Source organism: Aptenodytes patagonicus, chromosome 3 (assembly GCF_965638725.1).
Source record: "Aptenodytes patagonicus chromosome 3, bAptPat1.pri.cur, whole genome shotgun sequence".
Lineage (NCBI taxonomy): Eukaryota > Metazoa > Chordata > Aves > Sphenisciformes > Spheniscidae > Aptenodytes > Aptenodytes patagonicus.
In genome coordinates this window covers 113777630-113921808 of record NC_134951.1, presented here as the reverse complement: position 1 = coordinate 113921808, position 144179 = coordinate 113777630, and the positions used below count along the sequence as shown (strand labels likewise).

The 144179-nt window shown below is 40.8% G+C and overlaps 2 protein-coding genes and 1 long non-coding RNA gene across 7 annotated transcripts; 1 reads left to right on the top strand and 2 right to left on the bottom strand.

Moving 5' to 3' along the window:
- Nucleotides 1-39397: 39397 nt before the first annotated feature.
- LOC143158609 (uncharacterized) lies at nt 39398-43581 on the bottom strand. The gene is made up of 3 exons (XR_012995036.1): nt 43427-43581; nt 42773-42894; nt 39398-42267 (listed from the first exon to the last, which is right to left on the bottom strand). It is a non-coding gene; the product is annotated as an uncharacterized LOC143158609 (long non-coding RNA).
- Nucleotides 43582-43988: 407 nt separating this feature from the next.
- Nucleotides 43989-121901, top strand: FBXO11 (F-box protein 11). Of its 2 annotated transcripts, none has more exons than XM_076334739.1 (23): nt 43989-44401; nt 82790-82917; nt 83041-83122; nt 89814-89955; nt 91229-91358; nt 92438-92521; nt 92604-92736; nt 97890-97996; nt 98091-98202; nt 103294-103400; nt 103488-103625; nt 113421-113638; nt 113955-114040; nt 114136-114230; nt 115308-115430; nt 115536-115621; nt 115956-116032; nt 116147-116290; nt 117232-117342; nt 118508-118615; nt 119866-119974; nt 120392-120490; nt 120569-121901. In XM_076334739.1, exons 1-23 carry the CDS (start codon nt 44293-44295, stop codon nt 120696-120698), a joined length of 2658 nt encoding a protein of 885 aa, XP_076190854.1. In that variant the 5' UTR covers nt 43989-44292; the 3' UTR covers nt 120699-121901. The 2 variants fall into 2 exon arrangements, with proteins under 2 accessions (XP_076190854.1, XP_076190855.1); XM_076334740.1 differs by having other exon boundaries at nt 44038-44401; nt 89811-89955.
- MSH6 (mutS homolog 6) lies at nt 121868-137262 on the bottom strand. 4 transcript variants are annotated; one of them, XM_076334735.1, is made up of 10 exons: nt 136981-137262; nt 135429-135631; nt 132477-132664; nt 128415-130959; nt 126746-127011; nt 126001-126118; nt 123644-123733; nt 122980-123134; nt 122580-122779; nt 121868-122022 (listed from the first exon to the last, which is right to left on the bottom strand). In XM_076334735.1, the coding sequence occupies exons 1-10, from the start codon at nt 137235-137237 to the stop codon at nt 121941-121943; spliced, it is 4104 nt and encodes a 1367-aa protein (XP_076190850.1). In that variant the 5' UTR covers nt 137238-137262; the 3' UTR covers nt 121868-121940. The 4 variants fall into 4 exon arrangements, with proteins under 4 accessions (XP_076190850.1, XP_076190852.1, XP_076190851.1 ...); XM_076334737.1 differs by having other exon boundaries at nt 128415-130956; nt 136981-137041; XM_076334736.1 differs by lacking the exon at nt 136981-137262 and adding an exon at nt 136345-136360.
- Between the last annotated feature and the right edge of the window lie 6917 nt (nt 137263-144179).

The following is a 144179-nucleotide window of genomic DNA, read 5'->3' as shown; positions in this document are numbered from 1 at the left end:
TCGAGTGGAGGAGCCAATGCAACACTCGTCCACCACCAACTGAAGTCAGTGCTGCTGCCTACAGCAGGAGCAGGGCTGCGCCAGCTCTTGCTGGTGCAGCAATAAGCTGTGGTACTACATCAGTATTACAAAGAAAACAGAGATCAGCTATTTCAACCTATTCCTACTGTTTTACATATAGTAAGATATTATTTGCTATGTAGAGGGTAATTCCCCTAAAGGACACCACGATTAAGTGGCAAATTAATTTGCTGCTTACATTCACTAGCTCTTCCAGCTGGCTTAATTCTCATCAGCCACCATAATTTATTAACAGTGAGGTGAGAAAAGACATGAATCAGCTTAATGTGCTATAAGTAGGGCATTGTCATGGCAACAAGATGCGGACTGTTTTCTATTTATGTATGGTTTGTTTTGTACTCAACCTTAAGATACCGATTGAAACAACTAGAATTAGAAACATCTTTTTTTTCAACTTTTTTTTTCACTTCAGTGTATTTTTAAAAAATGATCAAAATAAGCATGTGAAAGGCTCTGAAGCATCTCTCCAGGAAAATAGCTAGCTATATGCTCTTCAACGAGTCTTCCTGGAAACAGAAGCCTTAACTCTCATCTCCCAACCATTTTCTCACATTGTCACACAACTGATTCCATCGATTAACTCCCAGTTTATACCAGTCTGAGATCAAAACCAGACCTTCCCTGTTCCGTGCTCTACATAGGACTATTAACTGGGGGGGGGGGGGGAATTAAACAGTATTATTGAAAAAAGAAAAAGATTTTTTTTTTTTAAATGCAATACATTGTGCTTAACACAGGACATGGAAAAACAATTAAGGATGTTGCATTTTTACAGACTCATGATGGGGAGGTATAAAGTTAAAAATTAAAAATTAATTGTAAAGGATTTTTATTGCCTTCTCGGCTAAGCCTGAATCCCCTGCACCTTTTGCATCAGCATTTAATGGTTTTCATAAAACCAGTTCTTCATTCAAAGTTCATTTTATTTACTACCCTGCTGCATAAAGGGAATGGTTGGAATGCTAACACAGCTCTTTGAAAAACAATTACCAATATTACTGGTTTGATTTCTTTTTTTTTCCCACCACCTCAGGAATCTGATATTAAATAGTTAATGAAAATCAAAACATTGCTAAGATGTGTCAGGAAGAACACATGGAAAAATGAAATCCTTTTCATGAAAAATTTTGCAAGCTTAAAACATTGCTTTGTTCTGAGTAAGGACAAAAAAAAAAAAATTGAAAAATTCAAAGAATTATTCTCCTTTTCTCCATCCAGTACTCATTAATTTTTTTTTAATATGTCTGGGTTTATATTACCCTAGGTATTTGTTTGCATAATATGTAGGGCAACAGGCAACTGGGCTGTACCATAAGATAAAATAAAATTGTTCTTATTTAGCAACCTGAGAAAAAATAAGCAATATAATTTTGGGCTCAAAACTTCTGTCAAGCTACAGTTGCAAATGTTCGATTGAGCACTACTTGATACCTGCTGAGGTCAACCGTAGAAGTTAATTAAGAAATGAAAGATCTGGACAGCCTTACCTAAAGGTTCAATGGATTCGTTCAGTCAATGTTGTTAATGGCCCCAAATACACAAGAGTTGATAGCTGTTAATTAAAAATGCTTACGGAGGCCAAGTCGGGGGAATGCCAGTCTTGTTTTCAACAATTCTTTACCCCATGTCAAGTTCAGCGAGAAGTGGGTCTGAGCTGCAAAGTTTGGCTGGGGGCCTGCATCTAATATGACACATAACAAGCAGGTATGCCAAAACATTTGGTGGGCAGCATGAACAGAGGCGTGTGCCGTGTACAGCAAGCTGGCAGCGTGCTTTAACTGGAGGTGCCGTATGACTGATTATATTGCTCTAGCACTCAGGGGCCTCACTAAATACCAGCTCCCCGGTGCAAGCGGTATTGGTTAGAAATACAAGACGAAAGACAAAGTCATCCCCCAAACCCTACGGTTAAACAGGGGAAAGCGTACTGGATTGTCACTGCACTCGCACGTCCAGTGGCACTCTGCTTGGTGCAACATGTACCTCCAGGGATCGTCACATGACGCAACCTGGGTGCTCCCTCCACAGGCTGAATGCGTTTTTCAGCGAGCCTCAGCCGTAAGATGGTGGAACAAGCATTACTGGGGAAAAACAGAATAACCATCAGGCCATGCCTGCCCTTGGCTGATACATCACTTGGTGTCATTGGTGGTAGATTTTGCCTCCCAGACATCTATCCAGTGGGAAGTAGTTTGTGACTGGTACACTTCACAAAAGCTATGAAATCACTGAGAAACAACGGTGACTTTCCCCAACCGTGGTCCAGGCAGCACGGCCAGCCCCGTGAGTCGCTCTGTCCCTCACAACTAGCACCTTTCACCAATAATGAATGAGCTGTCAGATATCCAGCTGCTTACAGGACATGGTCCAGTCCTTCCCTGGATACTTTTTCATTGCTCAGGCTACACTCTTTAAGGTTGCAGTTTCTAATGGACAGATTACATTTCAGCTGTCTTCTTGCACAGAAGGTGATTATAGTTAACTTGGAAAGGAAAGGATATTTTCAAAACTGGCTTGTGATCTTTTTTCCCTTCCTTATATGTAAGAAGACAGTCTGAAATGTTTCTTCCTCCCTGATATTTTTGACCTCTCAGAGCCACAGGGCACGTCCATCGTGTTGGCGAGATCTTGACTGAGTGGGTGGGAATGCTCACCCCTTACATGAGACTTCCCTCACTCACACAGTGAATACTTTTTTTATGTTAGAGAAGTGTTAACAACACCCCAAAAGATTTTCTTTCTCCAGTGTTAAAGTGGATGGGCACTGTGTCCCAGGTTGCTACAGGTCCTGGGCTACTGCAGGTAGCTGGTGTGACTCCTTCGTGCTCATCCTGACTACAGGTAAGTGCATCGAATGAGACTATTAAAATGAAACAAACCAAATCCCTGCACTTGTGCAATTACCTGATGCTTTCCTCACACTGAAAACAAAGGATATACAGCCTCACCCTTCCCAATGGTAGCCCTCCTCTGTTACAAATGAATATACATTTTGATACCAAATCTTTCTTTGCAGTTTTCAGCTTATGCCTGTAGGAAATAATAAGTAATAATGTATCACTTATTTGTTGTTTGACCCTAAATTGATCTTTTCACCTCCCTGTGACTCTTGTTACTGAAAGGTACTGATGCAAGAGTCCACCAGGGAAACAAGACTTTGGAAAATGCTTCACTATTTGCCTTAGCTTTGTGTTATTTAAACCTGAATTTCCACCTTAATGAGAAGTATCACTGGTATCACACATCTCTGCCCAGTCCTGACAAAATGGCAGAAGAAGAGAGAAAAAACCAGGATGAAGCTTATAGTTCCCAACACGAGGGGAGGGAGAAGGAGGTATCTGGGCTTGTTTGTCTAGTTTGTCTAGTTTGTCTCTGTTATCAGTGACTTGACATTTCAATCAAACTCTGGGAAACATGAGTCTGGGCAGCCTTTTGCAGAAACGGCTAGAGGAACTGCATATCCCAATCCCATAGAAAGCAAATAGGAGGCAGGGGCCTTCTTCTCAATGTGCTGTACCAGCCCATGCCTCAGGGGAAGGGCTTCACCAAGAGGTCTGGAGGTAGAAGTCCTTTATTCAGCCCAAGAGTATTTTGAACTCCTCACCTTCCTGCAACACCTAAATTCTAGTCAGGAAATATTGCTTTTGTTGGTAAAGAACCTGTTGGTTGTTTCAGGAGATTACTTTGAAATGAGGTGATTATCCCTGCTGTGTGGAGCCAGGGGAGATCCTTGCCAACTCTGGGAAGTTTGGGCTTCAAAATGGAGACTCTGAAGACCATGGTGAGGAGCCAGTTCTTCGTCAGCTGGAAGGAATGTCTCTGATTTTTCTTTCAGCTAATGACACTGGATGTAGGACCAGACAACTGAAAAAGAATTAAAATATAGAAAATGAAGAATACATGTCGCATGGCATTCATGCCATGTAATTTAAAAGACAACAAATCAGTAAAAGCAGGCGCTATTTTGCATAACACATTGCAAAATTCTGCAAGAGGTTTAGTGTGTAGAGGACAACTGCTAGGTATTGAATGACTTAGTAAGTAAGACTTTTAAAAGATCTAAAAGGACTGCCACGACTGGCAGATGCAAAGAAAACCCTATGAGGGTTTGCAGAAGTTGCTGTGTTAACCACTATGTTTTGCCACAAAAACATTATCTGCTGTGGTGAAGAAACGTTCTTCCTGGTAGTGCTACACAGAACAGTTAACTATATTTGTGGAGGAAATGCGATTTATGCCATTGAAGCATCTTGCAGTCGCCATGTTGGAAGCAGTGCTGCTCATAAGGTCAGCTCTTGGTCTAAGACCTGTGGTATGAGAAACATGACCTAATGGTTTATTTCTATACAGGGGATCATATATCTCAGACTTGGGGTTGAGTTTTCCAGTATCCACTGAGATATCTCTTCACACTGAGATAAATTAACTGATTAAAATGAGGCAACATGCATGGCTGACAGGGAAGATGAATAATTTCATTAAGTTCATAAGAAAATGAAGATTGATTTGGGCAATATTATTAGAGTTTCCTAAAATATATGTAAAACTTTATGTGCTTTATGTTCTTCTCACAATATGGCAAGGACCAGCAAGACCTGAGGTTGTTTGGATGCTGGCACCACTCTGATTTGCAGCTTGTGCCCATTTCCTCACGGATCGATAAAGATCTGGAGAAGACCACATTCAGTAGAGTCGCTTTCTTAGCTTACCTCTTAATGCTTTCCGAGATAACCATCAGGGAGAGAAGAGCAGACAAGACTGTTTCCCACCCTATACAATGTCCTGAGCCTTGAAAAGCGCCTCTGTTCTCCAGCGCACCCAACCCCGGCCCCTGGCCAAGAGAGGGAGAAAAAACAGGGCTGGAGGAGAAAGGGCAGTGGTTCTTCGGAGGGTGTCCAGCCGCAGGTGAGCCCTACCTGGCAGAGCCCCGTCCCCATCCCTTCCTCACCCGAGCCTGACTGAACAACCGCCTGGGTCTCCATCCCCCATGTCCTTGCTCAGGGCATCACCGGGAGCCTCCATACAGAGAAAAGCCGCAGGAGAGCTACTGGTTCCCTGCTTTGGGGAAAGTGGCACCTGGGGAAGCATCTCGTGGCAATTTTGTGTGCGTGAGCAGCATGCTCACACGGAAATATTTGGCCAGTCGGTGTCCAAGAAGAAGTGGGACAGCGGGAGCGGGAGCGGCGGCCCGCGCGGCCTGTGGCAGGGCCTTGGCCCTGGGCCTGAGCCCCCGGCCCTGGCAGGACACCGCTCCGGGCGGGCAGCTCCAGAATTTAAAAATTAAAGTTTGCCATCTAGTGGTAGGCCTCGGGCTTTTGGGCACAACCACCCAAATCCCCACAGTCTTCAGGTGATCCAGTTATGATTTCTGAAACATATATTCGGTTTTTTGTTAGCGCTGGCTGACCCAGACTGCCATTACGTCTGTAAAAGTGACAAAAGGAGGACTTTTAATCTTGGTATGTTGCCTGCCACGGCCGGGTCAGTGGTTACAGCTCCGGGGCCTGGTCAGCGGCACAGCTACCTTGGTTGTCACACGGTGCAATAGAGATGGTTCTGTGTAGTATTAAACCCTGGATGATTTAAAAAGAAAAAAAAAACCACAAGAAAAACCTTCAAAAACTTCACTGTGATAAAAAAATGAGGCAATGAAATGCAATCATTTCCCTCCACTTTCTTCTCTTGCCTGGGACAGTGGTAATTCTCAGGGGATTGTCTCCTTCTTTCTTTCCTTCTTTTAAGTATTTATTTCCCCTTTGAACTGAGCTGTGCCTGCAAGTGACACGCTTGCACTGAGTTTGTGCAGTACTCCCTTGGTTCAGACCAAAGCTGCCAGGAGCCAGCGCATCTGCAGAAGCATGTCCTTGACAGAGTCCCTGTGAGCTTCCTCTGAGCAGTGCCTGCTGCCTATATGGAATCATATGTGCCTATAGGATCCGCGTGGAGACCTCCCCTGGCGTCACCAGTCATTTATTTCCATGAGAAGGAATGATGTGAAGAAGCAGGAGTATAGGCAATGTTTTCCAAAGGGAAGAAGAGGTCAAGGATCCTTTGTGGAGAAAGCCAGCAGAGAATGGCTGTGGCTGGGGAAAGGGCCTGGAGAGGGGGGAAAGGGAAGGTCTGGAAGGTGATGGGCAGCGTGATCTATGTGGGTGCCCAGGTTGTAATTAAGGAGCTGCAGGCATCCAGCCTGATGCCTGCACAATCTCTCCTCTTCCACACACAACACTTCTACTAAGAGAACTCCAGGTGGGATTAGCAATTTTTGCAGCATAATCACATTGTTGAGTCATATTTAATTTATGAACCACTATACACACAAGATCATCTTCCCATATCGACACTGAGCTGATTATTTCCCATTTCGTATTTATGCATTTGATATCTCCCTCTGCAGTGTAGCGCTTCATACTTGTCATTAGTGAACTTCATCTTGTTGATCTGAGACCATCTCTTCAACTTATCATTTTGCATTCTGATCCTGCCTGCCAGACTGAGCGAATTTTGTAAGTGTACTCTGTATTTATCCTCCAAATCACTAATAAAAATATTGACTAAAATCAGTCCTGAAGATCTCTGCACATCTGCTTGGAATACTCTCTTGAAATTTACTTCCAGTTTGACATTGAGTCATTGGCAATAATTCTTTGAGAGTTTTTTCATCTATTTGTATACACACTGATAATCATAATTTTGCATAAACTGGATTTTGCTAGCTTATATATAAGAACTCAGGTTACTAGTGCCAAAAGTCTTCTTAAATACATTGTTTACTGTTTCTTCTCATCATCAGTGTTTAGAATACAGAGATTTATGTCCTGCTACAAAACTGTGTCAATGCAGCTATGTCAGAAAGGAGCCATTTTTACCCCCTCCTTCAAATGTATTAATTCCATTAAATGAGAATTAAGTCTCCTCCTTTAATGAAGGAACTGATGAGGAATAAGCCACTCAATTTATGTTGAGAGTCCAGGGGGAAAAAAAAGCTCTGTACCTTTGCGTTTGACTTTTTGTGCGCAGTATCAGCACAACAAAAATATTTGCTGATGATGTAGATGCTCCTTAATATAGCACATAGGACAAAAATGATGCAAGCGCCTATTAATCCTAGGATAGAATTCCTGGTAAAACATGAAAAAAAGAGAAGGACTTAATAACCATAACTGTGTCAGTTTTACTGCTAGCACGTAATTAGATCAGAAGACGACGATTTCAAAATGTCCAGAGCGTAACTGCTTCCTGCTATTTAGGTGATATATTTGATTCAGAAGCTGCAGTTCATCTTAAATTTTTAAGTGTAAGAACCTCTTCAGGGCCTACATCCGCAGAATGGGAGCAGGAGGATGCTCCTTCCCACCCTCCAGACTTTGTAGTTTGCAGAGAAAAAGTATTTATCCTAAACAAAAAAAAAATTCACATGCTTATAAAAGGGTTTGGGTTTTCCCTGCATGAGACCTCTCACATGTAACATCTCTGTTTCTGGCACGGGTTGGAGGATTTTAGGGACGCCATCGATCTGGAACGTAGCATCCGCATGCCAGCCCTCTCAGACAGGTGCTTGGGAAGAGGCCAGGAAAAAAGTTGTCCATAGCCCCACGATGTAAACAAAGAAGTTAGTCAACAACCTCTTCCCATAAAAACCTGCATTAAGGGAAGGCAATCAAGGAGCCAATCTGGGAAACAGCTTGAGGGACAGGGCCGGCCAAGCCCAAGCTCGTGCCACAAACAATGAGGAGGCAGGACAGATATGGGTCCGGCCCTGACATCGAACAGCCCTGCTGGTTTTGGGGGGGGTGGATGGTCACACTGCCTTCCTCTTCCTTTTAAGCTTCCTGCTGCTTTTTCTGCCGAAGCCATCCCACTAAGAGCAGGAGTGAACGTCATTTTGTAGGTGTCTGCAATACAATAGAAGTGGCCCCAATGCAATACCCCAGGAAATGCGTAACTGCAGACAGAGATGAATCATGCCACCACCGACTCAGCTCTCACATATAGCCAGTGTAGGTGTTATTATGACTGTAACAGGCTTCAAAAGAATAAAGCGCACAAAAGCTAGGCTGGCAGCGTTTCCCGTTAGCAGTAGTTTAGGCAATGCTGTTCAGATCACCTTCTCACGTTACAATCACCATTCCTTGAAGGAGGTTTGGCTGTAAATTCCTCCCAACTCCGTGTTAATTCCTAAGGATAACATGAGCGTCAATTAGGCACAAGCATGACTCAGAAGATGAAATATTGTCCTTGGTGGGAAGTCAAAAGAGCGTTTTTCCCTGCCTTCACCGGCACACATTGCCCTACCCACTAGGTGTCCCTGCCAGCCAGGGAAACAGCACGCCGCAGCCGGGGCTGCATTTGCTTCGTGCCATTTGGCTTCGGCTGAAAACATCAAAAACAAACAACAACCCAGGAAACATGTCTGAAATAACTTCTTTTTTTTTTTTCTTTTTTTTTTTAAACTTCCTTTTTGAAGCAGCTCCAAATTCATGCACAATGTGCAAAATGGAAAAGGCAGCTCTCCGTTTCGCCGGGGTAATGGGAAGGTTTTGGCCCGAAGGAGAATGGTTTCACCTCCCAGGTAGCGCTCAGGTGATGGGCTGCTCTGGCCCAAGTATCACCAGCTCCATCCTTCCAACCTCCCCTCTGAACTCTGTAGGAGCCAGACAAATTGTACCGTAATCTCTTACCTCAGTTTGGTCATCTTTAAAATAGATGCTATTCTAATTTGTCTCCTGCACCACGGAGCTGTGAGGTTAAATGAAGGGTGACGATGTTCCTTTTGCTTTCCAGTTAAAAACATGCAAAATTAAAAAAAAAAAAATCAGATTACTATCAGTGTGTGGATGTTCAAGTCTCACCAAAAAATGGCTAATTTGTGGGTAAATAGGCTAGGTGGATGTAGGTGTCTATAACCTCAGGATGGATTAGGCATAACACACATGTTCAGTGGCTGCCTCTGTAAAGAAGAGACCTTTTTGCCTGGCTAAGATTTGCTCCAGTAATCCCTGGAGAGTTTCCAGAGGTCAGCAGAGAAGCAGGGAGGAAAGTGAAGACATTAAAGGAAGCACATACTGGCAGATGTGGTGGCTTCTGCCAGCCCGGGAAGAGGGAGAGGAAGCAGGAGGTAAAAACTTGAAGATATGCTGGGAATTTTTTGTTTTTAAAAATGTTTTGTCTCTTTGTATTACTGAATTGGGGGAGAGAGAAAAACAAAAAAAGCCTGTTTGCTCTATAAGCTGGAGAAACCCATTCCGCACTTCTGTACTTCTCTTTCCTGATCTGTCGAACGAGGGCAACAGCATTTCCCTGCCTCATGTTAATGCTCGCTTATGAATAGCCCGAGATCCTCAGAAAGGGGAAGGGAAAACACGCAGCAGAACTGGGTTTTCTGAAGCCATCACACGTGACGATCTCTGTATCAGAAGTCTCGTCTGAAGGCTCTGCATTTTTGAGCCACCAACGGAGATTGCGGCCTATTGTGTCATGCTCTGTACAAACACACAGCGAGAGACGATCCCTGTCACAAAGGACTTACTCTCTAAATAGAGACGATGGCAGAAAAATAAGGGGGGGATTAGAAATGAGTTGACTAGCTCAGGGTTGCACAGTTCGGTGAGGACGCCAGAGGCAGAAGGCTGGTATTCGGATTTCCAGCCCAGCAATCTGCTCTTTCTCACAGGCAACCACCTTTTGCTGTTCTAATGCTTACGGGTTGTTAACGGCACTAAAGATCATTATATATGACGTGGTATTTTTAACTAGTGGGAGCTTTACATATCGGCACACACCCCGCTGAACTCGGTCGCCCCCAGGGACAGTTCCCCCCCTCCCGGCCCTAACGCAGGTTGGAGGGTGCTCAGCCAGTGACTATAAGGTGACCTTCACAGCAGAAATGCAACACAAGCAAAGGGAAAGGAGGGACCAGCTCTTGTGAAATCTGGCTGTTGAAACACCTTCACGTCTTGCAACACAGTCAAAAAACTCTTTGTCTTAAAGATTTAAGAATAGACATAGGAAGAACTGTATTTATCTCATGTGAATCACCTAGGCAACTGGGAAAGCAGAAGTGAGCTTCACTTTCTAGTGGATTTTATAATCTGCCAGTTCATTCAAATGCCTTTTTCCGGCACATCAGAAGTATGTGTGGTCCTGCTACAAATTTGCATTTTTAAGAAGAAAAATTGTATCAATAAACAATCAGTTTGGGCTTGTAGCTTTTCCTTTAACCCAGACATTGTGTGCCTGTATACCCAAGTACTGGTGGGTAGTGGTGGCCCAGGATCTGTATTAAAAGTAGAGCCTCTGTCCTCATTTTAATTTCTCCTCTCGGGGATTCCACACTTGCGGCAGCAAGGATTTGATAGAAAACATAGCCAAGGAACGCGCTGGGAACTGCCCTTTCCTTTCCCAGTTGGTAGGCAACAGCTAAAAGCCTCTCGCTCAAGACTGAAAGGTATATATCCTGAAAATGAAATGACACTGTGCATACGCAGACCTGAAGCTTGTGTTACAACCCTGCAGCACAGCTTTCAGTAAGCAAAAAACAATCCAGCCTGCCATAGGGTCTTGCAGGATTCAAGTCTCAACTCGTACCTTTATCATGGGCTCGGTGAGGAAGAAGGCAGGAAGGCTGTGTCTCTTAGCAAGGGAGAAGAGCAAGGCTGTATTTTTCCAAGCAGTTCATTCGAATCTAGGGTTATTTTTGTAAATACAGGTTAGCATTAGCATCCGCTATTTTGCAGAAGCATGTAAAAAAGCATAGGTTGAAAATTCTCTGTTGAAACTGATCTTTTGTCAGAAAAGGAGACCTTTAAAACACAAAATATTTCACAGACAGCTCCTACAGTCCTAAAAAAAAAGATTAATCTTCATTTGATTGTTCCTATTCTTGTCCAGATTGCTCTGCTTCTGATAGATTTTGATAGCTTTTTCACAGGCTTCTTTATTTCCTAAATGGAAAAACCCCCTCCATCCTGGATGGTCCTTTCCTAGAAGAAAAACATGTTTTTGGTAATGTCTTTATTTACATTGTTTCAAAACCTATTTTCCTTGAAAGGAAATGTTTATGAGGTTTGGCTTTTCTCCCTACATTTCCTAGGCTGAGTTGCTGGTGCTTTGCTCTGCCTGCCTAAGCCCAACATGAACTCCAAATCATTAGTATTATTTTATTCAGCGCAACAGATTTTCTGGGTTTTCTAGCTCATTTACAGCTATGCAGAGGGGGTGTGAAACCCTGATATTCCATTTGGGCAACATTTATAAAAACTTCCCCCTCTGACTTTGCAAAGTTATAAATGATTATACAAAAGGCACAAAGCTTTGGAGAAACAAGCCAAGTTTATGAGGCCCAGAAACTGAGGGAATTAGGAATTTTTCCATTCACTTGCATGAGTTTTGGTTTAAACACTAGAAAGTCAGATTCATCTGAACATGCTGAACGAATGGAAAAGTTATGAAGCTATGGACAACATGATACGCTTCACTCGACGGAGGCTACTGAAGAAGGCAGAGAGAAGAAAAAGCGCGTGATCAGATTCGCTACCAATCTCTCTTGCAAAAGAACACAAACCAAGCAAGAACAAGAAGCAACAGAGCAAGCTTGTAAACCCTTTTAAATGGGGTAACTTCATGGTGAGGGTGAAGGGGAAGCGGTGTCTGTGGCCACAGCTCCCAAGGCAGAAGGGAGCAGCAAGCACAACCTGAAGAGCGCAGTGCTGTGGGGTGTGCAGGGTGTCAGAACCTGCCACAGTGTACACGGACAGAAAGGAAACCCTTGTAGAAGATCCAATACGCAGGCTGCAAGGGTTTTTTTTTTTCCAAAGTCATGCAATGGTCAAGGGGAAAGAACTGAAGGCCTGGAAAATTCAGAAAGTGAAAGGAAGCAGTTTTGATGTTTCTTAAATTTACAATTAATAGAAGGTAGAGATATACTGCTTATACACTAAGATGGAATTAAAAATGAAACATTAAAGGCTCAGTCTCAGAATTGAAAATTAGAATTGAAAATTCTAATTTTCAATAATTAGAATTAATGAATAAAATTCCTAATCATGCTGCATCTGCTTTTAAATTATAACAAGGATCATGACACTTGCACGATAAAGCCATGTGATTGTCAGCACGTGACGGCTCTAAGAAGTATTGGAATCCAATTATTTGCCTGTGGAACCATTTGTCAACATTGTAAAACAGGTAAATAAGAATGCCATTTATTCATTAAAAAGGATAAGCGCTCAGGAGCCTGATATAAGCCTCAGGAGCACCGGTATGAAAGGAAGTTGTGTGTGCAGAGCAACTATCGTCTCCAAACAGACTTGTTGAACCTGGGCCCAGAAATTATGAATAATTGGGCAGTCTTATGTGCAAAGAAAGACTGTGACATTAGCAGACAGAAAGTATTAAGGTGGTAGAATAAAGGAAAGGGACGCTGGAATAAAAGAGGGGAATTTGGCAAGGAGAAAGGTTCTGTGGCATTTGGGAGCTAGCTGCACCGCGGGGTCTCTCGGGCTTTGTAGGGAAAAAAGAAGCTAAATCTGCAGGTTACAAATGGATGTAATTTGAGACAGAAGCCATATGTTGTCGTTTCCACTCCCCCTGCGAAAGACATCCTCCCTAAAGTCTTGATCAAGGAATGGGCTGTAAATCACAGAAGAGGCAGGATGCGAAATTCAGTAATTTCCATTAACTGACACTAGGCTAAAACCATAATTGGTAAAAAAGTGGTTTGGGGCAGTCTGTTAGCTTCTGCTTTGCTCTTCATCATTCTCACAAGTTCATAACAGAGTACAAGGCAGTAAGATGCCCAGCTGTCTATTAATAATTGATTTAATGTAACACATGAAGTGTGTGTAATCTGTTTCCTTGTTCCTCTGTTTAATATAATCCATGAATCACTGGTGACCAGTAAAGTGGTTGATTGACCACATGACGCTAACTCTCTTCCTAACTCCAGCTGCTGACTTGCATTTAAGAAAGCTAAATGTCTACTAAATACTTTGTGGTTATAACAGGGATGCTGTGGAAAAGGGAGACAATTAGTCAGTGGAGTAAGATAATGTTCGCTTTTGGATAAGAGCTTATAATTCTGCCTTCTGCTATTTCCAGTAGTTCCAAGTCTGCCCAACATTAGATACTAAAATAATTGTTGTCAACCATAGAACTCTCTCTTTTTGGCCCCGAGTCTTGTCTCTCCCAGACCTAAGGAAAGGTTTAGCTTGCAAGCAGAAGCTGCTTTTATTCGCAACATATTGCTATAGGTATCAGTACCGTGGTATCTACCTACCCCACAATCACAAAAGATTTCCTATTTTTAGTACCTTTTCAAGGTGAGGAACCGCTACTCTTCCTCTTTTACTAATAGGGAAATAAGGCACAGAGATTGTGTTGAGAACCTGGCTTTGCTAGGGCTTTTAATTATACTGTTTCAGGCACTTCTGCTCGTGAACATATGTGTGTTTTTCACCAATGCCAAGATTTTCACTCAGTGAGTGTCACTTCCTTTGTTAGCTCAAATGTGCAGAGGTTGAAAGGGCATCTTTACTAGTGAAAAATCTCTCAAGGACTTTTATAAATCATTCAAACTTCTAGTTGAAAATGTTTCCTTTCACACACTTCTTAGTGCCAAATACAGGCCCATCTGGAATCATTATTAATTCTGTTGAACTGTTTAATTCCAAGTGGGTTTTTTTTTAAAGAAAGACTTGATTCAGTATTTTATAACCATAATTGGAATAGCACATTAAGACTCAACAGCTCATTTTTTTATTCCGGGAAATGGCAAGCAACACATCTTCTACTCCATCGGTTACATTAGTAGAGCAATGCTGAAAAATCTTGTACCATGTAGCTACCCCCAAGTTTAATTCTTCTTATACATTTATTTTCCATACACGCAGAAATTAAAACACTCTTTGGGGCTTAAGAAAGCTTCTTAAACAGTTTGGAGGACTTTTCTATGCATGCTTCACTGAGCACATCAGTCAGAAAATTAGAATAATAGATGCCCTGCCACTGAAAAGCCCAAGCAAAGTGCAAAGCATACTCCTCCATATACAAACTCACATCAAAATGGTTGTTTCTGGTTCATCATCAGGAACGAACTGTTAAATTCAGTTTGCAAGCGATGTCCCATTCACATTTCAAAAAAGAAAAAGAAAACCACAAAAAACAATTAGTGTTTTTGTGTAAACCTGCTTACCTAGCTTATTTTTGCATTAAACATTGCCTCTAGGGTTTGTATGCACATGTTTAAGGGAGAACTGTGAAATCTTGCTGCAACTGATATCAATGGCACAATTCCCATTGACTCAAACGCAGGTCAGCTTGGAACTTCTCTGCATAATTCTCCACATTCAAGTGATGTGGGAGACACTTAGGTTGTACTTTTGGCTCTTTGACAGTTGCATTGAGGAGCAGCCACATCTCTTCATACATACGCGGGGTTGCATAGCCTGCTCAGTGCAGTCAGACAGGCTGGAAACAAAGAGCCAGCGTGTGTGGCTGGCCAGTGAAGGGCAGAGGTTGTATCCACTGCAACTTGGAGATTAAAGCACCAGAAGGTTTTCATCCCTAGGAGCAGGTGATTAATGTTCAGCTACAGAGATCTGTAGGTATGGAACCAGTCGGCTTCTAGAGTGAAACAATTATGAATTCATAGCCAGACTGTCATGATACAAATTAGTCTCGGCACTCATTTCTTTGGCAAAACTCCCATACTTTCTGGTGGAATTTACTGTGACATGAAAGATATCCAAAATACAGATAAAAGGAGTACTTTTCCAAGTGCAAAACTCACTACAAGTGTTTGCCATAAACTCACCATAAAATAAGCTGGAAGGGAGCTTTCGTGTCTCTGGTCCATACCCCTGCTCAAAATACGGTCGGCTTTGAAGTGAGATGAGGTTACTCAGGGCCTTATCCAGGCAGGTTTTGAATATATTCAAGCATGGAGAGTCTACAGCCTCTCTGAGAACCTGTTCTAGTGCTTGATCATCTTCACTGTAAAGCTCTTCTCCTTATATCTAATTGGGATTTATCTTGCTGCAGCTGGTATTCACTACCCCTCGCCCTTTTGCTGTGCACCCCCAAGAAGAGTCTGGCTCCATCTTCTCTATAACTACTTATTAGGTAGTTACAAAGAGCAGTAAGACACCCCCTTAGCCCTTTCTTTTCCAGGAAGAACAACCAGCTTTTTCAACCTGTCCTTGTACACCATATGCTCCAGCTCCCTGAGCATCCTGGCGGCTGTTGCTGAACTTGCTCCAGTATAGAATCATAGAATCATAGAATCACAGAATGGTTTGGGTTGGAAGGGACCTTAAAGATCGTCTAGTTCCAACCCCCCTGCCATGGGCAGGGACACCTTCCAATAAATCAGGTAGCTCAAAGCCTCACCCAACCTGTCCTTGAACACTTCCAGGGAGGGGGCATCCACAACTTCTCTGGGCAATCTGTTCCACTGTGTCACCACCCTCACAGTAAAAATGTCTTCCTTTTAGTGGGAGCCCAAAACTGGCCACAGCCCTGCACACATGGTCTTACCATGTCTGGGCTGAGTAGAGGGAAGTAATCACTTCCCTTACACTGCTGGCTGCACTCTTGCTAATAAAGCCAGTATGCTGACGGCCTTCTTGGCCACGAGGCCACACTGCGGACTCCTGTTCAACTTGTCTACCAGGACCCCCGGGCCTTCCCTTCAAAGCTGCTTCCTAGTCAGCTGGACCCCAGCCTGTGCTGTTGCAGGGCATTATTCCTTGGTAGGTGCAGGACTTTGCATTTGCCTTTGTTGAACCTCATGAAGTTTCTGTCAACCCATTTCTCCAGCCTGTTGAGATCCCTCTTCAATGCCCTGCCCTTCAGTGTATTGACTGTTCCCCCAATTTTGGGTCATCAGTGAACTTGGTGGAGGTCCATCCTATTCCATTGTCCAGGTTTAATGAAGACATTAAATAGTATCAGACCCAGTAGTGACCCCTGAGGAACACCACTAGTAATGACTCACTAGTTCAACTTGGACCTGCTGCACGCCATTCCTTGAGCCCTGTGGTCCAGCCAATTTTCCATTCATCTTGTCATTCTCCCGATCAGTCCTCATGTATCCAGCTCAGCACCCAGGATACTACTGGAGACTGTCAAAAGCCTTGTTAAAGTTCAGGTAAACAACATCCACTGCTCCCCACGGCCTGCTGAGATAGCCATTGCCCACTGGCACCGCCCATTTCACTGCCCAGTGCCCAGTGTCACTGCCCATTGGCATCATTGCCCATGGTGTTGTCCACAGCGTTTGTCACAGCGACCATGTGAAAGGATGCTAATTAAATTTGTTTCCTGGTACAGCTAATATAGTTATGAGGACTTGATTGAATACCAATGCCAAAAGACAACTGCAAAACAAATTTTGTTTGAAAATATTGCTGCAAAGTCATCATATCCATAGAGAAGGGTTTGATGTATTAGTAATCAACTTCCCTGGAATATTCCTATAATTGTTATGGTTCTTTAGGCATAAGGAAATAATTTTCTGGATTTGGATCACTGTGTTAGTTAGTCTGACAAGCCCAAAATAAAGTAAATTTTCACACATCAATCATTAGCATATTTGCCTAAGAAACAGTGTGCAGAATTCATGCAAAATCAACAGCTTATTCAAGTAAATACATATTCATAATTATTCTATGTGAAATACTGCTTTCTGAGTTTATTCAGTGAATACTAACTACATTCCTAACAAATATACCAAAATAACAGTTCCCCTGTTACTATGGAGAGGGAGAGGAGAAAGTACTGTGCTCGAGGACTAATTGTAAAATCTTTGGAGTAAGAACAAGATAGTGTGATTCCCTCACATACAGTAATAATAATTTAGCAGCCTGAGGTTTTACGTTCGACGTTTTACGTTCAAGGCTTTGGAGAGAGAAATGGAAAGTTGCTGATGAGTGGGTCTAGAGACATACCGAAGGGTTGTTTTATGGGAGGGACATTTTCCATCGTTCAGAGATACAAGAAGGGAAAGTGTAATTCTCAGCTGAAGTGAAACAAACACGAGAACAGATTTGGCATTAGCAAATATGCTACATCTTAAATTGATTCTAGCTTGCTGGACACAACCATCGCTATCATAGCCAGTCCCTTCCACATCTCCCCTAGTCCAGCTAACAAAACCAAGCGAGGATACATATCCTTGAAGGAATCCGTATGCACATGTGTGCACATGCACACCTGCAAACACACGGCCATTTGATTCCTCATCTCCATAATATGATTTGCTTGTAGCAAGCAGAATGCAATCGCTCCACTTCACTCCTCTGACGCATTGCAAGGAACTAGCATTACATGTTTTATTACCGTGGGTATAGAAAAACTAGACTCCAAGTCACATTGATCAGAGAGCCAGTAAGGTGAAGAGCGCTCCCTGCAATATGGAGCCTGCAGAAGCATTGCCAAGTAGCGATCGCGGCACTGCCAAGCGTCACTGCAGCAAGGCACAGAGAGACTCAATACTGCGTTAAATAAGGGATGGGGCATGCTGCATTTCATAATGCAGCTAAAAATAATATTTTACACTTTATCACCTTTTTGCCAAGGATTGCTAAGCACTTTGCACAAATTAATGACGTTCAGGTTCCAAGCACCCGTATGTGGTAGTTTTCCATATGGCAGAGGGGCTTTTTCGTCCCTAATAGCACGTTGCTCTCATTATTATGCACTAGATTTTTTTCTTTCTGTACACCAGGCCTGGGTTCTTACAAGGAAGTGATTATACTTTCCTAAATGGAGATTCTGGTGACAAGGTAATTTACAACGCTCTGTTGCATAATCATTGAGCCAAGGTCAGGGAAACCATTGATGTAGCATAGTCAGGGCAGTTGTAAATAAAACACACATCACGAAAGGTTTCATTCTCAGTGAGAACAGACGGACAAGCAAGAACAGACAAGAAAGAACCTCCAGCGCTCTCGTCATGGTAAAATCTTATTCCCCTCCCTTGTCTCCACAGATCTTGTGGTTGGCTAATTAAAGGAGGAGGTGTAACTATTAATCTAATCTCACTTGTTCTCAAATTTACCATAATTTCTACACTTGAGAGGCTGGTGAAATGAAACAGCACGACTTCAGTTTTCCATTCATCAGCAGGAAGCAGAACAACTCAGGGAATTGGGCTAAAAATAATTAGGAAGCAGGATCAGGTGCTGCGCGCATGCATCTGTGTCTGCACGCGGGCACACAGGCACACGATCATTTACTGGAGGTAGCAGCAGTAGCACAGGGGGAGATGAGCACCACCAGTAATTTTATCTCAACATACGAATGCTTGCAGATGTACTCACAGCATACTTATTAGCGAGGCAAAAACGCCCAAGAAAACTGCGATCAAATTATGCTATAAACAAAATCAGCTTTTTAAACAAATACAGCCACCAGAATGATACCATCAGCAGTGCTGCAGGAGCCACTCAGGAGCTGCTGGGGCAACCACAGCACACAGGGTGCTCAGCACGTGGCCCTTACCCCAGCACACTGCAGGTGCAGAGGAGGTACGTCACTCTTGAGCAGGACGCTCGACGTTTTCTGGAAGCATTGGCGTTATTTCACATGCATTGCCATTGCTTTGCATTTGTGCAGTAACACTAGAGTTTTTCAGAAAGTATTGGAGTGACTTTTGTACCTTTTCCATACAGGCACGCTGGGAGTGAGGTGCAGGGCTGCTGCCGGGGGCTCTGCTTGGCACAGCATGGATGCAGCTGGTCCAGGACCTCCTTCGAAAGACAGACTGGCCAGACACACAGATATCTTGGATCATCAGAGCTGTTCTTCAAAATCTGTTCAGATGAGATTGCTGAGAGAAGGAGGACGTACCTGAGGGGCAGGCCTAGGATGGAGGATTGAACTAAATAAGTAACTCTTACCTGAGGAATCGGCTATCCAGCAGAACAATTTCTGAGAAAGATTCCCCGACATTACTACTAGTCAGCCTAAACATATAATTACTTGCCGTGTTCCAGGAAAAGCCTTAACCACGTAGCTTGCAGCTCCTCTAAAAAGTGTATAAAGAAGCGATAACAGGCCAAATCCTCAAGCCAGTGTAAATCAACACTATTTGCTTGCCTCCGCTGGAACACCCACTCTTTATTTCAGTTAAGGAGCTAACACACAGTATCTTAATATGCATTTATGTTAATATTTGCACTTTGCAGGGCTAGGTAGATTGCGCGGCTGGCACATGTGAGACTAAATGTCACTTCCAAAAGCTAAGGGACCTAACTGGAAACTGCCATTCAGAGTGACTAGCTGACAGCATGTGGAACCTCTCCGGAAAAGCCTGCCCACCTCAAGCACCTCCTTGTGATTAATCTTTCACATAGACAATACACATTACTATTTTTAAAAGCTGAATTTTTAAGGACAGAATACATTACTGAACAGAGGAAAATGTGAACAAATTAGCATCTTCAAGCACTGCGAGACACAGGGAAAGAATGCATAGATAGGGTTGCCAGGTCCCTTCAGAGACCACAGCTGTAGCCCCTCTCTGCAACCTTGCCTCCTGGCAGCGAGACTGGATCCAACCCCAGAATCCAGACTCCATGCCAATCACTCCAGAGTGTTATTAAGATGCACGGCACCATGGCAGAATTCAAATCAACGTTTCTTTCCCACACATTGGAGTGGGCTAGGTAGCAAAGGTTGACGTGAAAAGTGAGCGAGCTGCCCAGTAATGACGAGGTTTTGTATCATGCAAGCTTAGAAAATAGTCTGGAATAAAGAATGTGTGCATTATTGCCTTTCATACTGTGTCTGATCTTGCACTGCTATACAACTTAAACTACAAATATCTGGCAGAATTCGAGATCATTTCGCAAAGACTTGTCATCCTCCTTCACCAGATCGCTCTCTGTAAGACATGATGGAGGGGGAGTTGAAATACATCATATTAGAATGAATATAAATGGTAATGATCATGCTCTTCCACAACACGTCCACTCTAAGGAATCAGTTAATTAACCCTGAATCGAGCAGGCTTGCCGGTCAGGAATACAGCAGTTGAATTGATAACAGCTTCCTGACCCCTACTTCTCAAGGACAAGATTCGGTAACACTTATTTACGTTAAACATTAGCTTACCCTGTGAGGAATCTCCAGAAATCAATAGGGATTGCGCTACATGAGTAAGACTGGCAGAATCTGATACCAATAATAAACTCAGATTGGCCCTCAGCTGGGTATTTCTGTCTGCTTTTTTCTTTTTTATTCTGTCTTTCCATATTCCTCCTCCCCCATGTCTGCACCCAAGAAAATACAGAACCTCTTTTATAGAAGGCGTTTGAATGGTTGTTTTTCCTCTTTCTCTTTAATCCAAAAAGTATGAATATTTCTTGTTACAGGAAGGTAATGTTTGACAAAACTTGGCAGATTTGAGTGTATTTCTAAACCTGGAAGGAGCCCAGCCTTTTTGACAAAATGGAAGCAACAATTTGTGGCTTTTAAATGTGAAGTGGTTTATTTCTTCTTGAACAAAAAAGTGTAGCTGAAATCACTAGAGAAAGCATTAAGGGAGGCAATCTGGGCTTAAAGAAAAGGAGATATAAGATCCGCACGTTTGGTTTTTTTTACCAAAGTGCGTGGGGGAAGAGGTGGCTAGAAACAAGGGGACGTATTTTCCATTTGCAGTTCCTTTCCCAAAATTTTCCCAGAAGCAGAACAGACTGCAGTTGGGTAGAGGAACTGAAAGCCTAAAGATGCTGGTAAAGAGAAGAATACCTATGTGATGTAAAAGGGAGGTGGGAAAGAAAAATCCTTCAGCCTTTTACCTTGAGACAGCTCAAAGTTAAATTTCATCTCTCTGCGCAGGGAAACTGTGTCCCCTGAGAGCTGCAGCTTGGGTTTCTGTGTCTCCTCTCTGGTCTGGCCTCCCACGTTGGACTCCTCCTAAAACGTCACTGCCATGTGCCGCGTACCGCAGGCTCCACGCCCCAGCCCAGCCAGAAAAGTACATTTTGCTACTGGAGCAGTAGCTGGGAACAGGGAAGCTGGAGGGCGGTGGGAGCAGCTCCCCGCTGGCCTTGCAGGGAAGCAACTCAGCCTTCAACCTTTTGGGTTAGCTCAACGCACTGAAGGACAGTAAACTTAGGTTAGGCAACTCTAAAAGCAAGCCATTTTTTTACGTCTCCCGATGAAAGAGTTGTTAGTATGTTAGAGTTGTTCATGTGGCAGAAACTGCATTTTTGATCAAAAACATTGTTTTAATGGGAAGTTTAGAAGCAGGCCTATTCTAACTGAAAAGGAATAGTCCAAAAACACCTCACTGGGATCTCAGGAATGAAATCACACAGAAATCATCCTTCCAATGTGCCAGCACAATAGATACCAATATTTTCTGCTACTGAATGACTATTGTTCACTCTGCCTTTTTCAAAGCCGAGTGACAGATTGTGCTGGAATTAGATGGGAGGCATTGCTACCTTGAAGCTATGTAGCTGTCTGTGACTTTGCAACAGCGACTAGTTTTAAGTCTCTATTTCCCCCCAGTTTAGTAGGTACTTTTCTGTATGAATTAGATGCTTCTAGATTTTTCGAGCTTGTTTTTCACATGAGACACTGTCTGACTGCCTGAAACTATTGGATACCTAGCAAGCTAAAAAAAAAAAAGAGCCATGTCTGGCTCTGGTGTTGTTTTCTGCTCATGTCCTAAAGCCATGTCAGGTACACAGCATCTCTCCCATCCTCCTTCTTCGACAGTGTCCTGGTTTCCATGGAAAAGAAAACCTGGAGCATACACTGAAAGGGAATTGCAGCATGGTCAAATAGGTCCCTGATATAGATGAGGGGGGCAGCAGGTCTGCAGGCACCTGCCCGGCTGTAAAGACCGAGCTAGGAAGTCAGGAGTGTCTTATTCTTTCTGTAGATACAGACAAGAAGATTTCTTGCTTAGTGTAGTATTGCCTCTGGGGTTGGAATTGGATTTCTCCCCAAACTGTTACTTCATTTCATGTTCCTTTCAAGCTCCTCTTTTGTGCAGAAAATTTTAGAAGGAAATGCCACTGGATTACACAGCTGCTGTCTGCCTGGGCTTTAAATGTGCCAGTTTGCATCAGTCTGTAGGCAGTGCTGAGAACAGGCTAGAAGTGACTGCAGCCTTCCTATGTTACTAGTGGCATCTCACTTGCAAATCTGAAACAATTGAAGGGAAAAGCTGCAGAGAACTGGAGACAGCCAGCTCTGAGCCACTAAAAAAAAAAAATCCTTCTTTTCTTCTGAGAAAAGCATGTGTGAAACACAGTACTCTTGAGGGACGCCCTACAAGACGTCAGCATGAAGCTACAGTAATTGATGGAAGAAAAATGAGGTTTGCGAAGTAAAAATGTCCCCGTTTGTGTAACCGATCAGGCTGGGAATGAAAATTGTTGAGAACAAGCCTGTCACTAAACACACTGAAAACTTTTTAAAGGTAAATGGAAACAGTATCAGTGTACTATGAGAAAGCTGAATCCTATCCTTGTTTTGCAGACACAAATAATTTGAGTAAGAACCCAACTGCAGAAATGCTGGCCAAAAGTGAAGCTCTGAAGCTTTGCAGTTACCTTTTCTGTTAACAGTTAAGCAGGCATATCGTTATGGGAAGCATCACCACGTGGCATCCCTACAAAACCTTCTAATATTACCTTTACAGCGTGCAAGCAGGTTTTCATCTCTTAGAGAGACCTCTTGCTGTTCAGTCTTTGGGTTATGCAAGGACTTTGTACCTTGGCAGACTCAGAAGAAGAGGAGGCAATGTGAACAGCCTGAAAATTGGCTGTCTGCCTTGACTCTTGTTAAATCAGTTCTGGTGTTAAGAGTTGTCTCTTGGGAACCAGACAGAGATGTTGGGCTAGGATTCCTACATGAAGGAACTGCCTTGCATGTTGGCTGCACATCCTCATTTTGGGACTGGTATATATGTGCGAATAAAGCGATTCAAATTTAGAATACCCTCAGACTTCTTTTATGCCCAAAAGGAAGGCATAAGCATCTGCTAGTGATGGATACAGCACACAGATGTTAGAAGTCAAGGCAACAAAACCTCAATTTACTGTCATTTGCCCTTCTTTATATGAGAGACTTTTAAAGGGTAGAGTACAGGAAAAACACTGTATGTACTCAGTGCTTCCTTAGAGGACGGTAATAAACCCTTAAGACACATACTCTGTTGAACCAAGTTAGTAAACCATAAGAAATTTAGTTACCACCATTCTAGAGGTGCCAACCTTTCCTGAATGGTAATTAACGTTATTTCAAAACATTTCTAAATATTTGTGTCAACAATTTCATGATTGCAATATTGGCTACTCAGGAGTTCCTCACTCCTCAAAATTACATGCTTCATTTTAGTTGGCACATTTGAGGAGCTCAGCGTTCAGTATCACAATCTGAGCCTAAGGTGAAGCACTTAAAAGGCCTTAACTAGTAAATTAACATCCCTGTTTTCAAATGGGTGTGTGAGAGGAAGAAAAAGGCAGGCTCTCGAGTTAGCACTTAAAAACTTAAGTAAAGATCATATGGAATTATTTATAGAAACTAACTTGGACAGCTGCTGCTATGATTATCTTGTGGGATTCATCAAGGCCCTGTTTGACATTCAAATAAGTTCTTGTTTCTGGTAGCAAGAACGAGAGCGTGTACTTTAAAGAAATTACAGGATTTAGAAATGAAGACGAAAGATTCAGAACTATCCTGTAGTTACTTTCTGCTCCCTCTGCCCTCTTATAAATTGGAAATATTATGCAAAGAGGTACGGTGGCTTCTGATGTACTGCACAGAAAGAAATGAGAAAGTTAAGAGGGGAAGCACCAAATTAGACACCTGAAAGAAGAGGATTAAAAGACGACTAAGAATATTATATTGCTTGTCAGCATAGCATTATAGAGCCCAGCCTCATCTTTTTTCAGGTTTTGTTAAGCAAATGACTGGATAGGGCTGCTTCTTTCACAGACCCGTGCAGCCTATTAAAAAGGCAGGATATATTCACTCCAGTATTTGCATGCCAATAACATGCAAGGCCTAAAAACTATTCCATGAACAACGCAAGTTCCTATGGATTTGTATTTTGCATCTCTCTCCCTCGTCTTAACTGGACACAACTTTTCCATGTAGCCCATTCTGTGAGTGGGACTGAGCAGAGTCCCACCCCTGCTGCTGAACATCCTCATAGCTGCTTCACAGGCATTTCTGCAGCCAAGGCACAGATGCTCCTTGTGTTTACTTTATTAAACACCTAAGTGAATGGGGTTTGTATCACACAATCTGACCTTCTTCCTCCCTGACTCTCCCCCTAGTCATCCCACGATACCATGTAAGATCAGCTAAAAGTTTCCACTATAGCTTTAGGGGAACTGAAAACGTGTGTGCATTTTGCTCCTCATTTATCATTCAGCAGCACTCAAACTTAAGGTGTGGACCTTACTGATGCAAGATCAGAACTTGATGCATCTTGAGCAAATGCTTGCAAGTGTTAAAGATGTCATTAGTCATTCAGGCTCTTCCTCTTGGACTCCCATTTGTTCCTGAATATCTACCAGCCATATACAAGAGTATTTCTTTCCATATGTGGGCTGTAGGAGGTAATGCTTAAATACTATGATGATGAAGATAATCTAAAAATATATAAAATCTGAGTAGATTAGATTAAAATAAACATGGATGAGGATGTGTTGGGAGATGATCCTTTTACTTGAAACTTTCACCTTAGTGTGGCAAGGATTGAGATTTTTTGCTCACTTGGTACACTATAAATCCTGCGTTTTTCCCTAGGCAAAATGATGTATTGAGAACAGTATAAGTAGGTGAAAAATATAAGAATTGGCAGATTGAAGGGTCATGGAAAATGTGCTGCCTTTTATCAGCTTATTATGTGAATTTTATATTTGGTTTTGTGCTGGTTGTATGCCTGGGAAAGATATATTTCATTAAAAAAAATCAGAAAAAACCAGCATATTGCAATATATCTTCACCTGTTATATGTAGGCAAACTCTTCTTAGGAATGGGCTCTCACATTCTGAGTGGTTTTTAAGAAGTTGATTTTGACCTTTAAAACCAATTTTAGTTGTATAGAAGTTTTGAAGCTACACACATGAAGGACTGAGATGCTCAGATACTGTAGTAACCGGACTGACTGGTACAATATATAGCTATCAGAAACCAGTAGAATTTTCCTCTTTATTTTCAGTGCATACAGGTTTGTATTGCCTGGCATCTCGCTTTAAAACTTAGCTGCAAATAAAGCTCAGTCAAAAATCACTGTTATCAGAGTGAATTCCAAATGGTTTGGAAGGTGGTTTTGTATCCAAGTGCCTCCATTCCCTCAAGCACTCCTTTCTAGAAATAAGAGATTGAGTTTTAAAGTAATTAAAAACACTAGACAAGATTCTAATTGGTTTGAATTTCTTTCACAAGACTTGATCTGCACTCACAATTTCTGGCACATCCCCCTAAATAAGCAGTATGTCATATCCCTGTTGCCATGCTGCATCTGTGGAACTGAATAAGTAAAACCTTTCAGTTATACAGGCATGTTCAGCCTGTGCCACTCTTTTCTAGTTCTACCTATACGTTCCTACTTGATTTACCAAAGGCTGTTGCCTTAGATAGCTGCTCAACCTCTCTCTGAATTGGTTGAACACTGGAAACAGAGTTCTTGGCATACATATTAGAAAAAAGTGAAAGGAAGAGGCAGGAGAGTGGAAGGAAAATGATCAGAGAAAAGGCAAAGTAACTGTTCTGTACTAGTTAATCTCTGAGAGCTTGCTCTTATCTTGCATTTTGCCACTGAATACCTCTCAAATGCTTAACTACTCCAAAATTATTTTTTCCTTGGTTATTTTTACAGGGGCTGTGCAGATTGATCTGGAGGATCTCTATTTTGGATGCCATTAAGTAAGTATTATCTGCTCATTCTGACAGCTGATCCATGACAAGAAATCAGCTGGTATCATTCCTCTGTCTTTCTCTCGGGTTCAGAAGGAACCATTTCACCTGAAATATTCTCATTGCAAATTTCAGAATTTTTCTATACATCTGACATTATCTCACAAATTCTGGCCCTCTGAAAAAAATCCCAGGGCTGTTTTGAACGTCTTTCATTCAGCCTACTCTTCAATAAAGATGAAATGTTTATGTCTTCAACTTTTATGCCTGGAACACATCTATACGACAGGAGAGTGCAGTTACAGAGGTGCTACAGCAAAGAGGTTAAAGGCCCACGGATGTGTCACGTCATGAAGATTGATTTAGTTTAGTTAGGGCATCTGACACTTCCTTTTTATGTGGGGATGTTCCTAAAGGACTATCTTGTACTTTGGGAGCACCCTTATCTGCTATGTGATCTGAATTAATCCTCTCTTATACCACATCCTCTAACTTGCCTTTCCATACTTTCTATTTCTTCTGCTGAAAGAGTTTCCTTGAGAACCACAGTAAGTCTTGTTTCTTTACTGCTTATCAGGGCCACTGTCTCTCTCGGAATCAAAATACCATAGTGAAAATCTCAACTCATTCTCTTTTAGATCCACGTGGGCATCAATTTCCAAAGGCAAAAACCCCTTTCCCCGTTAAAGCATGTTTCCTAATCCCCTGCAATGACACCGGGAAATCGTACGCTGCCCAGCACAGCCTCCTGGCTTCTCTCCAGCTTTCAGCTACATTTTGCAATTATAGGGGCCCAGAGCAGCCACACTTCCATGCAGAGCCACACTCTTTCCCATCTCTAGCCCTCTGCAACAAAAGCCCACCCCATCGGGTCCTCGTTCACTTCAGGGTCACATCCCTCCCAAGACATTTTGATACCTCAAACTTCATCTTTGTCTATCAGGGAAGACTTCAAAGCAGTGGTGGGGTCAGGGTTCAGATCCTTCTCTGGAAAAACAAAAGAAGATTCTAACTGTAGCTTATGAGGATTGATGCAAAGCAACCGACTGCGTTTTGTAAAGGAGAATGAACTATGCACGGGCTATCCGATAAACAAATCATTTAAAACAATTTGTAAGCCATATTGAGTCCACGTTCCTTTAGGAGGTACCCTGAAGGATTTTAGAGAGACATTTATAGAGGAGTTGTACCTACCAGGAAACAAAGCACTGACTGATACACGATAAAACTACCAAAGAAATCTAAGCAGTTCCATATTGGAGGGAATTTTCTTCCTTTTCTTGATATGCAGAAATTTCAAAGTGCAAAGTGGTTTCTAAAGCGCAAGCAAAGACAACAATAGCAGGTTAGCCTAAATCACTAATTCTGGATTTCCAGATGCAATCTATCATGGAAGTAGGTGCTCTCATACAAAACAGCAGGAAAGAAAAATGTTGCAGAAAAGGAAGAGGAATGCGTAAAACTAAATGCTAGTCATATACATTAGTCCATTGATGAGTTACGATAATCAACCCACAGCAACACCAGAGAGGATTATTAATCTATAACCAATCTTGAGAATATGAGGAGGGCTGACCGAGTTCCTATATAACAACAAGACCACACAATTATCCCTTGTGCCTGGATGAGCTAGAGCAAGAGGAGTATAAAATACCCTGAAGGATGCTAAGATGTTCGTAAGATGTTCACCACTTAGTGGAATGGAAAGCAGCATAAGCGAAAGGGCTGGTGATACAGGCTGGACCTGAGATAGCTGGGAAGAAAGGCTGGTAGGGGTAGGTTTCTCAATGATCCTTCTGACACCATGTGTTTACAAAAATAAGTAAAGACAACCTGAATTCCTTGGACAAAATCCCCTGATTTCAAGCCAATTTGCTCTAATGACATTAAAACTTGTTTTGAAACCGATGAGGTTATATAGGGTAAGGGCAGAAACTGGATCTCTATTCAGGGAGACGCTTATAGTTCTCCAGAGGATGACAGGTAATAACACAAATGGAGCTTTTGCTCTTTAAACTTGACATTAATAAAGCCAAGCTGTTCCCCTTTCCACACTCTACTACGACTAGTTGGTTTTGTTATTAATAGTAACAATTACTGCTAGTGCAGTAGTGCCTAGAGATCTTAACTGAGATCAGTCCTATTGTGCTATGTACTTTGCAAACACCTAATAAGATGGAGCTCGCAGCCTCACCCTGCCCGGGAGCTCAACTCTAAAAAGACAAAGCAATCAAAAGATAGGAGGAGACCAGAGCGCGGAGAGACGGGAAGGGAATCAGCCAAAGGTCACATCTCAATGTCAGAAGGAAAAGCAAAATGAGGCGCTGGGCTGGATGCCTGCCAGCGCCAGCCTCTGCTAGCAGCAGCCTCTTGAACCCTGGTTGATTTGCACTGGTACCTTGGTGATACTTTTCCAGAGACCCGACTCTGCTGAGGCTGGCTCTTTCAAAACAAAACTTGCACAAAATCCCCAGATTTCTTGCCCATGCTTTCCTTTTGTGTTGCGGATGTTTATTGGCCTCTAATAGGTAGCACAGGTTAGCTAAACAACCTGATCGATTAAATTTTTACGCTGATACCTGGTAAAACATTACTGAGCAATTTGAGCCCATGGTACCGTTAACCAGAATAGCTTTGCCTCTTTTTGACCCATGCATCCTTGCTTCTCTCTTGTTATAGCTAGGTATTTGACACAGGCAAACAACTGTTGGTCTCCTCAGCTCCAGCTGAAGGCAACGAATGTCCAGTGAGAAATACAAAAGCATGTTTGATAAGAGGAACTACAGTCTGAACATCAGCCTTTCATCGGAAGGGATCGCAAAGCACTTCCCAAGACCAATTAAAAGCTCCACTCAGCTGCAGGAGGCCGGGAGATGGCAGCCAGGCTGACAACTGGCACATCCTCGCTGCAGAAGGATGGGGAGGTGGGAATTTCGATCAAGGATATGAACGCAAATCCTTGTTGCTACCAAGGGTCATAAAATACGTCAAAGAGAATCAGGGGAGGACAAACAGGTTTTGTGCTTTTTCTAATGCCTTGAGAGAATTTCAGCTGTTTCTTGCCTACAAAATACGTGGAAATAAACTTGAACACCCTGGAACAAGTTAAAATAGATATATTTCAGAGAACCTAAACGCTACAGTATTGTTAACCCCAAAAAATGGAAAAATCGTGAAATTTTAAGATGAGTCAATTATTTTTCTTTGGGGGTTTTTTTGGCATGCTGCACTCATGTTTTCCAACTTCTCAACTGCAGATACCAGAACTTACTTTCTAGAAACCGGTATTTTAACATTATTGAATTATTGTTGAAGTGGGAAGCTTAGTAAAAGCACCAACACAACGTTTAATAAAAACACCAACACTGAGACAAATGCCAATGCTGGTGATGCAAAAAAATACTAAGCCATTTCATCTGACTAAACAGCCTAAGAAACAAAGGCCTTTGAATTGCTAACAAGTTAAATCGCAAATTGTAGGTTTCGCTATTAAATATAATATACCACAAGAAACTTCATCAGAAACGATTAGAGCTGGCATTAACTTGGGCTTGGCTTCCACTGCATAAAGCCCAAGTGCACCCCTGAGAGGGGAAATCCTTGTGCCTGTGGAAAATAACTGCGAACTTTGCCCTATGGTGAGTTTGCAAGAGGCTGACACAGGAAAAAAGAATTGAGTGGAAGGGATCTGACTGGAAACACAATAGCAAACTTAAAAGGCTCTGATAAATGAAAAGTCATTCCAAGATTAGGGTCTCATTCAAAAAAATAACAAAGACATTTTCTGGTATGTGGCTGAAAATAGATTCCATATGAAAACGCTTAGTAGAGCTTATCAATATTTTTCATTCTCAGCCCTCTTTGAATAAATGCAGCATTTTTAAAAACTAAGATGGCATTTTTAAAACTTCCCGAAATTTAGATGCAGAAGCTACACAATTAATGTTTTCATTTTTCAAACCAATAATGCAGTTTTAAAGGTTTTGATGTTGCAATTCCTTCACACGTTTTTTTTCCTTCCATCTGCCTGATCTCGTCCTCACTTCTCGTAAAAATACTACAAGTGAGGAAAAAGAAAACAACTTTCCCTGCCTGAAAACTGAACTGACTTAGAGTCAGTTAATTCAAATATTCCAGAAGGTTTGTGGAAAATTTAGAGAAAGCACTGAGAAATGTTTACCATTTTCAGACCATCTCTAGTATTCAATGAATCTTTAACGCTCTCTTATCAGGACGTATCTGAGATTTTGAACTCTGTAAAGGACTGTCGCAGACAGAATTTGTTTTCCTTTTCTATAAAAAAGCCCTGATGGAGTGAATCTGAAATGCAATTTTAAAAAGACAAAGCAAATGAAAGAACACTCTGTAAGTTTTCTCAGGTTGCCTAACATCTGTACATGGTACAGCATATACAAATAAATATAATAAATTCAGCTGTTTAACAGTAAAAGCACACCTGGGGAAAAAAAGCTATTATTGTGTTGATACATTAGATATTAAAGCCTTGCAGCACAGAGTTAAACTGCTTGTAAATACAGGCTTAGTGCTACCACGGTTCTTACGGAGTACATTAACCTGGGAGCAGAGATGGTCATAAATGGCACACAGGCAATCTCTCATTTCAGGAATCTCAGCCAAAAAAATAATACCCAGGCTCCCTAGAGCAATTTTACTCTAAAAATTCACTCCAGTCCAAACGGGCCAGCGATGTTGCTGTCTAGCTTTATAACTCCCATACTTTCCTCCCAAAATAAACTCCGGCTGAAAACTTACAGCCTAGGCCACTCACACCCTGGGAACAGGAATGCAGAAGACCATGTAGGAGAGCACCACCTAGTGACTAATACCACAATAATATCACTGGTGGAAACCACAGGAGGAAGAAAAACAAACACAAAACTTTTAATAGCAGTGTGTCATGTCCAGTTTATTTTTATATTTTTTGCCTCTTTGTCCTTGGAGATGTCTCTTTTTGACCAAATATTGTTGTAAGTCAAGCGGCAATTTAGTTCAAAACATTGGGTTTTGGTAAAACATATCCTCTATGTTTTAAAACAGGCAGGTCTTCTATTAGAATTTGCACTTTAAACACCGTAAATATGCAGTGTAGCAATCTGGGAATCCAAAACACCAAAAATTCAATGAGACATCTGTGGGACTACTTCCAGGAGTAGAAAAAGCAGCATATGTCTCCGAAAGTGCTTAGAGCACTACAATTCTGCCAATTTTATCATGAATCTCCTATCTGCTGGTTGAAGCCGCAGCTTCTGGAATCAAGTGCTTCCACGTGAATCTGAATTTTAACCTAAAAAGAAAAACGAATTTCTAACTCTGAAGTTCAGAGAAAAAGCTTGGGGAAGTGCGAGACACATGAACCCCCAAAACTAGAAATCACCATGAGTAATAAAGTAGCATATTTTAAAATCTGTTTGAATGCCACTGAGAGAGTGTGGGCAGGGGTGTCTGGAGATGACAATACTGAGCAAACTCTCTGAACCTCGCTCTTGGGTGCGGCAGCTCAGGAAATCAGCCTTTCAGGAGAGACCACCGCACCCAAGCTCTACAGGCTTGCTCTTCTGCTGCTGCCTTCTGCTATTTCTGAACAACCCTGTGCAAGAGGCTGGAAAACAGTTCTGCATTGCTTTGGGGAGGAAGGAGGAGGAGAGGGGATACTGACAAATCCTATTTGTTTTCACAGATCAAATGTGGCAACTGCAAGTAATTACAATTGTATTAATTCGTACAACTTGTAACTACAATGCATCTTCTTCAGCAGAGAAGTAGCCTAAATCCATATACAGCCGCAAGATCACCATGTACTGTACTGCTCCTCTTTGTGCTTCTATTAAAAACATAAACTAACAAACAAATCTAATTATATGGCTTGTTTCTTCCCATTTCCACAATGATCCCAGGTTTTCTGGGATAGTAGAATGAAGCAACCTGGAGTAGCAAACGTTTCCTCTTCATTGTCTGAAGTCCGGCAGGTCATATGGTTGTAATATTCTACAGGAAACTTATTTTACTGTGTTTCTGTTGGTGTTTTCACCATTATGTGAATTTTTTGTTGCTGTTCACGCCAGTTTGTATCCTTCAGCTGGAAGTCAGCGTAGCATCTAGACTACATCTTCAACCAAAGGACTTTTGCAAGCTGAAGCCCACGGTAGCTCTGTTTAGAGGTTTGCTCTCGTGGGAGAGCAGGCAGGTCTTCCTCCTGGTTGCTTTTGAAAGCATCTTTCTTCGCTGCACTTTCCATCTGCACTCTCTTTTGTTCACCATTAAGGTCAAGTCTGTGTGTTTTTTCCACTCTGCCTGTTGCATTAGTGGCACTCTGAAAGTGAGACTTTCTCTGGATGGGAAATGTTTGGTGAATTTTTAAATACCATTATTGATTTCACATTAATTTTATTTATGAACCAGGAAAAGCTCTTATGTGAGGCTGTAACAGCCAAGAAATATTTGACAAGTTGTTTAAAACTTACTGCCTGGAAGCAGTCTGATAGATCAACTAATGTATTTTCCTTATTTTTAGGTATATTCTTTAAACATACCTTATCTTCACTGATTAGTATTATCCATCCTGAAGTATATAGCACAAAAGTGATCACATATTACTGGCAGCAGAGGCAACTACCTCTTGGACTTCTGCTACAAGAGGTATGGATATTTTGCCCAAAGCTGTTTTTTTCCTTTCCTTCAATGGCACATGATTAGAACATAATGGTTTTGCCTCTGCACCAGCCAACACCGCTTCTGTGGCTCCTGTTTTAGGACATCGAACCTGTAAAAGGGCAGATTCTTTCATATAAGCAAACTTCTTGCCCGTTATATCAGTTTATTTCACATCCCACAAGTCTCCTTTTGGATACAGATAATTGACTGCTCTTCAGTGAATAATTTTTTAGTCATTCTTTGGCCTCAGAAAAATACCTTTGAAATGTTTTATGCAAGAGTATTCATTACAAACAACTAATGTACTGAAAACATCAGCACCTCAAGTAGGCATTATATAAAAGATGAGTATATTTACGTTCACGCATCATTCAAACTTCCTGCACTTTCCATTCTTCTAAAATGTATGTCTTACACTGTCGTACAATAGCTTATAGGAATTTGATGACCAGAATGGAATAATGTCAAAACTGCCTTACTGTGTATTTTAGAAAAGGAAAGCAATCAATTAAAAGTTTTCTTTCCTCTACCACTATTTTTAGGTAAGACATCTGGCAGCTTGATAGTAATTCAAAGTACTTACCCTGCAACATCTCTTTGCATGTTTTTGAGTCAGAAGCAAAAAAAAATTGGTTCAGAGGAAGCTACAGTCTACATAGAGACATTCATGCAAAGTGAGAAAAGTCTTTTGTACCCATTGGGGAGTGAAAGGGTTACTTGTACCCACTTATCCTGATATTTATGAAGTTTTAAAATGTAGAACGATCTGAATTTAAACCTCTTAAACTTTTCCCCTTGACATGTGGAAGGATCTCAGATTGTTTCACTTCATGTAGTAAGGTTTAAACCTTAAAAATGATGCATGTTTCATCACAGTTCAAACGCTCTAGAAAGCATTTTAAAGATACTGCCAGCTAATTAAACAAATCCAAGAGCCACAGATTCTAATCTAAGTTAGAGTAACGTGTGAAGTAACAGCATCGGTCACTTCAGTTGGTTTGCACTGCTGGAAGGGAGATGAGAGCATAGGTCACTCTACATGACTAGCTGCAGTCACGGGTAGCACATACCTCTCTCGTCGTGTCACAGCACCACACCTAGGAGAAGACGAGCAGAGAAGTTCAATGGCTGGTTCCTCCTTGGCAAGAACAAAGTCCCCCAAAACCCAGAACCTTCAGCTCTGAGCTCTCAAAGTCATCGATCCTTCTCTGGTTTACAACAGTCGCTCTTCCAGGCCACAACACGAGTGCCGTCTTTTACCTTTTTAAGGGGAGAGGCACAAGAAGGCTTGTGTTCATGAGAGAAAGGTTTATTGATTGGGCTTTATTAATTTTTTTGGCCGACAGAGATAATTGCTAAGTTTAATACTGAATTAATAGTAGTATGAATTTTAGACAAAAGTCATTAGATTGCAAACAGATTAGGGATAAATATAAAGCCAGTTGTATATCTCTCATAACACTACAATAAGGGAAATATTGTTGGAATAATAATTGGTCTGTAATTCAATTAAATTATATTTGGCAGGTCAATTAGAATTGCTCACTAACTATAATACAAATATTTCCTTTTTGAGTGTGCTGCAGTAATGGAAATTTTTCCCCTTTTATCTCACGATATGAGCGATGAACAGGATGATCCCAATTAAAACCAACGCCAAACATTCCATTCCCCAGTCTTCATCTTCTTATGTTCCTTCACTGACTACTCTTCCGCACTTCCAAAAAATTTGACTGATAAATCAGAATGCTACCTTCTTTCTCCCACACCTCACAGGCTGAGTATGGAAATATTACGTTTACCTAGTCCAACACAGTGTCCTGCAACAGAATGTAGCTAGCTGTCAAGACGCTCATGCAGGCTGTGGAAACTATGATTGCGATAGCTGGACCTCCCCTATCCACCCAAACACGTTCAGAGCTATGCAAAATCCCAGCACTGGGTTGCCACAGCCCAGCACTGCCCAATGTTGCCTACTGCAACTAATGTCATGTTGGAACATAGTTTATATAAAGAAAATTTGATTTGACATTTTTCCTCCTCCTCAGTTGTTTTCCACATCACGTATCACTGAAAAAAATGAAGTAAAATGGCCGACTCCATTTTTTGTTGTGAACAAATATTATACTAGTCCATACTGAAAGTGGTTCACAGAAGTAATGCTATCTACACAGATGTAAATCTAAAAAAAACCAACTTGCATCAAAATGTGCCTGGTTTTGCCAAGCAACGTTACAAGACAAAGTCATCCATTTAATCACACACCGTAATAAGATCACCAGTTCGAGAAAAAAGGAAGACAAAGATCAGCTGTTAAGAAATGAATATTACAAAACAAACAATAAAGGTTGAACATTTATAAACTTCTGGAGCGACAGCTAGTCTACCTATCTCGAGCGTGCACTTGCAGTGACTGTCAATGACCTGTATACACAAAACAACGTAGACACATCACTTCCCTTTATCCCATTCCTAATAGGAAAATTCTCTAAAATATTAGACTACTCTTGTCTTACTCAAGTTTTCCTTCTCATCTTAGCTAACTGAGACGTGAAAATACACGATAATCTTGATTTTCCGTTTTCCTCTTCTGCTTTGCTGTGAAGAAAACGATAAAATCTTAAGCTGAGGAACGAGAAGATGTAAGACTTTCAGTGACTCGGTAAATCTGAGTTTGCAGTACTGGACACAGACAAGGGGAGGAAAAAAAGACTTTATTTAACATATTTAAACCAGTTGTTTTGTAAGCTGTCCTTACAGTGAATATGCATTTAACTATACTATATAAATTTCTTCAAGTCCTGGATCACACTGATGCTCATCACCAACAGTCAGTGGAGAGGATTTTACAGTGCTATTGATCTCACTTCCACACACGTTCTTCTGAATGGATGGGCTCTTCTCCATCTCTGCTTGTCAGCATAAAACTGATGAGATCCCGAGACATTAGTTATAGGCAGCTGAGAGAGAGATCATTTTCCATATACAGCACAGTTATTCTTTATCAGTTAATTTGGGTGAATTCCTGTTTTTATGTCCTTTGCATAATGAAAAGGTCACATATCTTTTGGTATTTATGTTCACATGCTGGGTGACATAAAGTCAAGACTAGAGAATACACACCTATAGGGCATACATCACACACTCTGCTAAGGAAGCAATGCAAGCACTCAGTTCCCTTCAACTGCCAAATCCTTGAGTCTTCCAGAGATGCAACCTACCGCTCCACCACTCACCCTGGCAAGCATAAACACCCATCATCTCCAGATTAGCTAGTCAGTGGCAAATAAACATTCAAGAGTCATTACAAAGATTGTCACCCTGAAAGTGAAACAAATCAGTATTCCACACAAAACAGCCTTTACTCGAAGTCCCGGAGTCTCAAGATGGACAGAGATTAAAGGACTATGCTTCAACCAGCAACACCATAGTGAAAGGCATCAAGTGTTTGGAGAAGGTGAGAGCTGACCCACTGAGGACAAGAGGACAGAGTTCAGATCTCACCAGAGAAACAGGATCATTGGGAAGACAAAAAGATCACAACCAAGCCTTTGACTGATGTGGTAAAAATGGGATAGGAAAACCTTCCAGATCTAGAATAACTTAGCATGACAGCTGAACAAGGATTCAAACGGAGATACCTGCAGCATGCTATCCTGAAAATCTAGTGTATTTTGTCAAAGTTATCCTTAGCAAAATACTTTCTGCTGTTGATTAGCTGACTCTGCTGAGGTATAGAACTGTTTACATGTTAAATGGAATGGGAGCACGTGTCCCCACCATGGGGATAACTGGAAAAACCATGCAACGCTGGAAAAAGTCATCGCAGGTATTGACCTGTAAGACATTCCTTGTCAACTTATCTGCCACTTACCCTCAGCAGTGGAAGTCCAAAGCTCTTTGAAGGCAACAACCAACATCACCACCACGTGGCAATGAAGAGAAATGAACTGCTTAAAATCATTACATAACTTAACGTCTATACTCACTGTGTGATCCCGAGTTGGTCATCTTTTAAGTACATGCTACCACCTGCTTAAACGGATAGGTCAATCAAGAAACATGATGTGATGCTTCATCAGCAGCCCAAACAGATCCTACAGCAGAGCAGCTATGTCTGAGAGCATTCCAGCAACACATATCTAATTAAAGGTGACTTTTACCCGAGGGCCAAGGGAAGTGCTAAAGGCACGCTTCCAGGATCACAGTAAGCCAATCTGTACGCAAGCTTCCTTCACCACTCAGGGGCCATCCTTTCCCAGTGCTCCTCTGCGCTAACACTTGCACATGTGCCTGAAAAATAGCTGCGCTTTCAGCTGGATTAGTTTTCAGTCGGATTACCTCCTTGATCTGCCTAACTGTGCTGCTGCATAAATGCTAGTTGACAGAACAGGTGACAGGGTAGGGGCAGCAAAAAGATGCCTGTGAAGAGCGGTATTGCTTCTTAATGACAATGACAGTTTAGACCCTAACTGCAAAACGCTCTTCAGGACATTCAAAAACCCTTTCTGGGGAAACATCTTTCAGTCACAAGGATAACTAGACCTTTTCCCCCCACTCATCAGATAAGCCATAACTGAGAGATCCAACTGAGACTGAGAGATGGAGAAAAAGGACGTGGATTCCTCTCTTCTAGCTGCCCAACCTAGAGAAGGAGCAAACTGGCAAGACATAACATGTATGACGTGCTACACTTTTTTTTTTTCTGGGTGTGTTCACGGGAATTAATTTCACAACCTTTCTATATTTAAAGAACTCCTCTGTAGAAAAGGATACCGTTTTGGAGCGGGACGTTTAAAATGACATTGGTCTACCAGGCAGCAAAGTGAAAAACTGTAATATTCCTCATATTCTCCCTTTTTAGCATGAATAACTTGTTCCCACCAGTAAATAAAACCAGTTGTTGGCAAGGTCAAATTGTCAGATAATACCAATAGCACCCACACCCACCTGCTCTCAGGATTTGAAGTGAAGGCAACTGTACCACATGTATTCACGTGCTGATGGCGAGACTACAGACACTTTCAGCTTCTTGTCTCCAGGACTGAAAGAAGTATCACTTCTCACTGCTGACCCTCCTCTGTATGGCAATACCGAATCCCACGTAAGAAGCACCCTTTGGATGCTCTACAATGCCGCCAACAGTTCAACACATTGAAAATGAAGACTGGGATTTCTGATGCTCGTTTCGGATTCAGCTGCTCATAATGAAGATGAAGTGGAGTCCTTAACTGCTCCTGCCACTCTAGGCCTGTCTTGGATGAGCATCAGGGAGCATGAGTGCTTTGTAAAAATAGGGAGCTCACAATCCCACCGAGAGATTTTTGGGGGAGAACTATCCCCCACACCAGCAAAAACTTTCCTAAAGAAGCTTTTTTTTTTTTTTGGTAGGTCTAAATCTGGAGGCAGGCTCTCGTACAACTCTAGCCTCTTGGTATTAAATGATTGATTTTTCCAGTTGGTGGTATTGAAGGTACTTCTTGTAAACCTTTCTCATTTGGGGCCTGACTCAACTCATTATGTTGAAAGATTTGTTCAGGCTGTATCTTCTCCAATGCAATATAAACAACAGACATACTGGCCATATTTTGGGGCGGGAAACCCCAGCTCTAAAGACAGAAGTTGTCATATGGACGCGTTGCTGATGCAACGAGCAAAACGAAAGAGACTCCAAGGAATAAAAATTGAGCCCAAGACAAATCTGAAACCAGAAACTAACAGCAAGATCTAGGGAAATATCTTAAATCTGAGCCACAGACTTGAGAGGAACTACAAGTATAAGGTGTAGCCTATGCTTTTTTTATCTCTGTACAGGTATGTTTGAAAAGGAATAGTGAGAAGCAAACCTTGAATGAATGACAACCACAGAGTCAAAATATTATCTATCTCAGTATTATATTAAGTGTCTAGACAGATCATTTGGGAGAATCGTGCTATTTTGACAGGCCACCCATACAATTACCCAATGTATTTTAATTAATTTCAGCAATGAAGCTTTGTATCAGTTCAGATTTTCTGAAACATCTAAATTCAGTACAATCCAGAAGACCAAGCTTGGGGACTTCAGTGGAGGGCAGTGGGCGTCACTGGGAAAACGAGGCTGAAAATGTAGATTGGATGCTTGAGACAGTCCCACCTTCACATGCAACGGATGTCACCCACTCTACCTCCTCAACATAAATTCCTGTCATTGACTGTAGGCTGGTCCGCACAGTGACATCTCTGCCCCAATACTACCTTAAAATTGTCATTCAGGCTTCATCTCTAGTATAAGCCGTCGCTCCCTTCACTCTGAGCTCCAGACCTCTTACACTCCTGATTTATAGTTGGGATTGAACATGTTATTTTCTCAAAATTTCATTGACATGAAGGTAGTTACTGAGCCCATTTCCCACACACTCCCATATACAGCGCATCAAGCTGCACAAGCAAGCATGGTGCCCAGCCCCGCTGCAAGCCTGCTTCTGACTCTCAAGGGCCAACGGGTTCATCCCTGTGCGACAGCCCTGCCAGAGGCCAGCACCCAGAGCTCTGTGGTAGCAGCCCTCCTTGCTAGTGACCCAACAATATAAAACGGGGTGCTTTTCCCCTCAGCTGACATCCCTCAGATGGAGAGAGCTCCATACCCCCTCCCCCAAAATTACTCCCAAAAAATCCAGAAGACGGGTGATTTGTATACATCCATCTGGTTATGAAATTTCTACCAGGACAGCCGATAATGCTTTAAAACTCAGACACCATCCCTCCGGGACTTTTTTCAGCAGTTATTTTTATTAAAAAAAATTAATGAGAACTGAAGTACCATTCAGGCTTCCAGAGAGCTTTCGTTAGGGCAGAATCAAAATTAACATGTTAGATGAACATGTTGCAACAGTTATGTGAGCTTACAGGAAACAATACACACTTCCCCACCCCAAGGTCTTTATTCTTCCTGCAGAAACCAGGCTGGTACAGCAACAGAAAACATCCAAGCCACAGACATTCATCCAGAAGGCAACCCACCAAGGTCAGCTAACATCAAGTTACATTTCAGGAGACGTGGATTCCAGGAAAATGGAGGATAGATTTGAGTCTTTTTCTGAAGAGCGGGAAGATTTAGCTGCATTAGATGGGATGTAAGACACAACTAAGAGGAACTGAGGGTCAAAGAAATCACAACAAAATGGCATTAATATTTCTGAGCTGCAGAGCAAGCAGGTTCAACCAGTTCTAGGTACCACTATTTCTGAAAGGCTCACTTCTTCCAAGCTTATAAGAAACAACCCTCTAGGTTTAAAGAATTTAAAATCAGTAGTCCATACTGGGTCAGTCCCAAATCTTCAATACAGTATTTTTAGTCCAGAGATATATTAACAGCTTATGAGATGGTTAGAAATAATAGGCAAGTCTTATGCTTCCGAAAGCAGTAATGTGACACCGTGGAGAAAGCCTTCGATAAGGACTCCTGTTCCCTGAGTTCTATTACTGGCCCTGTTAATAGCCTGTGAATGCTCCTGGGCAAGCCATTTCAGCCCTTTTTGCTTCACTTTCATCTGTAAGGACAGGGATAGGCATGTGGGTCCTTTGCCAAACCATTTGAACCGATTAAAAAGCAGGATAAAAACTGACTTCTTGTATTTCTTGTTCAAATCCACAAGCTGTAGCTAAAGGCTCTGCAGTAGGCTTTGTGTAACTAACTGCAACAGTGCTCTCAAAATATTTCTTGTTCTCTCACATATATTAGGAAGCAAAAACTAGTGAGAATACTGTGCGCTTTCCACTTAATTGCAAGCCAGCAATTCAGTGTTGTGTTTTTTCTTCCAATTTGCAGTTTCTGAACAATTTTTAAATAGAACTTTAGGCAGCCATATACAAGTTTAAGTCTGTTCTTACTTATCTTTTGTGAACCCCTTAGAAGTAATCCACAGATCGCCATTCATTGAAATCTATTATCCTAGACTTATTTGATCAACTGTTAAAGCAATACTCACATCCTCAGGGCAAGTAAGGACCATAACAACATACATGAATCTGTCCCACATTCAAAGCATTTCTAACCGTCTCTGAAGCAAGGCTTTTCAGGTTGCTAGTAGATGTGTATGTTTAAATACATATACATTTGAAATTCAGTGCAGCTTAGAAGACAGTCTCACATGATGAGCTAGCACTTGACAACTCTGCCCAATTTGTTTATGCTGTAAATGGTCCAAGTAAACTCTTCACCCAGGTCTTACGCCTTTCTGTTCATAATGTGAAGTTGTTCGTGGGTCAACGTAACCAGTCTAGCAAGCATTCATATTGTAGACAATTATGCAAAAAAAATAATCACGGTATAGTTTAGTTCCACTTTCCATCCCCTCTCTTCCCAATTTAAATAAAGAAAAAGCTGTCTTGACAAAGGCAAAATTATCTTGCCAGTAAAAAAAAAAAAAAAAAAAAAAAATCGCACCCACATTCAGGAATGGTTTATTAGCGCATCATACAGGATGGCTTAAAGCATCTCCACAGTGGTCAATACAATGAAGCCTTAATATTACTTTGGACTTTCAGTGTCATTTTCATCACAGAACAGTGTTTTTCCTCTCAGAGGCTATACAGCAGCAATGGAGGCACAGGATGGCTAAATATAACACTTTAAAGATTGACCTACAAAACTGAAATTATGATGATCAAGTCCCAGTTGTCACAAATCAGATAGGATAGATTTAATTTTGTTATGAGAAGAAATACAGAGTTCTAGTCAAAACTGTTTTGACGAGTTTTCAGGCTTTCTAATGTCTGGCCTTCTAAAACGCAGCCAAGAATATTAGATGAGAGCACTGTAACTATTTCTCTACTCCATGCCTTGCAAGCTACCAATGAATGCTTACAGGTATCGCTTCTTGAACCAGTAATTTATTTAGTAACTTCATCAAGTTTGTCTTACTCAGCAGATGAGGTTCTCGTATCAACTCAGAGCATTTTTCACAAACTTCTGCATAACCTTCTATAAATAGCAAGAATGCATTGAGGGCAAAGTCAGTGAGACTACACATCAGAACTGCTTATACATAGACTCACATTCTTCCCATTTCCAGTAGGTTTTGCCAGACTCCCACCATCATGTCCCTAACACGAGTTACCACCTTAAGAAGCCAATTACAAAGTTTTTTAGGCCAAGAGATCATCAGGTTTTAAACTAGTTCAAGTTCAAGACTTTTTAAGAAAGCCTAAAGCCTGCTCTGATTCAAATTTTCAATAAAGTTTTATTCTGTTATCAGAAGCTTTAGATTCTTATATGCTTTAGGTGAAAACTAGTTTGTCATCCGTCTTGACCCTTGAACAGGTTTTCAAACATTTAGAGTACTAAAAGTTTGGAGTACACCAATACTGAGCCTTGTACCTGTACACTGATACAGGTAACCTCGTGACACTAAGAATTCATTCGCTAGATCTTGGTGAAAAGAGTACAACTACAACTAGTGCACTAGTCTGTGCAGTAGAACAGTTGAACAGAAATGCAGTTAAGCTATTAGAATACTCTATGTTAAAGATTATAGGTTTTTAATGATGTGAAAATCCTTAACCATGTCACAGTAATTTCGGCACAGTTCTTGGGTATGGTCATTCTTCCCATTCAAGAGTTAAAGCACAGTTTCACAATGCTGCTATCAGAAGAAAAAACATTTTTATGATATGTACATGTAATTGTGTAGCTCTACTGAATGTTTAGTAGACTAGCCTGGTAATTGTTATGACAGAAACTGGTCCCAAACAGAGCGACATTTATTCTCTTTCCCTATGAAGTTCTTTTCACAAAAGCTTAACTTTATTATTTCTTCCCCTACTATTAGAGAAGGTAGCAAGAATTACTTTTCTCAGGCATGGAAAACAATCCTCCACTGTTTCTCCAGTCATTCCTCAAGGCGACAAAATACTAAGTCTAAGAAATGCTCCTTAACAGCTACTGTAAGATTTCTGGTCTGATACGAACTTGAAAGTACAATTTCACTGTTACTTACTTTAGAAGCACAAGTATAAACGTTTTTAAAGCTTATTTTTTTTTAAAGCTGTCATTTCCTGAAGTTATATTATACCTTCATTTGTGAGCTTTGAACAAGCTCCTGCCTAATGTGTTTTTAATTACAACTATTTATTTACATTTCATACCAGATAACACACTTCTGCTTTTCAGGCACAGGCCCTGGTTCCGCAGACTCCAAGTGCTGAGTTTAAGTAGGACTACACGCAAGTCCACCTTTGCGGCACTAGAAGCAGACTCCAGAGCAACCCTGCAAAGAGAAGATATCTTCCTTACTGCTTGTATTTTGCCATCCATTTTATTAAGTGACTTCTGAAAAGGAAAAAAAGCACAACTAACTTCAACCATTTTTTTTTTCTGCTCTCAGGCCACCGGCTGAGCACCAACATGGCAAATATAATAAAGCAAGAGAAGCCTCATACACTGTCTAAACCGCCAGCCCAAGATAAATAGCGTATTGTTGTATCAGCAAAAGGTAATGCAAACGCGAGTGTGCACACTGACCAAGGAATATATACGTTCCCGGAGTGAAAGAGTTGTTAACAACCAGTCAAGAAATAAGCAGCCAGTACATGGAAACCATAGTAAGACGGCACCCCCAGCCCAAGCCGCACCACGGCTAAGCCCATACCCAAGGCAGGGTTACCAAGGCACACAGTACACACAACAAGGCATTTCGGCAGCCGCCGCCAGCCTCCCTCGCTCCCGTGTCACACACGGCCTCGGCGGCGGGCTGCGGGCACTTGGGCCCCTCCAAACTCCCTCTCTTGCTGCGCTCCCACCTGGCTGCCCGCGGGCAGGCTCCGCGGAGGTCCCGGCGGCAGCCGTGGTGCGGGCCGGCCGGTGACAGGCACCCGGGCTGCCCTCACAGAGCCCGCTCCTGCCGCCGGCCGGCCCACCCCCTCCCTGGCCCACCGGCCTCAGGCGGATGCGGTGGGACGGGACAGGGCGGCGCGGCCCTATCAGGCCCGGGCCCCGCGCCTGCGGCCGGCTCCCTCTCCTCACGCCGCCCGTCATTGCTGGGCCGGGGCCCCGCCATTGGGGCCCCGCACGTCGCACGCCGGCCCCCGCGCGGCCGCCACCCCCCTGCTCCCGCCGCCCCGACCCTTATATCCTGCTCCGCCACCCCACCCCGCGCCGCGCCGCTCGCCCGCCCGCCCCTCCCCACCCCGCGCCCCATAGAAGCGGCGCGAGGATTGGTCGCGCCGCCAACGGCCGGCTGTGTGGGAGGCGGCGATTGGCGGAGCGCGGCCGCCAACGGCTGCCTCCTCGCGAGTGTGTGTCTCTGGCAGTGTCAATGGCTCCTCCTGCCACGGAGCAGCGACGGGCTTGAGACGGGCAGGACCGCGGGGCTCCTTTAAGAGAGGGATTTTCGGGGGGGCCGGGGAGGGGGGCCGCGGCGCGAACGTCCCCCACAGCCAGCGCTCGGGAGAGCCAGCGGCCGGCGGCTCCTCTGCCTCTCGAGCGAGCCGGCGAGGAGGCGGCAGCGGCGGCGGGACCCGCGCCTGGAGACCCCCCTTCCTTCCCTGCTGCCCGCTGCTGCGAGGCGGCCGCCCCGGGGCTCCCTCCTTCCTCCCCCCTCCCCGACGAGGCACCGGTTGCCGGAGGATTCCCCCCCTCCCCTCCCGCCACCCACACGAGTCGGCAAATGAACTCGGTCCGAGCCGCCAACAGGAGACCCAGGCGAGTGTCCAGGCCGCGCCCGGTGCAGCAGCAGCAGGAGAGGAACAACGCCGCCGCCGCCGCCGGGGATCGGGGTAAGCCAGGCGCCGCCGCGCCGAGCGGGGGCCTGCGCGGGGTTCGCCGGCGGCGCTGGGCCCCGCCGCGCCCGGCCGGGCACCGGCAGGAAAAGCCCAGGCTGCTTCACCCTTGGCTCCCGCTCAGGCCGCGCTTTGTTTGGCTTGGGCTCTGCCCCGACTCGGGGCCGCTGGGCCCTGCCGCCGAGCGGGAGGGAGGCGGGGGCTCGGCCCCTTCCCCGGCCGCGCTCCCACGCCCGCCGGGGAGGGGGGAGCCGATCGCCGCCGGCCCCTGGGGACGGAACGGGGCGAACGCCCCCCCGAGCCCCCCGCCCCGTCCCCGGGGGCTGCGGGGAGGCGAGCCGCCTTCGCCTGGGAGAGCCGGTGCCTCCCCGCGGGGAGCGGCGGGCTGGGCCCCCGGGCCGGCGGAGGGGAGAGGTGACGCGGGAAGCCGCGGGGCGCGGGGGGACCGGCGCCCGGGGGGCTGCGGGGCGGGGGGGCGCTGGTGCCGGGCAACTTGCGCCGACACCTTCCCCGCCGCCGTCGGCGAAATGGTGTCCGGGGGCGGCGGCCCGGGTCTCGCCGAACCTCCGCGGCCCGCCGCGCCGCGCAATGTTTGCTGCGCAGTTCGGCGCCCGGGCTTCGGTTACAGCGCCCGGCGGGGGGGCGCGGGCCGCGGCCCATCGGCCATTTATTTACCTCAGCCACACCGCCCCCCTCTCCCCCCCGCCCCCGCCCGCCCCCGCCGCGGCACCCGGCGGCCCCGAGCCGGCCGGAACGGAACGGGGGCTCCGGCCCCCCGCGCCTCAGCCCTGGCCGGCGGGTCCGCCCGCGCCGGTGGGGGCCGGGGCCTAGCGTAAAAATGTTGACAATTTGGAGCTAATGGGGGAAAGCACCATTGTCTGAGGGGATGGGGAAGCGGCGAGGTGGGATTCCTCCCCTAATGGAGCCCGGAGCGGGGTCGCTAGTGCTGGAGTACGGGGGTGGGGGCGAGGGGGTGGCGGTCCCTCGGCCCTGGCACTGCCGCCCCGACGATGGCTCTTGGGGGTGCGAGTGTGCGTGTGCTCCGTATGTGCAGGGTTGGGTTTTTTTTTTTTTTTTTTTTTTGTGAAGGCGAGATGGGGGTGGGATTGGAGGAGACATTTTGCATGTCTTATCTGGTGGATTGGATTTTAATTTTTTATGCATTGGCTGTCACAACTCTGGCATGATAAAGGAGGCTGATCCGTGGTGCAGTTTTAGATGTACAAATGTCTTTTTAAAATAAAAAAAAAAGCCTTCATTGTCATCTGAATGTCTTTTGTTTGAGTATCTAGGATATCACATCGAGAACAAGGTATTTTAACTACGGAGATGCATCGTGATAAATATTTTAGTGCGTTTTATGCAATCAAAACATTTTAAGCAAATGAAGTAAAGAAAATTTAATCTGAGGAAGTATTTTTAATTCTCCATTCCTCCCCCCTCCCCTCCCTCCCCTTCCTTCCCCCGCCCCCCCTCGCACACATTGGTCAGAGCAAAGAATGTTACCCAGACCAGATTGCTGTGTATATAACCAGAGGATGTGATGTCTTATGCCCAATTATGGGTCTTGTGTAAACCTTCCAAAATCTTCAGTAATTATATAATTAAAATGACTTCTTTGGTATACTGACATTAAAAAAAAAAAACCACCAAAAAACCCAACAAAAAGAACTTCCTCCTCTCAATGACATGCACTGAGGATTTTCATTGTCGATGTTCCATATGCAGAACATAGAATTTTTTCAACCTCACAGTTTACTTTTTCTTTTAAACAGATGAAAATATAACTTCTAAAAGGCATCCGGAAAGGTGTGCTTATGGATTAAATGCTGTGATTATTCAGTTTTACGTTGGACTACCTGTCTCAAACTGTTCATATATTATTAATTTGCTAAAGATACAGGCAGAAACTTTTTCTGTTAAAATATGAGGCTGCAATTTATTTGTATTACCCTGACTTTTTGTGGAACTCTATGTTCACCTAATTCTTTTTTTTTTACATCGTTCATTGCTGTTTACCACTCTGCGGTGATAAAATTGTAACAAAATCAAGTTCCACAGTTTGCTGAAATTACTGTTCCATATGGATCACTGCTAGCTTTTTCCTTCCATTTTTGAAGGTCAGTTGCACTAGGTCTGACTTGCCCAAAAATGTATGAACAACATTAGGGTCTTTTGTTACTAGTTTTATATCTACATTTGGGGTGTCTCTAGTGCAGTTCCTATTCCTATCTCAGAACTTGCAAGGTCTGATCCACTATCTCTGGAAGCTAATGCCAGTTTTACCTGTGACTTTGGTCGCTTTGTGCAGGACTGTTACTGTAAAGGATGATGAATAATGCTACTAAATTATAAGCCAATATACTAGGGTTAGACTATACCATTTAAGCCAGTGGTGACTTTTTTCACCTTTATTCCCAAGCAATGTAGGTCATCTTAAAAAAGGCTGTACAAAAGAAGCAGTGTAAGTTATTAGGAAAGGGTTTCCATTAAACTCAGATTTGAATTTGTTTTAAAAAAATGTTATTAGATAATGTGAGTGCAGCTGTGATTAAATGAAAATTATTCTTTGTTATTATTAATTTCTTTCCTCCTTCATATTGCAGCACAGTACTTATAAGTACAAATATCATGGAACAGAGTTGATAATGTAGCACATAGTTAATCTTTGGAACTTCTTGTTGTTTCATATCATTAAAGTAGATTGCTTAGTAAAACGTGTACGAGGTCTTGAGCTGTATTTATTATTTAATGCTGCGTAAGTAGACAGTGTTTTGCAACTGTGTAACAGCTGTTACATTTTCACCACTGGGTAAAAATCAAGTTGTGACTCCTGTTATTAATAAATAGATCACTAGGAAAAAATGGTTTTATAAAAATCCTCCATCAAGGGTTCCTTGTAAGGGTGTAAAAATCATACAAAGCTGTGTTTTACACTGTGAAGTGGTTTTTATTTTATATATGTAGTATGAATAGACCTAATGAATGCATAATCATGCTGTCTATATTGTACATTGATAAACAATGATTGTGTACCTGTATCCTGATTAGTGGGGAAGGGTGATCATAAATGATTGCAGATAAAAAAATTTTTCTCCCCCAAACTCACTGTGTTGTACAGCCAAGATAAGATGTCATCAGGATATACTTCCCAAGATGTTTTGCCTTATGTTCTGCTGTTCACACCTCCCTCCATCTAAATTAGCCACTCTGGGTACCCTGTGCTACTTGTGTTTTACCTTCTCCCTCCTGATCTCTCCCCAGTCACCAGTGGGGTTGCCAGTGGTTTATTCTGTGGTTTTGGAATTCTGCATGAAGGATACAGAATAGATGGGTCCTTTCATTTTCTTTAGGACAATGGTCTACCCAAAAGGAAATCTGGACTGTGCGATGTCTGTGTTTAAATATTCCTGTGTTTGCTTGTAGTGCTATTTTTTTTTCCTTGAGGGTATAGGTTTGGCTACAGTTTTAGGAGGAAGACAAGGTTAGACACTTATTTAAAAAAAAAAAAAAATCTTGTCCAGAATGCAGCTAAAACTGTCAACCTCAGAGCTATTGCATATGAATTTTTTTTTCTTGTTTCTGCTCTCGAAATAATAACTACATTAGTGCATACGTGCTTCTTTATAACATCAGCACATTACTGGATATGGTACTAATGAGGTTCTGAGCTTTATGTCCAGTATTAAGTGCTTTTAGGATTGGATCCTATATACTGTTAAGTGCCAAATGTGTAGCACCATGGCAGCTGCGTCTGCCACAATCCTGCGCGTTCCTTTTACGTGGTAGCGGTGTCCATGTGACAAGGCAGTGAGCTGGCTCCGGAGCTGCCTGCGCCAAATACTAACTGCTCCCCCCCCCCCCCCCCGGTTGATTTTTGGCACAAGTGCCGGTACAAGGGAAGGGATAACACTGAATGCCTGTGGGTGTGGTGGGAGTTGTGGCAGCTCCGATTTAGATTGGGTTAAGCTGGGTCGATACTTTTGGAGTTGGGGCATATTTAATACACGCAGCCTGTAAACCTACCTTGCAAGTTTGCTACCCCCCCTCCCCCCAATCTATTTTCCAAAGAAAACAAGACTTATACACCCATACAGTCTGTCTGTCTGTCACTCTGCAACTTCTGAACTTGTTAGCTCATTTCAACCAGATTTGACAAAGGGGTGTGAAGTTCTTAAGTTTTGTGGAAATTATTGACTGGGCAGAGGAAGAGACAATGAAGGAAAGACATTTATAACTTACCCTTTCTACCCATACCGAGAAGCAGCAACCAGCTGGCCTGTCAGCACCCAAGGTAATCAAATTAGTCATTTGTCTGTATAGGGGACATGAGAGTTTGAAGTACTGGGAGAAAGAATAGATTAGGCTGTGTAAGACACAAACATGTAGAAACTAAGCTCCAGTAGATTTCTTGCTCACAAAGCTTGAATTTTGTAATGCTGAGATAAATATCTCGGGAAAGTTAAGGAGTCTTTATTTGGCCCTATTTCAAGTGCATGTGTGTAAGCATGTGCGTAAATTTTTTTTTTTTTTAAATATGCATCAAAAGGCTTATATTGGTGTGTGCTGGGCTGTAACAGTAACTGAATTAAATGACTCTTATTCTGAAGTAAATGCCCAGACTTGCATCAAAATAACTAAATTGGTTTCAGTTTTTGTAGGATCATCCCTTATGGCAAGGAGTCAAGAAGTCGGGCATCAGTTGCTCCAGGTGGAAAGAAATCTAATACAGGATTTTCCATATTCCTTAATAGAGAGTCCTAGGCTGTGAAAAGATATATTTACATATGGATGTGTAATCCTTGTTTCTGCAGTGAAGTTTCCAAAGTCTACCTTACAGATAAAAGGTTAGAATCTATAAACTTGGTACTTCAAATACAACTTCTGTTTCCCAAAGCCTGATTCTGCATCATGAGTACAAAGGAGTATCTGGGTACCTCTGTTGACCTTCATGTAGGACAAGTGCCTAAATTTATGCTAAAGCTTTCTATCTGTTTTGGAGAGATCAAAATCAAGTGTATTTGTTCTTGGTATACACAGTAATGTTCATTGCCCATAGTTTTGGTATATTTTGGTCATTCGTAAGACCATTAACATCTGTTATACTTTCCCAGAAATACCAAATCTCTTTTTATTTCGTTTCTGTGTTACAAAAACTTTGAGCCCAATGGTTTAAGTAAAGAAGTAATGAAGTCTCCTACATCGATCTATTTGATATCTTTCTGCTTTGGGGAAGGTTATGCTCTGTGCCCCAATCCTGCTCTGGTGCTTCCTGGGAGAATCACAGTTACGGAGTAGACCAAAGGTGTCCAACATGTGTCAGGCTTTTACTGCAGGTGTGCAGGGCATTAAGCATAATAAACATGTGCACTGGATATGGAGGATTTAATGTATATGCATAGAATTGGAGCACTGTGAGCGCTTTGTCAGCCCAGCAGCTGGCTGGGAACGTCAGGCTTGCAGCTTGCTTTACATCGGCAGTTTCCTCACCAGCATGGTAAATCTGGTGTGCCCAGCAAGTGCTGAATTTGCAGTGCCTGTGCAGAGGGACTGCTGTGCGCCTGTGTTTATTCGGCACATTAAGCACACTTACTCTGCACATGCACAGTGGTACCATCGGGGAGGCCAGGTGGCAGCCAGAGGGGGCTTCCACTGCAGGGAGGACAACTCGTTTGGCTCACCCTCCAGTGTAGGTCACTTCTGTAAAGGGAGTGAGGATGCACCAGGTGTATAGTAACATGGGTCACCTGTGGCAGAGCTTAAACTTCCTCTTACAGCTTGTAGCTGTGAACAATTTGGTCTGCTTGGGAGAGGAGGTAGCGTGCTTCTCTAAGATTTCTAAATTGTGATGATTAAATATATTTAGCCTTATATATTATAACAGATGGTGTAGAAAAAGTAAATCAGAACTGTTCAATGTGTGGACAATAAAAGTAAAGAAGCAGAGAAAACATGACTGAACTAACAGGAATTGAGAAAATAAAAGGTTTGTTCAGTTGACTTTGTCGTTACCTAATCCTCTCATGTTTTCTGGTTGTTAAGTGCTTCTGTTTGTTTCTTGCTTATGTGGTGTTTCTCCATTCAGCACTTGAATAGGAGGGGAAGCATACTTGGTGATTTTTATTATTGTTCATGGTACTAAACTGTAGTATCTGAATATAGCCTAGGATTTTAGTCTGAGTTCTTCAGTTCTTGATGAAATGAGTGGGGAGAGGGGGGGGGAGAAAGCAAACTGAAATGTACAGTGAAATTACAGAACATCTATCAAAATTCTGCTTTTATAATACATCGCTACTTTTTAAAAAGACTTTTAAATTCTTGTAAAAGAGGAGAGTAAGATCTAGATGTAGATTCTGAAGTAAAGAAGATGCTCTGGAAGAATCTCCTATCGTTTAAATTGTACTTCCTATTAGAAAGTTTAGTGAACTTTTTTTGACGTGATTAAAATCTCTGAATCTGGAATACTTCTTAAAAGGTAACTTGCATAGCGGTTATTGTGGTTCTTCTCAACAACTAAGTTTTGCTGGTTATACTGCTGCCTGTTCTTAAAATGTTGCTGTTCATCCATACATAGAAGCTGGGAGGACATAGACAAGCAACAAATGAACACTTGTAAAACATACAGTTCTTTCAACGGGCTTTTAGGGACTATTTTTTTATGCTCTCTTCTGAGATACTTCCTTTAGTTGCATTTTGACAAGATAACTAAGTAATTTTAGAGCCTGGTTGCTAGAGGAAGGGGTCATCCCATTATTCCTGTTTCTAGGCCCATGTTCTTATCCCCTGCTTTGCGTAGGCACTTGTAGCTCCTTGAACCAGATCACCACGGAAACTAAGCCTCCAAAACACCCTGAATAGTTATCTGCTGGTTTAGCTCTTTGAACTAACTAACTGCAGAGTTTGGTGAGTGTTTAAGAGAAGTGGTCATCAGGTACGCAGCTGGGAGTGGGAGGAAGGAAGTGGGACTGCCCCTCATCCTCACAGCTAACCCTTAGATCAGTTTAGCTGTCATGAGAGACTGGAGCCTTGCACAGTGACTGGCGATGGTCCTGGCCATTTGAGAGGAGCTGTCGAAATGCTGCTGTGACTGTTCTACAATGTGTGCTATGATACATACAATGAAACCTACTATTCGTTGTAACAGAAACCTGCAGTTTCCACTCCATTGCCAGGTTTGTCAGGTCCCTCCTGATGTCTTAAATGAGAGTTCAGGCACTGCTTTGTTCTAGGAGCTCGAACTGCTGCATAGTTGTTTTCTGCCTAGAAACGTTGCTGAGGCTCCTAGGTTTGTTTCTGGTAAGTGGCTGTATTTTCTTGATTCTACTTAGTTTATTCAGCAAAAATAGATAGAAATATCATTCCAATACATACCAGATATTACCAGTATTCGAGTATTGAAATAATAGTAGTGTTTATTTCCTTGCACAACTGGTTCTGTGTTCCAAAAAACTGATTCAGCTGTATAGCTCTACCATGTGAGTGCCAGTCTAGGGTTGATAGAGCATATAAAGTTTTTCCTCAGTTTTTCTGTCCTACTTGACTTCATTGAGCTTGGTAGGTGTTTTGATTAGGGTTTGTTGTTTGGTGATGGTTTTTACAATTATTAGTGAAAGCTGGTTTTAAAACTGAATAAAACTTCTTATCAGTCGTTGCTCTTGGGCTGGGAAAATACTGGGGGTGAACAGTAAGAGTAGATGTAGGTTATTCTAGCTGTAGGCCACTGGAAGGATAGTCCTCCTTATGTTTCAGAGAACTCTTTAGTTCCTAGCTCCCAAACACAGCGTAGTGAAACACACACTCCTGGGAATGAGGCTGGGAAGCAAAAGCTTGGTTTTTGTCCTACTGTGAATTGCCATTACAAGACAAAATTAACAACTGTACTTCGAATTATTACACTTCTTTTAAATAACCACTGTCCAGACCAGCCGAAGAACTGAATTTGTAGTCTCATGGTCATCATGCTGTGTGTATGCTTTTATACCAAAGGACTGGTTAGCATGAATAGGTCATGTTACAGTAACTATTTCCTTTTGGTAATCCCAGTTTGCAGTGTTTGGAAACAGCCTGTTTGCCTTAAGAGCTCTGATTTGTGGGTTCTCTTCTGTTGCTTGTTTTCAGCTTATACATCTAGAAGCAAAGGTTCGAGGGTTTAGCCTCTTGCTTTCTGAATAGGGGTGAGTTGTAGCTCTACAGCCAGTCTAAATTTCAAGCTGTCTTTGTATTTGGACAGGTTATTGTAGGATGACAGGTTACCATATGCCAGCTGATCTGTGGTATCTGATTCACAGTAATTGTTCATGTGTATGCTCTTAGCCTGTGGCAAATGAAAGGTAATTTGAGTTAGCTTGACCCTCTTTCATTACACTCTTTGAAGGCACTCCCTTCTCCACGTGGATTGTTAGACCTGCTGGAGTGTCTTAGCTAAAACAATAATGCAGTTTCTGTCCCCAAGCTAGTTTGGGTGTATATACGGCAGTAAGATGAGGACTTCGCCACAGTTTCCTGTATTGTTGCTGTTTTAAGACCATACCTTGCTGAAGGAGTGAATACTACAAAGATGCTACCCTGAAAATCAGTCAGATGTTATAATTACCAGGTGCGTTTTTCATTAGCAAAACTTACGAAAGCTTTATTAGTGCATTTTAAAACACCACAAATAAGTTGCTTATTTCACAGTATCTTGGTATACTTCTTCTTTGTTTTTAAAGAAGTAGGTTTTACTTTAAGTTCTTTCAGAAGATGCTTGGTAATTGAAATCATTCTAACGCTGTCATAATGCTTTTGGATGTTCTGATTCCAAGTCCACTGGAATCCTGGCTAGCTGAAAGATTCCCATTGACCACAAATGGCACTTGAATTTGATCTAAAATGACATGAAAGGTAAAACAATTTACTTTTTAGTGCTTAGTTCTTATTTGAAATTTGATTTTGCAACAGTAAATACATAACTATCTAGACTGGTTCATCAATAATTATTAAAAATCTAAAAAACTACTTAAATGGAAGAATACTTTTCAGTAGTCAGATATTGCCACCCTGTCTTGCTGCCTTACTGAATTTCTAAGGCTCCCAAGGAGAAACTCAGAACTGCCTCTTGAATCTACCTCATTTCCCCTTCTCCCACAGATGAATCTGGTTAGTTAATTACTGCACTACTGATCCTGTCTGTGTATGACAAATAAATAAAGCTTCCTCCCCATTTTTTTACTCTTATTTGGCCAATGAGAGTTTTTTAGGAGGTATTGGGTAAAATTTACAGTTCCCAAGCTCTTCTGTTTTGGAAAGTGAGTGGAAAAGTGACTTTTTTTCTTTACTTGGAATTCAGTCTTCTTAAGACATAAGCCTTGATGCAGACTGGCTGTAGTCCTCTGAGAAATAGTTGTGACAATTTGTCAACATACCTTTAGAGAAAACTTTATGTTGCAGAAGCATAGAAAAGCTTCCAATTTTAATCATTTTTCTAAGAGCTGAGGACAAAATGGATGCTTTCTGGCTAAATAAGCCTTTCCTGACTATTGGGAAAGCAAGAGACCAGAAAGATGACCCAAATGCTGTTGGGTCATCAGTTTAAATTGTGTGTAGTAGCTGCTCAAATTAATGTTTGCTATTTCCTTAAGTTGTTGCTGTCTTTAAGGAGGAAGGACAGCAACTTTGTGTAGGTGGTTGTTATATTAGTCTTTGGCAAGATGTGACACTTCACCTTTCTCTGAAGATGGTAAGATCTGTGACTGTATCTTTTTTTTTCTTTTTTCTTTTTTTTTTTTTTTTGGCAGAAAGGTTCTGCCCCTTCACCTTCTTCAACAGTCATGGAAGATCAGTTATTCAAAATAAACCAGAGCTTACTCTGGAATTTCACTTGCTCTGTTTTGACCTGTATTGACTGCAGCTGCCCAAGTCGAGATCATGGATAGGGACAGGAGATAGCTAAGCTCCATTCTTTATGACCTTGGAAGTTGCAAGACTGAAGATCTAGGGTGATTGTAGTATATGAAAGTGAGTAGCGGGTTTTCCATCACAGAAGAACCATTTTATTCAGATCCATTTGGAGCTTCCTCTCTGGCTCCACTTTTACCTCTGCAAAGCTATGTAGTAATTGAGCCTCTAAGGCATATGCTTCAGATGCGTTGAAGGAGGTTCTCTCAACAACAAAGTTGTGCAGTCGTTTGGCTAGCTAAGCATCACTGGGAAGGCAGGAGATAAATGCTTTGGGCTACTGTTGCTGTCTGGATGATTAGGAGAAGAATGGGTGTGATTGTGGTAATGGGTAATATCTGAATAACTTCAGGTGGCCTTTGATAATGAGTTTAGGCCCTTTCACATCTTGCCAAATTTCTTAGCAGCAGCTGCTCATTGATCAGCATCTTGTGATCAATAATCTGCTGATACACTTGACAGTATCAGTATGAATACTTGCCATTGTCAGATTTTACCTTAATTTAAAAGGTTTAAGTAACTGAAAAAGGCATACCTGAGTAGGTTCAGTGGGTGCCTAATGAAGCACTGTTCTGAAGATAAAGTCATCATATTACATGTCGATGTGATGCTGGATTTCCCATTTTATTTAAGTAAAGTTTGAACATCTGAGCTTGTTAATGTTAGAAGTGTTAACAGGAAATGTTTTCTGACAGCTCCGTCTCATCTAAACCTATTTCTTAAATGCCAGAGAAGAAGAGGTGAAATTATTCTGATTTTCAGTAATAGACAAAATAACCTTAATATGTAATTTTAAAGGAAAATATATTGGTCATGCTAATGTTGAAATAAGCACTTCATCTTTTACGGGCTTCTTGCTTTAATATAGCTATTAGCTATAGTTTCCATAATTGGGCTGAAAATAAAAAGTGAGTATAAGAGAAGTGTTAACTTGTTTGTAAAAATGTGGATAATGTGGGGGAAAGAAAAATGGAAAATTAATTTTAAACAAAATTTTAATTGAAATTTTCAATATTGATATTATGTGGTAGTCCAGTTTAAGATCAGTTTCACATTCACTTCATGAATTTTTCAGCCTGTGTTTTTCTGGATAACTTTTTCAAGAAACTGAAGATTTGAGCATGCACTCTGCTGTGGGTTGCTCTTATGCTGATTAATACAGTGGAAGTTAAAAATAGGTAGTGTATGGAAAAATCATGATTTTTTCCAACTTCTCTATTTGAAAGGCCTACCAAGCAATACCTGCCATCCACTGATGCTGTGAGAGTGGATTCATTACCATGTTCTTGGGTAAATCCCAACAGACTGGGAAACTGCATAGTTTGTTTCATTTACTTCAGTTGTCTTAATGACCAAGATCACAAAGAGCGCAATGAGCTGCCAATGTATTTTTTTTGTGTGAGATTTAGAAATGTTGTACAATCGTGTGAAATCAAGAACAGTAGCTGAAATACTGAGCATGCTGAAATCCCACTGAGTTGGGCACAATGATTTTCAGACTAAATATACTTTGGGTGCCACCCCAATGTTTTTCCCTTAGCAGCGAGGTTGGACCTCCAGCATTCCTCTGGACTACCACTATTTGCAAACAGATAGAGTCTATTGAAGTAGTACTGTAATGGCCGGGGAAGGCAGAAATTTTCAACTGTTTCTGTCACTTGAGTGGTGGAAATAATTACCACTTTCATACTGAGCAAGTTTAATGAGCAAGTTTTAAATAGTAAGAAAAACTGAAGAAGTGGTCTGTTTTAGTATCTTTATGATGTTTTGATGCAGATGTAGTCACTAAAATTATGTGTATATACTGTGTGTTAAACATTGCCTATGATTTTTCTTAATATTTGTGTGTAGGGTCCTGTTGGCAGAAAGGTTATATTTTTCAGTAATATAAATGCTGCGTGTGCAGTGGTGGCTGGGGGAACTGCTTGAGCCTGGTTAAGTTTTCTTTTGTAAGATTTCCAGGATGTATATTTTTGTCTTTCCCCCAAATTCTTAGTACTGCAGAAGTGGCTGAATATATTACAGAAAATGAATTTTAATTCCTCTAGTTTGTGAAATCAAAATATAATTTGAGAAAGGGGCAAAGAGGGATAGATCAGAATAGCAAGATTTGAGAACTTGGTATCCACAAATCCTGCTTGTGTTGGTATTGTAGATCAGTTAAAAAAAAAAAAATCAACCTGCTCCTTTTTAATTAATACAGATAAGTGATATATTTCCTCCCAAGGCATGCCTCTTCCTTCCCCCCATCAGATATTTTTTCATGTATGTGGAGACAACATTCTTAAGTATCCCTTCTCCAAACCCAGCTGGCGAAGTCTCCCCACCTAGATAAAATTTCTGTTAGTGATAGCCTCTGTAGAAGACTTAATGATCTTAGGGGTTTAAATTAAATAAGAAATTACTTTTTTAGTGACTTTTTTCTTTTAAGAATAGACTCGTATGTATGAGTGCATATTTAACTTTTTTTCTTTAAAGTGAGAGGAGTAATTCAGTGGTTCTTTGTTTCTTCTTTCAGTATTTCTAGTAACAGTAATGCAGCGGGTGGAGTGAGGCTTAGGAGTGGTTTCTAGTCCAAAAGGTTCCTGACTTTACTGATCTCTTCACAGAAATCCTTATTTTTGTATATGCTAAGAGTTTACTTGGGAAAAAGCTGTTCAAACATTCAAACATATCAACTAATTTGATACATTAGTATCAAAAAAGATACTAATAAGTGCACCGAACTTTAATGCTTCCCTTCTGCCTGAAGGTCTTGCGTTGGGGTTGCAGTAAATGTAGGGAAATGTCTCCTATCCCACCATTTCTTCTTACGGTGATTCTAGTGATGGCCTAGAGTAATTTCAGCTACTGGTAAAGCATCCCCTTTGTTTTACTAATTTGCATATGTCATGCAGTACTCTTGTGTCTTGTAGGCTTTCAGTCGTGTCTGTAGCTGTCCTCATTGCACACCTGGAATGTAGTGAAGTACCACTGTTCTGACTTCAGCAGTGGGAAATGAAAGCGTAAAGAAATGATACAACTTGCCCAACATCAGCAGGGACATCTGTAGGCATGGTTTCACTGTTGGTTTAAGCGGTGTAACTGAAGATGGCCACCAAAAGGGATTTTCTCAGTGGTGCTGTGCTTCTTCCTTCCTTTGTTGGTTTTAGTGACAGTGCACCTGTACAATGACTGGCCATTGTGTGAGCGAGCTGGTGGAAAAAGGTCTGTACTCTCCTTTCTGACAGTATTATACTCTTAAATTGGTTTAACTTTATCATGGAACCACATCTGTGACAAAGCACAGAACTGAACATGATGCTCTTGGGTTCCTGTGGTTGGTAGCCTACTTTTGAACTATACAGTCTCTCTTGGTACAATACCTGTCTTCTTTCTGGACTTATTTTAGTGCTCAGCTTGTCCCAGGATAAAAACTGGATGGTTGAACTGGGAGTTGTTGCTCTCAGTTGTCTTTTGTCCTGCGCTCCCAGCTGATCCCTGTTCAAGGCAAGGATCACTGAACGGCTCAAAGTATGGTTGAGGTGGTGCTTTAATCTTTCAGGGCAGCATATTAAGGTAAACGGGAATTGTAGTTGGCCAGCTTTATTATTCAAGGCTGAAAACTGGAGCCGCTCTTGAATCGCCACGTGAGCTGTACGGCCATCTGTCATTGGGGCAACAACTTGTATTCTAAGGGGCAGCTGGCAGTGTTGAGGCTTGCTTCAGCTGGCAGACTTTTTTTTTTAATTCGCCACCGCGTGTCAGTCAGAGCCCTTATTTGTGGGTAAGGAAGAGAGTAGGGGTTGCTTTAATTGTTTGTGCAATTAACTTAAAAAAAAAAAAAAATCCCAAGAGGAACAGTGGGCATTTCTGTGAGAATAAATTATGTTCATATAACTTGCATTCTGTGTCCTTATAGGCTATTTCTTGGGGTTTTGAGATATAACAATAATATGACAGTTGTGAAGCCATAGGTGTGCCTGTGGGTGCACTGAGCCATACATATGGCACAAGAAAATTACACATTCTTACTAAAATGCAGTGTTATATTGTGAAGGCACAAATACTGAAGGAAATATGTTGAGACACAACCTACAGGAAGGATCATGTGGAAGATTCAAACATTTAGATTTTGCGCTAGTTCTTTAGAAACTTTATCTTACAGGCTCCTGAGTAAGGACATGGGAACTCTTAATGGTATCGATCATATGGACACATTGCTGTGATCAGAGAGAGAAAAAAACCACTAATAACATCATTTTCTCTGAGGAAGCCTATGTGGGTTTATGAAAGGTAATTGTTGGGAAAATAAGTAGTTGGAGAAAACACTGCAGTTGGCGGACAGTATATGGCTTTTAATTTGAAATGCTTTGAATATTTTTATCGGAAGAGGGGGTACTGTACCCTCTCTTTTTGTTTGGTTGGTTGTTTTCGAGACCAGGAATGAGTTGATAGACTTCCTGAAACCGGTAAACTCAGGGACCCCAGCACAGCATTTTACATTGGCTCTTGCATAAGTCTAACTGCTATTACTTGTTCATCCCATACAGCCATCTGATATGCTGGGGGTAGAGGTTAGGAAGCAGCATAACTTTAATAATGGATTCTTAGTCCTCAGTCATAATCTGGACTGGTACAGATGATATTCTGCTCTAATTTAAACCAGCTGCTGGCTGGTTTAAAAGGACCTTTATAAAGATAATGATAGCTGGCATGCTCTGTCCACTTCTCCCCACCTTTGTCACATCCAGTAGGCCAGAGACCATTAAAAGGGAATATGTGCAACATGAATCTATTGACTTTGTGCTGGTAAGAGACACTGGTTTGGTCTCAGAATCTGTCTCAGTGTTGATTGTGCCTTTCCAATGTTTAGAAATAATTGGTAGGCCCCCCAGGCTGTTAAGGTTGGAGTCTTATGAACGTGCAGTAGGACATGTCTGAAGCATCTCCTTATTGCTACATGTAGCTCAGAGAACAGTCTGGAATTAAAATTTTCTACAGAGCCGTCCTACTAAATTATGTCACTTTCTAGGTGAAAGGAGATTTTTGATGGGAAACTCCTTTTTTTGCTTTCAGATGTGGTGGAAGCATTTGTTTTTAATTTCTTCAAATTTCCAGGAAATTACATTTAGTTCTCTGTACTTTTCAATCTGAAAAATATAGTTGATTTAAAAAAAAAAAAAGACTTGGAATAAGAAGTTACAATTGTAAGTACCAGAAAGCACACTAACAAACTATTGTACTCATTTATACTGGCAAAACGAAGTTCAGTGGCACTTTCAAAATTACTTCCAGTGTAGTTATTTCTGATAAAGGATTTGCCTGATATTGTCTGTATTTTGAGATGTTCAAGTCCATGACTTAGTTGCCTTGATTTTGATCTTTACTCTGGCATCGTGCTTCCTAGTAGATACATTAGAGACAGCTTTGTGTTGGCAACCATGCTGTCTTTTCTGAGGCTGTCCCATTGCCGGGGGGAGAGGCTGTGGAGTCCTGGTATTATTATTATTATTATTATTATTTTTAATGGTTTTTAACTTGTGTTTTAATACACACTGGTCTTCTGTCTCCAATGTCATTTGTGGTGATGAGTGGGGAGAACGTGGTGGTGGTACGACTTTTTCCTCCCCTTCTTTTTATCTCAAGTCTCCTCTTTGTTGAGAATCCAGAAGTCTTCTGTATTTACAGTGAGCAACTAGTTCACAGTAAGGTTTGGCTTTATAGAAGATGAAAATTCATTTTGACCTGCTCTTTACTCAAGATGTCTGCAGCTCTGTATTTGTCCACTAAGGGCACCAAACCAGATCTTTTTTGGCACTTGTGTCATTGGCAATTTTGTTGTGTTGGTTCTAGAACTTTTACCTCTGTATGATTTTCTTCCATTCCCAACGCTGCCATAGCTGAAGGTCTGCAGATCTCCAGCCACAATCCGTTACCTTTCACTAAAGGACAGCTTCTCTGCTTTCCCACTTGTTTTCTAAAGAACACAAAAGATACTTTAAAAAGGCCTTTTTCTTTTGCCTAAAAATCTAAGCTGAAGTAGCCAAACTAGATTTTGTTTTTGAAATGCATGTGACTTCTTTTATTTTACTTTTGAAGTTTGAGGGCACTAGCTCTCAAGTGTGAAACGTGATTAACAGATTTTTGAAAACCTGTTACGTTATCTCACAGCTCTTCACTTTGTTTGCAGGAATGCTGACATTTTCTGACTAATAGATGGCACCACGTATAGCGTAAATGGTTCTCACCCTTGGAATATAGAAGAGTTTGCTGCAATGAAAGATGGTTTTAGTCTTTTACCTAACTGCTGCTCTTAAAGTCTTGTTGGCATAATACTGTTTTGTGTATGCTTAATTATATGTATTCAACAGTTTACTGCCTGGCAGTAAATCTAGTCTGAGCTCCAAATATGACTTTTACTCTCCCAGTCTAGGTTGTTATAAATGTTTAATGTTGATAATTTTTTTCATTCTGCATTTGACTAGTGCACTTGATCCAGAAAGTAATATTTTATTGCTGTACACTTTACTTATATCGGGGCTCCCATCTGGTACTATGTGAATTGCTTCTCTGTATGTTTAATTAAAAGTAATAGGGGTATATTGCTTAGAGGAGCTATCAGCCTCTTGCCTCTATGCAAGGCCTAGAGTTGCTTGTGGACTGTTTCTCATATATGGTGCCTATATATGTACTTTTTTTTTTTGTTGAGTAATATGGACTGCTATATTGCCCACATCTCAATTAAGATATTAGTATGACATATAGCTGTTGCCTAGCACCAGCAGAGCTCTTTTTTGGGGGGTGAGAGGGTTGGTGTTGGGAAGAAGGTATGAATAGCAGTTTCTTCAGCTGAAACTACAGGAGAAGTTACTAGAAATAGGAATTTATATGTTTGTATTGAGTAATTCCTCTCCTTCCATCACCCATTCAGGAGAAATGGGGGGGGGTACTAAACAAAGAAAAGGGATTTATCTATTTATTTTTCTTTACAGAGCTTTGTTTTTAATGCAATAGGTGTAGAGGTCCAATGTAATTATTTTTTTATTATAACCTAAACTCTGAATGGTTACTGTTTGGTTGTGGGTTTTTTCTTTTCCATTTCCAACTTACTATGTCTGGTATTAGTCTTGCACAAGAATTTAGGTCTTACTTGCTCCTCAGTAGGAGAGGAAATGTCACAGCACTCGTATTGATGATGGATTCCCTTGGCTGTTGGGTTGCTTACTTGGTTGGTGTGCCTCCTGTTTCATATTCCCCCCCCATGCTATTGTATTTGGTTTTGTTGTCTTTATTGTTATAGCTGTCTTATTTTTCATGTACCATATGTGCACACTTGGATAATAAAAAGTAGGTGGATGCGGATATTTGGAAACTCAAAACTTTGAATACTCCATGCAAGTGAGGCAGATGATTTTTCTGCTGAAAAAAGACTTATGGTATCTATTCCCACCTGTGTCTACAGAGACTAGTTGGTGACTGTGAGGAGGGAGAGGTTTATAATTTTGCAATTACGGATGGTAGGAGTAGAGGAGAATCAAGTGCAGGTGAGTGTCCTGACTCAGGGCAGGTGTCTTGTCCTGCAGCCTCTTTTCATCCTTAAAACTGAATGACCAAATATAGGAATGCCAACCTCACTTGGAGAAGTCTGCTTTGTGGTCAAAAAGTGGAGGTAACTCAGTGGTTGGGTGCATCCTAGTGGGGGACAGAGATGCAAATGCAATCTTATGAAAAGCAAAGGGCAGAGAAGATCTTAGCAGTGTTTTATATTGTTGTTACTGATGGGTGGGTGAAGGCTAAATGTATCAAGCTTCCATGAGAAGGAATTGAAGGGAGAGAATCTTAGAAATGGGTGGATGTATCCTGGAGTGTGTTTATTTCTTTGCCTAAATGATTATAAAAGCAAGTCATGTTTAAGGAGGTAGCGTATGCTGGAGAATTGTGCTGTGAAGTCTTCGTCCTCTTATTCGTGCTTTATGCCTTAAACTTTTTGAAATATTTGGGAACCAGCCACTGCTGCTGTGGCTGGTCACTTTGTGTACAGATCTGTTGGTTTGGAATCCTCCTTTGCTGCCTTGCGTGGCTTTTTCTGCAAGTGAAATTTGTAGTCAAAAACACTGAAAGCTCAAATTTTACAGAAGCTTTGCATTATCTAATCTTATCTGTATTAATAAATTTGTACTGGTACATTATTTAAAGATCAGATGGAAAAAATATTTTAGATTTCTAAAACAAAGGACAGGTTGCCTCTCACAGCTTTCTGTTGGGGTATGTGAGGAGAAAGTAAGCAAAAAATGAAAATGTGGAAGAGGCGAGATGGTGGTGGAATTCTTTGGTTTTAATGTTGCAAAAAAATGAAGAGCCTTCTGGAAGGGGATTTATGGTTCTTGGTAACTACTTTCTACCTCTGTTAAGGAGGGATGGCTAGTATTAAAGAGGAAGGAAATACTTGTTCCTACCAATATACTAGTTTTTGAAGTTGGGAACAAAAAATCCAGTAATCAGCTAAACCCCAGAAGCTAACCCAAATGGCATATTTATAGCATCTGGATATAGGATGGATATTGATATATGTGGAGGAAAAAGAGTAAAGATTGCTGTAGAAAACTTCTGGTTTAACTTCAGAATGGTGAGACATGGTGCATGCTGAAAGTTAATATTTTAAAGAATTATTCTTAAAATCTGTATTCTGTGTAAAATAATTATAAAAGTTATGTATGAACAAATTATTTCAATAATTATAGTGGCATTTTTAATATAAAATGTTTATTTGTTCAGTCTATAGAATATAAACAGTTTTGTTTTTAAATTAGCCATAGTTTGAGAATAAAAACTTAAAGAATTCAATCGGACAGTTGTTTAGAATACATCTTAAGACAATTTTTGTGGCTATGTTGAGCATGAATATAACAAAGATGGCTAATATTCCTTTTGCTCAACCAAAGTACAGGGGGAAATACTGCAAAGCTCAATGCACTTGTAAAATACCCTTGATACATATTAGAACACTTAGAATATCCCAGTTTTGCTAGTGGAAAAACAAACAATGAACAGAGATCTAAGGATGCTGTTCTGGATGGAGTATAATTAATAGTTGACAAGTATTTATTTTAGTTCAGTGGGGAAAAACATCCACTTATTTAGTAGGCTGGATTTAACTGTGTTTGTGACCCATGTGGCGTACTTTACGTTGAGTGCACAAAATATATGTTACTTGCTAAAAATGTTTTGAATGCTTGTGACTAAGAACAACTTATGAAGGATTCTTTTCTTTTTAGTATTTAGCAATACTGGATCTGCTTGTGGCTATGCTTTTGCACTTCAAATATGACATAACAGACTGGATGAATGTAGTTGTGTAATGGGGGCTTTTTATGCTTCCAAATGGACAGTGTCCTATATGTTCACCATGCCTAGGATTTGAAACTTACTGTGATCCGATGTGCTGAGGTTGCACTCTATATTCTCACTATCTTATGATAGGCATCGGTCTGCGGAGAAGGTGGATGTGGCATATAGAGTGACTGTGTAAAAGATAGTATCATCAGTCTGTAGATGCTTTGCATGCAAGGTTTTCCTCTAGGAAGACTTAGACGCTCTAGAGAAGCTCTCTTCGAGGTAAAGATGCTAGATGGTCAATGAAAACCTCTTACCTCTAGAAGTGATGGTTAGTACTGGATTGGGGCTGAATTGTTGGCATTGACCAGTGTTCCCTTAAGCATTGCAATTCTCCAAGATCAAATTATGCAGGAGAGGTGAAAGGACAGGAGCAGAATGAAGCAGGCTCTGACTCTTCTCAGTATTTAAGATTCTTTTTTATTATCTAGTATCTGTATGCACACATGCATAGCTCTTATTTTGTGACAGAGGTCTTCAACTTTCCTCCACCAAAGACAGAACCTCCTGTAAGTCCTTTGAGAGTCTGAGATACAAAATGGAATGGGTTTTTTTTCTGGAAATGTTTCTGGAAATATTTTTTTAGACTTTGAAAACATATCTGAGAGGTGTCTGTTAATGGAAATAAATCTCTATGGTGATGTCTCAGTTTTGTTTACTTGTTCATTTCTGGTTATAACTGGACACTTCCAATTACCATAATATTTTCCCAGAATATCCCTATAGATAGTGCAGTGCATCTGTCTGCTACTAGTGTCCATTGTGCCTATCAACTGAAAATAAAGATTCATTCCGCCATAGTTCAGGCTCTGGCCTGTTTCTCATCTTGTGCCAGTATCAGAAATCCCCACAGTGCTGACATGAAATAATTCACTGACTGTTAAGTATTACACTTCAAAGATAGCAGCCTGATTTTGATGTCAGGCTTCATAGTTTTTTCAATCATGGTTTGACTGATGCACCAAAATTTCTTTGTGCTCCTTACTTGTTAGTCATCAATGGTGGCATATGCTCTGACATATAGGGGAAAAAAAAATATTGTCAGCCAGCTACTGTACGATGACAGGGTTCTTCAAGGTGTGATCTGTATTTCAAAGTAGCCTTGCTGGCTGGAAACCTTAGGTTTCACAGGGTTTGAATAATGCCCACTTGCCCAGCCCTTACTTGAGAGCATAGAGAAGCCATGGGCTGTGTATTTTCTTCACAAGTTTTAACGGCTGCCCAAAGACCTTTTTGGGGTGGTATGTTTCTGAAGCATATGCATGCTTGTATGGCATCAAGATGCTTTTGTTATCTTTGGGGTGGAGGGAGAAGGCGGCCATTCTATCAAAATTTCAATTGCACAGTAATGAGCGTGACTGTATAGTTTGCAAGTTCGGTAAAGAAAAACATGGGATAAATGTGGTTAATGAAATTAAGGACTTTTGGTACTGAATTGATCTCCTAAGCGTTAGCACAAGGTAAAGTAATTCAGATCAAACATTGGAAACTGTAGTTCACTAGATACTCCTTTATTGTCACCAGCAGTTTTCAGTGGTATTTAAATTCAAAGGAGCTCATAGAAAATACTTACTCTACCCCTGCTGTATAGCAGTGATGTCTAAAGGAAGCAGCCGTTGAAAGAATATAAGCAGCAATGTCTTTTAAACCCTCCCCACCTACTTTTGGAAGACATTAATCATTTACGTACTCATGAATCGTGTAGAGTATGTCGAGATGGCAGCAGCCAGTCCTGGATTGGCTCCATCAGTTTGAAGCAAGTCTTTGAGGGCAGAGTTCTTAAACTATGGCCATCATCCCAGATGATTAAATTAGGAGAAGAGATGGCTGTAAGCAAGCCAGCAGGGACAGAGATGTGTGAACGTTGTTCACATAACCCCAAAAATACCTGCACAGTCAATATGCAGGTATAAGCCTGTGTGAAAACAAACTCAACATGATTACTTTTTGTGTCTGTCTGTCTCCTGTTCTAGTCTTGCTTGCAACCATGTCCGTGAGCTCTTCAGGGTAAGTTTGGGTTTTTCCCCTCTGCTTTAAGTGTTTGAAGTGACTAACTTGGCTGTGTCTCCAGGTGCTACTGCGAATTAATAACAGTGGAACAATTGAGTAGTTTACAGGTGTGTCAGATTGGTAAGTTCAGAACAGGTGAAACTGTGACAGGATGACTTGATGAAGGAAACCGAAACTAAGATGATGATTACAAAGACTGACAGAAAATAGGGCCAGGAAAATAAATTCAATTTGCTGATGTTATATAACCATCTTAGTGCAGCCTGTAGATTCATTAGTTTGAGAACATACTTTGTAAGGGAGAGTGATTGCGTGTGGCTTCACTTTTAGCAAATTGACTGTAATTTAGAGTGAAGGTGTAGGAGGCTGAATATATTATTACTCTGGTTTTCTAGCTGGTGTGATCTTGTCTAGCAGGTGAGGTTTTTTGTGTGTTCAGCCAGCATATGTTCTAGCATACTTCAATTTACAGTTGCAAAGAACCTTGAAACCATGAATTGGGACAGTAGCACTTCTTGATTTTTTTTTTTTTAATTTTATTTTTTTTAAACACTGAGAGCCTAAAACAATAATATGGCAAAAGAACAAGTTACCTCTTTTTGTACCAGGAGGATATTTACAGATTTGTGCAAAGATGGTGTACAGTAGAGGTGTAAGTATTTCATTCCAGATGAAAGATACGGGGTTTGGGGGGGTTGGCGGGAAAGATATTATTTTGAAGATCACCCTTAAGTAGGTGGTACTTGTAAGTCAAGTACGTCATCCATCCTAGCACAAACAGAAATGACTGGAAGAGCATGATATGGGGATAGGAAGAGAGCGAAGGGAGCAGAGCTTGCTGCAGTTACCTCCGCTGGACGCCCATCCTATCTGAGCTGTGGGAGAGCTCAGCGTGCACAGCCCAGGAGTACGTGCCTGGCAGGACTGCGAGCCTCTGCGCAGGTCACTGTGCCCGAGAGGGCTTTACTTCTGAACAGAGATGGAAGGTTATCACTGCTCTGTTCCCACCCTAGCACTTAATTTTGAAATCTTAATTCTCTTCAGGAAGATCTGTTGGCTGTCTTGGACTTTGTCTTGCTTTCTTTCTGAACTCTAGCAGTAAGGGATAAATCTTTTCCTATACCTCTGTAATCAAAGCTGCTTTTTTTTTTTTTCTGTTACAACCAAGTTTGAGCAGTGTAAATGAGATCACGTGGTCAGGCAGTAGTTTCTTTATTTCTGCGTGGCTGTCTTCATGCCCGCCTTCCAGGGTAAACACAAATATCTCTACCTTTTGGAAAAGTCTTTAATGTGGAAAGGTGAGGAGGGAAGCAGCTTGAGTCTTCCTGGTTAAAACTTCTGCAGATCACCTTTGAGATTGACCTCTTCTGTATTTTTTTTCTGTAGATATAATTAAAGAAATTGAAAGTGATGTTTTGATCAGTTACTCATCAGCATTCAATTTTGTAAAAGGTTGCTACTACTTTTAAAATAGCTTTTTGTTACAAATACCTCATCAGTTGCTAGTCCTTTAGCTGTTTGTTATTAAATAAACATAGTATGTTTGTAAAGGCTTGGTTTCACTTGCCTGGTCAAGTGTGTAGAAGTACCCTATGATGTTTTACAACCTAACTCCTGGTCAAAATGCTTGGTAATGGTGTTTTTCCCCTCAAACCTCTGGACTAGGAAGATGATGAAATGAAACTGAGTCTAACAGTTGGGAAGGAATGAGGTGATGTATATGTTATGGAAATCTAAGAGAAGGGAGTTTCTATAACTGCAGAACACTTTAACAAGTTATATTTTAGTACTTTTAATCAAATCTTTAAATTACTATGCTGAGGACATTTTGATTTAACCTAAAATATTCTTCTTATTCCTTCATAATAGGTTTCTTGCTGACAAAATATATTTTGATACAGATTCTTCAATTGCTTAACGTAGTAACACTTGCCAGTGTAGAAAATATCCATGTTTATGTAGCAGTGTAAGCTATGTAAAGCTGTATAGTTCTACATGTGTATGGTTGAAAATACTATGGTCTGTCTTCCTATCCTAATGTCACGATGTCCGGGATTTTTGGATTTGTGGAGTACTCAGCAGAGTGAAAATGGGCTGAGGTTTTTGAGGTGCTAATGTACTACAAGTTTATGTTTTATAACAAAGCATTCCTTGGGTAAAAGCAGTTGGACTGGAGCTTCAGTGTACTAGCGAGGCCATGCAATAGGAAACCTAGGGGTAAATGCTTAAAGCCTTGATATGTTCAGCAGGAATGGGAGAGCTGTTACCTGCCTGATGAGAATGCTGGAGTCAAGCAATGAATGAATCATTCTCTGACGGTGCCTTCTCCCTTTGCTGACTATGTGGGGAGTCTGGGCTCCTAACTTAGGTCATCCTTCAAAAATGGATGGAGCAGCCTTTTGAGTTGATCTTTTGCTCTTACCTTGTTTTAGCTCAAACAAGCCATATTAGCAAAGCCATGGCTGCCTTGGAAAGGGCTCACAGAGTTTGGGGACTCCAGAAACTCTCCAGGCAACCTGTGCCAGTGCTTAGTCACCCTCACATTAAAAATTAAAAAGAAGTCCCCTTACATTCAGATGGAAACTTTTTTTAATAATGTCCTTCCAGTGCTTAAATGCTTTCTCACCTTATTTGTGTAGAGCTGTAAGCTAAGTCAACTTTTGCAGTGCTTTGGGCCAAAGAAGTCTTTGTTTTTATTTTAAATAATATTTGAGCAGTTTGTCCTCCAGAAGAGATAATTATCTGTAAGATTATTTGTCATACAGAACATATCTGAAGGTTTGTTAGCCATCTGTCTTGTTTGTAATATGATGTTCCTTCTTAATGTTAATACTCTTTATTCCTGCAACCTTTTAAGGATATAGTCAGATGACCTAAAAACCACAATAAATTAATACTATGAAGTGGCAGCCCTCCTCAACTGAGGTATTGCGACTGACCTAGTCTGTTGATGCACTAGGTAAAATTAGTTTGGCTAAATGAGAGCTGTTTATCTTTTCTGGTGGATCGTGTGTTTGGAACTGTTCCAGGGCTGTATACCTGTGAGTCTTCTCTTAAGATTTTTTTTTTGTATATATATCAAAATTGTCTGCAGAAGAATGCCTCAACAGCTATGCATATGGAAACAGCTGCATTTCTGTTTTGTATGTATTTGTTTAACTTTTCATCAACACTAAGAAGTACTAAAAGGGACAGGATCAAACTGTGTAGGCTTATTGGGAATACGGGGGTAGAGGGGGAATTGGCACTAGTCATGGGATGGAGGGGAACCTCCTCATGGGGCAGCTGACATGGGAAGTCTTGACATCTTTTAATAGTCTCCACTCAGTCTTTTTCCATTTTTTTCCTATTCTTTCTCTGGAAAAAAAAAATTGGGAAATGTAGGTAAAATAATCAGAAAAGGAGTTTAATGATTCAGCTTTTTTCTGCGCGTATTTTGTCCACTGACTTTCCGGAGTGTCTTGGTGTCTAAATACCCTGCTTTGTGTATATGCCTGAGAGAAAATACGTGAGGCAGATGGATAGTGATGGAACTATACAGACATGAAAGGAGAAGTTGCGTATTAAGATAGTCAGTTTTCTAGATAATCTTTAATTCTTTGGCGTGATGATAAAGAATGCTTCTTCCTCTTTAGGTCCTTGTGGCCTTCTGGCATAAGGGTTATTTTTGATGGCTGTTTAAATCTGTATTGTAATGGTTCACAACACGGTATTACTGTGTATAGTGAAGGGCTTTGAGGGTCTGGAAGGGGCTGTGTTATTGGACTCTTTTTCCAACCATACCATTTCCCCATTGCTTTTTGTTGTATATGTTCAAACAGCTTTTACAGTTAATGCACATTATTTTAAAATAGTTTTTAAAATAGAAATTTACCATACTGAGGCATGACAAATTATAGGGAGTTTGTAGGAAGTGTGGTGGGTCAGGTCTTCAAAAGGGATATGGAATAAATGATAAAGAGCCATTCTGTTTGGTCTTAAAATGGGTGAATATCCAGAACTATGGAAACTAAACAAAAGGGGAGTTTAGGTGCATGAGAAGGAGGACCTGTTTAAGAGAAGGAAAAGTTCAGGATTCTGCTGTAGGTATACAGAAAGACTGGACATAAAAGGCAGTGGAGGGAGGAAAAACAACCCTGTTGAAAACTTTCAGCACTTCTGGATATTTTAGACAATATGAAAAATTAGTAGTTCCTCTCTGTTTTGTGAGTTACGCTTGCTCACAGGTAACAAAGCTTACACTGCCCGCTTGAACTTTATTGTCTCTTAATGTTGTTAAGACTAAACTTGAAATGCAAATAGCAAGCATCTCCTTTATTTGGGGGGGGGAATCTAAAAGGCTTTTTTTTTTTTTAATTAGATGATGATTCCATATTGTTTAGGATAATATAGCTTTAGCCAAATTGGGACCATGAGGAAAAACAGTTTAGAGATGCTGAGAAAAGAAGCTAGATTTTTTTTTTTTTTTTTTTAAATTAAGTTGTCAGTAGTTGAAAATAATTCATCAAGATACAGGGCATCATCTGCAGAGTTTTAAATTTGAAAGCATTCACTGCAAGCATGTCTCAATTTGGAAACTCTTAAATTAAGCTGCCATTACATTTTACTTCAGAATTTCTCAGAAAAAAATGTATCTGCAATTAGTGTAATTAGTTGCCAGAAGACATAATTAACAGCCAAATACACTGATTTTTGCCCTCCACCCCCACACACACCTTAGCAGTTGCGGCTGCTGGCGGTTTTAGTCTCTGAAGTTTTACCAAAAACTGAGTTCCTGTGTCAAAATCAGTTGTATTATGTATTAAAAATGTATTTTCTGAAGTTCGAATGCACTTAAGTATACATATATAAACCCACGTGTAAGAGCTACTCACATGTGAGATGACAGTGTTAATAGAAAATACTAATGGAAATTTAATAGCTACTTAGAAAAAGCTTTTAGAAGTTCATTGATGCAGCATTTCATGCATGATACTGCTTTTAATGGTAAAAATACATGATCAGTCTGCATCTGACAGCATGTTTCCATTGCGGTTGAAAACAGGGGAAAGTTAAAACTAGGTGAGCGTTGTAGAGTGGTTGGTTATGAAGTGCTGTGGAATGGGCTGGGTAACTAACGTGTATAGAATTTACACAGTGTTTAGGTTTAAAAAAAGAAGTATGTGTCTTTAAACATGGTTTTAAAAATGTTCTGTTCAGGAGAGAAGACAAACAACAAAGGTAGAAACTTGGATTAATACGTCAAAACTATGCCATTTGGTTTTCTAATAAAAAATCAGGATGTAATGTCTTTTTTTTTTTTTCCCCCTCCAGATGTCCAAGGGCAGTAACTGCTGGATTGGGGAGCTTAGGAGATCCTTACTCTACAGGGCAAGGAAGAACAGTGTGTCCTCCCTGTGCTGCAATTTCCTTGAACATATAATAGAAAACCTTGTTTCCAGCTTTCCTGATGTTTGTTTTGCAACACGTTGGCAGTGGAAAACAGACAGTCATGTTCTTACAATCCGTATTGTAAAACTTGGTAGAAAACCTATTTAGTCTTATCTCCCAAAGTAGAAGGTTTGAATATGGATAGTTGTTCTCTGTATAGGGTTTACTTTCTTTCTCAAAGCAGCTTGCGTTTAGGTAGGCTGTTGGCCCTTAGTACTACTGTACTTGGCGTTGATAGCAGTTTTTTATTTTTACTGTAGCTCTTAACAAATTTAGATTTGAATCAGAAGTTGTCTACTACACCGGTGTTTTATAGTTTGACAGTTTTCTTAACCCGTCTTAATAATGTGCTGGCAAATAAGTAATGAGTAACAAAGCATTTTCTTCCTGTGCCCTAACGATGCTTGGTTTTCTCACAGTCATTTCCCTGAAGCTAAACAGAGCCATGCTTTCCCGATCTTGTCAGGCACTTTGGAGTTTGTAATTCAAGTAATAGAATAATAGGAACAGTCATTTAGAAAAGTTTTCAGAGTAAGTAATAATCAGATAAGTCTGACTTGGTGCATGCAAACCTTGCCACAGTTAGTCTTGTAAAATTCAGCCTTACTACAAAGTACATTAGATACAACATACTTTTGACTGATCCAAGGATAATAAATGCTTGCTTTCTTTTTTATGTGTGCGTGTTTCTGGCATAATTATCATTGAATAGCCTTGCTGAAAGTCAGGTTAAAAATAACTGTATACTGAAATAGGGGGTCTGTCTTCTTGGTGAATAAAAGAACAATAATTGGGGGGGGATCTAATGATTTATTTTTTTCCTCCCCAGTCTATACTGCATTTAAGTTTTCAGTATACTGTTGCTAGTTATGTTGTTCATGTGGTGGCATTTCATGGGTTTTTTGGTTTGGTTTTTTTTTTTTCATTTCAGCTGTAACATTTGAAATACTTCTGTAAGTGTTGATTGTAGTACTTGAGCAGGAGGAGAAAGTAGCATGTATATTTCATATCATTGTAGGGGAAATAGCCAAAAGAGGTAGCAGAATTCATATTTTACCTTTTGCAGTTCACACAGTTATCTTTTTCTAGTGACATACTCACAGTTTTGGATATCCAAGAGCATTATTAGCTCAAGGTGTGTTTTCCTCCCAGCTATCTGTCAAAGTTACAAGGTCTAGCTTTTTGCCTCTGGACTGTTTGGTGTTCCTCTGCTTCTTCCTAGAAGTTGGTGGTGTAAATTGCCACCGCAGCTGAACATGACTTGGAAACTTTGCTTGGTGCAGTAGGTATTTGCCCATCTATACCAGCAGGGATTTCTCCAGAAAACTATGCTTTTTAGTCTGTTGGCTTGTATTGTTTCTGAATGCTATGTCAAAGTGTTACCTGGGATCTATAAAAGGTCAACAATCAAACTAAGATTTTCTTGGTGACCCTCTGTTTTCCTAATTACATTAAATCATACAAAGAGCTTGAGTTGATGATTCTTGTTTCTTGATTATTATTTTTTTCTTCCTCTGATGTAACATAGTAGTAGGATACAGAAAGGGAAGAATGACAGCCAAACCCAGTAAGCTTTAAAGTACTATTAATGTACTTTTTCCTCCTCTTGCTTCTTTCTTGGAGGAAATACTGACTGTACCCCCTCGCCCCCCCCCCCCCCCCCCCCCCCCCCCGAAAGAACTGTCTGGCCTTTCATCTTGGTTGCCTCTTTTTCCTTAGGTTTTTTGCCACTTCAAGACAGATCGGTGACTGCCTTTACTTGTCATGATAGGCATTTCAGAAACTCTTTTAATTCTGAAGAACCTTAGGAAATTCCTAGTTTAGTATATCAGAACTGCTCCTTGACATAACTAGGTTCTAGCTGGGCCAATGTATTGATAGATGTCAGTCACTTCTGATGTAGAGTCCATATAAGGCAGATGGCTTTGCATGGCAAGTATCTCCAAATCTGCTACTACTCTTAGTAGCAGGAGATATATATTTTTTTTTTTTTTTTCTGCCTGTGTTACAACAGTGCTCTGCAGATGTGGCTTATGGCAGAGAAATCTGTGGGAGGCTTTCATTTCCTGAAAATTTGGTGAAATGATTGTGCCCTGAGATTATGTTTTATGGGAGTTATGCTTGAATAGTTGCAATAGCTACAAGTCTCATTATGACTAAACACTATGTGGATTGTTTTATTACACATAAACTTTCCTGTCCTTTCAAGGGGAGCCATGTTTCTCTGAGCAAGGTTTCTCTTAGCTTCCCGTGCATCACAGAAAATCTCTGCAAATGGATCAGTTATGGGCCATAAAGTGTAAATTGCAGATGCATTAAGTAAAATCTCTGCATTCTCACTGAATTTACTCATTCCTATACTGTTGGTTTCTCCCCATCTCTTTTAAAGATACCAGAAACTCAAGCAGAGAAAAAATGAAGTGTCATGCTCATTCTTCAGTTCCAGCAGTGCTAAAGGCAGTTACTTACGCAGGATGAGATTAGGCTGGAAATAATTGCCACCGGAAGTTAATGAAACCAGGAATTTACAAACTTCTAATTCCTTCTTTTTGGAGTTTATGGGTATCAAGAATATCCAGACTTACTCTAATTAAAGAATGTAAACTTAATGCTCCATAGCTCAGCTACTCTCTGCTTATTAGAAATAATCTATCCTCACAAATATCTCTTATTTTACATATGCTAGCTATGACATTTTTCTCAGAAAAATGTTATCTAGCCTGAGCCAGGCTGTCAGACAAGATGGAAATATTGGTTTGCCTTAATGGCCATTCCATAAAACTAATTTACTTAATTGTCCCAGCTGACCCCAGCCAGAGTCTGCCCTCTTCCCAATACGTATGTTTTGGAGGCTGGTTTTCATCCTATCAATGTCCAGCCGTTTTAGCAACAGCATAGTTCAGGGAAGCGAGTTCTCTGTTGTTTTGTTTTGGTTTTTTTATTAAGTGCTGGTGACTGCTTGTCTCAACAATTCCTCTGTGCCACCAAAGTGCACGTGTTCTGGTCACTTTGCTGCTGCTATTGGAGAATCTATCATTTCTTCCTGTCTGAGATACCATCTCCTGGTAAGGTGGTATTTTTGTAGGGAGGAAGAGAAAGCAGTTTGTGTTCTGGTTTTTTGTTGTTCGGTGGCATTTTCCATCACAGTAGCTCCAAGGGTGTGGTCACAGGGAGGTGTTCTCGCCTCTGTTCAGGCACCTTTGAAGTACTGCCTGAAGTTAAAGTATGGTGGTTGATTAGAAACATCTTTCTGGTCAATTGTGATGCAGAATAAAATGGGAATACTGGAACCTCTTTCTGTGTGTTTTTTATTGTTGTCACTGGCTATGCTTTTCTAATGGGATGAAAGTTGCTGTATTTCAGCCAAAGAGCGGGATGACCTTCAAGACTGGTAACTTGACTGCTCTAACAAATGAAGTGATATGACCAGGTAGAAATTTTAATTAAATTGATCCTAGTTGGAAACTCGAGTCAGTAGTCAGAATAGACAGGGGAAAAAAAAAATCAGCTTGTAGTAATAAAGTCTATTTTCTTTAGTATTACTCAGAAATGTAATGAGGAAAGGCTTTTAAGCGCTACATAGGAAAGGCTCTTAAACATGGTGTATTCTTGAACCTTTAAAATCTACTTGGTCAGCTTTTTCACTGTAGCGTCAAGGAACCATGCAGCAAGGCCACAGCTTTGAAAGTATTCCTTTATTAATGAGGAATGCACCCAAAAAGGGATCCTTGTCCCTTCTCAATGAAAGCTTGTGAGAGCAGGAGTCAAGCTGCCTATTAAGCAGGAAGGGAAGTTCTCTTAATAAAATACTTGCAAAGCAGCCACCTGGAGATTTGTTTATTAGTTTGCTAAATGTTATAGACGATGCTGTAATACAGTTATCCTCAGTTTGGGAAAACAGTATAATTTAAAAAAAGGAAAAATCTATCTCCTTATTCTAGTTTGTCAGTACTATTGTTTGAAACATGCTAGTGCTGATTATTAGAGCTGCTTGTTCTAAGAAAAATTTTTTTTCTTGCCTCTAAAATGAGTTATCTAACAAGTAGTTCAAGTATGCAGGTACTTGCACAATTATTCTGTATGTCTAATAAAAATGTGCATGTTAATGTATCTTCTCAGAAATTCAGTCTTTAACCTGGTGTTAAATATCTCTTTTGGGGGGTGGTTGTGGAAAGAAACTAGAATTTTTCATCAAATCCTAGTTATCGCTTTCTGCTCCTGGCTTCTGAAAAGGAAAACATTCTTCATAGTACCTGGAGGTTTTTAACTAGTGTTCACACTTTTTTTTTTTTTTGGTGCTAGGTGGTTTTAGACTATGAACTCCTTAGTGAATGAGGTTCAGAGATGTGAGTAGCTGTTTGTGATGGTTGATAATTTTTAAAGAAATACAGCTGGGGACAAGTTTTGGGCTTGCAGCCAGTTTAGCTTTCCCAGTTGTCTCCTTTCACTTTGTCTGCTTTGTGCCAGCTCTAAGAATTTAAGTTTTTGCCTTGTGTATATTAAGCTGTAAGCTGTATTTTAGTATGCAGCATTTTGAGGGTGTTAGTTGACCTAACAGACCTTTGAGGGAGTGTTTTCTCTCCTGTCTGATTTGAGTGACCTGTGAAAGGATTGCTGTAGTGGGCTTCACAATGCGCTGAGGAGGAGAAAAGATCAGATTCTTAGATAAAAGTTAATTTCCATTAGATCCTAAGAATAACACAAAAAATAATCTGAGCCTTAAGAAACTCTCTATGTAGACAGAAGTAGTAGTTACTTTTCTCCTTGTAGAAAATACATTTAAATGTTACAAAACTGACATGAGCTTTTGAGCAAATATAGATAGACATGAGCATCTCAACTTTTTTTTTTTTTTTTTTAGGCCATCATGACTGCACAACTTCTTTCCAAAGAGTAATAAGCTGTCTCATTTGGGTATTGATGTTTAAAAGCTTAAAATGTAAATTCCAAAAAGGTGCTGTTTGATTCTTGAGATGGGTGGTGGTGGTGTGTGTGTTTTTATTTTGCTCTATACAAGTACTGAGACTTTTAGCTTAAAGCATAAATTTTTCTTTCCTCTCTCAGTTTAAGAAATAATTTCCATACAGGAAAAATTCTAGGTATTCCACATACTTTTAGTTTATCAAATAAACTGTTACAAATTACAGTAAGCTTGCATATTGTTATATCTTTGGGTTATTATCAGTAAGAAATTGTATGTATATTTAAAATATTCTACTAGTCAGTAATAGTTATTGTGTCTAGTTGTTGCTTCCCAGAAGGCAGAATCTCTTTATTCCATACGGTGTTCAGTAAATCTTATCTTTCTGTAGGCTTTAAGAAAACATATATTTTTAATGTTAGGTCTGTCCCCTTTCCAAACTGAAAGCCTGCAGTTCTCTGAGTGGAGAGCTGTCTCTGAATTTTCTTCTTGCTGGGGTCTCTTCCAGATCCAAACAGCTTTGACTCCTGTCAGAGATTAATCCTTCTTGTTGACCTGTACCATCAGCACCTTACAAAAATGCCACCTCTTAGATTTTATCTTTGTGAGTCAAGCTGCTTTGGATATTGCTTGGAAAATACTGCAGGGTTTCTTGCCAAAATAATTAAAATATAATACAGTATTTATTAAAGTCTCATTTGTGTTAGTAGTAAATGAGTTTGCAGCTACTGCTTATTTTAATATCAGGTTTTTTAACATTAAACATAAAATGAAGGGAGTTGCTGTATACATGCCTCCTGTTTCTTTTGGGGTTTTTTGTTTAAGTCCACTTTGGAGAAGTAGAACTTCACAGTGAAAGACCACCAAAATGCTCTTGCTTTTAGGACGTGTTGGATCTGGGCTCAGTGAACTTTACATGTCATCTTTCTCAGTTTTTGAGTTGTTTGGTTTTGTTTGATTTTGTTTTGGGTTTTTTCTTGTGGTGGTATTCTTAGCTAGTGGCTTTCTCTTTGGAGAGATATTCAGATGGCTCTCAAAAGAAAATGGTCTCCATTTCAAAAGCAACCTGCCATCCATAATTTAAACTAACCCTTAAATGCTGCCCTGAATTAGTGGGAAAGCTTCTACTGGTGTGAGAAACCTTTGCTCTGAGATACGGCATATCTTTCAGGTTTGGTACTGTATCTGCTTTTAAGTGTCAGCCGCTTGTTGGGAGTGTTTGCAAGGACGCTTGCAAATGCAAGGATGAGTGTCAGTCACACTATTGATACATACATTTATTTAACAGCTCACTCCCAGAGATTTTGCTGCTTAAAGAAAAATGGTGGGTGAGTGTGTTCTCGTTTTTTGGGTTGACAATTTGTCACGGAGGTGTTAATGTTTTTGCAGTTATTGTATGTGCAAATACAGAACTCCTGCCTTGTATTTCTGTTCTGTAAGTTATTTTGCCTTTATTGCTCTCTTTTGTGCGTACCTTCCTTTTCTACTCCCTTAAACTTGTCATCTTTTCTTCTGGGTTGCAATTTTAAGCTAATCCAGCAGTGAGGTAGTTGGAACTGTCATCTCACAGGTTGGCAGTATGCCTTATCCATGTTTTGCCAAATATATGGCAAAATTCACTCTACCCAAAGCAACTGAGCTGTATCAGTTCACATTTTAGTTGTATTTCTCAGATTTTCTTCTAATTACGGAGATGAACAGTGTTGGGATTTTTTTTGGTCTTAATAGTTTATTATTTCATTCTGAAATTGCACCAGTTCTACTTAAGAACACTGTATGATGAACTCGTTACTGTTGAAATTTGTTTGATAGGCAAGATGAATCAACACTTCATTCAAATAGGTTCGCTATGGGTTAACTTTTGTTTTTCAGAGGTGTTCTTCTAGGACCTACTCCCAAGCTGATAGAGATTTCTCTGTTTTAGAACTAGTTGGTTATGCTTCTCACCATTTTCTTCCCCCGGTCTGCAGGAACAATTTCAATGCTGTGTCTGTTTGGGAATACCTGCCACTCCCAGCATTTTGCCTCTCTTGACTACAAATCTTTTTGTTTTGTTTTGTTCCCCTGCCCCGTTTTGGGAAGATACGGAAAAACAGTACAAAAAAGTGAAATTGCAGTGTTAAAACTGATTAAACCCTACAGGTTAGTGTATGAACTTCCTCCTTTGAACGCCCCTTTTTTTCTTTTTTTCTGATAAGAGTGTATTTGGGGGGTTTAAATACTTTTTTTTTTTTAAAAAAAGCTTTTATCAGCCTTACTGTCTTCACAACAGTTGTCGTTAATATTTAAGATGACTCTTGGAAATACTATCTGAACACATGTAAGGTAGAAGTGAAACCACATGCACGTGTTTCTGTAAAGATGATGGTGCGGACATGATAAACTTTCTCTAGAAGTGATCTGTATTTTTGCTTGTTTTTTGTTTTTTTTTTTTTTTTAAATAAACTATTTTGTCAGTCCTTTGTCGCTTTTCTGTAACTTACAATGTCTTCATGAAACAAAAGTTAATTGTGTAGTTAATTGTGAACCCTTTAACGTACACATTTAAAAGTACACACTTCCATAGCATTTATGGAAATGCAAGACAGTCTTGATTATAGCAGTTGACAGAGCAGCAGATCAATTTTATTTTTCTTTCCCTCCTGGAAGTATTTGTGCTTACTGGTCTTTTGTGAGTGTTAAACCTTGTAGTGTTATGGTTTAGGTTTCATGAGCTGTTTTGAACTATCAGATAAGATACTTCTTAATTTAAATTTAGGTCTTGACCTGTCACAAAGTTTTTAATTTTCAATAAACATGATTTTGTTTGAAATTATTTTGTCTTACTATACAATATAATTGGTGTAAAATATTCAGGTAAATGTTTATTTGAGAGCAGACAGCTTAATTTAATCTCTTAAAAACTGCAAATATATTGACTTGGTTAAAACTGTGAGAATGTCTGGCAGTAATTTCAACAGGTGTTTGTATGAGGATATTAATATTGCACAGCCACACTCCCCCAAATTTGTTTATTGACTTTTATACTTCTACCAGCAACAAATGCAATTATAATGCCTTTTATTTATGTTCTTAGATGCAGTAGCTGATACTGTTATGCTTCAAAACAGGGTTTTTCAAAATATTTTGGAGGCACTGAGGTTCTGTATCTTTAAAATTGATTTTTCTGCTTTAAAGCAGGCATATGCCTGTTATGTGAGTGTTTTTTAGCGGAGGATTTTCAAAATACAGCTCTTGGAGTTCTCAGTCTGTATTATGAGCGTTGTCGTGTTGCTTGCTCAGGGAAGGGTAACGTGCAGTCTTCAGGAAATACTACTTTCTGAGAAGTACTTGGCTGAAAGCTAGCACTGTAGCTGGTTTAGTCTGTTCAGAGCTTACAACAGAGCATGTAGAAGGCTAAAAACAAGCACCGAGGCTACTTCTGTAACAGATCACTTAAGACTTTCAGGTTTCCTGATAGTGTTTCACTTAACAGTAACTACACAGGCTACATTTGGAAAAATATTATCAGTTGTTACTGTTCTGAATTGCTAGAAATCTATGCAGAAGCTGGTCAGCCCCTCAGAAGTGTGACAAAAAAGCTGGTGAAAAAAGTCGTCTAACTGACCTGACTCTCGTTATCCTTCTATAGCCAGTAAATTACCTGCGCCCAATTAGAAGATTCGTGGCAGGGCCAGGCCGAAGGCTCTCTGTTCCTGAAGCATGTTCCTTCCCATGAGCCACTCTCACAATACATGAGCCGCTGTCACAATACGTTCCATGGACTGGTGCCTCCAGGCCGGCACTGCTCAGCAGTGATGGGCACCTTGACACGCGTGTGCCCTGAGCACCCTTCTGCTTCCCAAGCGCTGTGTGGGTTCGTGCTTTCCCTTCTCTCATCTTGCCGCTCGGGTGGAAAAAAGGAAGATTTTAATTCTTTGATACCTGCTGTGAATCTGAGTGAATGTGTGCATATCCCTTAATGTCATCTGTGCTAGAAAAATGATCTTCGAGCAGGACTCCTGCCATCCTCCTAAATCCATTGCAAGAAAATGAATACATTTCTCTTCTGCTTAGCCAGTCCTTCAGTGTTTCAGCCAAACTGACCTTTACTTCCGTTTTTCCCCCACAGGCTTCTGCCTTCTCTTTCCAGCAGTAATACGTTTTGTCCTTAGTGGCCTCCGTGGGTTTACTTCTAAGGACCTGACTGGGGTTTGTCTCTGCCCTTTTCATTGCCTACCAAGGGATCAAAATTCTGTGCTTTGATTTTTATTTTTCTTTTTTTGCTGTTTTCTTTGCTTATTATGCTTTTGCTGTGTTTCATGTGGCAATTTTGAGCTATTGTACTGACCAACCAGAACGGGGAAAAACCCAGCCGTTCTGACAGTCATTTTGTGTCTTCAATGCAAAACAGGGGAATGGGCTTCAGACAAGACACTCAAAATCCCTGAGTAGCATGCTTCTGGGGGATATTAGCAACAGAAATCATAATTACTGTATCAGATCTTAAATAGAAATAAGGGGTGTAAAGTAGATAGGTGCTGCAGAGTATGTTTGGGTGTTCTGCTAGGAGAGCGCCTTGCTGCTGGTGGTGGCTGCCTGAATTCCTCCTGGCAGGGCCCACTTCAGACCTGCAGCTCCTTTTCAGCTCTGGCATGCGAGGGAAGGCTGGGAACTCTCCTGTAGCAGCTTCTCTCTTACACCTGCTGATACCTTGTTAAATTGGTAGGGTGTTTTCGATCAGAGATGAAAAGAAATGGGTAAAATTAGGCAACTGAACCGTGAGTATGCAGTGGGTTTGCTCTGGGGTCAGTAACCACTTGCAGGCACGCGATGCCAACACTGGGCCAGACACTCATTCACAGGAAGATGCGCTGCAGTGCATCTATCAATGTCCTTTAGGTTTTTTGCATAATGCATAAGTACTTAGCCTTCATAGGTAGAGAAGCGCCCAGATGCTAGTGAGGTGTGTCATGTAAGTAGCAGACAGGGAGAGTGAGAGTGAGCTAGCTTCTAGCTGAAGTTACGGAGGTTGCTCTGTTTTAAAAAGTGGTGGTCTTTTGGTAGAAGTTTCACAGTTCACTTCTGTCCTTAAAACCCTGTGCTGTTGCTGCAAAGGGGGTGGTGGTTTTTCCCAGTTATGTGGTCTTGTCCCTTCCTTGTGGCTGTGCTGAGCTGGACCAGCTGCTGGGCTGGCCGAAGGCTAATCATGGAGGTACTTCCTGCAGGGTTAGTTTTCAGGTGGATTAATGAGCTGATGACACTCTCCTAGATTGCCCTGAGCTGACTGTGTGAAGTTGCACACATATACCACCAGCTAGCTTCATCTTTTTACCAGCTTCTGTCCCCTATTCAGATGTCCTGGCAGTGTTGTGATCCGTTTATGATACGTGGCAAGGTTTGCAATTTATAAATATCTGCTAAGGTAGAGGAAAAATTGGGACCAGAAAAGAGCAGGAGGACACTGAAATAGCTTTTTCTTCGGAATTTTGTTGGTTAGCTGTCATTGATGTAGCAGCTTGGGCTATGATGGCATGCATAATCCTATATAAATGCAATGTTTTGTAATTTATGTCCAAAAAAACCAAAACAAAAAACCCTTGGGAAAATCATGAGATTAAGGTTTTGAAATGGTAAGGGAATCTTTGGAACTTTTTAAAATTGCTTTTCTTTGTGTTTTAAACAGACTGGTTTAATATTTGAAGAGTAGGGGGGTTTTATGGTGGGATTTTTTTTTACATCAGTCTCTTTCACCCTAATATATACAGGAAAACTGCTTACTTTACAGTATTGCTTTTCTGGCTATTACTTTTACATAATGTTTTAACCCAGTTTAAAAACAAAAAAGCAGTTAAAACAAAAAGGAAGTCCAAAATTCTTTTCTCACAGTTAGGCATCTGCAGAAAATATACTTTTTACTTAAGTGGAGCTGGGCTTTAATTTATTTTCTAGACGGTTTTTGTTCTGTCCTTTTTAAAATACTTGTAACTCCATTATATGATGCTAGTCATAGGGCATGAAGTGATAAGTAATTATTCCTTGCTTGTTTCAAGTATGTTACATAAATATATGAACATGGAAAATTGAAACTAATGAATCAAAAACTTTTAAAATTATACTCATCGCACTTTCTGCACTTTTTTTAAAGGTCAGGGAGAGAATATACTCTTACTTTTCTAAGTATAATTTAGGCAAACAGAATGTATGTATTTAAAGCTACCTCCATTTTACAGAAGGATTTGTATGCTGGCCTGGGCTATTCCTGAAATGTTTGGGGAAAATTCTGCCTTGAGTTTTGTACTAAATGCTGTGTTTACTAAAGGATTTCTTGATAACATCTGGTTAATAATTGAAACTCCAGTGTTCCTCGTTATGCTGATAGTGTTAGGTGAAAAATTTGAGGTAATGAGGTGATGGAATTAGTGCAGTGAATTATATGCTTGCAGAGAAACTGAAAGCCTGGGGTTTTTGTTTCTTCATTGTTTTTTTTTTTTTAAGCAGCTTTTGGTATAGCTGCTATGTACATATGGAGAACATAAGTTAATTCATGTGTACTTTCTCATGTAATTTTATGTATGCTGTGTATATTCTGATTTTTCACTAAAAGTTATCTGTGCTCTAGCACTTCCTCCCCACCCTCCTGACTGGATGTATTTATCTGAAAATTTCTATAGCGTTTTTCTGGTATAAAACAAAACTACAATTCTAATTAGCAAATCTCCCTTTTTTGTTGACAGATGATGATGTACCTGCAGATATGGTTGCAGAAGAATCGGGTCCTGGTGCACAAAATAGTCCATACCAACTTCGCAGAAAAACTCTTCTACCTAAAAGAACAGCTTGCCCTACAAAGAGCAGTATGGAGGTAACTTTTGTTTGTTTGTTTTTAATTGTAAAGTAAATCTTACTGTTTCAAGACTAGGAAGCTAATTAGTACTTTTCATAAGTTACCTAATGACTGAACTAATTCTTATTTATTTCATTAAAGGGTGCCTCCACTTCAGCTACTGAAAACTTTGGTCACCGAGCTAAACGTGCTAGAGTATCTGGAAAATCCCAGGATTTATCAGGTAATAACTTTTTATACAAAAAAGGGGGTGGGGGAGAAGAGGTGGAGGCACTTTGACTTCACACACACACCCCCCCACACGCCACCCCTGAACTTACTTTTCCTGTCTGTTCTCCAACTAAGAAACAGTAGTGAAAAAACAACTGCAAACTTGTTCTGAACTTCAAATTTGGAGGCATGATTTTAATCTGATTTTTAGAATCTGGTCCTTTAGTCTGCCTGCTTCACTGCAGGCATGTTGGTTTGGGTTTTTTTGGTTTTGTTCGGTTTTTATTCTCCTCAAAGTGCTGTGTAGTTGTAGCCAAGTTACTGTTAGAAGCAGTAATGCTCCAATGGTGCAGCACTCTGACTAGGTTTATTTACCATTTCTTATATTGATGTATTGTTCCAGTATATTGTTTAGAGGTAGTTTTGGTATGTTGTTACAGCACTTCATTATGGAGAGAGGGAGAGTTTGTGTGTGTTTATAAATGAAAAATACACATGTACCTACATACATATGTGTACATTAAATGTACATATATTTCACATATACAGTATATGAACACTGTATAATAAACACATACATGTAATACATGTGTATATAATTATATTGTGTGTAATAAGTGTGTTTTTTGTGTGCACACATACTGTTTTTTCTATATATATATATACACACACACACATATATATAGGCACACATATCCTACTTGTTCTTTTTTCTACATCATTTTTCAGTCTCTCTGCTTCTACCCCTTTTTGTCTCCTGACACACTCTTTAGTTCCAGGAGATCTGCTGTCACTTCTCCCTGGAAAATCAACACCAACACTTGCCAGCTCCCATTGATGTGGTTTCTGTTGCTTTTCTTGGGTGTTTTGGTTGTTGGTTGTTTTTTGGTTTGTTTTTTTTTTTTAGTCCATGTCTCCCTTAACATTGTGAATTAAAAGTGAGCAGCTGGCACAAGGCTTTGGTCCGTTTTCATTGCTTCTGTTGAAGTCTGCTCTTTCTGGCTTCTCACCTTCTCCAGTGTAGATTTTATCTTTCAAGCCCTCTGTCTCTTTCTCCCTCTGTTTTATTCCCACCCGCCCCCCCAGCCCCCACTTTGATTAACTCTTTTAATTTCAGCAACTGTTTCAGAATCATTTAACCTCAGATTTATGTCCTTGAAATAGCCAGAACCAACTGAACATCAACCTGTGTCATTCTACTTCCAGTTTCATTTCCTGATTTGATATCTGAAGCCTTGTGCAAAGTCGTCTTGTCATAGACTCTGTTTCTCTTGCCAGTTCTTAGTTTTTCTTCAAGGTCATTCACTTTTGATGTGTTCTTCATTATGCTTTTACTTGCCTCCTTGCTTTAGTGAAGGTGTGTAACTTTACTCGAGTCCTGTGGTACAAATTACAGCATGAATGACACTAATTTCCAAAGGAATTCTCCACACTTCTGCTGCGCATTCCTTTTGTTACATTCTTGAGCTCATGCGGGGAAAGTATGGGGATTGTGGAGGCTTCTCCAGCATGGAATTACCAGAAGAATTGTAAATAATGATTTTATAATTGTGCTTTTAAGATTGTATTCAAACCAGTCGCAATCTAACAAGGGACTGTCCTTCTCAACCCATTTTCTACTAATCTTCTTTCCCAGTACGGATGACAGGGGTTTTTTTATTTTCCCTGTTAAGATTTTGAGGTATTCCTCTAAATTTGTACAAGTATTGATTGCGGTGAGATTATTTTTTTTTTTCCTGATTTTTGTTAGCATAGATAATGATAGCTGTTGTGACTGAGTTGTAAGCGTGAGACTTTCTGGATTGTCATCAGTGGAGATTGTATATTGTCATCTGGAACATATAGCTGTTTATTTTAGAACTGTAGATGAAATGAAGGCGTGGGACTAAAACATAGGAAAATGTCTTGGTGGAGAACTGTTCATTCTTGTATGGACTCTGAGTTGAGGAAAATTTGGCAGAAATGAAAGGAGGAATGCCAGTCTAATAGAGTTTCCAACTGGAGTGGAGCCAGTAGTTGGAAAAACAGAAGACTATTCCTTATTTTAATACTGATTTCAGAATTAGTGCTGCTGAGAGAGAGTTGCTATTTCAAATTGTAAAGGGGGAAAAAAAAAACAGTCTCGGATACTGTCAAGAAGAACACATTAGAATTTTGAAATATTGACATGTTGTTTTTCTGTTATTTGCAACCCTGTCCTCCAGTGGTCTCTGCAGTGGACAATGAGTTCTTCAGTCCTGAGACAGAAAGACTAATATACAAGAGTCTTGATGAGAAAGCAGCACATTATAGAAAATACGTAAATAATTTTTCACTTTGTAAGAGTTTAAGTAGAATACGAAAAACGAAGAAACCAAAAATGTAGATAAGAAAAAGGTATGATGGAGCTGTGCTGCTTAAATCACAAATGACTGGTGAACCTACAAATTCAGCATTTGTTTGACATCTGTAGAAAACATTTACAGCTTTTAGATCTTATTGATCCAAATATTTGTATCATATGCTAATATAATATTTATTGATTTACAGAAAGATTTAAATACAGTATATGTGGACTGTTTCCTTATGTTACCTCAACTGTAGATGTAGGCTTCTGCTTACCGAGATATTTCAGTCTTCAGTACCACTTGTTTCGTCATGTCATTTTAATCCAGGGTTTTAATCATTTGACATACTTGTCCTTCTTGTTTATTACTGCGTAGGTTTTTTCCTCTCTTGCTTTAAGATCACTACATTTGCATATCTGTTTTATACTGGGCAGTTCTTGCTGACTTTTAACCATCTTTGGAAGACTTCAGAGACAAGTAACTTCTTTTTCACTGAACTATGGAGTTGCAGTAGATACTGAGACTCTAGGTTACTGGATCACTCATTGATTGTTCCGTACATTAAGTACATGCACAGCTCATACATTTCACAGAACTTACTGCCTTTTTAAATTTATTTTTGACTTTCCTATTGATTTATAAGATCTTTTTCCAAGAACCCTGCATGCTATGTTTTCTGACATATTTCTACTTCTTAACAAGAAAATATTTGAACTAAATGCCTCCTTACGGAACAAAAGCTATTTGTCTCCATCTTCTCCACTAAAATGGACAAAAAAGGTATCCATACAAGACATAATTTACAATTTGGGATTCATGGGATGGCATTCTTGGTCTTTGTACAAAGAAGGTAATTCACTTTCAGGCAGCTTTCCCTGCCCTTTGTCTTGATATTACTATACTAGTTTCCATCTAATAAATGATCAAAATTGAAACTGAATTAGCTTCACGCATATCCTGTGGAAACCGAATGACATAACTGGCTGTGTTTCTAATTTTCAGTTGTCTAGTATATTAACACTATTAACACTTCATTAAAATCATAAATAGTTCAACTGTCAACTTATGTTAGGGCAAAGATAAAGATTGGTGATGGCCTCTTGCACTTTGTTTTTATCCTTGTCTATTTTTAACACTTATTTGGAAAACTGTCAATTTTTTTCTTAAGAGTATGCATTTTGTACTTAACCTTCGCTTTGTCAATAGGCACAAAACTGTCAGAAGTAGCAGCACACGTATGTTTCTGATTTGGTGGCCAGACAAACCTTTAAAACTGTTTCGGCTTATTTTTGTAAACTGGGTGGAAGAACATACTGAATGCATCCTTGCTTTGACAGATTACTAAAAGATACCCAAAACGTGAAGTGTGAATTTGTAAAACACAAAAGCATGGAGTTCTCTCTTAGACCCAGAGGATATTTAAGTCTTCACGTTAAGAAGCGAATTAGCTTTTTCCAATTATAGTGGAGAATTTCACCTAGTAACCACTATATCAGTGGTTTGAGTGGAGAAATCTTAAATCAACCCCTTCTTAATTGAGCAGAAGGGCAATTTAAATTAAATCTTTCACTTCTACAGGATTTTGGATAAAGGTGGGTGAGGATAGTAAACACCTGTAAAATCATCTTCGTTTTGCAAGCAGTGCCTGAGTTTCCAAGTAAATACAACTTGAAAAATTGCAGGGGGTGGGGGGGCTTATTGTGGCTTTATTTTTTTTTTTTTTTTTTTTTATTGCAAGAAGGTTTTTTTCACACTTTCAAAGTTGGTCCCTGCCCCTTGCAGTAAGGAAACGCATCTGGATTTCAATTTTCATTTTGAGATAGGGCCTAGGGAGGAAAATGGGAGTAGGAACTGTTGAGCAATGGGAGGCACTACACTAGTGAACTTCCCTCTTCAATAATAAATTAATCAAGGTCCTAACATATATAAACTTAAAGGAAGAAAAAAATTCTGCAGGTTGTTGAGGTAAGTAACTGATTGTCTCGGGAAGAAGATGAAATTGTATGCCTCAGGGATTTGTGTGTTAAAAGGAGAAGACAGGTCGTGGAAGGCTTGTGAGGATTTACAGTCTTCTACTGTCTTACAAGCTGAAATGCGATGTTGTGAATGCAAGGCAGTATCTCCACATCTAACTGGAAAGCTACCAGAAAAAGATGAATTCAGAAGCAATGTCCAATTATCCTGTGATGCATTTCAAGGGTAATTAGGACTGTAGAATAAATTGTTGCTGCCTGACACAGGAAAGAACCTTTATCTCCAGTGGTAAAGGTCCTTTTTAAAGGATTGTGCATGTACCATTTTTGGTGATGCCCAACCATGCTCACCTTATGGAGTGCTGGAATATGCTCCCCAGACTTTGGGCTCCCCAAGTGTCTCTTGAGCATATAGCCTTTCCAGACTACTTGCTTCTTATTAGATTTGCTAACTTACTGGTTTCAGCCTGGCTCATAAGCTTTTTGTTTTGTTTTTTTGAATAAAAATATTTTTTTTTTTTAACCTGGCTTTAATAATACTGCTGCTGAAGGGAACTGTCTTGGCCAGCTTCTGGACATTCATTCCTGTCTCCTTCCTTGTGTCCATGCTAGCACTTCTGTAGCTTGCAATGAACTACAATGAGGAGCTGATCCATAAAAAAAATTAGTTTGGAGGAGGATGGGTAAGGATGAGGAAAAAAAATTCTGGTTTATTCTGTCCATGATCAGTACTACCAACCTAAAGGATACTTTGGGAGCAAATAGCTATGTGCATGTGGAATGGTGAGACTCATCCCTTTTGTACAGCATAGATTTTTGTTGGATTAAAGTGGCATGTACCTATAGCTTATGACTAAGCTGTTACTGTGGAGGGCAGCCATCAGTCAATTGGATAAATGCCCTCCTAGCGTCTTAGAGGAAATCGGTATTTGTGAATCACCAAGGTGACATTCGTACAATGGTGCAACAAGGAACAGGTTCAGGGAAAGTCACTGCAAAGTCAGTAATATTTCAGAATTTCTACTAACTGGTCTGACCACAGATGTAAGCATGATACCCTGGAAAAACAGCTTTAATCAGTTCTCTCGTAGTACACAGGTTCTGGTGATGTGATCTGTAGACCACAGTTTAGCATCTTCATAAAAGTCACAGTTCTGGTCCTTGCAGTTCACGTCTTCTCTCTCTTCTAGCTGGAAATAACGTAGTTATTTGTGCTGCTTTGCCCAGGGGCTTATCTTTTTCTTTTCTCCCCCCCGCCTTGTGTGTGGAATCTCACATGCAAACTATTTTTCAGAATGTTATTCCCTCAAATTTAGTAGGTCATCTTTCTGAGGATCACTTCAGTAGTCTTCCTGTAGTAGCCAAAATCACGATCCTATTGCTCCCGAGGTTCAGATGTTGTAGGAAAAAATCAGTAATGCAAGGGGCGTTACATGGATGTAATTGCATTATGAACGTAGTAGGAGCTTTTAATGCCTTGCACACAAATCCTCTACACTTTGGAAGCTGTTCTGTACAGTTCTACCTGAGAATAACCAAACAAGTGACCTGTGCAAACAGAACTCCCCTGCTGTGAGGATACCTGCCACAGAAGGGTCTCGTGAGAACACAAACTACAGGTGCGGGTTTCCTGTATGAACTGTGGTATGTAGAGTGCGCATGTGCCCAAGAGCAGAGGGTTAACAAAGCACACTCATGTCTCCACACAATGATATGGGAACACCACTTTCTCAAACCTCTCTCAAGAAATACAATATCTGGCAAGGCTAACGCTTCTTCTGGCTTAGATTTTTCATTTTAAAAGAAAGAGCATAAATGGGAGTAAGTGGAAGGAGGAGACTTTGGAATAATTGCTGGCTACTGGTTTCCTGCATCCCAGACACCCTTTTTCCTAATGTGTTCATTGTGGGAGAACAAGGAAGTTTTACTAGTTGTTTTTCCAGACAGTGACTATTTCTGAGTAAATTCTTCTGTGTTTGAAAACATTTGCAGAGATTTTGACTTTGGGACTGGATTATTATTATATGGATAATGTGGGTTAATTGAACCACAATGAAGCTAATAGCAGTGAGGAGCCAGTATATCTGGAACATACACAGTAGCCTACTTAACGTCTGCAGTTGTATGCAGACTGATTCTTCCAATAGAAAAGGTGAACTAAAAAGTTTTGAAAGAGGACTTGACGTCTATAACTTCTACCTGACTCCAGAGTCAACCATTTACCTCTTTTTTGCCTTTAGATTTAGATGAAATGAACTTCAAAAAAAAAAAAAAAAAGCTGCTTTGAGATCATTGGCATTTTAAATGGGAATCTTTCAAATGGCAAGCTGGGGATCTATTTTGGTCAGAATTTGGGCTGGTTAAATATGTCAATAATCTTATATAGATTACTGTTTAATAGCAGCACCTGCAGAACAGTATCTTCAGGAGAAGTTGCCAGATGAAGTGGTTCTAAAGATCTTCTCCTACCTGCTGGAGCAGGATCTCTGTAGAGCAGCTTGTGTGTGTAAACGCTTCAGTGAGCTGGCTAATGATCCAATTTTGTGGTAAGTGAAAAGCTATTCCTCATTATTGTGAGAAATATTAGATGTGCTGCACGAGATGCCAGTACAACAGAAAAATTGAAATGTTGGTTGCAATTAGTTGAACTAAAAGCAGTTGTATTTTCATATGTCTGGTTTAGTTAAGCATTATTTATTACTTATGAATATCTGATTATATGTGTTAAACAGTAAAACTTTTGATTCTCTAGTAGTGTAAGTACTAGTTAAATAATGGCTGTTTCAAAAAATCAGTGAGGTATTCCTTCAGCAGCCACTCCTTTCCTTCTTCCCCTCTTTAACCTTTTTCAGGCTTCTGTGGGGACTGTGTTACTTGACGCTGAAGAAACAACACATTTCTTAATGTTAGATGCAAGTTTTGTCTAGTGTTACTTAAATTTTTGGTTTGATTTTTGTTTGTTTTGTGTAATGGTTGGATACTTGGGCTGTGTCTAAATTTGTAAATTTTATAAACAACATGTTTCTTAGGCTGTTTTTTTTTTTAAATAAAGTTTAAGACTAAAATAAAAAGAATAAAATTTGAGTATAACATCACAAAAATGCCGCCCCCCCCCCCCCCCCCCCGCCCCAGGTCCTAAAGACAATTTTGGGGATGTCTTGTCAGACGATTTACAACTTCTGCGATTCAGTGGCATCCTGTAAGTCTGGGCTTAATATCAGCAGGCTCAGACACTGCAATTATTTGTATTCTGGCACTGATCAAAAGAATCCAATTGTTGTGTGCTTCGTGTGCTATTTTCTTTTTAAGCCACTGTAATCTGTCCACTGATGAACTCTTCTTGAAATACAGTGCATCATTTGTTCTCTGTGAATGCATTTTTTTTTTCAGCCTTTTTTTGGCAAGGAGAGGAAGAGGTGGTGGCACACTTTGTCTTAAGTTTTGTTATTCTTATGCTACTAGCTTTTGTAAGTGTTAAAGCAATGCTGTAGTTAATATATAATTAGACTCTGATTCTACAAACAGTGTAACTAACTGCTTAAATTTCTTCATGGAAATTACACGTTGAGAACTCTTTTGCTTGGATCGTGAAACACATGTCAAAATTTTTCTTAAAAAAACACAGAAGTCAGTCCAACAGAAGAATTGTTTTGGAAGTGTTTTAAAGTGTTTGGTACTGATCTTGGTCAAATTCACTGTCACAGACTGGCAAATGCTGTTGGAAAAAAAACAGTTTTTAACATTTGGTGTGTTATATTAAAATGGAAGAGTAATCAGAAGCGCATTAATTTTTCTTTTCTGCTTGACACTTTTGCTCAGGAAAAGATTGTATATGGAAGTATTTGAGTACACTCGTCCAATGATGCATCCTGAACCTGGTAAATTTTATCAGATTAATCCAGAAGAATATGAACATCCAAATCCCTGGAAAGAAAGCTTTCAGCAACTGGTAACAGTAGTATTCATTTATATTCCAATTTAAAGATGATTTATGAAAGTAAAAACCCCAGCTTCTGAAATGTGGCTGTTAATAGTAATTATTTTGGTTTTAGACTTTAAGTAAGATGATGGGACTGAGGAGGTGGGGAGAGATCCTTGTATTGTGTTATGCAGTAGGGGGATATCTGAAGTTATTTCCTGTTTTGAGGCACACTTCAGGGAGACACGTCATGGTGAAGTGGAGTGCTTGAGCATTCAGCTCTTCTATCTTGGGTTTTCCTCATGTTTCGCATCACTGAAATTCTGTGGAAGAGATTGTCATGGTCTGTGGCTCGCAAATAATCTTCAAATATATTGTTGTTGCCATACATTATTAAACCACTGTGCATGCTGGTTATCAGATTCGTGTGCATCTTCCTCTAGTGAACCGAACAGTATATTGATAATATCACTTGGGCTTAAATAGTGATTTACAGCTGATGTGACTGGAGCTAAACAAGTTACGTTTAAGACATGATTGAACCTCTAATCCAAAGTGTCAAAGGTATTGTAAGAATGGCTGGGCATGATATTTGAAAAACATGAGTAAGGGAAATAAATACCAAGGTGAGTGTATTATACAATGCTGTGTGTAATTGGTTAATGAAATTCTGAAGCTTGTTGAGGACAAATACTTGAGTTGGCTTCTTTGTTCAGTACTCAATCAAAAGTGAAGGTATAGGATTCTCTTTTCCTCACCATATAAATGCAGTTTGTTTTGTGGCAAGCTGCTAGAAAATCAAAAGATGGAAATAAGAACATCTGTTACGGAGTGGATAAGGTATATAAAGCTTTTCAGTCACTTCAGAGGCTTCTGGCTGTGTAAGTAAGTTAGCCTCGTGGTTTAGTTGATCACTCTCTTGGACTCAGACTTTTTTTGGTGTTGCCATTTCAAACTAGGTGCCTAATATGGGAGGTCAGAATATGATCCTTAGTTCCTGGAACAAACTGATATCAGCAAATGGCTTGTTAAGTAGGGGATTAGTAGATCTCGTCTGTGCGTTCAGATCCACCTATCTGCAAGCTTATAAACTATTTTCCTTGTTTCAGTACAAAGGAGCACATGTAAAGCCAGGTTTTGCTGAACACTTCTACAGTAATCCTGCAAGATACAAAGGAAGAGAAAATATGTTGGTATGTTTCTAAAGTAGTTCTTAAGAATATTTATACATCTTTGCATGGATATTTCTCTCTAAACTTGTCCCTTTTCTTCTAGTATTATGACACCATTGAGGATGCTCTTGGTGGAGTTCAAGAAGCTCATTTTGATGGACTTATCTTTGTTCACTCTGGTATATATACTGATGAATGGATATATATAGAATCTCCAATCACCATGATCGGTGCAGGTATTTAAACTGAGAGCATCTTTGTCTCAAAGTATGACTTGTGTTAATTACCACCTTAATTACAAAGATATTCTGGTATATTAAATATCCAGTATAAATGCCCGTCTTTCTTCATCAGCCTAGTAAATAAGTATTTTCTGTACAAGTGTCACTAGCTAAAAAGTAGCTGATGCTTCAGACTGAAGTACCATTGTCTGCTTGTTAGTTCTTGGAATAACTTATTTATCTTTTTATTTCATTAGGAGAAAAAAAATTGAATTTGTCAGAAAGTATACTCAGTTACATGACTGCAGTTGAAATTTTCAGGTGGTTCTTATGAAATTTGTTTATATATAACCTATCTCCAGAGTAGAATCCAGCAGTGGGAGCAAGCCCAAATTAGTATCTGTCCCATTTTCTTCAGCATCGTAATTCCATCTCGAGGAAGGAAATGAGAGCATCCAGCAGAAAGATTCTGAGACTGGAGGTTCTTTCTCTGTTCGTCTCCCAACTGTTCCTCTAAAGGAGAACCTTTATGGAGAAGGAAATAAGACTTTCAGAATAGGAAAGGTTTAGGAAGTTAATATAAGATAATACACTTGGCTGCAAATTGTGGTGCTTGTGGAGCTGTTTGCTTTTCCTGTCCCTACTGTGAGCATGCTAATCCCCAGCAGCACAATAGCGTGGTAAGAATTTAGGCTGTCTTAATGTCTGGTAGAGATCTTGGTTAAGAGGTCTCAGACCTCTTGCTCCTGTGGTGATCCAGAAGTGAATCACCTGCTGCCTGCTTTTTCTGAGATACTATCTGTCTGGGTTGGTTTTATTTGTTTGGTTGGGTTTTTTGGGTGGTGGACCTTTTTTTGTTGTGGTGGCGGTGGTGTTTTCTGTTGTTGTTGGTTTTGTTTGTTGGGGTTTTTTTAAGTCCCTCTTTTCAGGTATCTATCTGTTCTGCATACCAACTGTTTTGTTTTTGAGTGAGCCTATTCTGGCACTTCTTGCCTGGGTTTTGCAGCCTTGGCAGTGAGAATGGTTTTGAGCAATGCAGTCAGATTGTTCCAGTGTTAGTCTTAAAACTTGTCCTTGCAGATCTGCAAGATGCAGCTGCGTTAGTATGTTAGTTTGTCAGTTCATGACCACTTCTGAAGCTAACATCCTGAACATCCCCACTTACAGTGCTTTGGTTTGTGTTGTGGAGAGGTTTTGGAGCACAAACTGGATTCCTTTTGCATGAGACTAATCTAAGAGACATGTTCCTGGAATACTCTTACTGCACCCTAGTAGTTGGTGTATGTTCAGTCAGAGGGACCAGACTAGGACTAGTCCAAAGTCACAGTCTCTTCTACCCTCCCTGTCCTGCAACACATGTGATGTGGACGTCTGATCCTCAGCACTATTTCACTCTGTAGTACCACTCCTGTTATGCTGCAGTGCTTGCTAATGCAGACGTGGCCTTAGACAAATAACAAAATACCACCGGCTTCTGTTTCAGATAGGGGATGACAGTAATAGATGCCAGTACAAATACGGCGAGTCACATTCATGAAGTGTTTAAAATCCAGAAGAAACTGGATCAGCACTGTCCTAAGATATAAAATTTCTCCATTACTTCATGAAACTTGAAATGACATCTTTGATACCTGATTAAACTTCTGCATGTTCTCTGGCTCCTTTTCAGTTTTGAAAGGCCCTCTGCTTTCCCTTCCACTGAAATTAACCCAAGTTATTCAGAAAAAACAGTTATCTTAATTACAGTTCGTTAAAAGCAAGGGATCTGCATTGTGTATTTTTGTAACAGAATAGCTGTCTTGGGGAACAAAACCTCCAAGAGGAATCCAGAAATGCTAGATGTATTTATATTTCAGTTTCTGGCACTGCTGACTCTTCACTTCCTCAGACTTTCTCCACTGAATGGTCAGTGACATTGTAGAGGGAGTCAATTTTCATTTGTCTGGAAAAGAAAACAAATTAAAGTGAACCACTAAGCCTTGGAGAACGACCTCTTTTCTGTTCAGTCTGGCATGCTTTTCAGAATGGTAGGATTAAGGCAGTACCAAATCTCTCCGCAGTTCTACTCAAATTTCTTTAATAGTTTCTTCTGCTGACTTCTTCAGAAGCATGACATTATTAGAAAGGCAGCTTTACATACCTCGAGCTTTCAAGAAGCTTCTGCTTTCTCATACAAGCAAAATATTCTTACAGAATAATGCCTGGTATTCTGGGTTTGTTGTCCTGTTTAATTTTGGGGTTATTTATTTCTTCACTTAAATCTAGGGGAAGGAGTCAGGTTTAGAAGGAAGCCTTTGGAGGTATTATTGGTACTGTGGCTTATGTGAACTGTCAAGTAAGAAGCAAGAGTAGAGGTTCTGTAAGGAAATTGATGCATCTGGTTCAATGGACAGAAATGCCTATGAATTTCTTAAAAGGATTCTATTTTCCAGGTTGGGGAGGGGGTGTTAGATTACTGCAGGAATACAAGCCTTCCATGGAGTGCTCATCTAACTCAAGACATGAAGTCTCTCATCTTAATAGCTGAGTTTCAGCAGTTGTAAAGACATGTGTCCCGATCCGAGAATCTTCACTGAATATGTGTTATGTTCTGTATTTTAGGAGATACAGCTTTCATTGTTTCCCTTTATTTTCCATTTGACTTAAATAATGGGCAAGTAAGTGAAAAAGGGATTATCAAAGGATTTTCCAATTGAGAAAAAAATTAGTAAAAACAATAAGAATAATTATTGTAATTTTAAGGGTAGAAAAATCTAAAATGGTAAAGACTGTCATAATTAGGTATTTTTTTTACTTTTGAGTGCAAGAGAACTTTCACATGCCTGAACTCTTCTTTAAATAACCGTTCTGCATCTTTGAATTGAAAATTATATTTTAGACTTGTTTAGAGCTGTGTTCTCTGCTGTAGATTTTACAGACTGCAAGATCTAAAAGGGCCTCTGCGGTTTTTGCCTGATACGATTGAACCAGGGTCACAATTACTTCCTGCAGAATCTAGTTATTTTTTTCTATTAATGCACTGAAAAGTGAAATTGTTTTATTCCTTTTGAGGAATAGAAGAATTCTGAGGCAACATCCAGTTAATTTTTAATTCTTTAGGCAGTCCCTTATCATAGGCTTTCTGTTAAATTATTTCTAAATGGTCTCATCTTGGTCCTTAAACTGAGCATGAATTCTGATCCCATGGGACATGACTCCCTTAGACTTCAGCAAATAGGCTTCTTGGGAGCTATGTTTTGCTTGATTATGCAATTAGTGGCCTTTTTCTTTCTTTTCTCTTTCTTACACTGGTTTCTCTCTTCTAAAGTGGTCTAAGCCAAAGGCTGAAGTATAGCTATTTCTCTGAATAATTCTTTTGCAAAGATTCAATAGGATGTTGCAGAGAATTTCTTTGATGCATTTAGAATGAAACCAATGCTTGAGCAAGTCCCCTTCCCTCTTCAGCCTTTTCCTGGGGGTTATCTAAATGAAGTGGTCTTACTAATTGGCATGTTCCATAATGGGCATTCTGGGACCTCCCAAACGTAGCGACCTGTAAAGTAACTCATGTGCTGAGAGGAAGGAGATGTCTGTAGAGAAGAGAACATTATCCCAGGTGCATGGCAAACACATCCAAGCACAATTCCACAAATCTGTCTGCTTTGTTTGATAGCATTTCAGAGCATCCAATGTGAAGTGCGATTTTTTTTTTTTTTTTTTTTTTTTTTCCTTGCCCCCCCCGAGAGAGAACACAATTCTGATATTAATTTATGGCTCTCTTATTTTCTGTTAAGGACTCCATTTATATTCTGGTTTTGGTTCACCTGCAATACTGTGGCGCCATTCTTTCTCAGATGCTGAAGTATACTGATGGGTGTATGCCAGTACATTTGCACCACGGTGAATATACAGAAATGTTACCAGGCCACAGAAAAATATTTTGTGTGATGACACAAGTCCTCATCAAAGCCTCTTTTAGTTGTTATCTAGTACTAAGTGAACAGTGGTATGAAGAAGAGCTAGACTACCTTAAAATATTTGCAGCTCTGCAGTAATGAAAGCAGAGATCTGGCTTTTAGATAGTGAGAACAAGCTGGATAATGATGTAAATGTTGCTTCATTCTGACTAGCACCTTTCTGCCTGAGTGATAAAGAACAGGACATACCACTTGTCTGTACTAGTGTCAACAGACAACAGAAAAAGATCTGCTCATGAGAATTCTGTGCGTAGGCTCTTCAATAAAATACAGAATTTAGGGTAAATATCTGGTCACATTTGTGTGTCTTGAGTTGGAATGGTTTGAGAATTGCTATCAGATAACTTATCTGCTATAATATGTGAAACTTCCATATTTACATTTCTTGTATTGAGGAAGGCTTCTTCTGGCTTGCATATTTAATGTGCAGTTTTGAATCAGACTATCTTGCTTGCGAATGAGTATCATTGACTTCATACCAGTGTAAGACTCTTGTTAACTTGTGCTCCCTCTGCTGGCTGTTGCCATACCAATGTAAACATTTCCTTCCCTTGGATTAAGGATAAAGAATAGAGCAGAGCCTTGCTGTTAACAGGAAATCAAATCGCAGGTTATGGGAACTTGCAAATGAACCATTTTGAAACCTTCTATACATACTTTCAGAAGTGTAGTTCAATCTAACCTTATAAGATTTCCCCCCCCCCCCCCCCCCCCCCAAAGAATAATGAGGATACCAATTCAAAACTCTGAATCTTACATTTGAGAAGTGTGGGGAGGTCATGAGCAGATTACTAAGTAGTTGTTTAAGTTGGTTCAAATTAGTGATGGAATGTATGTATTTAGCTTTAATAAAAGGGTTTAGAATACCAAAATAAATTGTACTTAGTAGCAGCATTACAGTGCCTCTAGACTGGTATCCATGTTTAAACTGTTAATTCAGTTCATAGTAAGTAGTAGTCAAAAACTAGCTCTGTACAAGAGAAGATTTTTCTCATGGTACTAGATATTAAATTGGTACAAGATTGTCTTTGTTAAAGACTAGTTTCTTTATTGTCTTTGAAACTTTCTGTTTTAAGATTCTTCGGACATGAAGGCTATTTATGTGCCAAGAATAGTGTTCGTTTTCCTTTGCTTTGAACAGAATTCTCGAAGTCTTTTGAGGATTTTTTTTCAGTGGCATAAACTAAGACTTAATGAATGTCTTCTTTACAGCACCTGGAAAAGTAGCAGATAAAGTTATAATAGAAAACACTAGAGATTCCACCTTCGTTTTTATGGAGGGTTCTGAAGATGCCTATGTTGGATATATGACAATCAGGGTAAGAATCTCAAACTTCAGTGGAGCTTTTAATAATTTCATTTTAATGCCTGAGCAATTAAATACTGCATTTCTGTGTTGTCTTCCTTTTTCAGTTCAACCCTGATGACAAATCTGCTCAGCACCACAATGCACACCACTGCTTAGAGATTACCGTGAACTGCAGTCCAATTATAGATCACTGTATTATTCGAAGTACTTGTACGGGTTAGTGGGCTTTTTATTGTTTGAAATTAACACTGTGTTTAAAGTTACTAAACTAACCAAGGCACCTGGAAGCAGAACACAAATTGATTATGATCACTGTTGACATATTTCATTTTTTGATGCAGGTGTTTAATACAGTTCTGCAAGCCTTATTTGCCTTGAAATGCCATTATTACAGTGACTTCTTCGTGTCCAAGACATTTGTGATAATGTGTACTTGGTCTTCTATTTGAATCAGTTTGGACTCTCTGTGCAGTCACCTGAAAAGTGACACTTTATATAAACTTACCTGATTTTGGTATATATAGTTGTAGCTGGCAAGAGTGGGCATTTGAAAGGGGGACTCTTACATTAGGTTCACTGCAATATGCAGTGTTGGGATTGATGGCATTAAAACAGTCATGAGCTGTAACTGCTAAGCTAAGTTCACTTTCCTGTCAAGAGTGGAATGATTTGACATACTCAAAATATGAGTTCCTAGCTATACAGGCAGAAGAAATGCATAGTGTGGAAAGTTAGACTCATTTCACCATCAGAGATAATGAGGAATTTATACTGCCTGATTTGGGAAACATTGGTAGCCTAGATTCAGGAAAGAAAGGGTCAGAGGCAGTGGAAGTGAGAGGCTGGATGGCAGTTCAGTTGTTGGCAGGAAGACATTGCAGTTCGCAGTTACTAGACACAAGACATGGCAAGTTTAATGTGTTTGAACACAACCAGATGAAATGGAGTTGGTGTGTCAGAAAGAAGAGGTACAGGAGAATTAAGATACTGAGTCTTTGCATGGAAATGGCAATATGAACTTTATATACCTAAGTTCAGCTAGTGAAATGGAGTGGATCTACACAGTAGGCTGCACATAAAGGCTGCTCAGCTCAACATAAAGGCAAGGAAACAAGAAAATATTTAACTAGATATTAAAAACTACACTTTTCTGGTGTGAACTACGGAGGGGAGGGAATTCTGCAGAGAACTGTAATAACAACAGTGGAAGGATTCCTTGTCTGTGCCTTGTAGAGGAAGATACGCTCTTTCTTGGAGGTTTCAGGCTATAAAACACTACTTCACTTTTGGCCAAGGCAGCTCTATGCTTTGCATCACCATCTGTTTTATTGGAGACACATCCGCTAATATGCGGAAGTGTTAAAAATGAAAAAAGAGGAACAAAGGACAGCTAGCTGCTCTCAGTATCGTGATTTCTTTGTTTAATGCTAAATACTGGGAAATTGAAGTATACAAAGAAAACTTGTTCTGGAAGTTCCTATATACCAATATTTGGGACCCTGATAATAAATGAGAGGAATTAGATTAGTTTCTTGGACCACGTTCAGCTTGGTTACAAAAGTAGTTTGAAGAGCTGCATGGCTTCATATTGAAACGTGCTTATAGATAAGCTAGTAGGTCTTGATGTTTTTGTGAAAATTGTTTATTAAAATTAAGCTTTGATTTTTTTCATGACCACTTTTCATTATGGAAGACTATTTCTGAGAGTTTTGGACCTTTGCCCTCTTCAATACTCTGGATTTCTGAATGTTTGCTGCATTGAATTGTTGCTTCTCTTCCCCAAAGTTAAAATTTCTGGTCAATTTTGGAGGCTGTGTGTAGGCTGTACTATCACCACTTATTGATTATTAATTTTTATTGATTTTTTTAATCCTACCAAGCCTTGCTATAACCTACTCAGGAAGTACTAAGTGTGTGTAAAAAGGGAGGAAGAATGGCAGTCTGCCAGAAAAGGCATTTACTGTTTCCAAGTCAATGATGTCTCTGAAATATTGATCCATAAGCATTCAAGATCTCTTTCCTAGCACATGCTTGATACCCTTTCTGTCGATGTCCTAATTGCATTAAAGCGTATTTCTACATTATGTCATATGTAAAGTTCTTAATGTATGTAATATGTAAAGGTGGGAGCTATGTAAGTGCGAGTGATTTAAGCTGGAGGTCTCTTGCTGCCAGTTCAAAGCATCTTTGAAATACTTTTAAATAAAGTTTAAATGGCAAGATCCGGAGTCTAGAGGTTCTATAGCATCTATTGTAGAGGAAATCTGTAGTAGTCGTCACCTTGATAGATAAAAGAAGTAGTGGATGGCATTGTGCCTCTTTCTAAGTATTGCTTAAGTGTGTGCAATCATCATATTCTGAGTAAACAAAATAAAGCCTAAACCAGTAATACATGTGCTTGGTATTCTAAAAGGACCAAATTCACACAATCAATAATGAAGTCCAGTGAAGTGAGTCAGAATAAAGATTGCTTTCATTTAAATAAGCAAAATGTGATAGAAGGTATGCTTTTAGAACATCACACTGGGTTCCCAAAAATCCTCCAGTATCACCAAAAGAGGTAGAGGAAAGGGGAGTGAAAGCAATTATGAAATAAAAGAAATGAGACGTTATTAGCAATTAATATAAACAGAAAACTAGGAATTGCAGGAAACTGTGGGAACCCCCTAAAACAAACACCCCAACAAAATACCCCCTTACCCCCCAAAAGTACTTGATAAACAAGACAAGATGTAACATCTGTCTAGAAGAGACAGTGCTTGTGTCTTAACTTGGGGAACAAAGGGAGTTTTAGCAGTGATGCTGATCCATCATAGAATGGAAGAATTTGAATGGCAAAATGTTGTGTAATTTTTGTTCCATATTTAATGAGAATAGGCAAGAATGATAAATGTGCTCATACCCTAGAGGGATAATGAAATACGTTCCACTCTTGACAGTAACTGTGGATGAGGTTAAACAGCTGTAAAAATAGACATTCTAAAATCATGCAGGAGTTTAAAAAGAACTGGCCAAGAAATCATCTGGGCTCCTATTATGTATAAACAGTAACTTGAAACCTGGGTGAGATGGTGTATTTCCCAGGGGGGTGCAGCATGGGGGAGGCTAAACAGGATGAAGTATGGCAAGTAGCACTGCCTATTGATCCTGGGTAGAATAATGAGATAGTAAATGCGGGGGTTTGGTCAATCAAGAATTTAAAATTTATGATTGAAGCAAATTAATGTGTATTTACAGAAAGTTATAATGGTTGCATCACACTCTTAGCATTTTTGATGACTTTCTTTGAAGGTAGCAGTCCCAGTATAATTACATAGATCCTTGAAAAACATTTGACTTCAACATATAGTGCCTTAAAACATTAGAATTTTACAGAATTACCAGAGCTCACATAAAATAGATGAAAAATAACTTTCAGGGTAATTATAAATGGCTTTTTTGTGGCTATTTCAAAGATGACTTCTTGATTTTAAGGCACTTTTATCAATGACTTGCAGAGAAGAAATAAAATGCATATTGATGAGACTTGCAGACGATAAAGACTTAGGGTATTATAAATAACCAGGAGGATGGGTTGCTATGCCCTTTTTGGAAGGTGGGCTCTCAAACAATATTCACATTAGTGTGGGCAAGTGTGATGTTACACACACAACTCGCTTTTGTTGCTAGTTTTAAGTGATAAACCTCTCTTCTGGGAAGCTGGTTTCCTGGGAAAAGCTTAAAGAGTTGTTGTGGGTAAACAGCTAAATATGAGCCCTTGTGTAGTCAAGTGGCCAGAAGAACTGATGTGATCCTTAGTTATACCTGTGGGAATATTGAGCAGAAGTAGAAAGACTGTATTACGCCTCTGCTTAGTCCTGCTTCAGAATAAAGTGCTCTTTCCTGGTGTTCATAGCAACATGTTGAAAATTTAAAAACGGTTCGATGAAAAGTCCTAAACTAAAAGATAAAGCAGAAAAATTCAGTTGTAATGAAAAACATACTGACTGCAACTTATTACTTTACCAAGGAGAAGGCTGAAGGAGTAAATTGCTTGCACTAAATACATGCATACATTGGGTATGGCATACACTGGTATAAAGAGAACAAGTAACTGGGTGCTAAAGCTGGAGGAATTCAGATGAGCAATTAAAGTGTAAATTAACAGGGTAGCAACTCTGTAACCAGCTAGCAAGCTTTATGGTGGTTTCTCAGTTGTTGAAAATATTCAAATCAAAGTTAAATATGTTTCTAAAAGATATGTGCTGAAGTTCCTGCTACTAGAATTGAAGCAGGAATTAATTCAGGGAATTATTATAGCCTGTATTATTCATAAGGTCAGACTAGACAATCAAAATAATTTCTTTAGGATTTAAAAAAAAAAAGCTCTGTAAATGAGTCTATGAATTATTAAAGTATAGTCTTTGTGGCACTATGCTAGAAGGTAATATGAAAACTTACTAATGGAGCATGTACTGGCTTGTTTATTTAGCGATGTTTAATTGCGGGGATGGTGTGTGTTACATAGGCCAGATACCCTGAGATGAGGTCTTACCTTTCTGAAATCACTGTGAATCTGCTGTTGATTTTCAGTGGCTGCAGAATTTCATGTTTTCATACTTCATGCAGTTCAGGGAATTGAGCTGATCTGATGACGTCCTGAGCAGTTTGAGTCCTAGTTGCCTGAAGAGAGTTTGTTTTCTGGGTAATGGTGTGGTAGCTGAAATCATCCAAGGAGCTGCAGCAAGGAGCTTTGTAATTCAGCTGGGAAGAGACCTGTTGGCTTCTGACATGTAGTTCTGTACTCAAGATCGTGCTGTTTGTCTCCTGCTCATCTTTACTTAGACACTGTGTCTTTGTATGCTACAAAATTATTATTTGTTTGGGCTCTTTGAAGTACTGGGTTGTGAAAGTTTAAAGGGAAGTAAAATAAGGCAGTAATTAGCATAGAATTTTATTATATTTCTGTTGTCCTTTGTCTGTTGTGAACAGTCAGTATACAGTGGGCCTAATGTAGAGAAATAAATGAGTGAGAACTTTCATAAGCATAAATTATTACATAAACTGTTGTCTATTCTGGCAATCATATGCAGCTGTGTAACCTTGGCAAAGTGATTTTAAAGCAACTTCTACCTTGGTTTTTTGCATCTGCAAGATGATGATGATGTTAGTGTTTTTCTGCCTGTGGCTTGCAATGCTTTGCCACTATGCACACCGAATCTTTTTTTAAATATCAGTTCACACTAACTTTTCTTGCAAAAGCACTGCCAGACTATTTATAAATACACTATGCTTTGAAGCTATGGTAACTGTACTGTTTTCTTCCAGTTGGCTCTGCAGTATGTGTTAGTGGCCAGGGAGCTTGTCCTACTATTAAACACTGTAACATCAGCGACTGTGAAAATGTTGGACTTTATATTACAGACCATGCACAGGTATTTTTTTTTATATCAATTTCTTTACTTTGATAAAATTGTTTACTGTTCTTGATTCCTGTCTTAATTTACATTTTTGTTTCCCAGGGAATATATGAGGACAATGAGATCTCCAATAATGCATTAGCAGGGATTTGGGTTAAAAACCATGGAAATCCCATTATCAGACGGAATCACATTCACCATGGACGTGATGTTGGTGTTTTCACTTTTGACCATGGCATGGTAATGTATATGTTTTCTTTTGAAGAAAGAAATATAGATGTTGCATAGTTGAAGTCTTCAACTTTTGCCTGTCATTGAAGAAATGTTTAAAAAACCATGCTTTTACATGTGAACAGATGTTTTAAAATATGCCTACTGTTCTCCTCTTGCCCTTCAGTGGGCAACTTCACTTTAAAGACAATTTTAGCTGAAAGAGGTTTAAGCAAGCTTTTTGCAGTTGATTGGCAGCCTGTTACATTGAATTATGTTGCAGTGACAAAATACCTCTTGAAATAGGATGTAAATGGTAGGCTTACATTTACACTATCGCTTCATTCTTTTTCCTTTGAAATGGAACAAAAAAATAAGGTGCTGGAAGGTTTAAAAATGAAACAAAATGCTCTGTGGAGACTTAATCAGTCTTATTTTAATGTTAAATCTCTGAAATAGGGTAAGTCCAACTTCTCTGGGAAGAGGACTTCTCTAGCATGGAGTTAGAATTCAGGCCTTCTTTCATAAAAATGTTTGTTTCTGTGGGATGAAGGTGATAACTTCCATGTACATGTAAAGTAGTGAGTAATGAGTTTGCATAGCCCTTGAAATAAACAGAATGGATTCTTGCCACTGAAATAAAAAATTATTATTTGCTGATTCATTTTAGCAAAATATTCTGCATGTCTTCCAAACAGTGCCAAATCATTGTTTTTCCTGCTTGAATGACAAAGTCCCAATTGCCCCCAGCCAGCTGGCAAAATGAACAGTTTTCTTCTAGTTGCTCTTAAAATGGCAGATCTTTAAGGATGCTTTCCATAGAGCGCAAGAGCTCTTGATCCCTAGGTGTAAGAAATCAGGAAGGGAAGGCAAGAGGCTGGCATGGCTGAGTCGAGACCTGCTGGTCAAACTAAAGGGCAAGAAGGACATGCGCAGGCAGTGGAAGCAGGGACAGGTATCCTGGGAAGAGTATAGGGACGCTGCCTGGTTGTGTAGGGATGGAGTCAGGAAGGCCAAGATGCGGATGGAGCTGAACTTGGCAAGGGATGCAAAGAATAATAAGAAGGGCTTCTACAAGTATGTCAGCCTAAAAAAAAAAGGAAGGTCAAAGAAAGCGTACCGCCCTGATGAGCAAGACTGGCAAACTGGTAACAACGGACGAGGAGAAGGCTGAGGTACTGAGCAACTTTTTTGCCTCAGTCTTCACTGGCAACCTCTCTTCCCACACCTCTCGAGCAGATGGACTGCAAGATGGGGACTGGGGGAGCGAAGTCCCTCCCACTGTAAGAGAAGATGATGTTCGTGACCACCTGAGGATCATGAACAAGTCTATGGGGCCTGATGAGATGCATCCCAGAGTCCTGAGGGAATTGGCTGATGTAGTTGCCAAGTCACTCTCCATGGTATTTGAAAAGCCGCAGCAGTCAGGTGAAGTCCCTGGTGACTGGAATAAGGGAAACATTGCACGCATTTTTAAAAAGGGAAAAAAGGAGGACCCTAGGAACTACCGACCTGTCAGCCTCACCTCTGTGCTTGGGAAGATCATGGAACAGATCTTCCTGGAAGCTATGCTAAGGCACATGGAGGACAGGGAGGTGATTCAAGACAACCAGCATGGCTTCACCAAGGGCAAGTCCTGCCTGACCAGCCTAGTGGCCTTCTGTGATGGAGTGACTACATCAGTGGACAAGGGAAGAGCTACGGATGTCGTCTCTCTGGACTTCTGTAAGGCCTTTGACACAGTCCCCCACAACATCCTTCTCTAGACTGGAGAGATACGGATTTGATAGCTGGACTGCTTGATGGATGAGGAATTGGTTAGATGGTTGCATCCAAAGGGTAGTGGTCAACAGCTTCATCTCCAGATGGAGATTGGTGGCAAGTGGCGTCCCGCAGGGGTCCGTATCAGGACCAGTACTGTTTAGTATCTTCATCAATGACATAGACAGTGGGATCGAGTGCACCCTCAGCAAGTTTGCAGGTGACACCAAGCTGAGTGGTGTGGTCAACATGCCAGAGGGATGGGATGCCATCCAGAGGGATCTGGACAAGCTGGAGAAGTGGGCCCGTGTGAACCTCATGAAGTTCAACAAGGCCAAGTGCAGGGTCCTGCACCTGGGTCGGGGCAACCCCCAGTATCAATACAGGCTGGGGGATGAAGGGATTGAGAGCAGCCCTGCCAAGAAGGACTTGGGGGTACTGGTGGATGAAAAGCTGGACCTGAGCCAGCAATGTGCGCTCGCAGCCCAGAAGGCCAACCGTATCCTGGGCTGCATCAAAAGAAGTGTGGCCAGCAGGTCGAGGGAGGTGATTCTGCCCCTCTGCTCTGCTCTGGTGAGACCCCACCTGGAGTACTGTGTCCAGCTCTGGAGCCCTCAGCACAGGAAAGACACGGACCTGTTGGAGCGGGTCTAGAAGAGGGCCACAAAAATGATGAGGGGGATGGAACACCTCTCCTGTGAAGAAAGTCTGAGAGAGTTGGGGTTGTTCAGCCTGGAGAGGAGAAGGCTTTGGGAAGACCTTATTGCAGCCTATCGATACTTAAAGGGGGCTTATAAGAAAGATGGGGGCAAACTTTTTAGCAGGGCCTGTTGCGATAGGACAAGGGGGGAATAGTTTTAAACTGAAAGAGGGTAGATTCAAACTAGATGTAAGGAAGAAACTTTTTACGCTGAGGGTGGTGAAACACTGGCACAGGTTGCCCAGAGAGGTGGTGGCTGCCCCATCCCTGGAAACCTTCAAGGTCAGGTTGGAGGGGGCTCTGAGCAACCTGATCTAGTTGAAGATGTCCCTGCCCACGGCTGGGGGGTTGGACTAGATGACCTTTAGAGGTCCCTTCCAACCCAAACTATTCTATGATTCTATGAAAATTACACACTTAAAACCAAAATGTGATCAGAGTATGGTGAACTAAATGTCAAACTAAATAAGGGATGCTGAAGTTAATACTGCTCACTGTCAGATCAAGTGTAATGTTCAAAATCAACATGATTTCAGATTCCCTCTTGCCTTCACAAGGATACCACAGAATTTGATTATCTTGCTGTAGGCATTGGACACTGCAGGACATGGATACCTCCATGGATTTCCCTCCATACATTTTGTTCCTAGCCTTACTAACTGACACACTTCTTGCCTAGCTATGGCTAAATATATGTTAGGCCTGTTCTTTGGCAAGAAGATAATAATTAGACCTGGTATGTTATATCCACGGATGTTCTTCTTAAGTAAATGTCTTCTATCATATAAGTAGTAGTTTTGCTGGTAGATCTTATTTAGTCCCTGGGAAAGATAAATAATGCTTGTGAAAATGCAAGCATTAGACACTAATGTCTTTGACTAGCTGAGAAAGATGAGTCCCAAGTCACACTTTTGCAGACATAGCTTGGGTGTAGACTGAACATCTGTTTTCTCATTTCAATTTGCTTTCTTTATCTTCTGACCTTTGGATCCACTGTTTCTTCTATATCCCTCATGTATTTCATCTTGCTGTCACCACCACCACCACCCCCAATTTAGTATATTCAGAGATCTAACTACAGTAGACATTTATTTTTAACTTAGACTCATTCCATGCTTGCTCCAAGGAAACTATAGTCCACCATTTTAAAGTAATCTTATTCTTAAATAAAATGTTTATTAGTTCAGGTACTAAATTGCTTTAGCTTTCCTACTGAACTTCTACATGAGGATTTTCTACACTGTGTGTTATGTGTTGGGGGACTGTTGGCTAGGTCTCAGATGCTTGTTGAATAAAATAATAATCTCTTGTAATAAGACGTTTCTTTGGGGAGATAAATTTCCCTAATTTTGATGAATGATTAATGCAATTATAGCTAATACATAACGTAGCAAGCTTTCAGGGAGGAAAAAAAAATGTAGCTTTATCATGGGTAAGAGGAAGAAGAGAAGCAGCTGGATTTTGAAGATCGATATTTTGATCCCTGACTGGGTGTTCTTAGGCTCACTAAATTGTGGATCTTTTTTTTCCTTTGTTAGGATATCTTCTTTCCCTTCTAACCCAAATCTGGTCGGGTTCTTGATGAGCATTGGCAGTTTGGAGATAGTATTAACAGAAAATCCACTGTGGATAGAAACTAGTGAAGCCTTTCTCCTTTCCACCCAAGTTGCTGGGGAGGTAGGGGTAAAGAAGCAATGCAGTACTAGTTGTAGCTGTTTGATTTGCAGTTTCCTGGTCTCAGTGGATGGTAAACAGGTCACGGAGTGCTGTTATTTTTGCTGCTGGCATAAAATCTTGCCAGTGGAAGGTCAAACGTGGTTGGATTTGGCTCTGTTAGGTGCCTCTTCTCCACTCTCTTAGTTAGATCCTAAGGAGCATATTTGTTCTCTGTTGGGCAAGATTATACCAGCCCAGAAGAATGCCCTTCTAGCAGTCTTCTGATAGATTTCTTTACATCATTTTATATTCTCTAGAGAGGTAGTTGTTTGGCCATTTTGCAAAGAGTAGTGGCAAACTTAAGATATTATGTCTTTGTTTTATATTATCTCATTGTTTGGACACTGCCACTGCCTTGTTTAAGCTGTATTAACATATTGTATAAGCGCTCCTAATCTGCTTCAGTGGATATGTATATCCATACATCCCTCCAAGACTTAAACAGGCTTGGAAACATGTAATAAAGTGATGTCAGCTATAGAAAAGCTGGTAAAGGAGAGTGCTTCAGTAATTCCTGGAGGGGAGATGTCTGTACGTAGGCTTGAGGGTTAATTGGAAAGTCTGGCTAGGAACTGCTTCTTGTTTAAGTACTGAAGTATAAATATTAAATATGAGTATTGAAATATTAAAAAAAATTAAAAAGCCAGACTGAATTCACTTGATTCATTTTAAATAAAAGTGTATTTGATCCATTTTCTTACCGGTGGAGTGCCTGTTCCAATGCTGGGATCAGTGTGATATCACAAGTGAAATGGAATAGAAATAAATTTTTCTTTTTTGTTAAAGGAAACACTAGCACATTAAAGAGAACATGTGAATAATATTTATCTCAGCTGCAAATATTATTGAAATCTTTCTTAGTCATAAGCTCCTTTGAAAGATTCCTCCCCCGCCCCCCCCTTCCATCTCAAAGCCCGCTTTTGGCAGTCTCTTCTGTTCTGTGTCATGCTAGTGATAGAGTTGATGTAAATATTGCCAGTGATGTCATTTCATACACTTCAAGTGACATGGTATTTTTCAGATACAAATCCTACATACCTAAACAAATTAATGGATTTTCTATGTTTACTTCTCTCGCTTCCCTTCTGTTATTTTTGGGTGTGTATTTTTCTTTTTTTCATTACTTGTGACTGTGGAGTTAGTACATTCCAGTGCTGAATTCCTACCCTACACATTCTTTTCCCGTGGGTTTCTGTGCTGGAGTGCTGGCTCTGAAAGGTTCAAGAGTGCTTTGTTTTTCAGTTTCATGCTCTCAGACTGTTCTTTGTGTTTTGATACTTGTAGAAACTTAACCTCTTATTTCTAAACTGGCAATATTCTGACGTTTGCCTTAGTATTTGTGCCAAATGTTTAACAAGCAGGCATTAAAAATGCAGCGTGGCATTGGCAGCCCTCAGTGCCTTATGCTGACCTCTCTTGCCAGTTGCTTGAGACGAGCTGCCAGACGTTTGTCATAAACTGTATTTAGTAGTTGTATGCAAACAATGGAGAAGTTCCGATTTACTGTAAGAATAAGCATAACTTTATAGTTTAAAGCTGAGATCTAGGCATAAGTGTCTTCATTTTCGTTGCTCCCAAATGAGAAACGTAGCACTATTGCTTGTTTTTTTTTCTTTGTGATGAAAGAAAAGTATAGTAGCATGTGTCTAAGTTGGGTGATTGTGACTAGTTGGCAGCTCAGTCTTTTAAATACTACAAAGCAGATAATTTTAAAGAAGCGTGTATATAAAGTCCAAAAAACATAAATGAAGCTTACGCCAGTTTCTATACAGACTAGATAAAAACTCAGTTGGCCTTTTGCTGCAATAGCAAATTTTTCCTATGCACTAAAATAAAGGGTTTGTTTTGCATCTTGAATGTAGTTTTCTTTATGCTGCATTTGGATTTTTATAAAATCCACCAACTTTAAAATAAAGACCATTCCAGGCTTTGGGACGCAAATTTTTATAAACATATTTTTTGTGCTGTCAGTCACACTTATTATTGCTATTGAATTAAGTTGATACAGAGTCAGACACTCTTTAGCAGTTCATTTCTTTCTGTCTTGGTCTCCTGGGTTTTTTTCTTAGCCTGTTGGGAATACAAGTGTCAATAAATATTTAGGAATTGTTAAAGCTTGCAGAATTATCTCTTTTTTTTAATTTATTTTAAATACCTGTATTGTTCAGACAATAACATGAAATATCTCTGCCTTTCTGTAATGTTGTGATCTTTGAGACAGAGAAAGAAAAAAAGCCCTTTTAGAAGGAAATGCATGGGGGAAAAATTCCTCTGAGAAGAAAAGCAGTGAATAAAATCCCATCAGTTACAAGTTTTAACCCTAACGCATTTCAAAGCAGTATTTGTTAACTAGATAAAATGCAGAAGGCAAAAAAAAAAAAAAAAAATCCAAGTTCAATTACTGAGTCATCTTGATGTAAAAAGTCTTCTGAGCTTGTCCAGCTGCGCAGGAACCTTTCTTTGTCATCACACCAACTTTTTCTGTACACTAAGTAGTGTGTGGAAACATCAACATTACCATTACTGTGGTGTTTGTCTGTGATTACTTTCTCTGCTCAGGTCTTAACAGGCTGCAGCGGTGTGTTCTTGCCCACACTTTCTGTCACTGTATCTGTCATCTTGTGCCCACAGCTAATGCTTTGCCTGGTAGTTTAAATAAATTTGGTGTACAGAGCTACTTTTTAATATCTAGGATTTTTCAAGCAGAAAGCTACTGCTAAGGTATTTTGAGTCTCCTTACACTTGGCATTTTTGTGTATGATTGTAATATTTTTTTCCGCATGCATCCCTTATTCCTTCTTCCTTATTAATCACAGGGGCCTCTTTTTCTTACTAAGCAATCCTGGCACTGCCAGGTGCTGCATCCTCCAGGTTCTTCTACTGCTAGTTGATGAATTATAATGAGAAACCATCGCAAACCACAGGTAAAATACCCAGCATGCTTGAAAAGCATTCTTAGAAGGAGCTGGAGGCAATATAATGCTTGCAATGCCTCTATGCAGAGGAGGAGTATTGACCTTCCTGACCTTAATAGCCGCCTGGCAGAGTCTTCATGAAGGATCTGGGCTTGAGCTGCCCGACAGCTGGATGGAGCTTAAGAGCTGCAGGTTGGGCAGCCCGTGCGTGCTGTTAGACAGAAGTGGTAAGAAAGGAACAGGTTGTTTCTAATAGTGTTACTGGTTATACCTGGAGCTGGCAGTAAGCTTTGGGTTTGCAAACGGTATTAGTGGCCTCTATGGATAATAGATCATTTAACTCCATACTTAGAAACACTATTTCCTTGTTAACAAAATATTTGTTAACTTTGCAAGAAGAAAATGTTGTCTGAACCCATGTGTGATTTCTTGGGATCCAGAAGTTCATCACTTTAAAAAAAAAAAAAAAAAAAAAAAAAGGAAGACATCTTAAAGAGGATATAGATCAAAGGCACAACAATGCCATCTTTCTTGAGTTTCTCCGAGGGCTTCATTTTAAGTGACAGTGAGGGAAAGAAAGTGGTTCCTTTTGGGATAAGAAGTCCCGAAGACTGCCAGTTGGCATGAAGGTGTATTTCTGAGGAGATCACCTTTAGATTCCCCTGTCTGTTAGTCTGTAGCTTTCTTGAGAACTCTGAAAACATCTTGACTCAATCCTAAGAAATCTAATCCTAAGTCCTTGAAAAAAATTTATTCTGAATATTTACAGAAAGTAGGCTTTTTCCATTTGACTTTTTTATTTGTCACCCAGAGGGGCCTGGGGAGCCAAGCTGTGCACACTGATAGTACTTTTTGGGGGAATGTTTAATCAATGCAGTGCTTTCCTGGCTGCAATCCTCAAAGTAGGGAGAAGTGCATGCTGTCTGATTTCCTCGTTGAACTGTATGTATTTCTGCTTTTTTGTAGTCAAAATATGTTTGATGAAGTCCCTTAGCAGTTCACAGCACATAAGTAATACAAGAGTGAAACAGAGTGCTTTCTACCTAGGTTGGCAGTAACTTGCATGATTTCCATGTGGTGGGTAGTAGAAACTCCAGGATTGAGGTGCTCATGGTAGTAGGTCATGCGAGTACAAACACTGGAATCCAGTTACACTGAGCAGTAGGGGGATTTGTGCTTCTTTGTAGTTTGCAAGTAAAACAAGTCTCAGGATTAGTGAGACTAAGTAATGAACTTCAGTGGCTACAGGAGAAACAGCGTTTGGACAAGGTGCCTACGAGGGTGACAACGATCAGTGAAAGTTGGGCCCCTTTCCTTTTGGGTCAGATGTTTTACCTATGTACATGTTATCAGTTCATTAAACAGGTAATCTTTTGCACGATGAGGACCGATACTGCTAAAACTATAGCTGGAATCATATAGATTGTTTACACTATAGATGGCTTTGCAGAGCACAGAGACAGATATCTAGGAGAAAAGAAAGAACTAAGACCGGTTCATATTATCTTTCAACCATGTGTTCTTAGATGTAGGGGGCAGTGCTGCTGACATACAACCAGAATTGCAGAGTACTGCTCTGAATGTCATGTGCTCTGTCTTTACTCTTGCCTTCCGCAGCTGCCCACTGGAGATAGTCTGGGTTAGAGCTTTCAAGAGCTTGCATCCAAGCCATCCAGAAATTAAAAAACATCACTTGGTGATTGTCTACCGTCTCCAATAAGAGATGCTTCCTCTCTTTCAGTTGTTTAGTTTCTGTTCTTTTAGTTGGGCAAAATGGGCATATAATACCATTAAAGTTCACCTCAAAGAATAGGTTGAATTTTAGTATCAAAATGTTCTAAAACCATGTCAGAAAAATGCTCTGAATGGACTGACACAGTGCAGTGTAGTGCATAGCCCTGGAATGAACTAGAATCGGGGAAATCATTGGGCAGAAAACAATGATTTTACCAGATGAATTTTCAGATGGACCAGTTCATTGTGCTGCTACACGAGTGCTTGTTGGCATAGCAGAAGGAGCATGCCTGGGATGGCTTTGTGGAATGTCTTCCCCCGCCCACCCCATAGCTATGCTGTTTATAAAGCATTTGTTTAAATACAGTTTTGTTGTAGGCCTATTACTACTATTGCAGTGTCTAAATGGAAGTGTACACCCTTTCAAAAAGGGGAGGGGGGAAAAAAGTTTACCGGTTGGCTGCTCAGACCATTCCAGCCCTGTAAAAATTACTCATCTCCCACATCCATATGTATTTATTCTGACCAGTTATTTCAAAGAAATTTAGGATGCTTCTTCCTAAATAAATCATACTCTTACCAAATACGTATGGTTCTGGGTCTGAAAATAAGTAGGTAGTCTTCTCCATATCTTTATATTGGACCTGTGGGCTTTATGGCCTTTGAAAGGAGTCTCATCCTTAGGAGCTGCTAAGGAAGACTGATATTCAGTCCTCTTTGAGGTGCTATATCCAGAGTTGGCATTTTTTCTTGGTATTCCATGGGCAGTAATAAATAGTAATGCAAACACAGTGTCTTTGAAACTGTTGGGGGGGGGGGGGGGGGGGCAGGAAATTATATAGTGGCAGTAGCTGTTTTAATTAGCTGTGTAAGTACTTACATATTGTCAATTTTGGTTCTGTTTCCTTTTAAGTGAGGATTGTATTTAGAGGGGAGGGAGGGAATAGCCTTAATTTTAAAAAGGACTTTTACAGGAAACTGCATGTTTTGTGTCTTAAGGGTTATTTTGAAAGCTGCAACATACATAGAAACAGGATAGCAGGTTTTGAAGTGAAAGCATATGCCAATCCTACGGTAGTTCGGTGTGAAATCCATCACGGCCAGACTGGAGGAATCTATGTTCATGAAAAAGGAAGAGGACAATTCATAGAGAACAAAATCTATGCAAACAACTTTGCAGGTGTTTGGATTACCTCAAACAGTGACCCAACAATAAGGTATTGTTTTCCTCATCGATATTTTACTCCTTAGAAGAAGAGATTTGATGGGATGGGAAAAGTGCAGTTTTATTTCGTTTATTTATAATGAACTGTAAATAGTCCTGTATATGTAAAAGTTAAATTGCTGTCTGTGTTTGGTTGAACTGCATTTTTAATTTGCATGTATACTTGGAAATATGTATTTCTCAAAGCGACAGAACATAAATTCTCTTTTTTAAATCTGAATATTCTACAGTCCTAGACACTATATACATGTATAGCATTGTACAGTGTATTATAATCATTTCATAATGTGGATACTTTTGTTTCTTAGGGGCAATGCAATTTTTAATGGGAATCAAGGTGGTGTTTATATCTTTGGTGATGGAAGAGGCCTTATTGAAGGAAATGACATTTATGGTAAGCTAATTTGCTTATTGCATCTTGAATTCTGAGAAAAATGAGTTGTTAGTAAGTTGTAAGTAAGTTGTATTAAATAACACTTTTGTTAACAGGTAATGCATTAGCAGGAATACAGATTCGAACAAACAGCTGTCCCATAGTTCGACACAACAAGATTCATGATGGTCAACATGGTGGAATTTACGTAGTAAGTATTACCTACAAACAGGCGTACAAACTTGCATTCTGTTCGTATAAATGTTGGAAAAGGGTATTCTATGTAAAATATTTCATTGTACTTACAATGACTGAATTTCTTACGTTATAAACTAGGTTAATTATAATAGACTGAAGCTGGTGCTGATATTTAAAAGATGAAGGCTCTTATGAATGTCACTAAATTATTTCTATTACAGAGTAAAAAATTTAAAATGGGATAGATGACAGAACTTCACCCATTTCTTGGTTAAAAGCGTTTTAAAGGCTTAGTTTTCACAGTAGTTTGTCATTGTTTAAAAAAAAAAGAAATCTGTTCAGCTTTTTTGGAACGTAATGTGTTTACCACTAACCTCAGAAAATATTTTTTTTTTTGCCTTCAGGATGATATACATTGCAATTGCTGTACGGTCGTGTATTGTAAAAGTGAGGAATAAAGCGCAGTTCCCAGCGTGTGCAAGGGCTCTGCTAATTGAACTGAAAGAGCTGTCAGGTTCCCTTAAGCAATATCAGATTTTGAGAAATATTTGTGTATCTTTCTGCCAAAAGTTACCTAAGGTTCAGCTAATGCTGCAAGTGTGCAGCTTCATCTCTTCATTCTGTAAATCTGACCAGAACAGCTTACCCTGACCAAGAATACTGTTGCTTTACTTTTAAGCACAGACACGTGGTAAAGATAGTTAACTTAAGAGACATGCCAATTTTTAGTCAGTCTGGTGGACAGGGCTGGGTGTAGGTTTAAGTGCCAGGTGCCACAGCTTTTATCTCATCACATGACACTGGGGAGGTACCTCTTCTACCAACAGCTACCAGGGATTTGCAAATACTACTGCAGAGCCTTGAAATATAATGATTTACATGCAGAGTGTTCTTCGTTTCATGGCAAACATTCAAAATCATGATGTACTGTTACTTAAAAAAAAAAAAAAAAAGTGAAAATATGTACCCAAATCAAAAAGAATTACTTTGCTACAGTAAAGAAGCCATGTTGGGGAGGGACAGGTACAGCCAGAAAAACAGTATTGGCAGTTAGCAGGTTTTCTCAACTCTTAAATTGTCTTGTATTTAGCATGAAAAAGGACAAGGTGTTATTGAGGAAAATGAAGTTTACAGCAATACTTTGGCTGGAGTCTGGGTGACAACAGGGAGCACTCCAGTCTTGAGGAGAAACAGAATACACAGTGGGAAACAGGTGAGTTTTGCTCTGTGGTTACAAGGGGGCCATGGAGAAGAAAGTTCTTCTGTGTTTTTATACTTCATTACTTTGGAACTAATAATTTCATTCTCGATGTGTTAGGTTGGAGTTTATTTTTATGACAATGGACATGGCGTGTTAGAAGACAATGACATCTATAATCACATGTACTCAGGGGTTCAGATAAGGTAAAATGTATTCTGATTTTATGTCAAAACAGACGTAGCTTGTTTTGTGCTCTTTTGTGTCTTTTTAACTGTTCTTGTCGTTTTGTTTCTAAAAAACCCTTTTTTTTGAAATCCAGTATGTCTGCATATCTTCTTCTTCAACTTAGAAGAAAATTATTACTAATACAGCCTGGATATTGACTAAATATGTTAGCATGTTTGGAAATAACCATATTTTAGTAAGATTTTTAAGCAGCGAGATCTATGGGGCACTTCTGTAGAGGTGTTTTAAACGTTTGGCCTTAGGAGATAGTAAACTGTTTTAAATGACTTCTTTGCTTACGTTTCTCTCTAGAACTGGAAGCAACCCCAAAATCAGACGCAACAAGATCTGGGGTGGTCAGAATGGTGGTATTCTTGTCTATAATTCTGGTAGGTTTGTTTTCACGTTTATCCAGAACTGTTTATGTTCTGCAATATTATCTCTTCCCATTTATTATCCTTTTTGATTTTTTTTTTTCCCCCCCACCCTTCCTTCAATTTTAGGGCTTGGATTTATAGAAGACAATGAAATCTTTGATAATGCAATGGCTGGTGTATGGATTAAAACAGACAGTAATCCTACACTAAGAAGAAATAAAATCCACGATGGAAGAGATGGAGGCATCTGTATATTTAATGGGGGAAGAGGTAGTTTTTTCCCTTACTGGCATATACTGAATATTCTGGATAAGAGTTTAATTTCAGATTAAGCAGTGCTTTTTAAAGTCCTTTTTAAAGTGCTCTTTAGAAACCTGTCTTCTGAAGTAATAAAACTGTTATAACGAACATACACTGATGCTTTTTAGCCTTAATTACATCAGTAACACTGAAATCTGTGGGAGGCAGAGAGGTAATTAATCTCATCCAAGAAGGCTGTTAGATTGCTGCTTAGGACAGTCCTTTTATCCCATCTGCTTTTGTAAGCTTTGCCATTTGACTGAACGACAGTATTGAATTCAAGTCATGTAGCCAAAATCACGCATCTGAACAGTTCAGGTTCTGCCAGTGTCAAAGATTTAGGGGGAAAAAAAAAAAAAGACAGATCTTTAAGGAGTCTCTTGTGTACTTGTAAATTTAGAAGTGGTCCTCCTCTGAAAGCCCCTGACTGTTGTGTGTCCTGATAATCAGATATTTTGTAGATAATCACTTGCTGTAAATGAGCTTTATTTTTAAGTTAAGCATTTTAAAGTAATCAGTAATCCTGTCCTGCAATAACAAAAATGCAAGTTGAGCTTTGCTTTGGCAGGCTGCTTGTTTTAGAAGACAAGAACAGAAAGATGTTAGAAAAACTGAAGAAAAATTTGGAAAGTGAAAAGACTTAGTGTTTCCTCAAAAATAAAAGTTTTCTGTAATGGTGCATACGATCCCAAATTTTATTCTGTATACTGAAAAAATGCACTTACATGATTACACACTGAGAATTACTTTAAACTTGTATCACTAACTTCAGTGCTATTGGTGGGTATTCCCCAAATGAAAGGAATTAGTAGGATGATGATACATGAGATCTTTTGCAAATATTTCACAGAATGGTTACAGGTAAGGAAATGCTAACAAGCTCAAATGTCATGTTTGTTGGTCTGTCATAGGTCTTCTGGAAGAGAACGATATCTTCAGGAATGCTCAAGCCGGTGTTCTTATCAGCACCAATAGCCACCCTGTGCTAAGGAAAAATCGAATATTTGATGGATTTGCTGCAGGTTTGTGTTGTTTAAATCCAATTTTGAAGTGTTAGAGCTTAGAGTAAGCTCTTCACAAAGCTAACTCTGAGTTTCTTTACCCACAGTATTTAGCCATTTTAAGAGATTGGGATATCCTTCAGTGTATTCTAGAAATCATTTGAGAATTCAGAATTGTAGCCAGAATATCTTAACAGCAGTCTCTGGAATTACTAGCATGTTGAGAAACAACACATATTCTGCCTTCTCATTTTTCTGTGAAATACCTTTTCATTATTTTACTTTAGAAGTAATTGATAAAGCTGTCTAGGACATACTTATAGTTGATCTGCTGGATGCTGGTTTGAATGTTTTATCACTGCTTTAAAACCTAGGAAACAGAGCAAATATACATTTTAAAGAGATTTGAATTGCATCTCAAGTTCAACATTCTCACTCCACAAACTTGAAAAATGATTAAAATGAGCGTTTCTTACTCCAAAAGAGATGAAGGATGTTTAATAGTGATTTCTGTGCAATTTACTGTTTAATGATCGCAGTTCCATACGTCTTGTTCCATTCCATTTCAACTAAAATTGCATTCTTGAGTTTTCTCCCATCTTTCTTTCAGAAGAAGCGAGTTTTCTGAGAAGAGCCTCTAAAGGTGTTGTTTCAGTGTGGTGGGGGGGAAGGATAGGTTGCTGTCAAGAGCAGCCCTGGACAAATGACTTGGAAGACATGGGTTACTGATAAAAGCTAAGATTTAAAGAAGTGAATTTTAGGTGCCCATCTTGAGAACTTTTTTTAAAAGATATTTTAAAAAGGGTAAGGTATGTGCACAAGAACTTTCAAATATATGTGAAGATGACAGGTTTAAGCACCCAAAAATCATATCCCTCTTGAAAATACATGAGTCATAGTACCGTTTTATTATCAGATAAACTAGTACTGTATTGTTACTACCAGAAACCATGCATGCCAGCCATAGCTCTTGGAAAGGATTCTACAGAAGTATTTGAACCTCAGTTTTATTGCAAATTACAGTGCAATTTCTAGCTATGTCATTTTCCTTTTTTCCCCCTGAGTTTATGATGGTTTAAAAAAAATGAACAAACTATAGATCATGAGAGAGGTACAAATGCACAATCAGTAAGGATTTAACTTTCCCACTTTCTTTTCTCTTCTTTGTTCCCCTGACCTGATAAAGGTATTGAAATAACAAATCACGCAACGGCAACATTAGAAGGCAATCAGATTTTCAACAACCGCTTTGGAGGTTTATTTCTAGCATCTGGTGTCAACGTCACGATGAAAGGTGAGCCTGAGCCCTCGTTGGTTGTGTTTGTTCACTTTGCATTTTTTTTATTTGGTGCTGGGTTTTGGGTTTGTCGTACCATTTCTTCCATTTTTAGCTCAGATTTGGCACCACCTTAAGCTGAGTTGTAACTAAGAGTTTCAGCTGAAGGTAATAAACCAAGCTAAGCTACCTTAGATTTTTAGACAGCCAGACACTTCAGAGGTAACTTAAGGTTTTCCTACCATATTAAAACTCTGTTATTAGCTCTCCTGTCTCAAAATTGTTTCCGAACTGGCTACTGGTCTTTGGCACATCTCAAATTCCAATTCTAAGTTAGTATAATGGAAAGTCTTTTGTCACATACCTGAAAACAAGCGTCCGGTAAATAAACATGCCTCACTTGGCTTCTAGGATCTAAAAGCATGAATAGTCACAATCCCAAATCACTTTTTTCAGAAAGTAGGAACAGTTTACATACATAAAATTCCTATGTATAGTGGGGAAGCGTGCATGTGACAGGATCCTCTTGGAGGAGATTGGAGTGATGGTTTGAATGCCAGGCAGCTCCAGGAGGTTATTCTAGAAAAAAAAAAAGTTGAGTTTGCAGAATTTTTACCTGCTTGGCTATACTTGTTATGCCTTTTCCTGTATGTTCTTTACACCACGTAAAACTCAAGCTCTGGCTCTCTGCTTCACAGCTTAGGTGCACTTTGGGACTTGACAGAAGATCTAGTAGCTGAATAACAGAGGGGATTATCAAATTCGCTATGCCTCGGACACGTCTTTTAAATGCTGGAGGTGGTCAGACCTAATTCCCACCTCTGTTTTGTTGGAAAGTGCTTTATTCTTAAACTCCCCTGGGGGAAGAGCCATGCTTTTCTGCTTTCTAGGGATGTGTAAAAGTCCTTATGGTAGACGAGAGGCTTTCAAACATTTGGGTTTCAGACTTCTCAACAGAAAACTTAAGCCTGGTAGGAAGGCTTGTTTCTCTAACCGTTTATTTAGTTCACAAGGAGTATTTAAATGAAGGCTTATCAGGTATTTTATGCAATGCACGCAAAGAGGAACAGTCTTTCTGGTCTGAGGAGTGCGCTGCACTGGCTGGGCATCTGCCTTGTAATCTGGCATTGAGGACTTGATATGCTTAAATGCCAAAACTAAAGTGCAGGCATAGAACTAACTGTTCCGAATGCTCTGCTTTAACACCTCAAGAAAAAAAGTCATTGATCCAGGTGTGATTAGTTCTTGGCTTTTTTTTTCCCCAACAGATAACAAAATAATGAACAATCAAGATGCCATAGAAAAAGCTGTCAGTAGAGGCCAGTGTTTATATAAGATATCAAGTTACACCAGCTATCCGATGCATGACTTCTACAGGTAACGGGTTCTTTTCCATCACCTACAGTAAGGTTTTCAAATAAAAACAATTTCTCTTCTAGCAGGACCCCTAAAACAGTTGCCATGTGTCTGTTAACACCCAAATGTGTGCTCTTCCTCAACTGCAATAGAAGAGGATTAAACAAGTTCCTATTGTCTTGAATTCACTGTGGGCTTGAGGAGAATGTATTGTTCCTGTGAACCTGAGCCTAAGGGATTATACAGAACTGCTTTTTCGAAACAAGGAACCAAAAGTATGCCATGAAATCCAGGTTCACATAAAATTCCCAAGTTTTACAGCCCTGTGCACATCCTTTCTTTAGTGCTGTTCTGCCCGCCCCCCCCCCCCCCCCCCCAAGCACTTTTCTCAGCTCATCATTTTTTGATTCATGCCTGACGTGATGTGTTTTACTTCAGATGTCACACCTGTAACACCACAGACCGTAATGCCATATGTGTGAACTGCATCAAGAAGTGCCATCAAGGACACGACGTAGAATTCATTAGACATGATAGGTATGTTTCGAACGAGTATGTTGAGCAATTTTGACAACACAAGTAAAGTAGAAACTGAAGAGCTCTCTTTCTTCCTAGGTTTTTCTGTGACTGTGGTGCTGGAACACTGTCTAATCCCTGTACGCTTGCTGGAGAGCCTACACACGATACAGATACACTATATGACTCTGCTCCACCTATAGAATCTAATACATTGCAGCACAACTGAATTCCTTTCAGAAAGAAAGTCCTGCCATTCTAATATCGTAACTGTTAAAACTTTTTTTTTGGAGGAAGTTATACTTGCCCATTTCTGCAGAAAGAGACTGTATTAAAGCGGATGTGTGAGGTGTTGACACTATGGAGCTCAACCTACCAAAAAAGAAAGTGGCAATATGTTGACTCAGGATAACAGAACTGGGCGTTTTAGCATTACTGTGTAAACAAAGACTTTGAAGGGACAGAAGTGAAGAAAAATAAGCTGCAATTTTGTACAGATACCAACTTCTGAAAGCTGGTGTTTTTACAAGTAGCATTGAAACGCAGTCCAATTTGCAGTAGTACTATTCTGTAGACAAGCAGCATTCTTTGTTGCTGCCTTTATGGACATGGGTACCAATTGCTTTTGTAACATGGTAAAAAATGTGAGCTAGCACTTCTGCATTTCTTTTGATTTTTTAACATTTATTCAGATTGAGAAATATGATTTTAATGCTTTAATCTCATGTAGTTTGTTTCTAATTTCAAGCAAAAAAAATCTTATTGTACTTGAATGTGTCCTGTTTTGTTAGCACACCTAGACTTGCTGTAACTGTACTCATGTCCCAGTATGTACGTTCTTTCTATGAAAGAGAAAACACTAATCTTAAATTATATCCAGCAATTTTTCTGGTGTCCTCTGAAGTTAGAATAATCTCCTTCCCTGCCCCAGCAATAGTCTGTACTCAAACCACCCTAACAAAAAAAGCGAGTGTTTTAATGAGACTTCCTAGACTATAATGCACTATAAAACAAAGTACCCATGTAACTAAGTTTTGTGAATGAAATTTTACTATGTTTTAAAGTACACGGTAGAAAGTCTCCTCAAAACAGTCTTGTACTTTACTCTGTTCATAGTTTTTTTTGAACAGTCTGGACATTACTTACATAACCTGCTGGAAATCACAGCAATTTCCTGCTCTAATGAAGCTGAGACAAGTATATATACAGCCCTATACAGTTTCATAGCTTTTTTCCATTTATGTGTATTGGTGACAGTGGGTAATCAACAGCCTGAAAGTGTATGCATGTACCATAACATCTAGACTTAATATATTGTGGAGTACTCAATAACCATTATGTAGAGGGTAGGTAAGAATTAAAGGGTTTAATTTCCTAGGAAAGACAATGGAAAAATGGTCATTTTTAAAAAATAAAGTTTATTAGATCATAACGTTGTCTGATACCACCTTTTTGACAAACACTTGTGTTCTTAAAGATGATTGATCATAGCAGTAAGTTTCTGAACAGCATGTGCATCGCGTGTTGCACCATCCACCACCAGGCACAGATACCTAAGGAGAGTAACAAAGTCAGCTTTACTGGACACAGACACCGAGGGGCAGAGCCCAAGCTTCCTGTCACTTGCACAGCTTTAGAAGACACAGATGCCATTTCGTGTCTGGTGTAAAGGCTGCCAGCAGCCATCGCTGCCTAACACGGAGGCAGCCACGGGGTTTCTAGTACGACTGCAGTGTCCCCCGGTGCCGCCGCCCCCCCCCCTCCCAAGCACTGCGCAGCAGCCATCAGCACTGGGCTTATTCACGCATTCCTGCAGTTTGGCTCAGCTCACAGCCAGCCCAGCACCTCTATGCAAATTAAGCTCTTAGCCCTAGAGACTAGCACAGTGACCCAAGGCTTAAAATACTGCATTACTCATCATATCTGCCATCTTGTAGTCAGGCTTTAGTACTTCCCTCCCTCACTGCTTGTGAAGTACATCTGATATTCACAAAAATAGTTTTAACTTCCCCCTCTACTGTGAGACTATGAGCAAAAGCCACTGCCCAAATCTTAAAATGGATGCCTACTAAGCAATGCGCAACTTGGAAACGGAAAACCACGGCCTTACCTAAATATTCTCAGTGAAATGGTCATTTTTTCAAACTCTTGGGCTTTTCTGTGCCCCTTCTGAATAACTTCCTCTGGAATGTTAGCAAGTCTTGCTGCATTGAAGCCGTAGCTCTTTGGACATGCTCCTTCAATGAACTTATACAGGAATGTAATTGTTTCCTGGCTTGGATCCTCACTCTCATTTTCAACCATACATGCCTAGAAAAAAGTACGTTACAAGTCAGTGCATGTAATACTTACAGACTAATAACTGCATGAAACGTCACATCCTTTTCTCAGGACACCTCTGACCCTGGGCAGAAGAGTGCAGAAAAGCACGCACAGCACGAGATCTGCCAGCCACAAGGAAAAATCCTTTACTTTAGTGCTCACAACTCGTACGTTACACTTGCACGTACCATGTGACCAAGCCGCACAGCCACATTGTGCGAATAGTCCTCTACCAGCGAGTGGTAGTGGGTGGAGAACAGGGTCCGACACTTGATTTTCTCTGCAAGTTCTTTCACAACTGCACTCGCTATAGCTGTTCCGTCAAAAGTAGCTGTGCCTCTGCCTGGAGAAATGGAAAAGCAAGGAAAAAGGCAATGCGTTGTTTGCCATGTATCAATTCATCTGTTTCTTTTTCTCCCTCTTTGCTGTGTGGATGATTGACAAACAGTGATTGCTCACCACAGTCAAACAGTGGTGAGCAGTGAAGGCCACCAGCATCAGGGTGAAGTGACCTGAGTATTTGCCCTATAACGATCGCTCTCTTCTGCACAGCAGAAGACGACATTTCTGCTCTCTTGAGACTTGCTGCAAGCAATTATGCAAAGGAAAGCGGGAAAACCTCAACTAGAAGTAGGCTAATAACAACTGGGGGGTGAGAGGTGTTGTATTAGTTCCCAGGGCACCTCAGAAATGCATGTTTTAGAGAAAATTACATAGATACTGACCAGTTAAAACATTAGGAGCATTATGATAAAACTGCCCCTGTGTACTTGGTTGCCATTTAGACAGCCCAACCACCTCACAGCTAGTCTTTAATCTTAATTTCCATCTATTACAAAATAGACTAATTACCCAGTTCATCCACGAGCACAAGGGAATGCTCTGTTGCATGCTGGAGAATGCTGGAAGTCTCACTCAATTCAACGAAGAAGGTACTTTCGCCTTTAAAAGAAATGACAAAAAAAAAAAGCCACTAAGTAGTCAAACATCTGAAAACCACAACTAAGCCCCCATTTAATCTGCACTAGAGGCTTGGTCAAGCTAAAATAAAACTTGATATTTTTGTTCATCTTCACTTTGCTGTCAAGCGCTTTGTCCAGCATGAAACTGGTGGGTCTCCATTTGCCAGAAAAAGCAGGTTTTGGTTCCTTAAGAGTACAGGCACAGGCACAAGTACTCATCATACAATTGAGTAGGTAAGTTTTAGGCCACCTTTTCTGTCTACTTTTAATAGCACGGGTCAGATGTACCAGCTGGACAAAAAGGGGCACAAAGGATACAAGATGGGGAGAATCTTTTGCCCCTTCTTGCTCTTAAATGCACGAGGCAGGCCTACAGTGTGTGGCTTTTCAGTGTGAAAAAGCAAGCAGAAAATCTTAAAAAAGACTAAGAGACTAGACTTATTGGTTTGGCTGTTGATGTCATAAGGTAATGAATTATTCAGATAATTAAGGCTGCACTTATACGTACTCTACTCGAGTGAAGTATGACAAGAGAAATATGCTGCTGCTAAGGACTGAACGTCTTACAGGAGTTCCAGCAACCCAGACAATACGAGGCCTGAAATTTAGACCTGAAATTGTTTTTTAGGCGATTACAAGCAGAAGTACATACACAATTATTCAGACCCTTGCGCATGATAAATCCACATGTATAGAAGTCCAGATTTACTAGTTCTTTGTAGGGTGCATTCCAAATAATCACATGCAGCAGCAATTCATGTTATTCCAGAGCAGGCAAGTACTGACTTCCTGTACTCGTGCTGCATGAGCACTGCTGTGCTCCAAGTAAGTTCTTCATCATGAATTATTAAGCAGCATCCAGCAATCCCGATTCTCTGCATTTATTTAAAGAAATTTTCAGGATTTAATGTTTTTAACAGTGTTAGGAATAACCATTTATTCACTCTAGAAAATAAACCCCTAAAATTACGTAGGCAATTTTAAAATGATATTACTTAAAAGTTACTTCATGAAAGTCCTGTTGACATCCCTTACAAAATGAGTGCCATGGAACAACTGTTGCTGTGCTTTCATTTCTGCACAGTGTGGAAACTAATGCGTCAAGAACAGATTTCAAAGCTAGTTCTGCTGTGCAGCGTTCAGCCTCATGATGTGAAGTGTTAAAACATTTGTGCACATATTTGGAAGAGAAAAGAATAGCTCTCAGTTGATAGAAAAAAAGTCGAAAATGCTACATTTTTCTGCAAGAGAAGAGGTGGCCTAGAAAGGGCAGGTTTTATTTCTAGCATAAGCACTTAAGTACTCTTCCGTTCTTAAGATTTCTTCTTGTACTGAAATTAAACAAAATGGAAAATAGCTGGGCAAAGAAAGCCTTAATAAAATCCTCTAGCTGCAAAGAAAAGCCTTGATTTGGGGAAGTGTAAATATTTTTTTTTAATTAAGAACTCAGAATGATTCATTTCCAAATTCCTTATGTGCAACAAGTTCGGTAGGCTTAACTCCTTTCATATTCACTGACCCACATTTTTCAGCACAAAGATCACAGAAAATCTGCACCCTCCTTCAATGAGTTGTGATAACTGCTCTTATTACCACAAAAAAATATTTGGTTTTTCTAGCCCCGTGACGCTTTGCCTACCACCAACAGGCAGGCTTTCCCATTGCAGTTGTTGTGTCACCCTCCACTTCTGTCTTCCTCTCCATGGAAGAAACAAAATACGCCAAGAATTGTCAACTACTGCTTCCAAGAAGGAAGCCTGCCTCGCTCTTCATCGTCTGAAGAAATCTGATTTCAGACATAAGGCAGGCATTCCGATTGACACAAGGGACCTCTAGTCCTTGCGAGAAGGTACAAAAACAACTCTACAACAGCTACCTGAACATCACTGTCCTATTCCAGAACACTTAGAAAAAGATACCTATGTAAGTAGTACACAGTCAACTGTACAATACCCAAAAAGATATTCCTCAGACTTGCACCCAGCTGGAAGGCAGGCTTTTGGTATTAAAATTCATTAAAAAGTGGTCCTATGCGTCTGTCAAAAATAATGGAGGACAGACATATCAAACAAACCAAGCGTAACTACAATCCTGTTTCTACTCTGAACAATGAGAGACAACAAATTAGCTTCCCAGCTCTCCCTGCAAAATCAACAGACTATCCCTTTCCAACTTGCCACTCAAAGCAAGAAGAGAAACTCGCTCGGTGGCAAAAGCACTTTGGACAGCTGGATTTCAGGAACTCACCTGACATAATTCTGTCTGAGGCGCCAAGTCTCGTAAATACTCTGTCGATCGGTGTAAGCCTGCAGACTTCAGCGGGTACGTAGCATCCCAGTTGGGCCATTACAACCAGGAGACCAGCCTGCAGAACAAACATTAAAACATTTAAATTTTTACTGTGTGCTTGGAGCTTCAGTTCCACACAAAGAACGAGGGAATGAAACTGCCCTTCCCCTAAAACAAGGAGTAGAGGACATAAAGCTTCCTACTGTTTTAACAGCTCCAGGCTGCAGCATCACAATCTCAAGTAGGACTAAACTACTCTGAAAGCCCTCAAAACACCAGTTATCGCAGCAAGCAGTGTTTATAAAGCAAACTCCCTGTTGCTTTCCCAGTTGCCGCTGATCTCTATTTTCATCTTGTTCAACCTGCAGAAGCATCTTTTGCCAGATGATGCCAAGTCCTGGATAAGGCCACTTGAAAAAGATAAAAAGTACTCTATCACTTTTTCCCAACCCCCTCTCGTAAGAGAAACAGAACTTACTCCTCACTAAAGTAAGCGAAAGTAGAAAATCTCCTACCTAAACGTAGGCATTTTCTACCAGATTATATTTTGTCTTTACAGTGTAATTGCTGTACTGTGCTGCACACCCTGAAGACCACTGCTGGGACCTCCTTTGACATTTATAAACAGTCAAGTCATGCAATTCCTTTATGTGAAACACAGCGGTACTCTGGAACATTCGATCTTACGTAGATAGTCAATCACCTGTCTCATGAGCGTAGATTTGCCACCCATATTCGGGCCAGTTACTAACACACATGAAGCTTCACTACTGCTATCTTCATCTTTGCTTCCTATCACAATGTCATTAGGAATAAAATCATCCCCAAAGAAAGTTTTTGTAATGCACGGATGGCGTGAATTTTTAAGTTCCAGGAAGGGAGGAGCACTATCCACAGGCAGTAGAATTACAGGTCGGCACAGTGGTCCGTCACCATCTTGACTGTAGTTAGCAAAGGACATCAAGACATCTATAAGATTAAGAGAAATTCCAGTAAGTCACGCTTTCACCGTTCTTTATTCATTCACTGGAATGCATTTACTTATTGAATAGCATTTTTGTAAACACAATTTTCCATTTCCACTCCATTTCCCTGTTAAGGAAAACACCCAAGAAGTACTCGGGAAGAACAGGTAAAAGGTGGGGATATTCACAATGTCTTTCCTCATTCCTTCAGGATTTCTGCTGATGTCAGATTAAAAATCCTCCCCTCTAGTTTTTAGTTTAAAGGTCTTTAAAATCCACATCATTTCACTTCAAAAGCGCTTTTTTTTTTTTAATGTCCATATATAAAATATTATTTTCTTGCATTGGTTTTTAATTTGGAACAAGATAAGTGACGAGGAAATCATAAAGAGGAATCTTCTGTGACAGTGCATTACTTTGCCAAGAATCATCATACTGCTTGAAAGTTGCCAGAATAACTTTACATAAATATTAAAATTCTGTTGGCCTGGCAGAAAGCAGCAGCACAACCCCCCTCAATTAGCCTAGCTCGATGGTTCTAAAAGCTGATTACCTACAAAATGAGACCATGTTACCTGATATTAGAGACTTTATGTACACATATTACAGCTGAGCCTGAAAGCTGTCTCCCTCTCTACTGAAAATCAATTCAGTACTTGCCCTGGTACTGTGGTGTAGCTAATGCGACTGCTTCCCAGCCCACTCAGAGAACCCATTCCGAGAACACTCGCTGCCTGCCTGTCCTCCCTTTTCTGCCCCAGTGGCATTCAGAGAGTGCTTTCATTTTTCCCTGGAACAAAGACATCCCAGAGTGCCTCATGCTAGCAGAAAAATTCACAGTACAAGAGTACGCCGGTCCTGAGAAGGGAATACAGGAGACCGTTCTACCCCAGAAATTTAAGGAAGATTTGGGGAAGTCTTCCTACTAGACTACCTTCTTCAAGGCAGTGATAACGACCACTTTTTTATTTTTAAAGGCCGCTGAGAAAGCGGCCTGCTCAGATGGAAAGGAGATGACTAGCAGGTTAAGAGTTTTACACCTCCATCTGCATCACTGCCTTCATTTAATAAGAAGCTACTAATCCATACACAAGAATCCTAGAAGCAGCGAGAGACCCACCAGGCTACGCTGAAGTGTGAGAAATACTCAGCTGCACACCTACAATCACACAACGGGAATGAAGAAAGAGCTTGCAAACACCGAGACCCAGCAACTGTTCTGCCGTTTACTGACAGGAAGGAAACAGGTGATCACTGTTAATTACCAATGCTGTTATCACAATCAGAGTTTTTAAACTACAGATTTAAGAGCTGGCAACAAGCCTTCTGTGCTTATCCAGATCAGATTTCATCATTTATGATACAAGAGTATTTTTACTATATGTCAAAATGAAGAAAACCTCTTACCTAACACAGCGATGCATTCCACAGCTGTCTGCCAGTCTTTGCTATTTTTATCGAAGTTGTAAAACAAACGCCTCATACAGTCTTTTAGTGCTGCATCTCTGCGCTCTTCAGCATTAACCATTGCAGCCAGCATCTTCTCGATCTCCTTGGTCCAGTAACGTTTATATCCCTTCCTGGTTGACTTCAACTCGTATTCCTCAGGCAAATTACGTGATATTGCACTTTCCGGTATTTCCATTTGGTACCGGTTTTTGCCTGCCCCCCAGTACAGCATGGATTTGAATCCAAGCAGTTTGCGTTGCTTATCCAGGTACTTGTGAAGATCTTCCTCTACAGCTTTAATATCCTGTAGTGCTTTATCATAATCGGGGTCAAAACCCGCCTTCGGAGTAATCACTCCTGTCTTTCGAGCCTGGTTATGATCAAAAGCAGTATCCCATCTCTGAAGCTCTGCACTCAAGTCTGGGAAGCGGCCGCCTGGATTTTTGGCTTTGCGGGTGACTAGCTGCTTAAGGACTTTAGATTTGAAGTCACTGGCAATTTCTTCTATGACATCGACAATTTCATTCATTACTTTAAACCCTTCCAGTGCAGACAAAAAGTCAGCAATTTTTTTTTTGCTGTATTTGATTTCTTCATAAAAGATGGCCCTGCTGTCAGGATGGTTCTGACTTTTAAGTGGCGATCCAATACTGTGAATTTTGCTGAGCAGCCTTTCAAGGTCAGGAAGTTTCTTCAGGTGCTCACTAACTTCAGACATTTTATCTGGCACTGCCAGAAGGTCCTCAACAGCATCTAAACGATCATTGATGGATTTAGGATTACAAAGCGGAGCGCAGAGCCACTGTTTGAGGAGCCGCTTCCCAAATGGCGTACAACAAGAATCAATCCTTTCCAACAAAGTACCTTCTGTGGTTCCATTGGTTCCGTTCTGCAGGACTTCCAAGTTCATCAGGGTGACTCCATCCAGCACCATCCGCTGGTCAGTTTTGGCAAAGAAACTACTTGAACTCCTAGTTTTTGCAGTATCAATATCCACAGGGACATACTCCGCAAAGTTTGCCAGCGATAACAGCTCCTGATCAATCAGACATTTTTTGAGATAGAAGACACATCCCCCAAGAGCTGACAGAGCTAATTCACTGTTTTCACCAGGAGTTAATCCCAGCGAGTCGCTCTCTGAAGTCAGAGATTTGATTACAGAGGGCAGAGAACATCCATTTTCAGGGTTCTGTTTCTCCTTGAAATAGCCTTCTTCGAGAAGGACTTTTAGTGTTTTCGATGCATTCCAGAACTGGGAACCAGCGATCAGCCCTTCCTGAATGCAAGAAACAAGTGAGCCCTTCAGTATCTTCTGTGTGTCCACAGACAGGTTCCCCTTCTCATACAGTACCTGCACAGGAGTGTAATGCGCTACTAAAGTCCTGAACCTCGAACAGTGCCGGTCATCTGAGAACTGGCCTACGTAAAACTTCCCCACCGACGTGTCAACAAAGCAGACCCCATAAACACGTTGTCCAGAGGAGTCTTCTTTTTCCTTAACGCACAGAAGGTATTTGTTATGGTTCTCAGAGGGATCACAGTCCAGAACACTGTAAGTCTGAGTTCCTTTGGTGATGATTCTGCATATTTCTCGGCGTACAACCTTGTCAAATTTTGTTGGGTGGGCCATTGACTTGTAGCGCGTTTCCATCATTTCGGGAGTTTCTGTTTGCTCAACACGGGCTACCTTGTAGCCTTTCTGCACTAGAACATCAGAGAATCTGCCAAACGCAGTTTCTGGAAAACCTGAATGGGCCCAAGTACCTTTCATGAAGATCAGGCCCAACTCATTTACGCCAGTGACTGCATCCATATGATACAACTCATAGAATTTTCCAACTTTGTAGAAAATCACAGCATCAAAGTTTTGACTCTTCAGCTGCCACCACCTCCGCATTCCTGGCGTACACTTGTTGAGATAGTCCTCGGGTACATATAGAGTACATGGGTCATAATCAGGGTCACCCTGCCGTTTCCTGTGCGCATCTTTCTTTTTCCCTTCCTGCAGCCAATCAAGCTTTTCATGTTCCCATACTGCGAAGCCACTGATGCCTCCGCTGCAAGCATTTGCTTGAGATTCAAAACTTTCAGGTGCTGCAAACGATGTCAGCTTAGACTTGGCTTCTAAAGAAACCGTTGCTGCTCTTTTGGGCATTTCAGAGCATTCATTTTCTAAGCTACTCCTTTTAGCAGGCTTGTTTATCTCTCTTCTCTTTCGTTTAGAAGGGACTTTTATGGGACTTTCTGCAACACTCTCTGCGTCCGTCTCTGTGTCAGTAGATTCATTTTCATCCACCCCACTACTAGCTTCCTCGCTGCTTGCCACTTCTTTCACATCAGGCTTGAACTCTACGTCAGAGCCATCGTGATCACTGTCAGAATCCAACACTCTTCTTCTTTTGGCTTTTATGGCACTTTCCCTGCTCGTTACTCGCTTATTACTTTTCACATCCTCCTCACTATTGCAGTCATCACTGTTGCCTGATGCACTTTCACTCATCTGCTGGAAAAATAAATTATTTTACCTATAGAAAATTCTGGCTACACAGTAAAGTATCGCTGCTGCAAAGGGAAGCGCAAAAACGTGCGATAATGCAGTAGCTATGATACTTCAAGCAAGAGACAGCAGAGCCACAGCCAACTCCATTTACCTTCACAGAATTTAATTTTTTTCTGGTTAACAAACTGCTACCGGCCAGTGGCATAATTACTCCTCTTTGTATTCTTTACAGCCTCGTTCGTTACTTTGCATAAGCGATGCTGATGAACAAAACATTTAAACTGGACGAAAGGCATATGGTATATGAAATTCAGCACAAAGGAGAAACGCCTCCAGAAGCTAACTCTGTGCTGTAATTTTTTCCTACTGACCTATGTCAGAAATGTGATTGGGCTTTGCAGCCTTTCTGTACTAGCCTATGTGAGGTTTGCCCATGTTTTTTTTTTTTTGGTTTGGTTTGTTTTTTGTTGGTTTTGTGTTTGGTTTTGGGGTTTTTTTGTGGTTGTTTTTTTTTTTTTTTTTTTTGAGTTAACTACCTATTCCCACCTGCAAACATACTACCTTATTGTAATCTTCAAGAAGATCATGCATGTCTAGGAGAAAGACAAGAAACTCCACTGTCTGCCTTTTCAGCCTGAAACTTTTAAGAACTCCAGCACCACTGCTGGAGAAAAACAGCAGTGGAGGGACTGTAATGAGTAAAAGTGCCAGTGCCCACTGCGCTGTTGCCACAAACATAACACAATGCTTGGAGTGGCACCCGTCCCTCGGGGCAATGTCACACTGGAGGAAGAGTAAGTGGGCCACGCTGACAGAAGAGGTGCAGAAAACCATTATCCCATTGACAGTTTACTCATACCATTCCTTTCCAAATAAATCTATTGCAATGCATATGGTGGTACTGAAATAATATTTGAATCATTCACAACACAACACAATAAAAGATCTCTTTTTAGTTACCTCACCAACAGATTGGTGTTAACAGCACAAGAATTTGTATTTTAGCGCTACTCTACAAGATGAGGGCAGGCTCCAAAAATCCAATTTAACGCCTTAAGATGAATACTCAAAAAGTTAGAAATGTCTACGTTATGACAAATTAAAACTTCAGATCGAACTTAGAGGAACTTGGAATATGAATAGCAGATAGAGAAGATAAAAAGATGTACCAGAAAAAAAGTACTTTATGAGTGAGAAAGTGGATCACCTGGGTTACCCAGGGAGCAATCAATGAAGAGTTAGAGAAGTAGCTTCGGAGGTCAGTCTTTACCATACAGAACACCAAAGAGATATTAGACTTGTGTTTCCAACTAGAAAAGGTGAGAGAACAGCGTATGACCTGACAACACAGAAGCAGTACAAAAAAAAGACATGGATACATATGCATGCATGATTAAAGAGCAGATAAGCTGTGATTACTGTACCAGAGAATTGCAGGATATTCCATGCTTAGTTCCAAGAGACAGCTTCCAAGTTCTAGCACTATTTCTGAAAATGACAGCAAGTAAGAAAAATTTTACCTCCATTTCCTCCTCTTCCTCTTCCTCCTCCTCCTCCTCCGTGTCTGAAGGTTCACTGCATACTGCCAGTTCAAGCCGCTTAGTTTTATCTTTATTCATGGCATCATCTGCGAGCACCATTGCTCTTTTAATTTCAGGCTTTGTACTATAAAACATACCTCCCTTCAGCGTCTCCCCATCTGATGAACCTGTAAAACCACAAAAAATTTGTCAGAAACTGAAGTTTGTCTAGCATTTAGCCAGTCCTTTAGTTAGCGTTCATACTTCACTTTTAAATGGATTCAGACAACTAGTGTAATTCTGTGTTGTTACCAGTCGTTCCCACCATGTCTTAAATATAGCAACCCATCACTCATTCAGCCTGATAAACTACCCCTAGAAGAAGTCTAAACACTCACAAATGAAATGCCTGCCTAGTACACGAACACTTGAAGAATTGCTTCTATTTCTGTAACTCATTACCACATCTGAATACTTCTAAGCTAAGCTCTAAACACCCTCACACTAACTATAGTTACTATTGAAAAGCACACTTTATACTAGCAGTGCAGCAGACCTGACTGAGACCACACGGCTATTTTAGCAATGATAGGTAAGTTCAACCATAAAGTTATCTTTTAAGTTATGGGCGCCAGTCATCTATGACATAGACCTCTTGGCTAAAGCTCTGCTGGCCGTTCAAACTGCTCCTGTAAGAGCAGCAAGGCGTCCAGACCCAACACTAACCTATTAGCCAGATTAGCTGATCATCAATCATGCTGGCAATTCAGCCTGACACTGCAGGGTATCAAGCAAAGCCGACTATTAATAGCTGCACCGTTCCCTCATCCTCTTTCATGTCCCTTGAGCACCACAGTTCCTCCCTCCACTGCCTGTACATAAACACAAAACCAAAGCCGACCAATCTACAGACCGATTTCTAGAAAGGGTCCCCAAAGATGCTGAAATGCATCTTAATGCCATGCTCAAGAACTGAATGGTATATATAACATATTATATCTTCAACCTGGGGAAAGAAAGAAGGGGGACATAAGAGTACGCTATAGATGGGGAAGGGCGATTCCTTTTTCTGCCCTTGTAAGTTTAGCTGGCTGCATACAGCAGTAGGATCTGCTTGAATAGGTCCTCACACCCGCTCCTGTGAATCCCTTCATACGCTGCTATTAACTGAAGCTTCAGCTCTAAGTCAGCGGCAGACAAAAGGCAGCTGCCTTGCAGGAGGCCAGCTATCTCAGAAATAAGCCAAACAGAATTCTTTCTCACATTCATTCCTTTGAGCTTGCAGTAGCAAAGCACGGAGTTACAAGTAGCTGCTTCTACAGCACAAATGCAACACATTAACAAACCAGATCTCCATTTTAGTTTTGCAAATGCAGTGAGACAATCTAAAAATATTTTGCATTTACTATTGACAATTTAACAGTGGCGGGACAAAAAAACTCATCATATAATTTAACTGCATACTCAAGCGTGCAACACCTGCACATTCACTTAACCAGCTTGTATGTAACTCCACTTCTTGCATGCCCAACTGTTAGAAGCCTAGCCCTGTGCTGTCTGTATTTATTCAGTTACAAACAATGACACAATGTAAGAAACTTCTCCATTTTCTTACCCAAAGACTCCAACACTCTTACTTTGTATACAAAGATGCTTTTTGTCTGAATTTAAATGCAAAGCATGTATTTTAAATATTTTTACTCTGTTCTGCATTAACCACATTTCTTCTAGATAGACCAGCATTTCTGTGCTTAAACATTTTGAACACTTATTTTTCTGCATTTTTCTTTTGGTAAACAGATCAATTCTCCTTACATGTATTTGCTTCTAAGTGCAACTGCAAGCTGTTAAAATATATTTGATTCTTTTAAAATACCTTCAGGAAAGTTACATATAAACCGTGGACCAATCCACTTGCATTAAATTATGCTAACACTTATGGCAGCAACATTACCATTTTAATTTAAAACTAACTATGGCCTAAGTGCAGTACATTTAAGTATAAACAAGCCAAAAAAAGATGACTACATGATCACATGAGATGGAACTCTGACTTCCAAAAAGGAAGAAACTGTTTAAATTCAGCTGTTTCACTGATGACATAAGCAAATCCTACAGTGTATAAAAAATACTGATCACACCCAAAGTACTTCTTTGACTAACAAGATGACAGTTTACAGCAACGATTTACACACGACAGTTTACAGCCAATGATTTACAGTTTTCAGCAACAGTAAAATTATAAAACAAGGGGAAAACAGATCATGACTATTAATAAGGTGAGATTTATTATGCAAAATGTTGGTTTAATTCTTGATTACATTTGATTTTCATTAGTTAGCTAAGTCATTTCATCAAGATGACAAACACCAGCTCTGCTCTGCAACTACAAGCATTACCCTAACAAACACTCTGAATTCTCAAGTTATATATTTTATTAACAAAACTGTACTGCATTGCTTAAAAGAAGTAACACCACAGTAGAATTAGTTACCTAACATCCTGTGCCTAGTCTTTCGATTCTGGACAAACTGAAGTTCCCAAATAGCTGCTTAAAAACTGGGTTTGACGTTCATAATATTTTAAGGATTTCAGGGCTAAAAAATTGAAATAGTGGATTTATCTTTTAGATCTTTTTTATATTGATGGGAGAAATAAAAGAAAAAACTTGAAAACATAAGCAAGCTTTAACTTTGTGTTCTAACCTAACAAACAAGAGGGCTTAGTGTTTTATGTTTAAAGAACTGTATAACCATGAACACACCTGTAACCCTCAAAAACTTGCTTTCTCTAACTTACAAAGTACAAAACATGCTTTCCCACTCAATACTAATCTTGGTTTTGCTGCTCTTTCTCTATGGAGAACACCATACCCCAATACTCCATGCCATGCCTATTTTTCCAAAACAAGTGGCGTGTTTCCATTTCAGAAATTTTATTAATATCTCTTACCTTTGTATGGCCTCAGATATTTAATACTGACCCAGCCCCTCGTAGGGCTGTCATCAAAAAACTGTACGTGGACACGAGTGGATTTCCCTTTTCCTCTGACTATTGTTCTTTCAGTCGGATGGTTGTATATGAGACACGGCCACCAAGGATAACCTTCCATCTTGGCCCAGACCAAGTCACCAGGCGAATACTCACAGGAGACACTGCAAAGACAACAGATGTGTAATTTAAGGAACATGAACATTTAAAACAGCTCCCTTCATAAACGTAACTGCACACTGCTTAGCAGCTTGCCCTCTGAAGGTCTTGGAAGGCTCCTAGGTAGTGCAACCTGGATTATATAGTCCTCCTATACCACCACCAATACTTCTCCTAAACGGTTTTTTGGATTTGCTCCTCCAAGTTCTACTGGATCCCCACAGAGATAGAGCTTTATAGTCACAGAAGACTGGCCGAGGTCGGAAGGGACCTCTGGAGGTCATCTCGTCCAACCCCCCCGCTCAAGGAGGGCCACCTGGAGCCACGTGTAACCAGACTCTTAGCAGACTTCTTCAGGGAGGGGGAGAGAGTAACTGGGTCCAACCAGACATTAACTAAAAGACTGCAGACTACGTATTATGAATTGCCAACCTACATAACTAAGACAAGTTTTCCTGTAGAGACTAATTCTCGGCAGGGCACCTAAAGGAAATGAGTAAGATTTCAAAAAACCCTCAAGCTACAAAAAATAAATGAATAAATAAGAACTCTGCCTCCACTGCAAAACACCTGATGCAGCTTTTATTTGCTCTCTCCTTCTCCCCCGAGATTTCAACCCAGCCACGGCCACACTCCACCGCTGATGGCTGCGGGTACTCCCGTGGGCTGTACCCAAACAACCGGCGACAGTCAGTTAGCCGACGCTCGAGACACTCACCATCGCGATACAGAGCAGACGGGAAATTTAGGCACGAGTGAAAAAATGGATTTCAAAACAGGAAAAACTAAAAATAAGATCCCCTCTCTGCCGATGTCGGCGGCATCCCGCCGGCAGCCCTATCCGCCTCCCCAAACCCAGGCCGGGGGAGAAGGCCGCTGGCCCGCATCGCCACACGCCGCTTTGGGGAGCGCCTCCTCCCTGCCCAGGCGCCGCACGCCCGGCCTCCAGCGCGGAGGTTACGCGCGCACCCTCCGGCGCTGCCTCAGGAGCGCTCGCCCCGAGCGGCGCGGCTCCCGCCAGCGACCGCGGCGTGAGGCGGCCAAAAGCGCGGGGCTCGCTGCAAACCGGCCCCCCGCGCCGGGAAGGCCCCGGCGGGCCCAGGCGGCGGCGGGCGGCCACCGTCTCCCGGGGCGGTGGGGGGACGACGGCGGGGGGGAGGGGGCCACCGGCGCCCCTGCGCCCCGAGGGATCCCGCGCCAACCGGCGACGGCGCCCGCCCCGCCCCCCTCCCGCACCGGTCCTCGCGCGCTGCCGCCCCCCCCCGCGGCGCGGCGCGCGCTGCCGCTCTCGCCCTCCCCACCCCCCCCCAACGCAGGCCGCGCTCCCGCGGCCTCCTCTCTCCCCGCCGGTTACCTGGGGGCCTTGGCGGCCGCGCCGTCACCCCCGCTCTTCTCCCCCGCCTCCTTGCGCCGGGCCGCAGCTCTGCCCGGTGCGCCGTTGCTCGCCGCGCCGGCGGGGCCGGCGGCGGCCTCGCGGCCATTCTGCTCCCCCGGAGCGCGGCGGCGGCTCCCCGCGCCGGCCTGCGGAGGGGCGGGTGCCGGTGCAGCCGCCCGAGGCGGTGCCGGGGAGGCCTTGGGGAAGAAGCGGAGCAGGGTGCTCTGGCGCGACATGGCCACGGCGGGAAGCGCGGCCTGCCGCCAGCACGCGCGCCAAACCCGCCACCGGGCGTGGCCGCCCCGCCCCCGGCTCCGCCCCCCGGCGCGCGCGCTACCAGCCGCCGCGGGCGGGAACCGCTGACGGGGGCGCGGCGGGGGCTCCGCGGTGCCGCCCGGCTCCCCGACCCGCTCCGCCGCCCGCGCCCTCCCCGGCTACCTGAACCCCGGCCCCCGGAGGTGCTCCTCGAGCCCTCCCTGCCGGGGCCTCCGTGTTTGCCCCGCCTTCCCTCTCCCCGCCTTCCCTCTCCCCGCCGCTGGCAGAGGGCCTGGGGCGCCTCAGGGCCTACCGTGTGGCAGCGCCCCGGCCTGCTGCGCCGTGGTCTCCCAGGCAGGCGTTCCCCGAGTTCAGCAGCTCACGGCAAGGCCTGTCCTTATTAACTGCAGCCCTTCAAACCCTGCTCCTCGCCTGCAGTGAGGCCACGGTGGTTGTTACGGTTAATGTTGAGATGGGATGAGCTGGGGCCGTCCCACAAAAGCATCCTCAGGGAAGGAGAAGCTGTGGCACCTGCACTGGAGAACTTCTTTCCCACCTCTGCAGTAGAGGGCAAGAGCAGCGGTGTGGTGGGAAGAGGAGAAGCTTGCACAGCGGCTGGCCCGGCTGCCAGGCTGCAAGATGGTACTTCTCAGCCGGCTCCACTGGCAGATGCACAGTAGAGCTAAGAAATGGCAGCTAAAATAATAGGGCCTCTTCCTCTGCTCTTCCTACGTGTTTTTTTCATATTCATAGGTAAGGCTATGTCCTTTAAAAGCAATTTTTTGATGCATTAGAATACGATCCATCTCATGGTTCTTAACTGTTGTGCTTAAGCTACAGTATTACAGAGCAAAAATAAGAACTTAGTTTTATCAGCATAAATTCAGAGAAAAATTATTTACTGTCACTAGATGTCTGTTAGCGTAGCTTTTTCTTTCACTAAAATTGCCGTTTGATATTGCAAGCCAAAACCTCTCCTACCGTTCAGCACAACTGTAGCCAAAAATGTCAGAGGCACGCTCCCACCGCGAGTAAAAAAGTAGAACCGCAAGGTAGGGATTTGACCACAAGAGGTCACACAAACCCAAACGATACTGAAGGATTTTAAAAGCGTGTTCCTTCTAAAAGAATTATTTGAATTATTTCCGTTGAATTTCAAAGCACAGTGTCCGTTTAACTTATCATCTATTGCTTTCATAAACAACCTGATGTGTCCTCAGCTACACACACCTCAAACTGAAGTAGAAAAACAACTGCATTTAGTTTCCTGAGAATAGTCCAGGGGATTCCAAAGCACGTGGACTGCGGAGCACTTGGAAGTGGAACACGCTGCAGGATAACCCCCTCGGCAGGTATTGCTGTTCCTATCAAAAACACTCGCGAGGACGGGTACCTGCACTAATGTTTCGGTGGCACATTTTTGTCAATTGTTTGCAGGAAATAGGCAACCCTATTTAAATTTGTAACTGTCTGGAAAATTACACTGATCATCCATCTGACAGGTAGAAGCAGGGAGATGGGCTGAGGCAGGGAGGGGAAAAACTTGGGAGGATGCTGAAAGCAGGCCCAGTCTTTAAAGATGAAGCCTGTTTTGAGCAGACTCCTGATAGACCCAGGTAGCTTGTCCCTGGAGAGGACTGTTGTCAGTTCGTATGAGGAATGGAGATGACAGAAAAACCTGAAGGGTCATCTGAATTTGGTGGCCTCCTGAGCCAACGTGGTATGAGCGCCACAGAAGTCACTTTGGTGTTGAGGTCACTTTTGGTAGCCCTGGGATTTCTCCGGGCTGGCAGGAGCACATGAGTCAGTCCTGGTGACTCTGCTGGAAGAAAGTCATGTTACTGATTTGGCACAACTGCGGAGGTCTCGAGAAGAGACCGCAGTCCTTGGCATTTACAGACCATGTGGTCCAGAAGCTTGAGCGAGGCGCCTGGCGTATGCACCTGTGGGAAGATTAATACTTTGTTTTGCAGCTTTTTAATTCGTCCCATGCAATGATACCAGTTCTCCCTGTCTGTGGTGTCCCCATGTTTGGGTCTGGGCATTCCTCCGTTTGTGGTGACAGCCACTTAAGAAATGCCACACTGGAAACATACCCAAGTCTGTATTTTAGAAAGTCTGGATCCAATGTCACATGCCCTCCCCGAGGTGGGGTAGCTCCGCACTTGGATATCCGCAATAATGTCGGAGTTAAACTTTGCAATACTGGATTATTGTACATCCCCTTTTCTCTGGTGGGCCCAGGCTGGGGGAAACACAGATCACACCAGTATTTATTAGATAGCCTTTTATTATGCTGCTAATAGCAAGGGACTCATCGCACACTGCATTCACTTATTCCCTCATGCAGTTCACAAACATGCGCACTAACACGTACCTGGGTGGAGCAGGACTTGGGAGACGAAACCCAGCTGTTTACTTAAAAGCAGAGGCATGTATTGATGTGCCAGGGGCTTTGAGGTGGGCGTTCAGGAATTCCCTCCAGATGATTTGTTTCATCGTATATATATATGTGCACGTATTTTATATATTTATATACATAGATAGATAATCTTGTACTTTTGCGTATAGCAGCCTTCTTGGATGTAGCCTGGGTTGTACAACTCATGGTTGATGCTCGTGGATTTGGACAGATGCGGCAGAGTCTCAAGTATTCAGAGTTTATCGGTTTTTGTGGATTCAGCAGGACTGCTAGTCTCTGGAGCTTATCAGTTCTTGGCAGACTTTCGCATGCTACCGCTTGGCACGCGCTTTCCCTCTCTTCAGCCTGCTGTTTTCTGGTACCTGTTTCTCCATCCACACACATGCCTGTAGAGCCATTCACACAAACTCACACAGAGGGGGCTTTTATGACATGGTCTTCAGTTTCTCTCTAGTAAAATATATAATTCTAGTTGTTTTTCTACCAGTCTCAGCAGAGTAGGTTATAGAATAATTAAAACATGAAGGACTTGGAAGTTGTTTGATAGGAGGCTATGAAAGGTGCCATTACTGAAAAAAATTATAAACAATCCTGTCCTTCCCTCTTTCTTTGAATACCCTTTTTTGAAGAGAAAACCCCAGGGAATTGTTAAGTTGCTGTAGTGCAGACTTTACACCAAGCTCAGCTGAACACCGAGAAGTGCTGTATTTATCTTAATTCTTTTCCTCTCTCTCCCCCTGCCAATACATACGCAAATACTCTCACACAGCCTTCAACTGTGCTTTTTAGCTCCTAAGTGGTTCTGAACAATTTCCATTCTAGGAACATTGGAAATGGCAAGGATTTGGCTTTTTTCCAAGATATTATCTCAAAATTTTTGAAACTGAAACAACTTTGGATATACCCTGCTTTACTAGATTATACAGTACCTTCTCTACAGCTGATACAGAAAAGGATGATGGACTGTTGTTAATGGTGGAGCAGGATCCAGGATCTAGCTTGCAATGCAGTGACTCTGCTATACCTAGGCTTTCCTCTGGAGTTTGGAATTAATCATTTCTATCTTGTTAGATGCTGGAATAAGGAAAACACTAACCAGGTAAATTTGAGGTCTTTCTGGAAAAATGAAATAATGTAAATCAAGAAGGATACCTAGAACAATAACCGCAACAGAAAAGCAAAGTACACTTGAGGCCAGGTGCCTGGTTGTTTGTCTTCTGTAGTGTTTGCTGTCTCTGATGTTCTTTGGAAGAAACATTTGACAGGAAGGAAGAGTCATTCCTCAGGTGAGGCGTCTTGTTCTTGAAGTTGCCAGGTACAGCCAAGAGCAAACCGGTGAGGCTTAGGAAGCAGCAGGAGCAAGGGTGCTCCTGGCACAGGCAGTGCCCTCCCTGACCATGATGCAGACCCACAGCATATGAATCATAGGATCCTAGAATCACAGAATGGTTTGGGTTGGAAGAGACCTTCAAAGATCATCTAGTTCCAGCCCCCCCAGCCATGGGCAGGGACATCTTCCACTAGATCAGGTTGCTCAAAACCCCATCTAACCTTGCAGAGTTCCAATGATGGAGCATCCACAACTTCTCAGGGCAATCTGTTCCAGTGTCTCACCACCATCATAGTAAAAATTTTTTTCCTTATGTCCAATCTAAGTGTACCCTCTTTCAGTTTAAAACTGTTTCCCCTTGTCCTGTCACTACAGGCCCTGGTAGAAAGTCTCTCTCCATCTTATAAGCCCCCTTTATATATTGAAAGGCCACAATAAGGTCTCCCTGGAGCCTTCTCTTCTCCAAGCTGAACAACCCCAATTCTTTCAGACTTTCTTCATAGGAGAGGTGTTCCAGCCCTCTGACCATTTTCATGGCCATGCCCTGGACCCGCTCCAACAGGTCCATGTCTTTCCTGTATTGAGGACTCCAGAGCTGGACGCAGCACTCCAGGTGGGGTCTCACCAGAGCAGAGTCGAGGGGCAGAATCACCTCCCTCAACCTGCTGGCCATGCTTCTTTTGATGCAGCCCAGGATACAACTGGCCTTCTGGGCTGTGAGTGCACATTGCCGGCTCACGTCCAGCTTTTCATCCACCAGTACCCCCAAGTCCTTCTCGGCAGGGCTGCTCTCAATCCCTTCATCCCCCAGCCTGTACTGATACTGGGGGTTGCCCCGACCCAGGTGCAGGACCCTGCACTTGGCCTTGTTGAACTTCATGAGGTTTTCATGGGCCCACTTCTCGAGCTTGTCCAGGTCCCTCTGGATGGCATCCCGTCCCTCAGGCGTGTCAACAGCACCACTCAGCTTGGTGTCACCTGCAAACTTGCTGAGGGTGCACTCGATCCCACTGTCTATCTCACTGATGAAGATATTAAATGCTATTGGTCCTGTGTGAGCCATCACAGGCAGGACACAGGAACAACCACAAAACCACAGATGAAATGCAAAGAGTAAATTTATTTTCGTTACCTCGCCAACTGGGGGATCCCCGAAGCAGCACCCAAGAGGTACACAAGCAGGAACGCAAGCACTGCGGAGCTTGGTCCGTGCTAGAGGATCGCCGAACCTGCTGTTTGCACCTGTTTTTCAGGGATTCGCGCAGGCGTAGTTTGCCACTGTGCTTTGATCTTTCCCACAGCGGGGCAGGAATCTCAAGCATGTTCAATAGAGTGCCTCTAAGTCTGTCACAGGCCTATGTTGTCTGAACACAGATGTTCTACTTGTCCAACACACAAGGCCTAACAACAATTAGTATGATACATGTGTTTTTCGACACCCCAGCTGCAAGTCACTTGAGCGTGTTTACGATCCTCCTCGCCAGCCTTCCGTTATTTTTGCACAGGTCCCAGCCCGGACCCTTGAGGGATACCACTCATTACTGGTTTCCACTTGGACATTGAGTTGCGTGGGCAGAGCAGGGTAGTGATAACCACAACAGCCCCGGACAAGGCGAGGGGGCGGATCAGACCCAGGGTCCATCCGGGAGGCAGGGCTGCAGGCAGGCACACCTGCAGCAAGCATCGCTCAGGCAGGGGCTGGGTGCCCAGGGCAAACAAACGGTCGATAACAAACTTTTGAAAGCTCTTCAGGCAAAATTTGCTAAACCATTAGCAAAAGAGCTATGTCTATGATAGTTAATGTCAGGAGCAGTCTAGGAAATTTCACTTTGGTGGGTGTTTGAAGTACAAGATATGTGCGCTACTCCTCTTTATGTGTCTGCTGAGCAAAGTAACAAATTTGTCTTCCAGAGCTAACAGAAAGCTCTTAAAGTGAGAAAAAAACCCTGGCTCTCATAGGTAGGATTTTTTCATTTTGAACAAAACTGTAAGATTTTCTCATTCCAATATTCTGCGGTTGTCCCGCTGGGACAAATGTAACAATTTTCACTTTTCCCCTTTAGTATAAACACATTTTCTGAAAATTTTTTAATATCTTTTATTGTCATTTTTTGGCACAAGACATGACTATGGAGGAAGATCGTGAGTCTTAACTGTTTTTTATAGGGCTGCTGCAAATACCCAGTAACTCTGTCAAAACCAAGTGAAATAACTCTGGCATGCAAATACCTTAATGGGGAGTGGAAAGAAGAGTCCACTGCTTCATTCGATAAATGTGTGTCCTTTCTCTGAGGTTGACTTGAGCTGCTTTTATACCCATAGAGGTGAGATGATCAGAAGTAACCTTAAAGCAGTGCTAAATGCTTTATGAGCCTTACCTTGGTGACAAGGGGTGCCAGACCAATCTTAGATTGTGAGGTGGAACGATTTACAGAAATAGTTTCATCATGCTAATATAGACAGGACTGAAGACAACGTTGACCTTTCTCAGAAATTCCCCCAAAGGAGAATTTAAGCATGAGATGTACGCTGTAAATAAGGTAACCTGTGAAAGGTTAAGTTTTAAGAAAAATATGACCATGACAAAATGTTAATGAGTACTGAGGTCATTCTGACCTAAATATAATTGATCTGGTAGGCTGGTAAGGATCAGATATCCTAATATACCAATTTTGTGCAGGCTTGGAAAAATGACTATGTAAGGGTGTTGTAAAAATGTGTTTAAAGGGCATTTTTTCCCCAGTGCTAAGTTTACTACTTCTCAGTTTCCTCCTCAGCATCCCGCATACTCAAAGGGCTAAGCACAAGTATGAAAATAAGTCAGAGACAGTTTATTCAGTAGCTCATTGTTCTGTAATTTGATTGAGAAACCACCTTTATTTTCGTAACAAGATAATTAATTTCCTCTTTGCTTGCTTTTTGCATGTCTGCAGACATGCAGCTTCCTTCCAGTTTTAGAGGAACAGGTATAGCAGCAAGAAATTAAGCAAGAAATGCACATTTATTTAGGGTCCCTTTAATTACACAGTCTATGACTGAAACCTTTTTACTGTTTTTCTTACATGACAAAGCAGCAAAAAGAGATGAAACTGTAAGATTTCTGAATAAATGACATTTTAGGATGTTTTGTTTACAGTGTGCCTTCTTTCAGATGCAGGTTTGAAGTGAGAT

What these genes read in the sequence shown, in the direction of transcription:
- FBXO11 (XM_076334740.1), top strand. Translation starts at nt 44,293, where the DNA reads ATGAACTCGGTCCGAGCCGCCAACAGGAGACCCAGGCGAGTGTCCAGG. An exon ending in AAGGAAGAGAAAATATGTTG is followed by an intron (nt 92,522 to 92,603) that starts GTATGTTTCTAA and finishes CTTTTCTTCTAG; the next exon opens with TATTATGACACCATTGAGGA. An exon ending in GAATACACAGTGGGAAACAG is followed by an intron (nt 115,431 to 115,535) that starts GTGAGTTTTGCT and finishes TCGATGTGTTAG; the next exon opens with GTTGGAGTTTATTTTTATGA.
- MSH6 (XM_076334735.1), bottom strand. Translation starts at nt 137,237, where the DNA reads ATGTCGCGCCAGAGCACCCTGCTCCGCTTCTTCCCCAAGGCCTCCCCG. An exon ending in GCGGCCGCCAAGGCCCCCAG is followed by an intron (nt 135,632 to 136,980) that starts GTAACCGGCGGG and finishes TTGTCTTTGCAG; the next exon opens with TGTCTCCTGTGAGTATTCGC. An exon ending in GGAATGCATCGCTGTGTTAG is followed by an intron (nt 127,012 to 128,414) that starts GTAAGAGGTTTT and finishes TTAATCTTATAG; the next exon opens with ATGTCTTGATGTCCTTTGCT.